Here is a 144,179-nt window from a genome sequence, read left to right as displayed (position 1 = left end):
TACCTTGGATACCTTGGGCAAAACAGAGTTAATTCAAATATGTGGTTTGAAAAATAGATTAGAAATATTCTGTGCTTTTTTGGATTCATTTCTTACTTTGGGAAGAAATAGTCTGGAAAATTTTACATAGTCTTGTCAGCCTAGAGCTCCACTTCCGTGGATGAATTACATAAAACTGTTTACAGATTCCACTTTGTACCCAAGGTCTTAGGGTGGAGGGAACAAAATAAAGCAAACAAACATAAAACAGTGACTTGAATGCAGAACAGAGATTTGCAAGGTCCCCAGGGGTTGGCCTGGAAAGCTCAGGGCTGCTTTGCAGTTAACTCCTCAGCCTTCACCGCTGTGGCCCAGGCTTACCTTAGCAAGCTCCCCTCCCTTGTTTGGAAAGTCTCCCCACTGTCCTCACCTTGTGAAGCAGCAACAGATCACATTTTATTCATAGATATGTATCCCTTCTGGAGAGAAACTGTACACTGGGACTGTCTTTTAACAGCATAACATTCTTAACACCATGCCATGAGGTAATTTTTCCATACCCTTTATCTGAGAGTCTCTTGCTAACCTGGGCAAAGTGGAGGAGGGGTGAAACTGGAGCAAAGAACTAAGAGAAGTGATAGGGGAAGAGTTCCCTAGTTCACTGATTACCATGAATTCTCCCATAGGGGGTCCACATTTAACCTGGCTTGATCTTAACCAAATGTGCCTAGTTGTATTTCCTTGATTGGCTCCTGTGGGGGAATGGGGAGATTTTTCTGTGGGACAGGGAGTCCTTGGGAGGCTTGGGGTCTAGCTTCTTCCTTTTGTATCTCTGCATTTCAGTTTCCCATCTGTAAAACCACAGATCCACATTCATTAGATAAGCTTAAAGGTCTCTTCTATCTCTGACTTTCTATAATTCTGGGTCTCTTCATGAGTATCACGCTGGGAGAAGAGAAATTTATCACTGAACAATACCAGCCCATATGGGTTTGGCAAGACCTTATCTTGCTGGATAGAAATTGTAGATAAAGCATTGCCAACAGCTACATTATGCCAACCAAATGGGAGGCAACATCCCTTTGGAATTCTGACCCAATGCTCGAAACCAGAGCAAAGGAGTTCCTCAGTGTGATGTTCTGCCAAGGGACACACTGGATTTGTGGATAAGGTTTTCTGGTTCTTAGATCTCAGCCATATCCCTAAACAGGGCATGGGCAAGGCAGCTGTGAATTCCATGACAACATGTTGCTGGGCACTGCCAAGGATAATTCTTCGCAGCATGAAAGCTTTGCCTGGTGCTGGTGATAATGTGACTCTCTCTTCCTGAGGTAGGCTGGGCAGGAGAACCAGCCCCATCTGTCTTCTATTTCACCACATTGTGGGAAATGTTATGCAGCCACCCTTTCCCCAGTAACTAATTGAAAAAGGGTGAATTAAAAAGTCACATTCGTGAAATCACTTCCATCATTTCTGCTGACAATTGTTTACATATGAAAGTCTGCGGCACATGAATTGCTCATAGCCTGCTTTCTCTTAGATCAGAGAATGGTTCTCAGGGAGTATTCCCCAGCCAGCAGCATCAGCATCACCTAGAACTTATTAGAAATGCCAGTTCTTGGACTTCTCCCCAGACCTTCTGAATTAGAAACTCCAGAGCAGGGCCCAGGGACCTGTTATTTTAGCAAGCTCTTTGGTGACTCTGGTGCACGCTTAAATTTGGGAACCACTGAGATAGGGACTGTTAGAGACCAAGGGCTGGAGATTAGGATCAGCAGGGCTGGGAAGCCTCCCTTATGCTGGAGAGTAGGGGGCGGGGATGAGGACTTGTTTCCATTTTGTTTTCTATTGACAACACTTCTGTAAACATCAGTAAGCAAAAAAGTCTTGGTAATGATGTAAGCAGAGAAGTGATTAATGCTGGGTGGTAGCATTCTAGAAAATGTAATAGAACTGTTAAGAAAGATATGGGTTTGGGTTTGAGGCCTGCTTCCAACACTTACTAGCCATATTAACTTGGTTACATTACAAAAGTTTGGTTACTTCATCGGTAAAGTTATTGTTCAAAGTACAGGAGAGAAGCCTGAAAATTCTTAGGATACTGCTGTTTACTAAGCATTCAACAAATGGTGGCTGTTATTTACATTAATGACACTAATGTTAATAATAAAGCATGAATTCTATAGAACATCATTACTACTGAAAAGCAATGTGCATCGAGGAAAACACAGTCTTTGGGGACAATAGACAGAGTTCAAACCTCCATCCTGTTATTGACCACCTTGGACAGGCCATCTTATTCCTTTTTATTTGTGAAATGAGAAAGATGATATTTACCTTGCAGGGTTCTTTGGAAACCTAAATGGAGGTAAAGGTAAAGCAGCTTGTTTGGTGTCTGTAATATGATAGGCAATCGGTGATTTTCTTTTTACTTCCTCTTTTTCAGAAGAAAAAATAAGCCCAAATTTGTAAAAGTATGGTCCGTGGGACATGGATTTTTCAGGCAAAACATTCCTATAAGGGTGTTCTATCCAGATGGCTTAGGAAATGCCTGTTCAGTTTTACAGAAAAAGACATACAAATGGCCAACAGGCATACGAAAAACTGCTAATTATCAGCAATCATTAGGAAAATGCAAATCAATACCACAATGAGATATCATCGGACTGTAGTTAAAAATGGCTATTATTAAAAAGACAACAAGTAACAAACACTGGTAAGGATGCTGAAAAAGGGGAATGTTAGTGCACTGCTCGTAGAAATGCAAATTAGTAGAGCCACTCTGGAAAACACTGTGGAAGTTCCTCAAAAAATTTCAAATAAATCTACTATGTGATCCAGAAGAATGAAATCCTGCCATTTGCAGGGATATGGATGGAACTATAGAACATTATATCAAGCAAAACATGCCAGGCACAGAAAGAAAAAGATTGCATGCTCTCACTCATACATAAAAAGTTGATCTCATCGAGGTGGAGAGGGATGATGGCTACCAGAGACTGGGAAGGGGGAAGAGGGATGAAGAAAGGTTAGTTAATGTGTACGAAAATATAGTTGGATAGAAGGAATGGAAGTTCTAGTGTTTGATAGCACAATAAGATGATTGTTAACAATAATTTACTGTGTATTTCAAAACAGCTAGAAAAGAAGATTTGAAATGTTCCCAATAAATAGAAATTAAAATGCCCGAGGTGATGAATATCCCAATTACCCTGATGGAATCATTACACATTATATGAATGTATCAAAATATCAGATATACACCATAAATATGTATAACTATTATGTATCAATAAAAAAAGAAAATACCATTTAAAGGTAAGGGGAAGGACTACAGGAGCTTAAGAAGAAGAAAGTGATCCTTGACAAGTAGAAAGAAAAATAGTTCAGGGAAAATAAGGCTTTTAACAGAATGATACTGAAGAACTATAAACCCAAACGCACTTCTAATTATTTTTTCCTTGTTAATATAAAATAGGCTTTTAAAATATATCCAAAAACCATTAGTATTAGTTTTACTTAGGACATTTCCAAGTCTACAGAACTTTCAGCTTCCTAAATTGCAATCTCATACTAGCCCATCTGTCCTTCCTCCTTTTATTTTTTTACTTTAGGGAAGACAGATCACCAGCCTCAGATATCTTTTTGTGGCCTCTTCTTTTCTCCACTCTGCCTCCCCCAAATGTATATTCACTTTCCTTATCCTGGTGTTGCAGGTACTGAGAGGGGTTGTGTGTTACACAAATGTACATTGGATTGTTTAAATGAACCAAAGTTTACATCTGAGTGTAAGCATAAGATGTATAGGAGGTGTGAGTATGAGGTAGTGAGATTGACTCCTTGCTTTCCAAAGAGGAACTTTTATTTCTATTTGTATATTTATTTACTTACTTACTTACTTACTTGAGGAGATTCAGTGGAGTGGCCGGAATTACAGAATTGGGGTGCCATATTTACATTATAGCTCTCACACTTAGCCGTGCATCCTCTGGTGAGTAACCTAGCCTCTCCGAAACATCAGTTCCCAAACTGTAAAATTAAAACAGTAATGGTACCTGCCTACAGGGTTTTTATGAGATAAATGAAATAGTATATTTAGCAAAATTCCTGGAACATAGTATGTGCCTACTATATGTTAGCTTGTATTATTAGCTTTTATTTTACCAGAAATGTAAAAATTTTTATAAGACAGAAAGTATACATTTCTTTTCTCATTATACTTGACTTTCCAGTTCCCTATGCACCCATTTGCCACCCACCAAGAAATAATCGCTGTTAAAAGTTTGGAATATGTTGTTCAAGACTTCCTCCTTCCACGTAAGTAGGATCCCACTTTCCACATGTATGTATTCTGCCTTCTAGACATATTTAATGCTTATTTCAAAAGCTCACAAAAGAAAGTTGGCAATTTCCTGTGAGAACTGAGCCAGGTTTGAAATGCAGAAGAAAATAGATCTCATAACTTAATTTTTATATTTTATAATTATCCAGTCCAAAATGTCATTTTGTTTTTGTTTTGAGACAGGTTCTCCCTCTGTCACCAGGCTGTAGTGCATTGGCACAATCATGGTTCACTGAAGCCTCTACCTCCCAGACTCAAGCAGTCCTTTCTCCTCAGCCTCCTGAGTAGCTGGGATTACAAGCGTGAGTCACCATGCCTGGCTAAATTAATTATTTTTTTTTTTTTATGTAAAGACAGGATCTCACTATATTTCCTAGGCTGGTCTCAAACTCCTGGGCTCAAGTTATCCTCCTGCATTGGCCCCCGAAAGTGTTGGGATTACAGGCATGAGCCACCACACTCGGCTGACCTCATGACTTTAGGTCTATCTCTAGAGCTCTGTATTCAGAGCTTTCAAGTTACACCCAATTTTTCAAAATAAAAACTACCTTGCTGTACATGGTTATTTATGCCCATGGGTTTGGATAAATTTTATTTTCTCAAAAAATTTACATTCCTCTCAAAGATGCAGATGTTGTTACCATAATAGATATTTAGAAGATTGTGATGCAAGTCCTGAGTGTACCTCCAGGAGGAGTACCGACTATGCTCCCACTGCACCCTTCCAGTTCTGGCCACTCCATCCATCTCCACACTCCCTGCCAGCCCAGGAGTGCACTGTCAAGCCCCAAATCAAAGTGTGACTCTGGGCCTCTCCCTCCAGGGCAGCTAATAAACCCCAGCTTCATGTGCAACAATGTACAGTAGGCACAGATATGGGCAAGGAGGAACTTTGTTCAATATCAGGCATGGCCAGCAACTTCTACGACCAAGAGTTGAGGCTTTGTGACCAAATTCTAGCTTTTCCCTCCTGAATGCTTCTTCTTGTTACATAAAAGTTCATTACAGCATCTGGGTCCTACATATGCTCCATAACCTTACAACATTCCCAGGAGGAGAGGTCCGGGAGTTGGGGTCCATGTGTGTCATTTTTAGACACAACTCTGGCTCCTGGTTGAATATTTGCCTGGGTACAGCTACACTTTGCACGTGCCACCAGTGGTGTAGGGACTTGTCCTTTGTACTTCTCCATGGGTGGGAGAAGGAATAGCCTGGAAGCCTGGCTTCCTGAGGATGGGTCCTTGGTCTCTCAGGAAGTTATTCATCCTTCTTGGCATGTTTGTCTATCCACAGATTGTGGAAATGAGGCTGGGGAAGCAAGGGTTGGAGCTTCTGATCCCTCAAAAGAATGCACAACCGGAGAAAATATTGGCCATGGAGTTCATGGCTGAGGGTTCAATTGCTGGGCCTCCTACATTTTTCACAGGCTGTGCAGCCTTTTGAGGGGTCAGAAGCTCCAACCTTAACTCCCATAAGCCTGCCACAGGCAAGCCTGCCAAGATGGATGAATAACTTCCCCAGAGCACACCCTCAGGAAGCCAGGCTTCCAGGTTGCATTTTTCGATGGGAAGAAAATGTGTGCCTTCTCTCTGCAGTAGAAATATACAAAGGGCGGATCACTTGAGAAGCCCCCAGGAAATTCTCCACTTTCACTCTCAGCTCATCTCTGGGAGAGATGTGGGGCAGGGAGGCCTTTCCAACAGACAAAAAGAAACAAAAAACCCTTTGTTGGAGCGGGCGTGGTGGCTTATGCCAGCACTTTGGGAGGCCGAGGCGGACGGATCACCTGAGGTCAGGAGTTGGAGATCAGCCTGGCCAACATGGTGAAACCCCGTCTCTACCGGACATGGTGGTGCGCACCTGTAATCTCAGCTACTCGGGAGACTGAGACAGGAGAATCACTTGAACCTGGGAGGCGGAGTGTGCAGTGAGCTGAGATCACATTCCAGCCTGGGCAACAGAGCAAGACTCCGTAACAACAACAAAAACAGCAACAACAAAAACCCTTTGTTGAATGTTGGAAACTGGAGGAGGGCAACTGGAGGAGACACAACATGAAGAGAAACAGATATCATTTCTATTCCTGCTGCCACTGTGAGTAGGCTGTAGGGAAGTTACAAAGGTTTTATATCCCTTGTAGGGAAACAAAGTACAGACACTAAGGATTGTCGTCTATAAGACACTGGCACTCATCTTTCCATGAAGGCTTATGAGATCACATAGAAAAAAGAGGTGTGTATTAGGAAGAATCTCTTTAATTTCTTCTATTTGTCAAAAGCAAAGCCTCAAGGTGGAACAGGTGAAAAGCATGAGAGAAAAATGCCATTTTCAGAAAAAAATGGAAATATCACAGTTTACATATAACCATGAATTTCATGGCCAGCGTTTTAGTGGCTGAGCACTGACATTTCTTGGTAGCGTGAAACTAACAGCTTGATAGAAAACATTAACCAAGGTAGAATGTGATCAATACCAGAAGGCACCCATTAGTTCTAGGATAAGAAACAAAACATGATCTTTTTATTTTTATCTTATAAAATTCCACCTCAAGTCCTTATTTTTCTAGTTGGGTATCTCCTCCTTTCAAATATAATCTATTAATCTTGGGACAGATCCATTCTCTGCATTTAGTTGAAACTAAATCAGGGGATTTGACTAGATTTGAAGCCATTTTTCACAACAAGCTCTACCACACATACTCAATTATCAGAGTGCACAGATGAGACAGGCAAAATAAATAATGGATTTGTTTGTAAAGGGCTAAGCACTTTTATGAGCTTTATTAACATTGGTAGTCATGCCTACTTTGGAATGAGTAATCAAATTTCATGCTTCTAGGTGTGGGCAGGAAGCAGACTAGCTTACAAAAAGACATTTACCTTCACACACTTCTGAAGGGGAGAGAGCATTCCTTGAGTTCTTTCACCTTTACTCTAATGGGGAAATGGACTTGTATTTTCAGCAAACACCACTGGAGGCCAACCCATCTAGGAAAACAAACACAGCACTCACTCTCTTGGTCTCTGAAATGGTTCTGCTTCAGTTTGTATAAACCGGGCCTCAAACTCAGTCTCAAAAACAGTATTTCAAGATTCATTCTTGCGTTTCACAAAAATCATTTAAGTGCCTACCAAGGGCCAGGCACCGTTCTAAGCATTGGAGATATTGTGGTGAACAAAATGAACAAGGCCTACCAGGTTCCTGCTTTAGGGAACTGGGTGTCTATCACCCACTATGTATTCTCACGTGGCCGCAAACCCATTACAGGCTTTAAGCTTGTCTGGCCAGTCTCCTAGTTTTCTCCTAATCTCAGCTATCTTGCAAGGTGTTATTTTTTATTGATTTGGGGTACACAGGCTCCAAGAACAAATGAGTTGATACTCATCTGCTTTTTATGTTCTAGTCCCAAAAGGAAAAGTTGTCACTCACCATGTTATTTCACTCACCTAGCAAAACTACCCAGTCTCTCTTTCACCTTTGCAAACGTCACTGCCCTTCCAGTTTCAGATGGCACCCAATATCCTGCATGAAGACAGCCCTGTCTGCTCCTGCCTCCATCAACTCCCCTCTCCTCTGAACTTTGTAGTACTCAGATAGTCATCAAGATGTTACAGAGGGGTGTTTACTGTACACTTTTTGTATCTTTTGCCGTTTTTCACCTCTATTAATCTTGTTTTGCTAGATAGATTACGCACTCCTTGCAACTGAAGACTACTTTATTCTTGATGGTAATTAACTAATTGACATGAGACTCTAATATGAATTGCCTGCATTTGACTTTTTTTTAAGTTCATATTTTATTTTAGGTTCAGGGTTACATGGGGAGGTTTGTTACACAGGTAAACTCATATCATGAGGGTCTGTTGTAAAGATTATTTCATCACCCAGGAATGAAGCCCAGTAACCAATAGTTATCTTTTCAGAAATTTTCTAATTGAAAACTTTCTTTTTTTTTTTTTTTTTTTTTGAGCCTGAGTCTGGCTCTGTCGCCCAGGCTGGAGTGCAGTGGCCGGATCTCAGCTCACTGCAAGCTCCGCCTCCTGGGTTCACGCCATTCTCCTGCCTCAGCCTCCCGAGTAGCTGGGACTACAGGCGCCCGCCACCTCGCCCGGCTAGCTTTTTGTATTTTTAGTAGAGACGGGGTTTCACCGTGTTAGCCAGGATGGTCTCGATCTCCTGACCTCGTGATCCGCCCGTCTCAGCCTCCCAAAGTGCTGGGATTACAGGCTTGAGCCACCGCGCCCGGCTAATTAAAAACTTTCAATCATTGAGTTGTGTTCCGAGTCATTCATATACATAGTCATTTAACATTTTCTGAGCTCCTATGATGTCCAAAATGGTGTGGTGCCATGGGGGATAGAAAGGAAGTTGGAAACACAATATATGCTCCTGAGGGACTCGTGTTTTCCTGAATGAGCTGAGAGAGGCCAAGAAACAATTCAAGAAATTTGAAATAAAAAATAGCTCCGTGTTGTAATTCTTGATTTCCGTTACCAGAAATTGCTTGTGTGTGTATATATATGCATATGTTTGCATTCATGACTGTGTGTGTGATGTGTATTATATTTGTTTGTAAGAGAACAGGTCAACCTTAGCCTATTTTAGAGAACTTTTATATTATGCTAAAATTGTCTACAGGAAAACTAGGTGATTGGATAAAAGCTAAGAGTCAGTTAAGTCATCCAGATGTTCAAAATGTGAAGAAGAACCCACTGGATGATGGACCCGTGTTTTTCTCAGCACTAACCAACTAACCCATGAACTAGACCCAGTGAATAAGTTGTTCACAGATTTTCCCTCTTCATGCAACCTGAAACACAGGAATCACCTTGGTCAAAACAATTTTGCCTTTGATATTATTCATTTTTAAATCTGGTGTAAGAAAAAAGTAGCTCTGGATGTAATAGGGAAAATATAGCCAGAGGGAATGAGGAAAGTAAGGCTCATTCATTTAACATGACTATATCCACCTCAACACACCCTAATTGAGAGCCACTCACATCTCCCTGTTATTTTTTAAGCACATAAACAAGGGCTTTCAGGTAGTTTTTTTTGGTATTTTTTCCACCTCAATCCTCTCCATTGTTTACCAAGCCCTCTGGACAGACCAAAATGAGATGCATTTCCTTTTCGGTGGTTGTTTGGTTTGTGAACATGTGCATGTGTGTGTGTTCTTGTGTGTTCCCTGCCTGGCTTGCAGCCAAGCAGATTTCTCCCACACCCCCAGGTTTTGAATGGAGCAGAAAAGATGGAGCTTATTTTTTAAGTTGGTAATAACAATACTGACTTAAGAAGATATTTAACATTGGGTCAAAAACAGCTGATTTAGATACACGGCATGAGGCTATCATTAGAAATGGAACCAAAGACAATCTTAGGGGTACTAGGACCAACTAATATTGGGGATTGAGGCAGATTCTGTGCATGAGAAGACGGGGGAGTGACATCTTATTTCTCTAGGTAGAATATGGTGATTTTCTTTCTACACTTTTAAAATCTTTGTTCTGAGTTATCACGGTACTTTTCACTTTGTATGCATGTGTGTATACTTGTTATTAAACAATATGAATAACTTTTATTCAATTAGTATAACTTATACTTTTATTCAATTAATCATTTATTTTTATGAAAAATAAACTGGTGATTCATATTTTGCTATTGTTTTCTTTGTTTGTTTTGCTCTACAACAATTGGTAAAATCAGAAATGGTGCCAGGTAGATTACTGTGAAATCATTAAAGTGTCGAAAACTTGGAGTCATTTAGGGCACTTCATTCTGACACCTGGTCTGCCATTTTAATGTCTTGAATAGAAACGTGGTGTGTCTTTTTAGTTTGAGGATTAAAAGGAAAGCAAACAGTCAAATTCCAAAATAAAGAGAAGAAAATAAAGATGATCAGAATGCTGGATCCGTAAGGTAGGAGATGTCTAAGCCTCCATCCTAACACCACATTCTAAGATCTGTCTGTAGGATGGACGGTACAGAACCTATAGAGGAAGGAAGGTGTACTACAAATGCCTCCACCCTCTATGGCTTCAGCTAGGGTGACCTCATTGAATTTCTCAGTTTCCAAATTGGAATATGCTGGACCACTTTGGGTTTCTATGGAGGAAGAGGACACTTTTGTCATATATGGTAGTTTATTCTTTATGTGTTCCTTTCTGTTACCAGGTTCCAAGTCCATTAAGTGGAAGACCCTATGGCTCTACTCATCTGTATAGCCAGCCCCAGTCTTAGCATAAATACTGTAAGATTTGTTCAATAAATGAAGGAATGAAAGAATAAATTTAATAAGCAGAGAAACAGAGAATTCTTGCTGAGAAACTGTCTTGTCTCTACAATTGACTTTCCAAGGAGGACTTTCTAAGGAAGCCTTTGCCGTTCTTTGACTTTAAATGTTTCCAAAGCCTGGCAATATTTAGTGGGACTAAAGGTAATAGGAAGAAAGGAAAAGTCTCTGTTATTCTGTATAAAAAGATACAGAACCTGAATGGGGAGGAGAAAAAAACACACACAGACATTACATGGAGACTAAATGTGGGCAATTGAAAAAATCACTAAAGCAGAAGAATGTAAATATATTATTGGTTATCTTAAAGACAACACACATACGCACACACACACAAAATTCAAATTAAATATACACAAGACTATGCTCTACAAATTTCCCCATGTCATAAGTACATTTCAAAACATAATTTTAATAAGCTGTATGTTATCCCATAATATTATGGTACTATATTTAATTTAACCAATCCCTCATTTGGAGGTGATATAGTGAATAATTAATCTTACCCAAAGAGAGATCTGGTCATTGCCCTTGGCTACTGGGAGATGATTTCTAGACCCTTGAAATGTCCTTCCTGACAAAATTATCTTTGCTTTCCTGGGGTTTTGGGCCATGTTGAACAGCCCAACAATGTGATTTATGGAGGGGGCCGTGGACCATGTGGTATCCATTCTACCCCCACAGGGGCTGGAGACAAAAGTTATCAGTTCAGTCTCTGGAAGGGCTGAAGACTAAAGGTCAGTCTCATAGACATTCAATTATGTCTACATGATCAAAACCAATAAAAAACCCGGACTCCCAAAAATGAAGTAACCTTCTCTGGTTGACAATAATCTGTGCATATTGGCATGCATCATTGCCAGAGGAGTCACATTCCTCACTCTACTGGGTGAGCACCAATGGAAATTCTATGCTGGGACCGTTCTTGTATTCTGCCCTGTGTGCATCTTACCTTAGCTGATTTTATCCTCTATTCTTTCCATTAGTATAACAGCTTTCATTGAGTTCTGTGATTCCTTCCAGAGAATTATTGAAACAGAGAGTGGTCTTGAGAATCCTGCCACCCTGTAATTGTCATCAAAAATGCGGGTGGTTTTGTGGACCACACTTCCTCACTTTGTAGGGGCATTAGTGATATTTCCCTTTATTCTAAGTCATCAATGATTTTTAAGTGAAACATGGTTTTAAAAATAGCATTTTTTAGAATGAAGAAAAAGATTACATTAGGTATACATCACTTGTAATATGCATTAGAAAGATGAGTTAAACTGTGACTCTTAAGATTAAGAAATCAAGACAAATTGCTTTGATTTTGTAATGTAAATCATACAGTAACATATAATATGTGTGTGTGTGTGTGTGTGTGTGTGTGTGTGTGTGTTTTCTTGATCATTTTCTTTCATTAGATTCACAAAAGTGGGATTAATGGGTTAAAAGTCCTGGTCATCAAGCTTGAAGGATGTGAAGCATTCAGATGTGTAGCCTTAGGGGGAGTGAGGAAAGAGCTTTCAGGTGGGCGGACCAGAATAGGCAAATGCACAGAGGTAGGAAAGCACAAGATTCTTTTGGAGGTCAGTGAGAAAATGATCTAGGTTGAATAAAATAAAAGTTTGGGCAACCAATACTCAAGAGGACTAAGAAAGTAAATCCCATTTGACAGTTAAATCATCCAGGATGCTTAGCAGTCTGCAAGACAGGAGGTATTGAGGCTCTCAGGCCTTCTAAGAGGCTTAGTTGGGCCGGGCGCGGTGGCTCAAGCCTGTAATCCCAGCACTTTGGGAGGCCGAGACGGGCGGATCACGAGGTCAGGAGATCGAGACCATCCTGGCTAACACGGTGAAACCCCGTCTCTACTAAAAAATACAAAAAGCTAGCCGGGCGAGGTGGCGGGCGCCTGTAGTCCCAGCTACTCGGGAGGCTGAGACAGGAGAATGTTGTAAACCTGGGAGGCGGAGCTTGCAGTGAGCTGAGATCCCGCCACTGCACTCCAGCCCGGGCGACAGAGCGAGACTCCGTCTCAAAAAAAAAAAAAAAAAAAAAAAAAGAGGCTTAGTTGTCACTGATTCCCATTCCACAAAGGATCTGAGGGAGCTAGAGCTCCTATAAAAGGTTGTTTTTGAAAGTTAATAATGCCAGAGCATCTAGAGGAAATAGATAGCAAACAGATGATGTGTCATATGGACTGAGTCTAGACTCAGAGGTTTCTTTTTTTTTTTTTTTTTTGAGACAATGTTCACTCGTCGTCCAGGCTCTGGAGTGCAGTGGCACGATCTCTGCTACTGCAAGCTCCGCCTCCTGGGTTCACTTCATTCTCCTGCCTCAGCATCCCGAGTAGCTGGGACTACAGGCACCCGCCACCATGCCCGGCTAATTTTTTAGTATTTTTTTTTTTAAGTAGAGACGGGGTTTCACCTTGTTAGCCAGGATGGTCTCCATCTCCTGACCTCGTGATCCACCCGCCTCAGCCTCCCAAAGTGCTGGGATTACAGGCATGAGTCACCGTTCCCGGTCTTAAAGGCTTTTTAATATAAGAATACTTACTATGGCCTCAAATATTTTGAAGTTCTTATGCAAAATTTTTTCTTCTGAAAAATAATGGTAAGAAAACAGTTCTAAAACCTTGTCATGAAAGTATCTTAACACTTTTAGTGGAGACTTCCAGCTAGCTCCCCACCTACAATGCTAAGCTCTTGCACATAGTAGGTACTTGATAAATGTTATGCCAAAGAATAAATGGATGAATGCATAGATGGAAGAAATTACCCAAATTCTAGGCCTACGATTACAGGAACTATACACCTTCTGAAAGTGTAAAGTGTTCAAATATTGTGAGCTTTCCAAGGTTTCTTTTCTAGATAATTTTTGGGAAAATTGATGGAAATTACTGTATTTTGAGAGAAGGTGCTCAGTGCGCCTAGAAAGAGATGAGAAACAGATGTGTGGCTTTCCAGTAGGGCCTTGGTCACTGCCATTGTAGCCCAGGACATAATTCTTTCTGAGTGCCCTTATCAAGGACAGCTTCATGGTTGTGTGACCTGTGAGTCACACAGGCTCTCACATTCAGAATGGCTATGCTTAATGCTCAACTCTCACTGTTCTGAAATTCTTAATAATTTTTTAACAAAGTGCCCACATTTTCATTTTGCATTGTGTCCTATAAATTATGCATCAGGTGCTGCCTCCTACTGAGTGGTGGATCCTCCAGAGGCTCCTGAAAGAGCAACTGACAAGGGCAACTGAGAAGCTCTCAACATTGGTTAAATTGATAAGCATTTCAAAGTTTATGTAGCACTGAAGAATATAATCAATGGGAATAGATAGCATCTTACCAAAACAGTTTTCGTTATGTCCATTAACACTTACTTCAAAATCTACTAAGGACTTTTTTTTAGCCTCTTCTCTCTACTGTCTCTTAATCTGAGTAATTTTCACTCTGTGGTTATCTAGATCTGCCTTCTCTTCCCGTTCATTTTTTTTTTCTCTCTCCCTCTCTGTTGCCCAGGCTGGAGTGCAGTGGTGTGGTCTTGGCTTACTGCAACCTTGACCTCCCTGGGTCCACCTCAGCCCCTCAAGTAGCTGGGACCACAAGTGCATGTCACCACACTCGGCCAATTTTTATATATATTTTTTGTAGAGGTGGGGTTTCACCATGTTGCCTAGGCTGGTCTTAAATTCCTGAACTCAAGAGAACCACCTGCCTTGGCCTCCCAAAGTCCTGGGATTACAGGTGTGAACCACCACACCCAGGCTTGTTTGGGGCCTCTTAGTTCTCCAGTGCCATACTGCAAATGATAGGATTTCACTTAACATAATGTCTGCCAGTACCATACGTGTTGCTGAAAATGATAGGATTTCATTCTTTTTTTTAATGCTCAAATACAAATAGCATTCCATTCTGTATATATACCACATTTTCTTTTTCCATTCATCAATTGATGGGCACTTACGTTGCTTCCGTATGTTGGCCATTGTGAATACTGCTGCAATTAACATGGGGGTGCAGGTATCGCTTTGATATACTGATGGTTGCTTTTGATTATAATTCAAAGGATTAAGAAATGATAGGTATATGAGAGCTGGATGCAGAATAAAATGCATTGTACAAGAAAGCAGCGTAACCTATGGTTCTGAGTCTGCATGAACATGACAGTACCATTCAAATACTAGCTTCATCACTTACTAACTGTGTGGCTTTGGGCAAGTATATAACTTCTCCAAGCCTCAGTTAAAATGTACATATTCACACCCATATTGAAAAATATTTATGAGCATTAAATAAAATAAGGCTGTCTACATGAAATGCGTATCACAGTGTCTGGTACACAATATAGTATAACCATCATAACTGTAATAATTATTGTTAAAAGTATACATGGAGCATGAGTTTTCCACTTATGTCCAAAATTATCCTATTCTAGGCTGCAGGAAACCTAGTATGCTCCACAAAATCTAAATACATCTCTCAGTCTACTAAGAAAGTAAATAATAAATATAATATTAACAATAGTCAAGTTAGGACTGCCCGGGACAATCCTTACGTTTTCGACAGCAGGCAACTAGCTCTAAAGTGAAGATTTAGTTCTCTTTGAGTGTGTACTGCCCATCTTTTCAAACCTTCCTTGGATGAACTCAATTATCGGCAGTGTTTTCTTTCTTGAAGCAATTTTGCTTTTCCCAGGCCTTGAAAATTAGCCCTTGCAGATTCAGTAACCACTGTCTTTCTCTCCATCAGTTTGTTTCCAGGACACTTGCTTGTCACCACACTCAATGCTTCGAGGCATCAAAATAAACCAGTTTTAGCAAAAAGTGGCCCGGCTTTCAGTTGATGCTTTCAGTTCAAGGCATGGGAGCTGTATTGCTGGGCTTAAGGTGGGTGCCAAGGTTTACTTGCACTTTTTATCAAACAGCAGAGATTTCAATCCTTACAGTGGGATTTTAGATGTCAACCTTTTATTGTTTTTCTCCTTTCTTTATAAATAGAATTATTCACCCTATCCTTGAAGTATTCCCCTCTCTGCTCTAATCAATCTATTTAGAATTAGATAAATGAGAGGGTTGATATTGGATGCCTTCCTCATTCTCAAGAGAGTCTGTTGCCATCCCATTGTCTTAGAGCCAGCAGATGAGCAAAATGTCTAAATTATTCCTCATCTTTTATTTTTCTCCCATTTGAAATCATGCCCAAATTATCCCACTTCTGTTTTTTCCCTTTCCACTTCAAAGATGAACACCTTTGCCATAATGCCTGATAATCATTTGGATCAGCATGTAAGTGTAAATAGAGCAAAAATAAAATACAGTTAAGATTACCCTTGGCTAATCCCATAATAATACCTAGATAGCAGTGTACATGCCCCTATTTCCAGGCCAGATTGGAGACTGACATGACACACTGTCACTCAATAAGCCCGTGAGGGCCAGTGTTTTCTCAAGGTTGGAAATGATGGCTGTCCTAGTTGGTATCAGATGAAGTAGCTGACTTGCATTTAAGGCCTATGTGACATGAGTGACGTGTATCTTTTGATCTTAGAAGCACACTCAGTGTGTCAAGTCCCCCTTAGTGCAAGAGGAACATGGGAACTGAACCCATCAGAGGAAATAGCTGAGTCAAGTCTCTCTTCTTCAGAACTTACTCCTAATATTTATGGAAACTGGGACAAGAATACAAATAGGGGTCACATAACACATCTATAAACTATGAAGCTACAAATCAAGTGAACAAACTGTTAAAAAGTATTTAAGAATTCTTTTTTGACTAATAGACTCTTATAATAGCCTGAATGGCCAAATTTAAATGGGAAATTTTCAGATTCCTTGGAGTTCTGTGTCAGAATGTGGCAGTGCAGAGAGGTCACCATCCAACCACACCCTTCCTCCTAGGGCCAATTTCTCACACTCTCTATACCTCACCCCAGCAATCCAGGACCTTGAAACTCCCTGGCAAAGATCCCAATCTAGTTTTTCGGGCCTGTGTAGGCTTTTTTCTGGAATGGACTGTACCGTTGTTGTGTGTACCCTTATCCCTAAGGGATGACCATGGTGTGGTTGTTTCCAGGTGTTTGGGTAGATTTTAGACGTGCTGACCTAGGTGTCCATACCCCTAACACATGAGGCCTCTTATGGTGCAGGAAGGGGCCAGGGGTGGGCAGGCTGCCCTGCTCAGATCCAGAGATGGTCTTGCCCATCTCTGACTTAGTAGGAGGCCTATGTTGATTATATGGGGTGGCAGCAGAATCCCCTGAGCTTTTGAAAATATTTCTTTCTCTTTATTCCTGTGCTGATGGTGTATAATTGAATCAGTTTACCTTTAATATTAAATGTGTTGTGGTTACCCATCTGGCAAGCTGAGAGCACAACAAGTGTGTATACACAAAGTGTGAGGTGCAGGGAGCCTTCCAAAGTCTGATGGGGACAGCTGAGGATCTCTGCTTACCTCCAGGTTCTGTGCTAATGTCTTCTGTTCACACCCTCTGGTGGAAGCCTTGGTTAGTGAGTGCAGGCATCTGTGATTCTCTCCTGGTATTAAACAACAAGCAGGATCTTCCTCTTATTTTCCTTGTTTCAGGAGATGTCTCCATCATTGATCTCCTCAGTCCGTCCAGCCATCCTGGGCATCGTCTTCAATCACTTCCTCTCACCACACTGTCTCTTGACCATCTACTAACACATTCCTTTTACCTCCTAAATATTTCTCACATGGGCCTCCTCCTGTTTATTCTCACTTCAACCACCAGTTCAGAGAAGGACCTTGGAGATGAAAGTAGGAAGTCCAGTACAGTTTAAGCCAAAGGCTCTCAAAGCAAGGTGAAGACTGGAAGTTCCCAAGTTGGTCAAGGACTAAAGAACAGTTCAAGGTCATAACACTCTTTGTTCTATTGCCCTTTACAGGTGTGTTATACTGTTGTTTCTGCAAATATTTTGTATTATGTCAGAACTTTATGTGGTGGAGTCAGGCATAAATCACACAAGATAATAACTGGCTGTAGACATTTAATCTTTTTACTTAGTATTTAAAATTATATACCATGCTCTTTGAAATCTCCGTTCCCTCAAACTGAGAGAAAATAGCTTCCTTTATATAAGAAAATAGCTTTCCATTCCAAATGTTTACCAAGTTCCCAATGTACCTATAAATCTACTCTTTTATAACTTACCTTTCTGAGACTAATACGTAGGCAAAAAATCAATTTTGTGTTGGTCACAGTCATATTTCCTGATGAGCTGGGTAAATATTTGCCTTACTGTTTCAGAGGAATAGTAACAAAGTGTTGAAATACACGTATCATTTGCCTTCAGTAGGAATTGGCCTGGTAAATTTCAAAATGTTTGTTTTCTTGGTGTAGGGACTTCTCAGTTCCCTTATCTGATCCACAACTTATCTGGAGATATCTGTACTTTGGGGTGCCAATAAGAACATTCTAGAAAACATCGACCATGTTAAAATACAAGTGATATTTCTGAAGAGTGAATTAATTATCCTCCATTAACAACATGTCATATTTACAGCTCTGCAAGGAGATTAGCTTTAGGGAAAAAGATTACTTCCACTTTTCCCAGGCTCAAGCTTTGTGATTTTCTTTCTTCTTCTAGAGCACAGAATTTCCCTCAGCATAGAAGCAAGCAGGCTGCATAGCCAAATATTTTAGAATATTCCTTTTTAAACAAACAGGAACAAACGTGCTTAAAGAGAATTTCTCCTGTTTGATGCTGGTGCCAGTTGAGAGTTTTCAAACAGAAGTTTTGAAAACAAATGTATTTCACAACCTCCCACCCCTGCAAAGCAGTAGTCATTCCTCTTCCTACAGGTGTGCTCACTCCCATGAAAATTGACAGGTCTTTCTCTGAATCAGCATTTAAATTGTGACCCCAGTCTGTGTTCTTTAGAAGTCACTTTCTCCCCAAACTGGAGATTCTAATTGTCAATGTCATCAGGCATAACTGTGCATATGAATATGAGCACCATGAAGTAGAAATAGAAGTTCTCTATACATCCAAAGTTTTGGATTCTAGTCCAGTTTCTGTCCTTAGTGAGCGATGTCTCTTAAAATTAGTAATTTCCATTTTCTGGTATGCAGTTTCCTCACTTATAAAACAAGAGACTTGAACTAGATAAAGCCTATACTGCTGTCCCTTCCAATCCCACATCCGTGGCAGACATAGCTAATCCACCGCCACCGATCTCTTTCCCATTTAGGCTTGACTTGGAATTACAAGCCATAATTAAATGCTATAGGCAGCTGCTACCAATTAAGTAGACTTGGTGTGCTTAAGACGTAACCATTTATTACTCCGAGGCTAGATAATATCTAAGGGGACTTTCTAGTCTGGGATCCTATCTTTTGTGATAACAGAGTAAATCTTTGGAAAATTTTGAGTGTTTTGTACAGGTTAATTCAAGGAATAGTACCCAGAGTGCAGGCAATCGAAACATACTAGCTCAATGGGTAGATGAATAGAATTACCATTTTTCTATTTACTAATCTATTTTGCCCCCTGAAAATTAGCTTAATGTCTGACTCAATTAACTCATGGATGCTCTGGGCAGCATAAGCATATGAAAATTCTTTTGGAGTTCTTAAATGAGATGGAATTTAAAAATATTACTGTTATATTGTAAATGCCCCTACATTTGGAGAACTGAGGAGCACTTTCAGGGTGAATTAGTAACATTTTATTTCAGCTTCTTTTCTTTTATTGTAATAAAAAAGTTGAAAGACAACTTAAAGTCATTTTTTTGCTTTCTGATGCTTTGCAACCTGTAGAGTCACCCTAATGCATTAGACAAGAAAGAGTGTGCCCACTGACCTGGAATTCGAATTGTTACTCATACAACATGGAACTCTTAAGATAATGCCTTTAATTCCTCAGGGCAAGTTCTATCAGAGTCATAAATTTTGTGATATTCGAGATGAAATACAAAGTTTAGTGAAAAATTCAGTCTGAATAAACATTAAAATTGATTCATTTAGAAGAGGAGGCTTCCATAAATCACTGTTTACTTAAATCAAGCAAATGTGTAGTGTTACTGTCTCTGAACATAGTATCATGTGAAGGATACAGGAAAGACAAAGAATAGAGAGACCAAGACTTTAACTTCGAGAAGCTCACAGTCTAGTAAAGGAAATAAAAGAAATAATGAGACAACAACAAAGCAAGAACATTTTTCCAGAGAAGAGTGGGAGACTCAAACAGGGAGACATTCTCTGGTTGGGAGGATCAGGTAAAGCTTCACAGAAAAAGGAAACGACTGAGCTTGACTTTGGAGGGTGCATAGGGTATGCAGGATTGAAAATCAGGCTGAGATTTTGGAGAATAAATGTGGTACCAGTGAGTGTTTTGACATGAAAGAAGAGAGAAATCCATTTAATTGAGAAGCCCATTTAAAAGTACAGATGTGAAGTATTGATGGCCCAAACTAGAGACATATTAGAAACTGGAAAATGGAAATCAGATTAGGAGAGACATTGCTGAGGTTAGATTGTCAGGACGTGGTAACTGGCACCCATTATGAGGAAAAAGAGAGGAATGAGTCAAAGACTGCACTGCAGCTCTAGCCCAAGAGACTAGAGGAATGGCTATGCTATTAATGGAAGGGCTGAACAAAGAAGGTGGCTTCATTAACACATTTGGAACAGGCTAAAATTCCAGCATCTTGGGCAAAATATTTTAGAAATAGAACTTTAGTTTTTTGTAAATAAATAGATCCACCACTGCAAAGGCTTACAACTTTTGCCTTCGTCCTTCTTGATAATTCGAATAATACGATAAAATGGCTTTGTCTTCTGAATACATTTATTTACAGATATAAATATCAGACTCGATCCCAAGGCATCTAATTAAAGATGCCCATTAAAACATTTTAATTTGCAGGATCTCTGCATGGAAGTTTCTGGATTTTTTTTTTTTTTTTTTTTTAATTCTTGGAGACTGAGTCTTGCTCTGTCACCCAGGCTGGAGTGTAGTGGCACCATCTTGGCTCACTGCAACCTCTTGCCTCTTGCATTCAAGGGATTCTCCTGCCTCAACCTCCTGAGTAGCTGGGATTACAGGCACTCGCCACCATACCCAGCTAATTTTTGTATTTTTAGTAGAGATGAGAGTTCACCATGTTGGCCAGGCTGGTCTCGAACTCCTGACCTCAAGTGATCCTCTCACCTCAGCCTCCCAAAATGCTGGGATTATAGGTGTGAGCCATCATGCCCAGCCTGGATGTTTTAACAAAGCAAATAAAACTTCAACTAATAAATTGGTTTTTATATTTTAAATCAAAGACAAGATGTTTTGTTACTACTGGTGTATATTTTAAAATCTATTTTCAGGATCGGTGTTGACCAATGAAGATACCTGTGACTGGAAACTCTTGGCTGTCAATAAGAAGAGCAAAATAGATGCATTAAAAAAAAAAAAAAGCAAATAGTGATTTTTATTAGAATTGAAATAAAGCTGAATAAATGAAAAACAGTCAATAGTATTTAAACACTGAAATAGAACATTGGGCATTAGGTGAGATTTTTTCAAAAGAATAATATCATGTGCAGTATGTACCCAAGCATAATGATGTTTTCTGTGGCAATAGCAGAATGATATTTACAATAAACAATGGAAAATTTCTAGGTTAAGTAGAAATGTTTTTGAAATTTGATGTTAAAATGGCCAAACACATAAGAAAGATAAAAAGAAAGTGAAATAAATGATCACTATCTAGAACGAAGAATTTTTAAAGAAATTGTTAATAATGAGTAATAAAATATTTAATACATAGAAATTTTAAAGGTCACCTAGATTATATGAGTGATAAAAGACACATTATACACCAACATTTATCATGCAAAGTACTCAAAACTACTAGATGAAGAAAGGAGGAAGTTAAAAATTCCAAATGTTTCGTTAGTTTTTACATCTGTTGTAAAAAGTAAGAGTTTCGACTCCTATGAAAAGATGAAGAAACAACTTTCAATTTTAGGCATCAATTTGGAAGTTTGTCAACAGTTGTGCTCAGGTGGTTGTGAAGAAAAAACCAATAAGTCAGATTACTCAACATAGTTTGAATTTGTTACCAGGAGACAAACCCTTAACTTCTACATAACTATGGTATTCTGTGGAACACTTCGAAGCTTTATGTATGATATTGTCTTTATCTGCCAAAAGATGAAAAACTAAAGAAACCAATGTCAAATTTGGCCACCCAAACATCCTTTGACACATCATGGCAATGCTGACTGAATGCTGTTGTGGCAATTAGATTTAATTTAGGCAAGATATCAGATATACTGGAGACTGAAGTAAAACAACAGAGGAGCTTCAAATAAACAGGAAATTATAGTTTTCAACAGAAAATCAAATTAATTTTGAACATGAGTGGCTCATGTTATTTTGTTATTTGGAATGCATTGTTTTTTTGACAAAATCTTACAAAAATTAAAATCCAAGTTGTGCCATTTTACTTATAGAAAGGTTACAAATGTTTTTATTTTTTAAAACATTTTTCTAAATCAAAAGAAACTGCATGTGATATGTGCAATGAAATAACATTCCAATAAAATATAAGTTAATTAGAACAAGAAACAAAAATATGTACATGGATTAAAGGAAGATCCATGCACAAATAATCCTGAAAGAAATTTTGGCAAGGATTGTTTTCTGGTCATTGTAGATCAATGTATGCTGCAATATAGTGCTATTTTCAGTTTTCTTTATACTATTCCAGCCTCAAAAAAATCAAAAGACATTTTAAAAATATTACCGTGCATCTAAACTTTGCTTTAAGAGATAGTTAAAATCATGATATGTGAGAACAATTATATGGTAAAATTATAGTATTTTTCATAAGCTAATTTATCCTGTTATTCTATTATAATATTTACACAAGATGTGTAACATTTATGGTTATTTCTGAGTTTAAATATTGTTTTAGAGCATTTACTGATGATTCCATAATTGTCATTATAATTTCTTGTGTCATTTTAATTCTATAATGACACAAGAAAGGCTTTTTAAATTGGCATTCTATCAAAAGAACAAGGTCTTGATTGTAATAGCATCATTAGTAATTCTTTTAAAATTCAAGCAAGAAAAATAAATTTTATGAATCAATGTATACTTTATAAATTATGTCTGTCTTCAGTTTATTAATCGTCCAAACTTCCCTGGTTCATCAAGAGAACAAGCAGAAATGGTCAATTAATAATCACTGTAAGCCATCTATGATATTTTGCCAATTTATAAGTCATTTAGTTAACCACTGCTTAATGCATACTTTTTGATATTGTTGTCATGATGGTATATATGTCAAGGTAGGTAGTTGTAACATATTTTAACAGTTTATTAATACAATGGTCAGTTTTATAAGTGAATTTGGCTTGTCTATAGTGCAGTTTTTCAATCAAAGCCTAATTTAGGGTTTGCTTTGAAAGTATCTTGTAGATGTCATTTACTCTATATTCAGTTGATTAAAGATGATTACCTAGATAATATGACTGGGCCTGATTCTATCAGCTGAAAGTCCTTTAGAGCAGAACTGAGGTTTCCTGAGGAAGAAGAATTTGCCTTGGACTGCAGGGTCAGGTTGTGCCCAGGAATTCAGCCTTCCCTTCCTGACTGCCTGCTATTACATTTTCAACTTGCCTAGGGTCTCAGTTCATTTGCGCTGCTATAGCAGAATACCTGAGACTGGGTGATTTATAAAGAATAGAAATTTATTTCTTGCCATTTCAGAGGCTGAGATGTCTAAGATCAGAGTGCAGGTAGATTCACTGCCTGGTGAGGGCCTCGTCTGATGGTGCCTTACATGCTCTATCTTCAGATGGTGGAAAAGGTGCAAGGAAAAAGGGCCCTGGCTAGTTCCCTGTAGTCATTTTATGAGGCACTAAACCCATCCAAGAGGGCCCTACCTAACTGTCTCCTAAAACCTCCACCTCTTAACACTTTTCTATTTGGGATTTAGTTTCAACATGAATTTTGGAGGTGGTATGAACATTCAAACCATAGCAGCCTAGCCAGCCCCCACAACTACACATGCATGCCAATTCTTTGCAATCTATCTCTTAATGTATTTCTTCTACTGGTTCTGCTTCTCTGGTGGAACCCTGACTGACACAGTTAGCTTAATTTACAATTGTTAGATATTAAGGGTATGTGTCTCTCCATGCGGACTTTCCCAGATGTTTCTGGGGCAGGCCTGGAGCCAAGAAACTTCTCCCCTCAAGATGTCTCCCTTAAATTTGACCTCAAGTATCTTCCTTTTTTCTTTCCTTACCATCTGCTTTAAGTATCTGTTCTTTTTTTTTTTTTTTATTCTCCCACTAGTAGGATATTGACCATTGCATTGAAAAATCAACATACCTTAAGCTCTTTTCTGGCCTCCATATATTGGCTCATAAGCTAATGACTTCTTGTCCATCCACACACTTCTACTTCTTTTATCTTTCTTCCCACGCTTGTAGATTAGGTACTTCTTAGGGACTTCTTTCTCACCCATTCCTCTCTGCATGGTAAGTGCAGGGTGCCCGCTCGTCTCATTGCCTTGCCCAGCTGCTCCCTTAGTTCCTGGGTCTTTGCCAGGCCTTTGACCACTCACCTATCACTGCTCTCCTCAGTCATTCAGTTTTTGAACGCTTGATGGCCTTGGACCTGCTTTCTCATCTCTATGCCCCCGCAATTCCTATTTTTTAAATCAGGTAACGAATCTGCACTTTTTCCCAACCAGTGCTGTGCCTGTGGCTTCTGTGTCTTAGTCCTTCATGGACTCCCTGAGAACAGTAGAGTAAAGGAATTATAGAAACAGTCTAAGTCAGTTAAGAATATTGAGTAACGTTGCTAAATTAATATTTCCTCAAACTCCACATACACCTTAAACATCATTAGTCTACATTCTAATAACTTAAGGAAATTTCTCTTGTGTTTTAATAAAAAAATACACTTTTTCCATACTATGACATAAAGATTTATTATTTTTTGAGTCATGGCAATGACGTTTACTGGCAACAGTAATGTTTACTTTGTATACATTTAAATTGTAAGATCAATGAAGATCAATATTAACCAGTATCTAGGAGCATATCGCTCTCCTTAGTGGGTGTGAAGGACTGGGGAATGGAAGGAGGAGGGCTGGAACTTTTGTTTGTATTAGGATTTGATCCAGAGTCTCTAATGATAAATGAAGGATCATAACATAGAAAATGTGGAGAATGATTGCTCTTGAACCGCTGCCAGCTATTATTAGAGATATTTTATTTTGTTTCATTTTGACAGCCCAAAGGAAACTTGCCATGCGGTGCAAATGAAAGTAGTGAGGAGATACACAAGTATAAGGAAAAGTAAAGCCAAAAGTGTTTGAGTGAAATTAGGGTCAAATTCAAAGTGACTAAAATTGTCTCCCAAAAATGTTAATCTCCTTTATTCACTTAGACTGGTGCCTCTCAAACATCAGAACTCAATGTAAAAATCTTTTTAAATTCAAATTTGTTGATTTTCTGTATAATTTTATGACTAAGATTATATTTTTGTGTGTGTGTTTTTGCACATAGACAATTAAATAGGCTGTATACATTGTTTCAGGAAGTCACTGATTTATATATTTAGTCATTCATTTCTTCATTTATTTACTCAATACTTACTAGGAGAGCCAAAATCACTCTATATATTCTTAAAGCACAGCTAAGTGACCATGAGCGAGTTACATTATCTCTCTGAATTTTAGTTTCATATCAAAGATAGGAAATCCTCAATCCACCTTTCAGAATTGCTATCAGAATTGAGTGAAATAAAATCATTCAACCCAGCATAGTACCTTGTACTGGATATGTACTCAATAAGAACAAGACCTTATTAATAATAATAGCAATTATTATTGTTGCTATTATTTTAGAAATTTTGTTTTTCTTAAAAATGCATTCCCAAATAAATGACTGCATTTTGGATTTGAATTTTCGGTGACTTCTAAAATGCCTTATCCTAATTGCTGCCAGATATGAAAATATGGGGAGGGCGGTTGAGAAAACAACAGGTAGTAATTCTTTCCAAATGACCTTGAAGTTGTATTCAGAATCTCAAAGAGGTCAACACTCTGGAGTTAAAGTGTTTCTAAATTTAGAGAGTTATGAAATTGGGAAATTGTTTGGACCGTGAGCTGCTTGGGTTCAGAATGTGTCTCATTTGCCCCTAGTGCTGGCATAAAACCTGGGACCAAGGATGGAAGAGACTTGTCAAATTCTTGGTGCTGTTGGCAGGTTTTCTGTCTCGGGTGCTGGAAATAATTAGGAACAAGCCATCTTAGATAAAGAGTCCTCGTGATTCTCAGAGAGCAATAAAGGGCGTGTTTTTGTAAATCCCAGTGGATGTGAAGAATTAATAGCTGGGAAAATCACTGTTTCTATGAAAAGAAATGACAGTTTATTGAGGCAGAGAGAGTGGAAGTCATCCCCTGGGAGTGAACTGAAACAGCTTCAGGATCATTTGACAATGATAAGCCAGAGGAAGTGGTTTCCATCCAAGTGCTGCCCACGCCCTGGCATGAGGTTCAGCCCAGAGGGACTGTGAAGGCAGCTTATTCTGTCTGTACTTCGCATTCCAGAAAAGAAGGGTCAGGGGAGAATACCACACATTGTTCCCTAACGTATTCAGTATTTGCAGAATATATTTAGTAATCTAGACCCAAGTAAAGAGACAGTGCATTCTGGAAAAAGTACAGAACTTTAAAGACCTTGTCAAATTTGACTTCTGTGCCCTTTTCTATCTCCCAGGTTTGGATCATCTGCAAAAAGACGCCGTCCAGGATTTTCCAGTCATTGATAGAAATTGGTGTTCCCTTCTCTTTGTCCATCGTAAATGCTCACTGTCTTCATGCCTCCTATCATCCTCTTTCTTATTAATTTATTTACCCAACAAGTATGTGGCACAAAGAAGCATATAAATCTGGTTAAGATGCAGTCAGCATGCTTAAAAAAATGGTTTGAAAGAGAAGATACATAGATGCCAGGAAGATAAGATATACAAAAGCTCGGGAAGAAAAATAAAATGTTGTCATTTAAATGGATAAAAGTATCGTAGCCTTCTAAGGGAATAGCATAAAGACGGATGCTTGTTTTAGAAGATATCCTAATTGGGTCATTTGGAGGTGAAAGCTGAAACCCCCTGGGCGTTTGGACTGGTGGGAGCAAAACAAGAAGAGAGCTGAATTACTCTACATCATGAAGCAAGAGAAATTAACAATTTACATAGCAGTGAAAGTATAGGACCCAGAAGAGAAAGAGAAGGAGCACAGTGCCAGGAGCTTCTGAAAAGGAAGAGGAGCCTACACAATATGATGTAGATGGAGACCGAAGGAGAACATTGGTCAGAAAACTTCCCTGTGAAGTGGTGGGAGAGGGACTTTAGGACACTAATGACCTGGGAACAATGTAAGTGGTTTTTAGCTCTGTGATGTAACTGTCCCTCTCAGATCTTCCATAAAATCTGTTCTACTTAACAACCAGTGTTAACAGGGCTTTGGGGAAATGGAGGGCATGGGGTTCAACTACAGAAACCAAGAGTGATGGCTGGGTTGTGAATCACTCAGGGCCAGTTCCAGTGAGGCCTCCAACAAGAATGGCTCAGAAGAATGCAACTCTCCCCCACACAACCTTCTCTAAGAATCCCATAGGAATGGAGCGTGGGAGGGTTGGGCTTTTGTGGATTTCCCACAATACGTGGAAGGCAGATCCAGCCATTCTTTTTTTCTATATTGAAGGAAAGACTGTAAGCATACATAGGGTTGTTTTCTTGGGAGAGAATTAAATAAGTTAGTCCATGTCAAGGGCTGGGCATATAGTAAGTACTCAATGTGTTTTTGATATTATTATTATTTCTATTATTATTTGAGTAGCCGGATTATCAAGTCATAAATAGATAACATGTAAGACTGAGAAGGGCTACTAAAGTGATATAGACAATATGTGCCCTAGGATATTAATGATGGGAGAGATTACTTCTGGCATCGTTTATGACAGAAGGATTTGTGGAGGAGATGGACTTCATGCTGGGCATGTGGACCTGTTTGAGGCTCTGATGAACAACTCTAGCTTCTTGCAGAAAAGGAAAGGACAAGGCTTTTTGGAGAGACAGAAGGAGACTCATTTGGATCTGCAGCCAAGGCTGAATAGAAGAACAGAGGAAGTTGCATTGGAAACGTAAACTAGGCTTAGACTGGGACAGCTTTGGATGACAATAGGCATTCAATAGGCAGAGTGTGAGTGCAGCACAGGTATCATGGAAGGATTTTCGAGGAGAGAGTATAAAAATAATAACAGTCCTTTAAGGAAATTAACCTAGTAATAAACCAGTAAATTAACCTGGTTATATGACTGGGAGAAGCAAGTTCAGGAGTAGGAAAGATGGAGGATAATTTCTTAGTAGTTTAGGCAAGAAGAGATACATGTAGGCATGGAGTGGTGGTAGTGGATATGAAAATAAAGACATATATGGAAAAGATCTGCCAAAGTGAGGATCAGCAGATCCTGGAGACTAACTTGGGCCTGGGGAAAGGTTGTGGGGCTGGGAAAATAAAGGAGAAAGTAAAGCTAGTTATCACACTTTAGATTTGAATCTGCTAACTATAAGAATGGTGGGTACCAAAAACAGGACAAGAGGTATCATGTACTTTCAGAATTGCTGTCATTTAAAGAGGAATGAAGAAGAATAGCCCAATGAGGAGGGAGAAGACGGGTATAGGGGAGAGACTTTAGGTGGGGCAGATGCAAAGAAAATGAGAGAAGAGTTTCAAGAAAAAATTGACTGACACATAAAAGTTTCAGGATGAGAAAGATGAGAACTTAGAGGAGCTTTGTTTAGCCCAAAGTCATTTAAAGAGAGTGGCTTAGGGAGAGAGAAGTTTAGCAGAGCTTTGAAGAGAAGAGGAAGAGTCTGGGTGATACCAATCAGCTTTGTAAGAAGTTTGGAGGCAAACTGAAAGGGAAAAGTTAGGAAGGTGATCCAAGAGTAGGAAATATTATGTAAGGTTTGTTGGTGAAGGTTTTGGAATCAGAGATATAAACATATTTTCAGGCAAAGGAATTGAGGAATAATGAGGGAGTCAAACCTCAAGAGCTAGGCTACTGAGCCCTGGAAATCTTTGTTAAGCAGCTGTGAGAACCTGGATGTGGCTTGCTCTTCTGGAACATTTTGTGTCTTTCTCCATTGGTCACAGACAGAGCAGGCAGATGGATTGCTAGGTGCCCCAGGACTGACATTCTGGTAGCACAGCAGAATGTCAAGAAAGAAAGATATAATAAAAAGTTGGCAAAGAGTGTATTTAAATAGCTATCCATGGCATCTGGGTTTCGCAGGAAGGTAAGGGTAGCCTGCAGTAGTGGGAAGGCTACAAAGGAGGTATAGAAGAACTGGGGCTTTCAGTAAAGGCAGTGGTTCTGTGGAGGTGAGGAAGGATGGTAACAAAGTATATCTCCTCCCCATCGCCCCCACAAATTCAAACTTCATCATCTATTTTGAAATTATAGCAGTCTGGGACGCAGCCATCAGAATACACGGTCATTTACTAAAGTAGCACAAAAGTCATTGGCATTGGGGAGCTCAAGAAAGTGAGAAACATCTGAAAAGGGAGGATGCAGAAATGACAGACAGCAATTGCAGAGTGAGGAGTGAAAGTGTGAGCCAGGTGCCAGTATTCAGGGAACAGTGGAAGAGCCAGGATGGTGGATAAGAATGAAAGGAATGGAGGGCTGACAAGGAAGGGAAAGAATTCGTGCCTCACAGGGCAGGCACGGTGACCAGAGTGACACCCAAGAAGATGGAAGGGAATCTGAAGATAGAGGCTCCGGGATCTGAAGATAGAGGCTCTGAAAGGGAAGGAAGCCTTGAACTCATTCTGCATTGTGTACGCCGATGGGGCACAGAAATGTCTCAAGAGGAAGCAATTCAGGGTGCAGAGACCCAGGGAGACCTGCATGACCAGGGGCTTTGACTTTGACATTATTACTGTAATGTCTTTTGGGTGGTGAGGTGATTTCCCACAGTCACATCTTTAGAGAGACATGGCCTCTTCTTGTTTGACTTCTCCATCTGAGTCACCGAATGGCAAAGTTTGGTGTGAAGCTGAGACCAGGGTCATCCCTTGCCTAATATGAAAGTCAGAGGTTAGAGAAGTTTAGGACATTTTTCACAAAGCCACAGCGTCCTCCTCTAGCCCTATAACAAAAAGTTTAAAAAAAGGGTTTTGGTGTATTCCCAATCCACGTTGGTTTGTTGCTGAACTCCATGAACCAAACCAACCACCCAAACAAAACAAACAGGGTTTATACTCTGATGCAGAATACCTAAGTTTAGTTGTTAAAGACAAGTCCTCTTTACATCATCTAAATACAATCATATCCAGTTCAAACTTCCAAAGATACACAGATTTTTAATGCAAGTCATCTTTGGGAAATGCTTAGGTGTAGTTATTGAGATTTTGCACATTCTCTCGTGAACATCCCCCCTTTTAAGATGTTTCTCATTTCCTTGAGCTCCCCAATGCCAATGACTTTTGTTCTACTTCAGTAAATCACTGTGTGTTGAATAGTAAAGGGTATATGGAGCAGACAACCCAAGCTGTCAGTAAATGCAGCGACCAGCTTCCCTAACAAGCAGGATGTTTGTCCTTAACTCTAAGGACACAAGGTTTCATTTCACGTGGAAAGAGTGAGTGAATCTGAGATGGAGCCAAGGACAGTACTGCCATTTCATCAAGGCCTGAAGATAATTATGATTGTTCCTAGGCTTCTTTTCCTAGAAATTTGTTCTACCTCAGTTGTAAGTAAAGAGTGAAAAAGAACGTGTCCACTATATGACTCAAAATGAGTCTGTTTTTCAAAATAATACTTTAGTGACTTCTTTTTCTTTCTTCAAAAGACAACCTACAGAGAAAAACAAGCACCTGTATTACACACCATGCAGAATTAAACATTGGTATTTTGACATTTTTGTTTCTTTTTTATTTCAGACATGGAATACAATGAAAAACCTCTTTATTCCCTGCTCAGTCCTATTTCATGCCTTCTTCCTCCTAGACTATATTGTGTAGTTTTTCAATATATAGCATTGTATATGTATTTTTTCTACAATTGACCTTTTTCCTGCTGGCTTTTTAAAAAACTTTTACATATATTTTTCCCCATCCATGTTGATACATACAGACTTATTATTTCTGTAATAATATCAAAAATTTTCTATTAATGTTTCTATGATGCATGTATATATTTTTGTATTATAATTATTTTAAAGAGTGTTGCAGTTGAACACTCTTGTGTTTCTCCTTGTATATATAGGCAAGAATTTTCTAGAATATATGATGTGACTAGAAATTTGAACTATCCTGGACACTGTGAAACTGCTCTCCAAAGTAGTTTACTGAATTATACTCACTAAGCAGTGTGAGTATAATTCTTCCCAAAACACTAAAGCAGGATTTGAGAATCCCTAGTTCCCTGAAACACTTGGTTTAATCTATGTACATATGTATGGCCCCTCTTTCCCTCCCTTCCTCTCTTCCTTCCCTCTCTCCATCCTTCCCTCCTTCCCTTCCTCCTTTCCTCCCTCCTTTCTTCCCTCCCTCCCTCATCTCCGCTTCCTCCTCTCCTCTCCTCCCCTCTCCTTCCCTACTTCCTTCCTTCCTTCTTTCCTTTCTTCCTTCCTTCCTGCTCTCCCTCCCTCCTTCACTTTCTTTTTTCTCCTCTCCTCTTCCTCCCTCCCTCTTTCTTTCCTCCTTTCTTCCCTCCCTCCCCCCCTTGTCTTCTTCCTTCTTTCCTTTCTTCTTTCTTTCTTTCTTTCTTTTTCTTTCTTTCTTTCTTCTCTCTTTCTTTCCCTTCTTTCTCTCTTTTCCTTCCTCCCTTCCTTCCTTCCTTCCTTTCTTCCTTCCTCCCTTCCTTCCTCTCGCCATCCTCTGTCCCTCTCCCTCGCTCTCTCCCTCTCTCTTTCTTCCTTCTCTCTCTCTCTCTCTCTTCCTAACACCTTTATTTTTAAGGGAAACATATGATAGTGGTCAGTTGCCTTTCTTTAGGCCAACATTCCTTTTTCCCCGAGAACAATGCTACTGATGTTTTACATGTATATTCCTTCTTTGACGGGTTTAATATTATAGTGTCCATACTTCCTTTTTATTTTTCAGTGAAACAATGAAAATTATAGAGCTCCTTAATAGTCCCCTCTTAAGAGCTCCATCTTCAATGACAAATGTGATGCTAGTAGTTGGCAGAGAAAAACTGACAATGAAAGGAGAGAGAGCCTCACCCCTAATGTGGGTGAAGACAAAGCTGGTGTGTCAGTCTGTGACAGGGTCTCCCTTCACAAGTCTACTCATGGTTCTTGTAGAAAGAGCCGTGTGTTTGTGGGAAGTGATCTTTAAGCATCTAGTAGATCACATTTGTTCTATTACTTGCCATTGATCATTTATAGTTCTCATGATCACTCCAAAATCAAGAATCACTATTCTCATGAAAATATCCAAACTTCCACACTGAGCTGTTCGATAGGTCATTTCCCCCACTCTAAATTACAAAATTAATGGCAAATTCATTTTGAAAATAAAAATTAAACAAAACAAAACAAAAAGGCCTCATGTTTAGCTGCCGATCTGGCACTAAGAGCTTTAGTGAGTCAAACCAAACTGATTGGCCAGACTGATCCTTAAAGATAAATTATTTTGTATCTTTGATTTTAAAGATATAGATTGTAAGTCATATACACTAAAAATACAACAAATATAAAAATTAAAGAGAACCCAAACCACACAAATATATTTATGTTTTCTGATTTCTTCCTTTCAAAATGTCATTGTCTCCTACGTTGAAGGGTTTGCTATAGCTGATTAATAGTAGGACATTTCTGAATAATTGCCTATATGGCAAGAATTCCTAAAAATACTGTCTTAAAAATACTGAACGCCTGAAATGTATGCCCTTTGCTTATCAAGGTTTTCTTTCCTCCAAGGTACTGGTTTTAGTGAGTCCAAACCTAGGCCACTTTCACCATATTTAGTAAACCCGGATCCAGTTATTGTTTTACATAGTTCTGGTTTGGGCTTTGCCTGTACTCCTGCCCTAACTGAAACTCTGTACCCACCTATTGTTCAGCTGATAAGCTTTGTCATTTACTTTCATAATCAACACACTTAGTTTATTTCCTGTTTTTATTTTACATAAGGAACGTATAAAACTAGGCCAAATATTTAAGAAAACAGTTTTGCCATTGAAAATTCCTGATACAACCTGCTGTAAGCACTATCACCTGCCCTTCTGTTAAAAGATCATTTTCAAAAGATGAAATCCTGATTCAAACAGATATAAAATGAACATGCGAAAGAGATTTTATTTAATTCATTAATTAATGAAGGAGTGATAAAACATTAGAACTTGTTCAAAGGGAAATCCCAAGAGCAGATATATTTATATAGAGACAATAAGGAATGCAGAATTGAATTTGCTAATAACTACAAAAACTGGCTAATATCCTAACATGCACTAAAATTTAATGTTTGAAATAACCATTTCTATAGGGTGGAAGGCAATTATATCTCTACTGGACAAAACTAATGTGCATTTCTATGGTCAAATATCGTTTGTATTACTATTAGTTTCTACATCCTTCAGAATTATTAAACCTCCAGTCAAAGATGATCAAATGTAGAGACCCTATAGATTCAGCTCCCCAGCAGTACGTTGTTTGCTAGAAAACTCTCAACGCTCTATTGACAGGACACCCAAGTCATCTTTTCCTATTTGAAAGCCTTTCACTATTTTCTCTGACACTTCCATTTCTAATGGAAGTAATATTCATTAATTAGAAATCAAATTAAGACTTCATAAAGTTCAAATGATTGGCTTAATAAATATCTTTGCTCTATTCTAGATAGATGCATATATTAAATGACAATTAAATGCACAAAACCAGATATTGAGAATCACCTATGTTTGGATGACCTTTATAGATGCTAGAGTATGGGTCTTGTTACTCTAGCTTGTACTCCAATCATCTAGCCTCACCTGGGACTTCTCACCCATGTGCAGCCCTCATCATCACACAAAGTGACCTCTTGATTCAGAGGAACAGCGAAAAGTAACCAGAATATATGCTTAGAAATTCCAGATGTAATATTGTCATGGAAGTATTCAAAATCATGAAATAAAAAAGTGACTATGTGGTTTAATAATGTTTCAAAGTCCAAGCAAAAAGGAGAAGCTAACTGTTGTGTTTTAAGAGCTGTAGTGGCATGTCCCTAGACCCCCTTTTGCCTTTTGACTTGTTGAAAAACAGGCTTGATTCATCAGGCAGCCTGAGAAAGTGCAGGGGAGTCAGGCAGGGTGCATAGAGCCTGCCCGTGGTGCACTGCTTCCAGAAAAATGCTGACTTCACCGGGGTTGTCCTCCCCTCCCCACCACCTCACTGTTTTCTAAGCTTCGTTCCATTCATGTGATTCTTCCCACCTCTCATGTCTCTATCCCTCCTCCCATATCCCTCCCTCCTCTTTTCCTCTTTCCTTTTCACTGCCCCTTCTTTCTCCCTCCTTCTCCCCTCACCTCCAACAGACTCCCATTTCCTTCACCCTTGCTAGCTTTAGTCCTCTTTCTTGTGAGCATATCTAAGACTTCACTTATGGAATAGAGGTTGTTGCCTACTTATAATAATCTCTGCGAGGCTGCAATACACAGCATATTACAAACTACAGCATTTTAATAATATTCAGCACTAGCTCTGCAATACCACTCATGAAGTTGCTCCACTTTTTAAAACTGTAACAACAGTCTTGTGTTTTCCTCTAAGTCATATATTCTCCTTTCCCTAACATGTAATAACTGTAATTTATTTAATTTTATTTTGTAAAGACAGGGTCTCACGCAGGCTGGTCTCAAACTCCTGGGCTCCAGCAGTCCTCCTGCCTCACCACGCGAGTAGCTGGGACTTGTACAGGTGCGCACCGTCACACCCAACAGCAACTGTAGTTGATGATGCTCCTCCTCCTAATGTTAAACCCACACAAACCAGACACTGCTGGATCCTGAATGCGAGGGATATAACGGTGAAGCAGACACAGTCCTCGACCGCACAGAGGGACAGCCAAGAAGGAGACAGAGAGAAAAGTAGGCAGGCTTCCTTGCTTTAGTGTTACAAGAGAGATAAGCATGGTTTGCTTGGAAGAATGCCAAAGGGGCCCAGAAATTGGAAAATGCATTCTGAAGGATGTGAGATTCAAGGAATTGGGTCGTGGAGGGGAGGACATGCTTCACTGAGTGGAGAGAAGTGGGGAAGGAGGGAATGGGAAAGGGCATGAGGAGAGTGCAGGTGAAAGTGGACTTTGAGGGAAAGTAGGAGAGATTGGCCATTGTGCATTTAAGGGTTTGGCCTATATCCTTAAGCTCCTGAAACATTTTAAGTATGGGAATCCCACCATGAAGATGGCATTTGAAAGACATTGCCCTGGTTGCTGGGAGGAAAATGGATAGGAAGTGAGGGAAAAGATGGGCAAGGAGACCACTGTGTGATTTTAACTCAGTGATATGTTTGTGGTCTTTGTCTGCTCACATCCACAACCCAGCATCCACCCTCCTCCCTGTCTGCCACCTTGCAGCAGCTTCCAAGTGTACTGCTGTTCGAGGACTGACTGTCACCCCACTGAACACAATGCAGGTAGTCCAGGCCTCTCAACAGCTCAGTGTGTGAAAATCCACACAGCCCGAGGTTCCCACCTTCTTTCTACAGCCAGGATTGGGTTGGTGAGTCTGCGACCTGGTACGGTTGCATAGAGTCCTGTGCTCCAGAGAGTCCCCACACTTGCTTTAATGTTCTGTTGTCACCGGGTGTCACATTTTTGTTTTACATGGAACCCCATAAATAATGTAGAGGATCCTACTTCTCGCAATCCATGGATGGTGGCCTCCTGATAATTCTTTAAACTCTAGGGCAAAATGGCCGGAGGACTATGGAGTCAGTCCAAGATTAAGAAACATCAGACTTTCCAAAGACAGAGCTTAGAGGGTCTTTCCTGAGGCTGGGAATGGAGTCTTCCGGGGCCTGTTCTAACCTGCCTCTCTAACCAGCTGCTTTGTAACATGACATCTGGCCTGAGGCCAGAATATGCTTCAGCACAGTGGAAGAGGATGAGGACATCATTGACTTTTGCAGAGTTAAACACTTAGAGGAACTTCAGGAAGAAAGCACTTGGTAAAAGGTAAAGTTGGCTGGCCCATCAGCTCCTTGCCTGGGGTCCTGCTGCTTCTTTTCACAGTTCTCCGTGTTTATTCTCTTCTTTCCAATGGCCAGAAGACAAGTTTCTTGTTTCCTCTAGGGACCCTGGAGAGAGGCATCAGGCACCAAATACAGGAAATCATGTGGAGAGGATCTCTTATTTATTACAGTCCCCATATTACTTCCCTCCCCCAAGCCCCCGCCCCCTACCTCCAGTCACTCAGTGTCTCCCGGCTTCTTCCTGCAGCAGAGAACAGAAGGCAGTTCACCTCTGCTCCCGACAGCCTGGGAACCCGCAAGATTCCCAGCATTTGAAGTCTGGTCTTGTGAAACCCCACCCTCCTCTGGCTGTGTAATTGAATGGGATACCCTCAAGGTTCACCTCACCTGAGAGGTTTTGGGGCAGATCAGCAGTAAGGTATTAAATTTTAGGAGCCTGCAAACCCCAGAAGAGAAAGGTAAGTACCTGCATTGTTTTGATTTGTCATGTTAAATGTGAATCCAGCTGCTCTGGAATAGATGTGCATTTCCACGTGGCTTTTCTAGTAGGCTGCATGCTCTCAACCTGTGTGTCTTGTGGAGATTTACTGATGTACAAGACTGTGAGGACTAAAGAGGGGATATGACATATGGATTTTTCAAATCTGTACAGCTTTGGATAAAGAATGCCAGTCAGTATACAGATCATGGCGGCGATTCTTATTTTCTTTGGAGTGCACATCTCATTAGAAGTAGTTGTTTTTTGGCATCTGCATGGGGTAATTTTTACTAACTGCCTTTTCTTTTTAATAGTATAGACCGCTACCATGATTGTTTTGTTCTTCCTTTCTGAGGTTTTCAGTTAAAGAAATACTAGATTTGACAGAGAATTTGCTAACAGAAATAGGAACAGGTGTTCCTAATTTAGAGTGCCTATGTGCTGTAAGTAAAAAAAAAAAAAAAAAAAATGAGTACTTTGTTCAAGGATCTGGTGGACTTGGTGGACTTCCACATTATTTTCTAGAATTTGTGGTGAAACAGTTGTTATTCCAGAAGTTTCCTGAAATTCAATACAAGCAGTGACAACGAATATCCAGGGATGGCTCAGAGGCTGTGGTGGTGGTTGTCTGTAGGGATGATACTCACTCCTTAGCTGGGTGCTCTTGTTGGTCACTGTTAAGGCTCAAGATGATAGGTCACTGAGACTCAGAGAAGAACCAGGTCTTATTTAAGTACCACTACGTATTTCTCTGGATTTTTTTTTTTTTTGGGCATCTTATGTTTTTATTGTTTCATTTTGTCTTCACAACCAGCCTTTACTCTAACAGAAATAATTTATACAGACTTCATGGAATATCAAACTATTCATACCTATGTATTGAACATTTACTATTCTTTTCTAGTTTATTTAGCTCTAATGCTCATAATTTCTTACCACTTATGTATTTTACATCAATACAGTCTCCCTCCATTCTATCTTCCATACTCTGCTACAGGGTTCTTCGGATTTTGCAGTTCTAATAACGCCACTCTCAGTGATTATATATATATATATATATATATATATATATATATATATAATTTTTTTTTCTGAGACTGTGTCTTGTTCTGTTGCCCAGTCTGGAGTACAGTGGTGCAATCTCGGCTCACTGCAATCTCTGCCTCTCAGGTTCAAGTGATTCTCGTGCCACAGCCTCCCAAGTAGCTGGGACTACAGGCACGCACCCCCACGCCCAGCTAAATGTTGTATTTTTAGTGGAGATGGGGTTTCACCATGTTGCCCAGGCTGGTCTTGAACTCCTGACCTCAGGTATTCTGCCCACTTTGGCCTCCCAAAGTGCTGGGATTACAGGTGGGAGCCATGGTGCCTGACCTCAGTGAAATATTTCTGTTGCACTCTGTTGCTTACAGCCTTGCTACCTAAAGTGTAGTCCAAGGACCAGCTGCATCAGGCATCAGCTGGAAATGATCACTTGGGAACACATTCCTTAGTCCCTCCCCAGACTTCTGAATCTCCATTTTAATCCCTGGGTGATGCATATGCACATTAAAGTTTGAGAAGCATTCACTTAAGGAGGGTAGAAAAATCAAAGTCGGCTCCGTATTTTCCTGCCAGCCTCACCCTCTCAGCATCTGTCTTTGCAACTAAACTAAGTACCTTGCAGTTCCCTAATATGTGAATACTCTAACACCTTCCTATTTCTGTGTGTGCTGTCCTCCCTGCCTGGGATACCCCTAATCATCTTCCCCACTCAATTGCCCATTAAGGCCTCGTTTGTACACCTTCATTCCCCTTCATCCCTCTTCTACTAAGCGATTCTCAGGTCTGTGATTTTTCTGGTACTTGGTGGAATGTTTTGACATATCCCTAAGTACATTAAATGATATTTGCTATATTTATTCTCACTCTTGAGGAGTTATTGGTCTTCTATGCCTAAACCCATAGCACTTGGCACAGTTTTGGGCACATAGCTTCTGCTCAATCAATTTTGTTGAATGAATGAATGAATGAGCAAATGAATGTGTACATTGTCTGAAAAACCCTAATTAATTATGAGATAGAGATCTATAGTTTGAATCTTCCAAACATATTTTTTATCCTTATAGCATTTTCCTATACTCTTCTTTCTGAAATGTTGCTAGACTCATTTACTCACCAAATATTCTGAGTACTTTCCATGTGCCATGCCTTTTAGAATCTATTTCTTTATGTCTTTGTGACAGCCTCTTTCATTAGGCGTTTCCCTATCGGTGCCCCGCATTCTCTGCCACTCTAAGTCAAGGACTCACTGAGTCCCTTTCACAGGGCAAGCAGTGTGCTATGTGCTAGAGATGTAATGGCAAACAATACAGATGTGAGTCCTGCCTCCATGCAGCTCTCATCTGGAGGACTTACTTTTTGTCATCCTCTATGCTACTTCTCTTTTATGGAAGTATTAAGGAAAACTGAAATAAGCCTGATCCCTAACAAATGCTGGCACATCCAAGTAAAGGCCTTGAGAACTTGAAGCTTGAAGTCAGTGTGCTTCAGTAGAAAGAAAGCTGGACTGTGCTTTGGGGCCTCAGATTTAGTCCTGTGCCTGCAACTGTCTTGCCATGTGACCCTTGGGTGGATCCACAACTTTTCTCTGAACCTTGAGTTTTTCAAGTGGTGAACAAGATAGAGAGCTACAGGGGAGAGAATCTCTGATTTCAGAGTGCAAAGAGAAGACCATATCCACAGAGCCTCTGCACTCACATTCTCTCATGCTTCACGGCAGTTTGAAACGCAGTGTTCTGTATTTCTTTGAGTCAAGCCAGCTCGAAGAGATCTTAAGAGAGCCATTTTATTTACTATGCCCATGTGTTCAGCCATTGACATTAACATTGTGCTTTGGTACTTCCCCAAGAGCACAGTTGCCCGTGAGTCCTGGGGAGCAGTGTCCTGCAACTCAGAGGAATCTATGAGGCATTCATCGTTGGGTGTAGAGCTGCTCTGAAGCAGGTTAGATGAGGAGGGAGGAAGGGCCTCCATTAAGCAATCCGTGCTTTAGGAAAGCAGCCAGGAAAAGAGAAGGAAGTAGCTCTACCAAGTGGTGCAGGAAAAATCTAGAAGCAGGTAGACGTATAGGCAGTTCCTGACATCATCTCTCACTGTAGCACAGCTAATGGGATTCCCTTTCTGACTACATGTGGTATTCTCCTTTTTCCACCCAAAGATTTGTGTCTTAGCCATATTTCACCTAGAATCAAATGTTGGAGAAGAGCATAGTATCATTGTCCCCCACGCTTTGCCCTCCCATAGAGCACATGGACACTTGGGAGAAAGCAAACAGACACAACCACCAGGTTTAGGCTAAAGAAAACTGCTGAGGTGCTCCCAAGGGACTGCTGTTTCTCTATTCCAGCCTTCTTCTCTTCCTCCTCCGTTGTCCAGAGCTTCCAAATGACACGCCTCCTGCACCTCTGGAATCCCTTCTTGCTTACTGTTGTTCCTATGCCTTTCTGCCTCCAGGCCCTCTCCATGCCCACCTTGTCTATAGCTGCCTTTCAACAACTGAATGTTTTCTGTTGGTAATTTCTTACCCACTCAAGTTCACTTTAATCTCTGTCAATAAACACACGTTGTAACAACAAAAGGGAAGTTAACCTGCGTGAGAGGTTTCCTGTGGCCTGCCACAGATCTCAGGATGTATTTGAAATCAGCCTGGACTATATCTGGCTCAATATTTCTTTTTTAATGAGAGGCATGTTGTGGGCTAGAAAGAGGCAGACCTAGTTTTTAATCTCCTGTCTTGAACAAGTAATTGTATCTTGCCAGGTCTTTGTTTTGTTTCTGAAAATATGAACCAATACTTAGTGCACAGTTATAAGAAGATTGCATATCTAAAGTGCCAAATAGGTTCCTTTAAAAAACACCAGGTTGGCCCGGGGCAGTGGCTCCTGCCTGTAATCCCAGCACTTTGGGAGGCCGAGGTGGGCAGATCACGAGGTCAAGAGATTGAGACCTTCCTGGCAAACCTAGTGAAACCCTGTCTCTACTAAAAATACAAAAATTAGCTGGGCGTGGTGGCGCTTGCCTGTAGTCCCAGCTACTCAGGAGGCTGAGGCAGGAGAATTGCTTGAACCCGGGAGGCAGAGGTTGCAGTGAGCTGAGATTGTGCCACTGCACTCCAGCCTGGTGACAGAGCAAGACTCTGTCTCAAAACAAAACAAAAAACAAAAAACACCAAGTCTTAAAAGAGGAGGTTGGCCAAGATGGTGAAATGAGAAAACTGTCATTCACGGAATAGTTAAAGGAACATTCAGGGGACAGTTAAAAGTAAGAAGTACATCTTGTAGCACATGAAGGTTGCTTTTAAATACCTAAAGGTTGCTCTGTGTGGGAAAAGGGAAGGTCAACAGAAGATCAATGAGTGGAAATTATAGCGTAACAGATTTCAGCCCAATGTGTGGAAGGATTTACCCACCATCAGAATCATCTAAAAATGAGTGAGCTGCCTTGTGGTGTGGTGAACGCCTTGTCCCGGGCAATGTTCCAGCACCCTGGAAGACGGACTAGTGGCCAGGGTGTTCCCAAAGGGATGCCCACACTGGGTGGAGTCCGGGTGATGACCTCGAAGGTCCCTTCCCGCTCAAAGCTATCAAGAGTCTCGTGATGTCAGTGCAGTGATCCAAGCCACCGAATGAAGGTCTGCGAAAAAAGTCATCAGGCTAGAGTGAGGGTAGCTGACTTTCCATAAGCTAGCCCTAGCTATCTGCTGCAGTAAGTTTAAAATAGGGTCTTAGTAACAATGGAGTAGGCTGGACTTCCAGGAAAGAGCAAAAAAGAAATCAGAACAATGAGGAGGGAAAAGTTCACTGTAAACCACTCTTCTTGGGTTACTCTTTAACTAAATTGTGGGTTACTTCTTGTGCTGCAAACACATTCCTATTTGATGGAAAACTACCGCATTTATGTACGTTTTCAGCTCAAGTAGAGTCAGGCAAATAACAGCAAGGCTCAGAGCTTTGGCTCTGATTTCTCCTCTAGCCAAAACGGAAACACAACTACATGGATATGGGTTCCTAGCCATTCAGAGATCTAATTTTAAAATGTGAAAAAGAAACTGATTCTACCATCTTCTAAATTACAAGGACTATGAATGGAATATTTGACTTTTGGGGAGAGAAGAGAGCTGGCTGGAATTGTCTGCCTGCTGTGAGTCAAGTTCATTGGCCTTCTATCCATCTTTCCTTTTCTGCTACATGAACCACCAGAAGAGCAGTCTCTCTGTGAAGTAAGGACACGGAAACTTTTAGAGAAGTGAGACTTACGCTTAGGTAGGCCCTATACACATCACCAACCACTCCAGGCAGCCCCAGAGCTTTCTGTTAATACTTTATCCTTTGTGGACTCAAAGAACGTGCAGTTCTGGACCCTTGCATGTTTCTGACCATGCTTGGGCAGCATCTCAGCATGACTTTGCTTTCTTCAATCTCACTTTGAGATCCTGGGGGAAAAAAGCAGCAGTGCTTTCAACAGAAACAGTTGTAAGCAAATGCTATATATTTTCAAACCAAAACAAAGCCATGATATATTTTATTCTCAAGGCTTACCTAAATTAGCTTTCTTAAAAACACTAACTTAAAAAAAACTTTTGAAATGTAATCAACTGTGCAGAACAAAATCATAGAAACCCTTGCAGACCAGTGTATTTATTTTTAGATGCACATCAGCCTACCCAGCATAGCAAAGCCACTGTCTAATGTCCAAAGCATGGCCCTGGGAATTTCCTCTAACAAGGCTGTGTTTCCGCCCATTGTTACAGCACAAAGGACAGAAGGAGGCCTGAGTAGAGGCTCATGTTAACCCCGCCTAGAGTAAAATCTGGAGCCTGTCATCACCTCGGTTGGATCAATGTGGTCTTGAGGGCCGGGGTCAAGAGGGAGATTGCCTGCCAACTGTGGACAGATGCAAATGAGTAGTCATCCAAAAATATTCCAGAGACCAGTGACGGCAATTCAAAGTAAAGGGTCAGCTTTCTTTTTGTAGTCAAGGATCTAAATCTCACCCACACTGTGAAATGAATTCTGGTCTAGACCTGAGACAATGATGCCATTTGAGGATCTTGGCTTGAATTGCAATTAAAAAAGGTATTTTAAGCATATTTTAGTTAAAAAAAAAGTCATAAATCTGTGTACACACAGCCCCATTAAACACACACATACACACATATACACACTCATTAGAGCAAGTATCAGATACCTGAATCGCCCAGAACTTTATTATTATTCTAGGCCAGTTTCTGATCCTTCATGTATTCATTGATGAAATGGGCATAACAGATCTCACATCCTATTAGTTTGGGGATAAATAAGGTGTAATATTACAAACAATCTCACCCAAACTAGACTTTTACTTAAGTTTTTGCATCTTGATCCTAACATGTTTTGAGCTTCTTACAAGAAACTTCTGCACAAATATTTACTGTCAAGTCTCCAGGGGTTTTATTTGTTTGTTTTGCTACTACAGGAAAAGAAGACCAGTTTGTTACTTAATTGGCACACTTTGCAAGCAGAGCTTTTCATGCCTTTGTCAAGTTCTTTCTACTCCTAGGGAAGGTCACTGCATTATTACTCAAAGCTGCAATGCTCAGGGCTATGTCTGGGGGTCTCTGGGGAAGATGAAGAGGTGGGTCTCAGGTCTGCACACAGCAGTCCACACCCATCCTGTCTGGTATTGAGTCTGTGATCTGCATTCCACAGCTCCATCACCACCCCTGCCCAATCAAAGGCTCAAGGAGCAAGGGGGACCTGCACGTACAAACACCAGCCTGAGCAGGGACTGGATTGTTGGCCTCTGCTGGCAGGTGGATATCCCGACCCCAAGGTCGGCAGATTCAGGAAAACGTGTTGTAGTTCTTTGGTGAGAATGTGAGAATGTTAGTAAAAATGCCTTTTAGGATTGTTTTGTTTGCAAGTGTTTATTATCAGACACCCCTCAGGGGTTCACAGGGCAGGTTGCGAATGTCCGAAGTGGGGCCTGGGAATTTCCTTCCACAAAGCCTGTGCTTCTTCCTCTCTTTGTTACTCCTCAAAGAACAAGTTGAAGCATTATTAGAGATCCTTACTTAACCCTTTATCCTGCCCACTGCTTCTTCGTTTACATTACAGAAAATTCACGCTGCCAGCCATCTAAGGATCAAAAAGATGTTTGGGTTTTTGTTGTGGTGTGCACCCGCAGATGTGCACGTATGTGTGCATTTGTGTGCATGAGTGTGCATATGTTTGTGTGTTAATGGAGAGGAAATAGGTAAAGCACAAAACGTATTGCATTTTAAGAGGTTTTCATTCAGTGTTATGACATGCACCCATCATTGGTCAGATCAGAGAAAACTTTCTTTATGGTAATATGCATTCCTGCTAAAAATGATGACTCAATTTCAGTTCCCTGTCTCTAGGGAAGGGCCGTCTTAGAATTATAGTTGCTTTTCACCTTTGGAGTCTACCTATTGGCTAAAAGTTGGGGTATAATGAGTTGAAAGATATTTCAACCAACCAAGAATTATTTATTGAATATATTCTATGTGTCTGAACTCTACTAGGTATTAAGAGAAACCAGAGATTCTGCCTGCAGGAAAATTCAAGACCATGTATTTTTTTTTTTTTTTTTTTTGAGATGGAGTTTCACTCTTGTTGCCCAGGCTGGAGTGCAATGGCGTGATTTTGGCTCACTGCAACCTCCGCCTCCCGGGTTAAAGTGATTCTCCTGCCTCAGCCTCCCTAGTAGCTGGGATTACAGGCACCCGCCACCGCACTGGGCTAATTTTGTATTTTTAGTAGAGATGAGGTTTCTCCATGTTGGTCAGGCTGGTCTCGAACTCCTGACCTCAGGTGATCCGCCCACTTCGGCCTCCCAAAGTGCTGGGATTACAAGCATGAGCCACTGCGCCCGGTCAAGAGCACCTATTTATACATATATACAAACACACAAACTCAACGTCTTGCAAGTGAGAGTGCAAAGAAGCCAGACATTTGTATGGTCTAAGGCCAGGAAAGATTAGAAGAGGGACATGGGCCCTCATCCAGCCTGGAACTCTTCAATTATCCCCAGAGACATCTTTATGATGTCTTCATTGTCCTTAAATCTCCAAGCATCAGCGTGGCCAAGTGTGTGCACCATGCACATACACATGTACACACATGCACACACAGCCTGCTCTCAGGAAACAGCTGTGCCTTCTTGGAGGAAATAATGCCATTGGCCTTCTCACCAACAACTCTATGCCAAGATCAGCCTCAATACCCATCTCTTTTGCCCTCTTGTTTTGTCCCAAGGGAAGAGGGACCCTTCCCTGCATCCAGAGCTCAGCTCTCCCACGCTCCTGCCTTCTGTTCCCATAGCCTCACTAGGCTCCCCTCTTATTGGTCCTTTCCTGTTATCATTTAATTATGCTTAGGTCCTTCTCATCTTAAAACAATAGGAGCAGAAGCTCTTCTCACACCGTATTTTTCCTCACCTATGCTTCCATCTTCATTTCCCCTCACCACAAAATTCTTGAAAGGATTATGGCTAGTCATGTCTTCATATCATCACCAACCATTCACATTGTGTTGTGTCTACGCTACCCCAGTGCACCTCAGCAAATGCTTTTGCCAAGATTCTCTATGACCTCTGTATCCTCAAATCCAACTCATTTACTGTCAGCAGGACTTCACACTGCTCTCCACTTCCTCTAGTCTTGTCCCTGCCTTCTAGGACACCAATGCTCCTGGCCTTCCTCCTTCTTCTCTGGCGCAACTTCTCAGTTTTTCTTTTACAGGTTACTTTCCCTCTGCCATTTCCTCAGCTTCCCAGTGGCTGTAACCAGGGCCACCTTTTCTCCATTCATTCTGTCTCCCTGCTGTGGTTCATTCCTCTGCCTGGATTTCTCTTTCCTGCCTTCTCTGTTGATATAGTTTGGCTGTGTCCCCACCCAGATCTCTCCTTGAGGTGCAATAATCCCCACGTGTCAAGGGTGGGGCCAGGTGGAGATAACTGAATTGTGAGGGCGGCTTCCTTCATACTGTTCTCATGGTAGTGAATACATCTCATGAGATCTGATAGTTTAATAAATGGGAGTTCCCCTGCACAAGCTCCCTTTCCTGCCACCATGTAAGAAAGACATGACTTTGCTCCTCCTCACCTTCCACCATGATTGTGAGGCCTCCCCAGCCATGTGGAACTGTGAGTCTATTAAACCTCTTTCCTTTTTAAATTATCCAGTCTCAGATATGTCTTTATTAGCAGCGTGATAACAGACTAACACATCTGTCAAGTAAACTATCCTCCTAAGTCCATTTTAAATGTCACCAAATTACTTCTTTTTTACAGGTCACAGCATCCCTGTGCAGAACTGATCTCCCTGCTAAGTGCTTTGCAGCACTGTCCCAAGCCTGTTTTACAGTGCCTTTCGTGTTTGAAATCTCAGTAATTGTTCACATGCACTTCTTTCCTAGGACATAGGGATGCCATCTTATTCATCTTTTTACTTCTCTCCCCTAGCACAGTACCTGGCACATTCGGCATTTCATGTAGAGTTAGGAATGCAAAAGTGTCACTTAAGTGATTTATCTCTTCTTTAAGTAAAATAACATCTTGTACTTTCAGGATGGATGTGTTCATAAATTTTAATTTTAATATAATTTTTGAAACTTTACTCACATTTGGGCTACTAACAAACTTTTACCTTTTTCTTAAAATCAAAATCACAAGTATTAACACTTCCTATAGGAGTTTTTAATTCCTGTTTAAAAGCAGAAATGAATGACATTTGGACTTCATTCACATTTTATTTAAATCATCACTCGGGGAGAATTTCCAAATGTGTCATGAGTGACACTGCATATTCATGCACCTGAGGTGGAGTTGCCATGGTATAGCATAACTAATATTTTTCAAGATTGTCTCCTCACTGCGGGTGCTGGTGTTGCATAAATTTTCCACAGCTCACCTGCAGAACTTGTCTACTCTTCTTTCAAAGCCATGGAAATTGATTTACTGACCAGTCTGAAGGTGAACAATGGTGGCCACAGAGAATGAGCCTAAGCACCGAGCCAGTACAGATTCCACCCAGCCTCCTGTCTCCCCGAAGTTCATAAGATAGGGATGTATCTTAGGGTACAAGGCCAGAGGTTCACTCAACTCTGGGTGGCAGATGGTATGCTACACCCTCTGTTGGACTGTAAAGAGAAAGTATGTGCTCTGTTCTTTATTTTGAGAGATCTTATCCCTTTAAAAATCTCTATTTTGGGTTTTTGTAATAATAGATGTATAATATATTAGTATAAGAGAACTGTAAATGACATATAAAATATGTTATTTACATGGAGATGCAAAGCACAGTTTGTGCAAGTGTGGTCTAGAGACCAGTACTTGATAAACTGGCTGGATGCTGATCAAAATGCATATCTCTGGGTTCTACCTGAACCTACTAAATTGAAACCTGTCTGTGTAGGAAGATGAGGGTAGGAGCAGGACAGGGAGCAATGCTGCAAAATATGCATTTTTCAACCAGCATCTTAGGACAGGAGTCCCCAGCTTGTGGGCCATGGACCAGTGCTGGTCGATGGCCTATTAGGAACCTGACAACACAGTAGGACGTGAGCCATGGGAGAGCCAGCGTTATTGCCTGAGCTCCACCTCTTTTTGAATCAGTGGTGGCATTCGATTCTTATGGGAACTTGAACCCTATTGTGAACTGTGCATGCGAGGAATCTAGGTTGCATGCTCCTTATGAGAATCTAATGGTTGATGATCTGAACAGTTTTATCCTGAAACCATACCCCCGCTTCTCTCGCTTCTGGTCTTCTAGAAAACTTGTCTTCCATGAAACCAGTTCCTGGTGCCAAAGAGGATGAGATCACTGCCTTAGAAGTACTTCCAAAGTATGATGCACATTTAGTCAGGCATAAAAACAATGTTTAGAAAATATCTACTAGCTTTTTAGAAAAGTGTTTACACTGGTGGCAGGAGGATCCCTCCCTGTATTTCTCTGGGTGGGTTAACGATTTTGCAGTCCAGGCTCATGTTTGCAGGAACATTCTTCCTGCTGAATTGTACCCTTTGTTGGGACTACAGGTTTGAAACAGAATTCTATATCGCTTTGTACCATCCTTCGAACTATCGTATGTTTAACCTTTCATTTGTTTATGCTTCAGCAGCTTATCTTGAAGCATAATATAGTATAGTGACAAGAACTGGGTTTGGGATTCAGAGTCTGCCTCAAATTCTTCAATTTGCCAGACTTTCAATCTATGTAGATTTTAAGCCACGTTTGGCCAGTTGTTTAACCTTTCTGAGCCTCCTTCTCTGAAATGGGAGTAGCTAACTAGTTCATGGAGTGTCGTGAAAACTAAATGACATTGTGCATTTAAAAAGTTTGTTAAAAAACACTCAGCAGAGACCCTGTGATGGAAGTGTTTCTCAATAAGAGATAGCAACTAAAAATAGCAATAGTATCATCATCATTACCAACAACAATAAACTGGCTGTAAGAAAGAAATCATCCACGAGTTTCCCAGCATTAAGATAGTATCCTGCACAAAGTAGGTACCCAGAAACACTTGTCCAGTGAATGAATATCCTATTTGTGAATATGAGTACATGTACTGGGAAAAGGATAGGATTTCAAAAATAAAAATATGTAACCAAACTGCCAACACAACCTGATGGGTGACTGTAGATCGAACCTCAGCTGCTCTTGATAAAACAGCACCTTTCTGCAAAATTCATCCATTTTCTCAGAGATAGTCTGTAAGTTCTCCTTACTTACTTTAGCAGGCAGTTATGCTTGTTTTTTTTTTTTTTTTGTATGTGTAAGTTTCATATTTGATGTAAATTTCTATATTCAGGATTTTTTTCCTCTTTTGACTTGAGACTCACCTTTAGTCAACAATTTCCTGTGACAATTTTCAGGAACATGCAGACTTTATTTATTGTAATGGATTATCCTTCAAAAACAAGATTTATAATTGATGAATTGGTCAGTGCCTATAGCCTGTTTACTGATATGCACTAGTTCCATTTTTAAACCCAATTACTCAAACCACCAAACCAAATGCACACACATGCATGAGTGCATGCATGCACACATGCAGACACACGCACACATCTCTAATGGTTATGCATGTGGGATCTGAGCTGTGGACTTATAAAGTATTATGTCAAAGAAAGAGGAAAAGGAAGAAAGAAATATTAGCAGTCTAGAGATAAGATAACCATATTTAGAGAAAGAAAGGAGACAAAATAGAAATAGAGAGACTATGAATAAAAAGTGTCCTATGTGCAGGCTTCTCATGACAGAAGCATCTTAGGATCTTCTGGTCCATTTTCTTCCTAGCATGGAGGACTTAATACTCAGAAAGCTCTGCTCTAAATACTTAATTTGGAACACTTCATTTAATATGAGAAAATTGCACTGTCTCTGTTTTAAAGATAAGAAAACTGAGGATCAGAGAGATTAAGTAACTTACCCAAATTTCAATAGCTGGAAGTGGTAGAACTAGGACTTCAATCCAACAGCCTGGTGCCATAGCCCATGCTTTTACCCTCTTAAGCAGCTCTAATAGTGTGCCGCCTTAGGGATTCATTCATAACAAACATGGATTAAGCACCTGACTACTCTGTGCCAGATACTGTGCTAAGTGCTAGACATAGAACAGTAGGTAAATGAGGTCCTACCCTGGGGTGGTGTGCGAGGTGGTAGTATCACAGGACAGTGGAGGAGCCCATAAATAGAGCATTGTAATGCAGTTCAGTAGGTGCTTTGACAGGGGAGGAGGTGATGGGAGGTGTACACACAACTAGAGGAAGTCAAAGGGAGGCTTCTTGCAGGAAATGACCTTGACCTGGGCCGTGAAGGACTGTGAGAGTTGGCAGATTAGAGAACACAGAGCATTCAGGGTGCTAAGGAGGTTCAGAAAGGTCAAGTAAGACGAGAAAAAAGGAGTAATTAGCTTGACTGTGGTCATTTCACAATGTATACGTATAGCAAAAAAGCATGTAGTGCACCATAAATATACTTTTTATTTGTCAATTTTACCTCGATAAAACTGAAGAAAAAAAAGGAAGGAGTAGGAAGAGGTGAAGCTGGCTCTTAGGCAGAAGCCCTGGCAATGAAGCATCTTGGCTGGAGATAATGACGTGTGGGGAGAGAAGAGATGGCCCACAGATGAACCTAGCAGCCCATCTATCTGCCAGTGTTTCTCTAAATGTATGCGGAGGTTCTGATACAGCTGACACAGGCCTGGGAACCAGACATCAATAGTTTCTCAAAGTGAGAACCACAATGGTAAAAAATAAATAAAATAAAAATAACCATGCTCTATCTCAGTGGTTATTAAACATTTGTGCACATCAGAATCACCTGGACAGCTTGATAGCTTGTTAAAACACTGGTTACTGGGCCTCACTTCCAGAGTATTAGATTCTGGAAGTTTGGGGTGGGCTCTAGAATTTGCCTGCCTGCGTTTCTTTTTTCTTTTCTTTTCTTTTCTTTCTTTGTTTCTTTCTTTCTCTCCCCTCCTTTCTCTCCCCCGCTTTCTCTCCCCTCCTTTCTCTCCCCCCCCGCCCCACAACTTTCTCTCCTTCTTTCTTTCTTTCTCTCTTTCTTTCCTTCTTTCCTTCGAGACAAGGTCTCTCTCTGTCACCCAGGTGGGAGTACAGTGTCACAATCATAGCTCACTGAAGCCCCAGATTCTTGGGCTCAAGTGATCCTCCCACCTCAGCCCCACAAGGAGCTAGGATTACAGGCGCTTGCCAGCATGCCTGGCTTTTTATTATTTGTAGAGACAGGGTCTTGCTATGTTGCCTAGGCTGGTCTGAAACTCCTGGCTTCAAGGGCTCCTCACACCTCCACCTTCCAAAGTGCTAGGATTAGAGATGTGAGTCACTGAGCAGGCCTAGAATTTGCATTTCCATCAAGTTCCCAGAATGTTTGGGGCCCACATTTTTGAACCACTGCTCTGTCTACTGAGCAGACTCTGAGTGTGAAGCCAAGAACTTAGCCAAAGCTATTTGAGTGATTCTTAGGTTGCACTAAAATTTGAAAATTATTGGGAGGAAGAATTACTAAATCTCTTATCTTCTTTGTTGTAAGTGCTCCTTTAACTTTTAATTATTTCTGTAGTTTACGAAAATCCAACCCAAATATTCCTGATATTTTGGTTCATTTTGGTCTGTAAGGGGTCAAAATATAAGGACGTGTAGGGTTCTTTGGAATTTCAAAAATCAGCCCTCTGAAATTTCTCTTTGCAAAGCAGGAAGTCACTTGCTGCTGAGAGCAAACACTTGAGTCAATCATTTGCCTCATTAGAGGGCTTCAGAGCTGTGGCTTCTGAGCACATTTCTCTACATTTTAGAATGGTGTGAATCTGAGTCTTTACAGAATAGGTTATACAGGTGGAAATATGAGATCTGTGTCTCTAAGTGTGGCCAACTGGCTGAGGCTGAAATATATCCTAATGTCTTTATTTCCTCCATTGTAGATAAGGCAGGAGGCGGCTGGAAAATCAAAAATTCCCTTGAACGAAGGAGAATTGGAAGGACGGATAGGGAAGAAGAGGTCCTATGTGCTTATTTTCCCCTTTGCTTACCTAAATCCAACAAACAGCAACTATCTTCTCTAATGTCATGGTCACAAACTAAATTTCTCAAAACAAATATTTAGAAAAAAAAGATTGATGTGGAAAATATAATAGCAAGTGGCTGAATTAATCTTTAACATGAGTGAAGAATCAAGAGTTGCACCTCTTCACCCCAGGTCACACCAAAATCCGTGCACACTCAGTCCCAAAGTAAGTCCTGCAGAACCTCACATATGGGAAAAGTAAAAGTCAACCATTAGTATGGTTGGTTTAGCATCTAAGAAAAACCATATTTTTCAATCCGTGTTTGGTTTCAGATACAGAACTACAAATACCAACTCTATGTATTGAAAAAAAAATCCACATAAAACTGGGTCCTTGAAATTCAAACTCCTGTTATTCAAGAGACAACTGTAATTTAAAATCATAAGAAATAAGTTCTCGTGAGCATTTTATAATCATTCTAGTAGTCTAAACTCCTCCATCTATAGTACTAAAATGTAAATGCCATTGAGAGCATCTGGAAGTAGCTGGAAATCTTCATTCATCGAAAGTGGGTTCAATTCCATTGACAATCTCTATTACATACAGAAAAAATGGGCTAAATATATGTTTGACGATTTTTCAGCACTACACAAGTTTTCACCTTTAGTATGTCAGTAAAATTAATTAGTTGAAGCTTCCCATTCCATGTCCTCACAAACAAAATTCAACCTTTAATGAAAGTCACTTTTGGATTTTGAAACAATGAGTTCAAAGGGAAGTTACTAAAAATAGTTGAAATTAACATTGATTGTAAAGGAAATAAACAGAAAATTACTTTTATTGGACCCAAGAGACAATACTTTTTTTTTTTTTTTTTTTTTTGAGATGGAGTCTCCCTCTGTCACCCAGGCTGGAGTGCAATGGCGTGATCTCGGCTCCCTGCAACCTCTGCCTCCCAGGTTCAAGCAATTCTCCTGCCTCAGCCTCCTGAGTAGCTGAGACTACAGTCGCCTGCCACCACACCCGGCTAATTTTTTGTACTTTTGGTAGAGATGGGGTTTCACCGTGTTAGCAAGCATGGTCTCGATCTCCTGACCTCGTGATCCGCCCGCCTCAGTCTCCCAAAGTGCTGGGATTACAGGTGTGAGGCACCACACCTGGCCAAGACAATACATTTTAATTAATTTACTCTTTCTCTTCATTTGTTTAATTTTCACACAGGGATTTTAGTTGAAGTCACATATACTAATTTGTTTACATGCTTATTTACTGTGTGTCTTCACAAGTCTCTACACTCTTCTCAAACCAGTGCCCTCCTGTTTCCCGTGTCCCTCCACACCTTGAGCCCACCTTAAGCTTCAACCCTGCCTGCCCCCAATCAAGATACCCTGAAACTGGCCACTCAGCGAATCATGTTAAAGCAAGATTCCTGCCCCACAGGTAGAAGAGAACCACTAGTTAAAGAAGCAAGCAATGAGTCCCCGGGACTTTTGCTTTTATATAATCAGAAAAGGCTGGGCATGGTGGCTCATGCCTGTAATCCCAGCAATTTGGGAGGCTGAGGCTGAGGGGATCACGAGGTCAAGAGATTGAGGCCATCCTGGCTAACATGGTGAAACCCCATCTCTACTAAAGATACAAAAATTAGCTGAGTGTGATGGCACGCACCTGTAATTCCAGCTATTTGGGAGGCTGAGGCAGGAGAATCGCTTTAACCTGGGAGGCAGACGTTGCAGTGAGCTGAGATTGCGCCACTGAACTCCAGCCTGGTGACAGAGTGAGACTTCATTAAAAAAAAAAAAAAAAAAAAGACAAGTAGAAAGAATGAAAAATAAGGCTAGTTTTGGGGAGAGGCTTTGTGAAGGACTCTGTGGTAGAACATGTGTGGTCATCTCCAGATTTGTGGTTTTCAAAATTTGGTTTGCACAAGAGTTACCTGGAGAGTTTGTTAATGATGAAGATCTTAGGGCTGTACCTTGAGACTCTAGGTGGGGGAACTCACAGGAGGAACCCAGAAGTCCTGGTCAGGGGACACCCAAAGGGTTATTAAGCACTCTACCCATGTGGATCACTGCAACCTAGTGCAGTGATCATTAAGGTGCTGATCTCCACCCACCAAGATGCTCCTTCATCTAGTGGGATAAGGGGGTGGACTCCAAGATTTTATCACTGGCTCAGAAGACCACTCACTTCCAGTGGCCTCACCTACCAGAATCTGTTGCCTTTTTCACAGCAGCCCCAAAGCTTCTCATTCTCAATGACTTCCAAGATGATTGACAGAGCCAAAAAATACAGAAATAGACAAGTGCTATTTGTCAGTCAACGGTGTTTATCAAGGGTTAGAAGAGTTTAGAAGGAAGACACCACAGTCAGCTCTGATTTGCTGCTTATGAGATGCTAGATGGTAGTGTCTGAGGCCAGCAGAAAGGAAGGGGAAGGGAGGATACTGCTGTAGAAGGCGCCCGGAATGTTATTTTTCTAGCAAAGACTTTTCAGAATGAACACTGGAATTCGTTCTGCAGGCTTTCCAGAATTAAAGAATGTACATTTTCCCCAAACACTAAAATTAAACTATAAATCATGTTTATTCACAAGTTACATGTAATTGGAAACATTTCTGGTATTGATAACTCTGAATCAGTAGTCCCCAACCCCCAACTTATTAGCAGTCTTGCTTTCTGTGGTTTCAGTCACCCATGGCCAACTGGGGTCTGTAAATATTAAATGGAAAATTCCAGAAAAAAACAATTTATAAGTTTTAAATTACATGCCATTCTGAATAGCATGATGAAATCTCATGCTGTTCATTCTGCCTTACCTGGAACGTGAATCATCACTTTGTCCAGCATATTTCTGTCCATTAGTCACTTAGTAGCTTTCTCAGTTATGAAATCTACTGTCAGGGTATGTATTGCAGCACCTATGTTCAAGTGACTTTTATCTGACTTAACAATTGCCCCAAAGCGCAAGATTAGTGATGCTGGCATATTATATAACTGCTCTATTTTATTGTTAGTTATTGTTGTTAATCTCTTAACTGTGCCTAATTTATAAATTAAACTTTATCATAGGTATGTATGCATATAAAAAAACATGGCATATATGGGGTTTAGTACTATCAATGATTTCAGGCATCCGCTGTGGGCCTTGGAATGTATCCCCCTCGGATAATGGGGGACCACTGTGTTGCCTTGCAACTAGAATGGTGGCGAATGGTTGGGAGGACTGAGGTACACATTTTAAGGAAAGAGCCACAATTGACCTGAACTGCTCTGCTTACTAAGATAAGAAAATAAAAGATTTAGTAGAAAACCCAATGGCATGAAATCTGAGAGAGTGAGGGGTTGGGAAAACATGAGGTAAGCATCATAAGGGCAATTTCAGTGACATGGGAGAAAGATGGGCTTGATGCCACCCCATCAACACACACACACACACACAGAGTCCTTATTTCCTGTACCTTGCTTCATGTTCTTCATAGCATTTTTGCTCATCAGACATATAACTCACTTGTTTATTGTCTATATTTCTGTTATCAGTCAAGGTCCTGGCAGAAAAGAAGTGACATTTTCAAAGGGTAACAGAAGAGGTAAGAGCAGTTAAGTCAACATAGAACTGGCAGCATCGAGCAGCCATGGGTTGCATCTCATTAAGCAAAAAGGGTCAAGAAGGGTGGGGAGGTAAGGGAGGTGTCAGAGGAACCTGCCAAGATCTGTGACTGTGGGAGAGGGGAATTCCCCAGGATCTGTGGCTAGAGGGGAGGAACACAACCACTGCCAAAACTGCTGCCTGCCAGGAGTTGGGGGGAGAAAATGCCAGGTTCTCCTGTGCTTCCATACTACAACGTCCCGCTGGGATCTCCCACTCTCCCTACCTTCCATCACCCTCCCAGAAGACAAGGCACAGCAGAGTGCTGGGTTAGCCTCTTGGGGCACAGAGAAGGGTGAAGATGGACCTGGAGGGTACACAGAGGCTAGCCAGCACCTCCCCCAACTAGAGTGCAGACTCCTAGGGGACAGTTGTTTTCATTACTTCTTATCACCAGGGCCTAGAACAGTGTCTGGCATGTAGATTTTCAATAAATGTTTGATGATGGAATGAAGGTGTGCATGATTTGGAAAAAGAGAGATGTCGAAAGATTAAAGCAGTTTCCTAGCATGTGTGATATAAACCCACCTACTGCCACTAATATAGCAGACAGTTAGATTTACCCTTTCTCATAATGCTTTCACATGAAGGGATATTTTGAGGAAGTCAGGTATGGCAGGCAGATCTGGAAGAAAAGATAGAGAAGATACAGCAAGGACCTCAGCACCATATGAACAACAGCAAAACCACAAAGTCTGAAGGTTAATGCTTTAGAATCTACAGGTGATAGAGGCATGGGAGTATTCAAGCCCCAGCCAGCACCCATCCCAGGGAGGAAGACCTTAGGCATGGTGCAGCTCTGGGTTCCATCCTGACCAACTCAACCCCTCTGAGACTGATTTTCCTCATCTGTAAAATGGGGATGAGGACAGAATGCGGTGTTGTGAAGACTGAGCAGGCTCCGACACACTGTACTTAGGGTGGCGTAAACAGTAGGAGCCATAAGGATTGTTTCCTGTGCAAGGCAAGTTCTCCAATTTTGAGATAGGTGTGGAAACTGCTGCAGTTGCTCTGCTTTCTCGGCTGGAGCCATTCATTCTGCATTCCTGATTAGGGAGAGGGTCAGGCGGTAATAGGACACCTCGTTCCGGACAGCTTTACCCAGTCCCCCTACATGGCTTCCTGCTTCCTTCCTTCAGGGTCAAGTGGAGTCAAAGCTTGTTTTCCTTCTCACTCCAGGTCAGTACCACACAACACACTTGTTTTTTTCAGGTGGCCCTGGGGGCTTGGAACCGCACTGACAGACATCCGTGCAGCCCTTCCTTCCTCTGGGTCAGGGAGATGTTTCCAGATGGAGTTGAATTCAGGAGCAGGTGAGGGACTTGGGGAAAAGGAGAAAGGCAAGATTAGCTTCCTCTGGAGAAGCTGGGAAATGCCTTAGTGAATCGGATTCACATAGCCTTACTTTAATATGAGCTCTCTCTCCACTTTTATTTGGTAGTGGCAAATTCTTCCTCTACCCTCTTTGGGTCTGTACCCCTAAAAGTACTGCTCTCAGATAAAATAAATTAGGCTAATGAAGAGAGAATGAGGCACCTCTGAATGAAGGTCTCCTGTGCTTGCATGAAGAGCTCACAAGAGACACTCTGGAATCCGTGACACCAGGGTGAAGTGGTGGGGGGTTTCCCTCAAGTGCAGGCAATAAGGTGGTGCATTGTCTGTAGAGAATTTGAAATTAACAATAAAACTGACTAAAGCATTTTTTTTTTTATTTTTTTATTTTTTTATTTTTTTATTTTTTTTTATTTTTTTATTATTTTTTTTTATTATACTTTAAGTTCTAGGGTACATGTGCATGACGTTTATATCATGTATAACTCCCCAATGCAATCCCTCCCTCCTCCCCCCTCCCCATGATAGGCCCCAGTGTGTGATGTTCCCCTTCCCGAGTCCAAGTGATCTCATTGTTCAGTTCCCACCTATGAGTGAGAACATGCGGTGTTTGGTTTTCTCTTCTTGTGATAGTTTGCTAAAGCATTTTTAAGGATTATTGGTCGGGCTCAGTGGCTCACGCCTGTAATCTCAGCACTTTGGGAGGTCGAGGTGGGCGGATCACGAGGTCAAGAGATCAAACCATCCTGGCTAACACAGTGAAACCCTGTCTCTACTAAAGATACAAAAAATTAGCCGGGCATTGTGGCACGTGCCCATAGTCTCAGCTACTCAGGAGGTTGAAGTGGAATAATCGCTTGAACCTGGGAGGCAGAGGTTGCAGTGAGCCAAGATCACACTACTGCACTCCAGCCTGGGCAACACAGCAAGACCCCGTCTCAAAAAAAAAAAGAACTATCACCATATCATGGTGATCCCAAACAATGTCAGCGATGAAGTATTTTTCCTAAAAAATCTATTGAAGGTCTAAGTTCTTAACAATTGCTACCATTACCGGTGAGTTTCAGTAATATAAGCTGCTAATTAATGTACTTTTATTACTTACCTTTTAATAAATAGTGTTCTACAGAGAAGGTAATTCAGAAAACTCTCATTTATATAGCAGCTCATGACACAGAGGAACTCAGCTACACATGTTTGTTCCAAGAGTAAGTTTCTAAGGGTTTGGGACTGTTTGAGTTTGCCTGAAGTCTCTCCAGCCTCTGCAGAATAACACATCCCTGCATTTGAACAGTAGATTCAAAACACGCAATGTTAGCATGGTGGTTGTAAAGAAACTGAACATGTGTAGCTTTAATTCTGTCATTCTACGGGACCTTACAGAGTTTTTATTTTTGTTTAAAGTTTAAAACAGTGCAGAGTGCAATCTTCAAGGCATACTATTATTATTTGGCATGTACGAATTTTAGTTCACACTTAACATTTCACTGAATTTTAGTAGTAGCATAAAGTAGAATGTTTCCTTTTTTAGTCAATTGCTTTAAATCGAAAGAATTAGTCAAGCAAATAAGGCTTGTTGCTGAAAATAATGTCCTCATATAAAGGAAGGGAAAGTTAATAAAAGATCTTGTCCAAGTGTCAACTCTGCTAGTTATCTCCATGGTCCAGAATTATGTGTGCTGGCTGCTCTCTAATTTTATGTACAGAAGTGTGAGTGTGTGTGTGGCATAGGAGTGTGCATGCATGTGTGTGTGTGTGTGTTTTTGAGAGACAGAGAGACATTAGTGGATTCAGGTGACTCAGGGGCAAGAGGTCACTCATAAGATTGCCCATATTTAGTGAGAGCCCAGAAGGTTCAAATGAAGAGTCCCAGACAGAGATGTGCCGTAAAGGGTTCACATATTGCTGGGTAAAACACAAAGTCTAGATCTTAATGGCTTTCAACAAAATTGAAAAGCGAACAATTTGAGGAATTCCGGAAGAAACTAAAAATAGATGTGGTTTTCCCTCCCTTAATATTCCAGGTCAGACGAGGCAAAACTAAGGGCTCTGGGTCTGGAATAATTGTGTAATTGTTGATATGTAGCTATGTTTTGTGTACTGTGCTTCAGATCCAAAAATAGTTTAGTGGTCCTGAGAGGCAGACTCTGATAAATAGAAGGTGATGTAGTTATGAAAGGTCTTGAACTTGGAAACGTGGACCCCCTCATTGTGCTGAGATAGGCCATGGGAGCTGTGGAGGGCTGAGTAATTTCCATGAGGCCCGATGACAATCTGTACAATGCTAGACCATTTTGAATTGCAGTAGCAGCCACTGTGAACACCTTTATCTTCAATCTCTTACCCTTTAAATTCCTAAAATAGAAAGCTCAGGCTAGAAAGCAGCGCAACTCACCTTCAGTAGTAGCAACCTGATCACCAGGCCAACTAGGTCGGTCCATCTCTCTGGGTTTGCCATTGTGGTGTGAGACGGAACAGACCAGTGAATAAAGAGGGTACCAAAGTAATGGCATATCCATGACTTGGACCTGGGGAGACAGAGAATTCAGTGGATTTAGGGGCAAACAACTTGAAGTGAATAGCTAGTGCTTTTCTCCAGTATTAAAACAAGCAAGTTGTTTTGAACAGGAGTTACTTTACTGAGCTATATGTGTACCATCTGGAAATTATTTATCCTTGTATTTTCTTTAAAAATGATTCACTACAGGTCACATAAAAGTGGTGCTCTTAGATACCAAGACCTTGCTAACTATCAAGTTAATATTTAGTTCCCCTAAGCTCACTCACAAGCTCTGTGGTTTTGCAGCATTCCACGTCTCTACGTTTTTAAGAGGCACATTCTTCCTTCTCCCTAAGGAGTTGAACTTCAGAAAGTTTGATTAATTTTCATATATGCTTTGTTTTCCATTCCCATCACTGCTGCCTCCAACTTTGTGCTTCTCCTCAATGATCTTATTTTTGGCCCCTTCTTGGCGATGCATTTCAGAACCATTGTTTTTCATAGACACTGGCGCCGCCCAGTCTTTTTTTCAGATTTCTTTCTCAAGCAAACGTTGTCATTGTGCATGACATATTATGTATTCTTGAAAGGGCGTTTGAAAAAGAATACATCATCCCTCAGAGGAATTGCGAAGTCTTAGTATAGGGATGCGATTATTAACCATCAAACAGGAGCCCAGGAGCAGTGACTCTGTGGGGAGGTGGGATGCATGCTTGAGGGTGGTGATTTTCACCACATGGATGACTCATCTCTGGTTGACCAGAAGGTGATACTGACCTAGCGATGTCGCCCTTCTATTGTAGGTGTTATAATTATTGAGCATCTATTATGTACTGGGAATTTCTAGCTCTTCCTCAGAAATTATTTTCACTATGGCCAAGATTGTGACATGGGGGAATCCTGTACCCCTGTTAACAAACAAGGGGCTGCGGGGGCATTAATGTGCACAGAAAACCCTTGTGTGGATATAGTAGCAACCACAACCACGCTGTGACTTTGCTTTGGGGTATACTGGATTCACCTAACAGTATATATCCTACCAGGTGAAAAGAGATAAGAAGTAAAACAAAATCTGTCCTTGATTTACTTACTTATTTTAAAAGCACTGATTGAACACCTACTATGTTCCTTTTAGCAGTTACCTAGCATTTTAGTTTGTTTTTTCTTTTATAACCTCACCTCCACATTAGTCACTTCTAACTAATAATTTTTAAAACTCATGGTCAAAAAATGATTTTTAAATGATCAATTCTTGAGTGTTCAGTTTGATCTTTCTTAAATAGGTTCATGTACGTACTGCACATGAACAAAATTCAGAGGGATCCAGAAACTTGCATGGTAAAAAATATGCCTACTAAATCACATTGTTTTAACTGTATTTCAATATAATTGTTTTCATTTGTTATCTTATATATTCTGTTTTGTGCATTTACAAACATTATTCTGAGAAGGCTTGCACAGCCTTCACCAAATGGACAAAGAAGTTCATGGCAAAAAAAAAAAATTTTGATTCTGTGTTAGTCTTTTTTTTTTTTTTTTTTTGAGGCGGAGTCTTACTTTGTCACCCAGGCTGGAGTGCAATGGCACGATCTCGACTCACTGCAACTTCTGCCTCCCCGGTTCAAGCGATTCTCCTGCCTCAGCCTCCCGAGTAGCTGGGATTACAGGCGTTAGTCATTCTTTTAGTGAGAGTCAGTGAGATACAGACCCTCCCAGTCTTCATGTGACTAAAAATGTTTTTTATTTTGCCTTCAATCATGAAGGTTCTTTCAAGTGTGACACCCTGGAAGAAAGCACAGGCGAAAGAGGACAGTGGGCCCCTGGGCCAAGTCTTAGGCACACCTACTTAAGGAGACCGAGAGGAGGGACTGCCAGGGCAGGAGGAGAGTGAGTGTCACAGAAGACACAGAATATGTCTTGTGGTTTATAAGAAGGTAGAAGTGGCCAACTATGTCAAATGGTGCTACCAAGTTAAGGGAGGTGAGAACAGCTAATGAACCGTTGGTTATAGCAACCAGGAGACTGGGGGAGCTCCCTGAGAGCAGCTGTGATGCAGAAGTAGGGAGGGGAGATTGATTTGACTGATTTTGAGGCTGGAGAGAGAGGTTAAAGAGGTGGAGATGAAATCTAGGTATTTGGCTCTTTAGTTAAGAGCTGTGAAGGGGAACAGAAAAATGTTGCAGTAAATGAGGGGGAAGAGAAAGACATAATGTCAGAGAGATACCCTATGTCTGTGTGCTGATGATGCTGAGGAAGTAAGAGGGGACAGCACCAAGAGCCCAGTGGAAGAAGGGGCAAGCCTTATCATCCTCTCAAACTAGAAAGAAGGCCAGAATGGGTAGGGCAGGTGCAAGAAGATTGAAAGTTTTTATGTAAAAAGATGAATGTTTATTATTTTTTTTAAAACAGTGTTTCCCTCTGTTGCCCATGCTGGGGTGCAGTGGTGTGATCATGACTCACTGCAGCCTTGACTTCCCAGGCTTAAGTGATCCTCCCACCTCAGCCTCCCTGGTAGGTGGGACTACAGGTGTGCACCACTATGTCCGGCTAATTTTTGTATTGTTTTGTAGAGATGGGGTCACACCGTGTTGCCCAGGCTGGTTTCAAACTCCTGGGCTCAAGGGATCCGCCTGCCTCAGCCTCCAAACTGCTGGGATTACAGGCGAGAGATGCCACACACAGCCAAATGTTTCATTTAGTTGACTGTTTTTACAATGAAATGTGAGGCAAGGGTACTGCTAAGACTGAGGAGAGAAGAGAAAGTGTGAAATGGCCCTTTCAAGGAGTGAGAAAACTAACATAAATAATAGGATTGCCAGGTTATGTGGCCATAACAGTTCCACTGATAATGGGCAGAATGATTTTTACATGCAAGCTGCATGCCAGCCTATAAATAACTGCTGTCTGAAATACCATCCCCACACCATTTCCCACTTCTTTCTACACTCATTATCCTCCTGTTATCTCTACTGCCGTTCATGTTAAATCTTTAACTGCTGGTTTAAATTAATTCACACTAATATGGAACTCACTGGAAATGGAAATGAACAATATCTCAACATTCCAAAGATATTTGAGTCAGAGTAGGGGCAGTTTCTTCACTTAAAGTAATTTGTCTCTAAAAGTGTAATTTTAAGGAATGAGGTGCAGATAAACAGGTTTTTCTGTTGCTTTCCAAATCCTGCTACAGAAGTGACAATTTATGCTTCTGATGTCACCTGGCATCTTATTTTTCATACTATGGTGCCATTCGCTACACTTTCAGTTAAAAGCTGTATTCTAATATGTTAAAGAGAACTACTTAACATTCTTCCATGAAAGAATATAGGCCCTGGAGGCTGGGTGCGGTGGCTCACGCCTGTGATCTCGGCACTTGGGAGGCCGAGGTGGGTGGATCACCTGAGGTCAGGAGTTCGAGACCAACCTGGTCAACATAGTGAAACCCCATCTCTACTAAAAAAAAAACTAGCTGGGCGAGGTGGCGGGCGCCTGTAGTCCCAGCTACTCAGAAGGCTGAGGCAGGAGAATGGCGTAAACCCGGGAGGCAGAGCTTGCAGTGAGCTGAGATCCGGTCACTGCACTCCACCCTGGGCGACAGAGCGAGATTCCGTCTCAAAAAAAACAAAAAAACAAAAATTAGCTGGGTATGGTGGTGAGTGCCTGTAATTCTAGCTACTCCACAGGCTGAGACAGGAGAATCGCTTGAACCCAGGAAGCGGAGGTTGCACAGACCCAAGATGGTGCTACTGCAGTCTAGCCTAGGCCACAAGAGTGAAACCCCATCTCAAAATAAATAAATAAATAAATAAATAAATAAATAAATAAAATAATAATAATGATAATAAAAAAACAATAAGAAGAATATAGGCCCTGAAAACATTGAGCTAATTTGTTTAGAGTGTCATTTCTTGCTCTAAGTCATGAGCCAAACATCTCAAGGAAAAGACTACAAGTTTAACCCAAGTTTAATATTGCCTCTTTCTCTGCTCAGAAATCACTGCTTCATCTTAGATATTAGGTATATGGATAACTACCGAACCTGTACCTGTGAAATTGTCCCAATTTAGAGGTAAGAGAAAGGGATATCTTAATAGTCCTCCTTGGGAAGAAACTGTCTTTAGAAAAATACTGTGATAAACACCTAGAAAGCAATTGAGACTCAGACCTCTAAGACAGTGGAGGTCTCATGCATAAAGTGAGGGGTGGAATATGTTTGTTACCCCCATAGATAGAGGAGCCAACGGGAGAAGAGTGGAGATTACAGGGAAGAAGGGAAGAGAGGTCAGCGAGATGGTGGGTAGCTGGCACTAGAGAAGGTGGGAGTCTGTGGAACGCTCAGCAAAGAGGTGGTCAAAATATCCTAATAGAATCATAACATCCACCCTTCCAATCACAACTTGGTTATTTTTCTGGTTGTAAATATGACTTTAGTCACTCCTTTCCTCCCAAACTTTAGGTTCACGTTTACTGGGTGTGTGGTGAAATTCAAAAAAGGGCTGTTTTTCTTTTGTACCAATCTAGAGCCACACAGACACAACATACTAGGAATCTGGCAGTTCTATGGGTTGACCGGGCCAGGAGAATATAAAAATCCTTAGGAATTGGCCGGGCGCGGTGGCTCAAGCCTGTAATCCCAGAACTTTGGGAGGCCGAGACGGGCGGATCACGAGGTCAGGAGATCGAGACCATCCTGGCTAACACAGTGAAACCCCGTCTCTACTAAAAATACAAAAACTAGCCGGGCGAGGTGGCGGGCGCCTGTAGTCCCAGCTACTCGGGAGGCTGAGGCAGGAGAATGGCGTAAACCCGGGAGGCGGAGCTTGCAGTGAGCTGAGATCCGGCCACTGCACTCCAGTCCGGGCGACAGAGCGAGACTCCGCTTCAAAAAAAAAAAAAAAAAAAAATCCTTAGGAATTCCCAGGTACCCTGAGGTGGGCTCTGAACTTCCACAAGCTGGGGTAAAGCAATTTTATCTAGAATTCTGATAGACCAGGATTCACAGCAGGCATTTGGTTTATGCTTCGTTCTGAAACCCCCATCTGACTTGGGTCAGTTCTTCCATCCCCTCAAATGTTCCTGTGGTTGTCACCCCACTTTTCAGTATCTCCCTGGGTAAAATTAGGTAAAAATCAAATTGAAGCATTTTAGCCAGAGCATAGACTACACTTCTGTCTCAGGAGGGCAATACAGCTATTTGGCATGATGTGAGCCTAATTCTGGCCTAGGGAGGTACAACGAGAACCTTCTGCAGTAAAGCTTGCTTGTTGACTTGTTGATGACAAAGCTTTGTCTATGGGTGTTGTCTGAGAAGGAGGTTTCAGGTCTTTATCACCTGTTATGATGTTGTTCTGAGTACTCTGTGAAAGCTGGGACCTAGGTGAGTGGATGGGACTTGGGGGTTGTGGATGGAAAAGAGACTGCTTAACCGTTGCTGGTCTACTTCTGTGATAATGATGTTAACAAGGAAATTCTGTTGCTGGCTTGCATCAGATGTGTTATTTGTGTTAACTACATAAAGAGGGGATAAATGCTGACAGATTTTTTATTGTTCTCGTCAGTACAGAGGTGTAACAGGACTTTACCTCCATGTGTCCTTATTCTACTTAGAACCACTATTTCTTCTACCAGAAAATTGGGGATGGGAATGCATGTGTTGGTGGGAGCTGGGGGTCACCAGAGCATAAGGTAACAGCATGGGATGCAGAGACAGAAGATCTAAATTCTAAGTCTGTCTCTGACACTAATGCTGCTTGTGACCTTGGTTAAGCCTTTCAACTTTAATACTAGATATTTGGAACAAATGATCACCAGCTGCACCCCCCACCCACCCTTTGCTCTAACATTATTTGATTCTGATTTTCTCCTGGTGTGGATGACCCTTAGTACATATTTGTCTAGTGGTTTTGGCATTGTGACATTCACTAATTGCCTTGATAAATTCTGAGGAAATTATCTCTACGATCAGAGGTAAAAATGAGGGAAACTTTTTTGGGAGTCAAAGGAAAAGCTGAAGCACTGAAAATAGCATAGAATGATGGAATTTGGATGGGAGATGGTGTTGTAAGGACAGGGCTTTGCAGTCCCAAGCTAGGATTCTGCCTGATGTTTGCAGATCAACCTCGCTGTTACTGCAATATACAGTACCCACCAGTGCAGAGCGCCTGCACCCAGGATGCACGGTAAAGAAGCAGAGGTTAAAACAGGAGTGACTGCCCAGCGTACATGGACAAAATGACATGTGTACATTGAGAGGAAAAGTGTAGCTTCCTTCTAAATAGATTCCCTCCTAGGCCAAGACAAGAAAGAATGCCATGTCCTCAAATACCTGCTCTTTTCCATGGGACTGGGTTGGAGGGGACTGAGGGAGGAAGAGTCAATGACAAGTCGATGACTGAAATTCTGTGCATCACAGCTGAGGCATGTGGTTGACATATGTCACGCCATGGGGATCAGAAATGACTTCCTGCTACGTAGACAGCATGTCATCTCTAAGAATTGAAAGTGGAATATGAAGGCTGTGGATGGCTCACAGGCCATTGGTGGTCAGCACTCACCAAGAATAGATCAATAAGGGTCAAGAGAGAAGTGTGGATGACACCTCAATGAACCATACCTCAAATCCTCACTGTCCCCCCTCACCAGAGGTGCTGTCTCTCCCTCTTCCAGGAGATGGCAGAGGGGGTAGTGCTAGGAATAGAGTCCAGAAAAGGGTCCCACTTGGAGGGTGACTTGGATTTCTGGCAGAAGCTGGGGCCATCACTGGAGTCATAAGAAGTGCTGGAAGGGAGCTGTCAACTGTGTCCAGCTGGCTCAAAAGATGGAAACTTTGCAATCTTCCATAGCAAAACAACATCAATATCTGAGAGACACATATACAAAGAAGGCGTAATAACACTGTCTATTGGTGGAAAGGGTGCAGTAGCAGTAAGTGCAAATAAAATCTGAGTGGCTGCAGCTAAGCACAAATATGACCAATTCCATTAGTGGAGGCTCTGCCAAAATATACACACCCGAGATAAGAATAAGACCATTTGTATACTATGAAACTGCCCAGTTATTTGCCAGTTCCTTCCTTGCATAAGGACAGGTCAGTGCCAAAGGAGAACTTTCTTGGCCTCAATGTAGAAATACCAAAAGAGAGCTGACCTTGGGTCAAAAGGGTTACCAACATCTGGTTATGGATTAAAAAATAAGAGAAAATTTATAAAAGCAGGGCTTACCCTGCCAAGATGTGGAGTTAGGAGAATTTCGCAAGTTGAACTAATATATACTTTAGCTATGCTGGCCAGGGCTGTGGCATTAATAACTTCACTTGTGCATTGCACTTTCAAATACTCCCCTGCAATGAATGAGTTAAGCAGGCAATAGAGTTTTGCTCTTGTCGCCCAGGCTGGAGTGCAATGGCGCAATCTTGGCTCACTGCAACCTCTGCCTCTCAGATTCAAGCGATTCTTCTGCCTCAGCCACCTGAGTAGCTGGGATTACAGGCACCGACAAACACTCCCTGCTAATTTTTGTATTTTTTAGTAGAGATAGGGTTTCACCATGTTGGCCAGGCTGGTTTCGAACTCGTGACCTCAAGTGATCCACCTGCCTCAGCCTCCCAAAGTGCTGGGATTACAGGCATGAGCCACTGCACTCAACTTGGGAGCTTACCTTCTAGTGCAGGGATGCAAGGTGGATACATCCAGCAAAATTTAAAAGTGTAATATAGTGTATCAGAGATGATATGGAAAACTAAAGCAAGTTGGGGGGATGTGGAGGGATGAAATGTAAGACATGGCTATCAATGAAGGCCTCACTAAGACAGCAATATTGGGGCAAAAGTGAGAATGAGGTGATGGAGTGAGTCTTGAGGAAATCTGTACAAAGAGCATCCCTGGAAGGCAGAGAGAACAGCAAGTATGAAGACCCTGAAATGCAAGACTGCCAGGTCTGCAAGAAGGCCAGTGTGCCTGCAACAGCATGAACAATGGGGACAGAAGGTGGTGCAGATCATGTAGGTCTCACTGGCTGTTGAAAGGACTTGTGCTCTGACTGCAGGAGATGAGTTGAGCACAGGTGGACTTTATATAACTTGTATTTTATAAAGACCATTCTAGCTGCAGTTTTCAAAACAGACTATAAAGGGCAAGAGGAGATGCACAGAGATAGGGAAGACACTGGTAATTATCCAGTCAAGAGACAGTGATGGCTTGGTTGAGAATGACAGCAGCAGAAGGGGTAAGAAGTGCCAGATTATGCATATATTTTGAAAATAGAGCTAACAAGATTTGATGGCAAATTAAATGTAAAGTGTGCAAGGGAGGACTCAAAGATGACTCTCAGGGTTTTGATCTGGGTAAATGGAAGGATGGAGATGCCCTTTGCTAATATGGGAGAGACTGGTGGTATAGCTAGTTTGGGAGGGATGATTGGGAGTTTAGTTTGGGACATGTTCTGTTGGAGGGCCTACTGAACAACTGAATGGAGATATCAAGTAGGCAGTTGATTACATGAGTCAGGAATTCAGGTGAGAGGTCTGTGATAGAGATAGACATTTGGAAGTCATCAGCAAAAAGATTTAAGCCAAAACTAGTAGAGATCACCTGGGAAATAAGTGTCAACAGAGAAGGGTTTCAAAGACTGAGCTATGAGACACTCTTATGTTAAGAGGAGGGACCAGGAATGGAAAATGAAATGGAGAGTTTAATTTCACTGGCTTTTATTGATAACCCACTATATACCAGCACTATAATAGGAGCTGGGCATAACATAAATGAGACCAGTGTCTGCCTTCAAGGTGCTCCATTCAAACAAATGGATTTTGTTTGAATGCAGTGTGGTAACTTCAAAAAGACATGCATCTGGCAGTGTGGGATCAGGGAAAAGAAATATTTGGCTCAGACTGGGAGAAATAGGAGAGTCCTTGGAAGAAATAACACTTGGAACTTAAAAGGAGACTAAATGTTACCTGTGTGAAGAAAGGAGAAGGGCAGAGTGAAAGAAGGGCAGAAGTGAAACAGCTGGGAACATGCTGGAAAATACGTATTTATTTGGTGCTGAAATTTCTTCATGAGAAAGTAGGAGCTTTGTCTCTAATGAGACTGTACCTTACAGTCATGAGAGATATTTCATATTAAGAAACATAGATAACCTGACTGGTGAATTATTCTGACTACATTTGCAGTTTGGTTGAAGAAGTTTGGGTTCAGCCACCAACACCAACGTTTTAGAATTCGGGAAAACGGCCTCTGTGACAATCAATTCCAGCCGTAGCTACGACAGGGCAGGGTCTCTCCATCCACAGTTCATACTGGGTTGCTGCTGAGGCCATATGGTGGTTCCATTTTTTATTTGCTTTTGTTTTCATTGTAACGTGTGCGCAGCGAGCACACAGTGTTCCTAACAACAAGCAGGGAACTGTGGGCGAGAAGAATTGCTCCTCAGAGAAGGAAAGGGACAGCCACTTTGACAACGCCCATTCCATATTAGAGAGCCTGCTGCACCCAACAACCAAAACACAAGCAGGAAAACAGGCAGCATTTGCCCAGGAACTGTGTCTCTCAGGAGGCTGTTTCTTAAGTCAGGGTGTATCCAATCCAAGCTATAGACTACAGTTGAGAATCAGTATCTAGAAGTGGAATAATAACATTTTGAAGTTCATCCTCTTCTTGCCCAAATACTCTGGTCTCAAGCCTAAGTCCCGCTGGTGGTTGCTGACTTGCCCTAGTCTGATAGCATGACAAGAAGGGAAGACAGCTGGAGGGGAGAGAGGATGAACTTCGAGGCACTGGAGCCCAGGGCTCCAGAGAACAATGAACAGTTACTAAACTCTTCCTCTTCAGTTTCAGCAGAGTCTGTAAACTCAGTACTATTATCATCCCACTTTCACACATAATAAAACTGAATCTCGGGGCCAGGAGCAGTGGCTCATGCCTGTAATCCCAGCACTTTGGGAGGCTGAGTCAGGGGATTACCTGAGGTCAGAAGTTTGAGACCAGCCTGGCCAACATGGAGAGACCCCGTCTCTATTAAAAAAAAAAATACAGAAATTAGCCAGATGTGCTGGTAGGCACCTATAGTCCCAGCTACTTGGAAGCCTGGGGCAAGAGAATCGCTTGAACCCGGGAGGAAGAGGTTGCAGCGAGCCAAGATCGCGCCACTGGACTCTAGCCTGGGTGACAGAGCGAGACTCCATCTAAAAACAAAACAACATTGAATCTCAATAGGGTCAAGTAATGTGTAAGAATCGCTTGAACCCAGGAGGAAGAGGTTGCAGTGTGCCAAGATCACACCACTGGACTCTAGCCTGGGCAACAGAGTGAGACTCTGTCTAAAAACAAAACAATATTGAATCTCAATAGGGACAAGTAATGTGTACGTGGCCACATAAAATTGGTGGGACTAAAGCGTCAATTCCTACAGTCTGACTCCAGAGTCCTTTCTTTGACACTATGAGGAATTCTCTGAAGTTACTCTTGGGACTACCTGCATTCGACTCACCTGAAGCATTTATTTCCAATGCCGATTCCAGGCCATTCATCAAATTTTCTGTGGGCAGAGCTCCAGAGTAGAGAGTCAAACAGCATTCTCCATCTGTGTTCTGACCTTGGGAAGGTTTCTCCTTGGGCCTCAGTTTCCTCTCTTGTAAAATGAGGATCAGTGGGGTCACTTCCAGTTCAAAAATGAGCTGACTATATCATCTTTAAACCCAACAACCTGAATGCAGCCTGCCAACCAGGCCTTTACCATATATCTCATTATCTTTAAATATCCGTGTTACTGAGTGGTATTTTAAGTACCGCTAAATTTATAGTTTGATACACAAATACTCACGGAGTTTCCCTGGAAACCTAGGAGAACTGGACATCCCTCCAATGTGGCATTTTTGAGGTACAGCCCTCCCATGGGGGAGGACTAAACAACTTCTTTAGATCTCTTCTCTTCTGCGGATTCTTTTATTCTCTGCTTTCTTGGCACTGCTAAAGACAAAGAATTCATCGCTTATCTTAATTTTCCTTCCACTCTGAAATTACAATCTAATTTAGTGGTCATCTTTTAAGTTGAAACCAGGCAACTTGTACCTCTCATTAGCTCTAACCTATGTTTGGTTTGCTCTGGTTTTGCTTTTCTGATTTTTTTCTTTGGAGAAAGGAAAGTGAGAACTAGGGGCATTGACTAAACAAGTCTGTCCACTTGGTGGAGAGGTTTCCAGATAAGAAGGTTCTGAAGGACTTCCCATGGGCGTGAGGGAAATTGCACACGCCATCCGGGGAAGAGGGCCAGGAAATCACTTTTTGTTTTTAAAACAGCAGCGCGGCTCTCAGGGATGACTCTGTGAGGCTGGGAGGATCATAGCTGGGGGAGGCCTCAGTGAGGCTGAGCGTGAGAGCGGAGCTGCCAGTCCTGCCTGAAAACACGAAATGAGTCTTGCTTGGTTCTCCCTTCACTGGGCGTGAGGCCCCCTGCCCAGGAGGCCGCAGGACAAATGGCCCCATAGTGGAAACTGGGAAGCTTTTAGGCATCTGATCAGAGCAGGAGCCAGCCGGGGACCGCAGTGCTGGACAGGTAACAGACATTTCTCCTACTACAGTCTGTCGCTCTGTCTCCCTTTGTAGCAAGAGATCAGGGGCTCCTAAATCACTTCTCTTAAGACATCTTCCACTTACGATCCTCTTTGCCTGCTTTTCTTTTGCGTAGCTGTGATATGTATGTTGGGAAGGTAAAGTACGTCCAGTCAAGACTGTTGTGCACACTGTTGGTCCAGTTAATGAGACTATGTTAAAGGAGATGGAGTATCGAGCAACTAACTAGCTGGGATCCTTTAGGATTTTCTTTATAACAGACCTTTTTTTTTTTTTTTCCCAAACAAGTTCTCTCATCCTTAAGCCAGAAAATACTATAAAAACCAATGCATTCATGAGCTACTGAGCTGCTGCTCTTTCCAAGAGCATTTCAGGGCCAGGCGGCCATTGCTGTGGTCGGGTTGAAGAAGGAAGAGGCTGCATCCCAGTTGCAGGAGGAGCCCTGGGTATTCGCTCAGCTCCAGGAGAGTCGATCCAAAGGGCAAGGGATGACCTTAGAAATGTAAAATGTAGGCTGCAGCCTCCCACCCAGGACTGAGGGGGAAGGAGTCTGTAGTCAGCGTTAGGAAGGAGGTCAGTAAAAGTACGGGGGCTTCAGGGCCAGGCCGACTCGTTTTGAAAGGAGCAACTCTATCATGTGCAGTTTGCTTAAACCATGTTTTCTCATACTTCAGAAAGCCAAGCCACACCACTTCACTATAGCAGTTTTTCTTTCATAAAGGGCTAATGTAATTGGTTTTTCAATGAAGGTTATTTTTGAATTACACAAATAATACTTGACTATATTCTTATCGTAAAAGAATAACTCTAAATAGGTTTTATTTTTATTTTTATTTCTTTGAGATGGAGTCTCGCTCTGTCACCCAGGTTGGAGTGCAGTGGCACGATCTTGGTTCATTACTATTTCTGCCTCCTGGGTTCAAGTGATCATCCTGCCTCAGCCTCCTGAGTAACTGGGATTACAGGCACCTGCCACCACACCCCGCTAATTTTTGTATTTTTAGTAGAGATGAGGTTTCACCATGTTAGCCAGGTTGGTCTCGAACTCCTGACCTCAGATTATTCACCCGCCTCGGCCTCCCGAAATGCTGGAATTACAGGCGTGAGCCACTGCAACGGGTCTTCTCTTAACAGTTTTCAATTGCACCCCCAATATACAATCTTTTCCCCTCCCCAAAGATTACTCTATCAATTGTTTTCTGTGTTACCAGTTAAGGGCTTTATTTTCTGTTCTTCTGAGCTCTTAGGACAAGCTGGGGCACAGGAGTACAGTAAATTCTCATTGTCAAGTTCATGTGATGATCCTAAATTCCTTCCTCTCAGTGAAAGGATAAAATGATGCATGGGAAACATGAATAGCGCTTTTAACTCTTAGAAAAGTCTAAAAGAGTTTTACTCATGTTTACCATTACTATTTTGTGTTGGTTTTGGCTTTGATAATTAATAATGTTAATAATAACCTCCTAAGGATTAAATTCTAGATTTACCAGTTACTGGTTTGGGGTTTTCCCTTGAAGGCCACCAGAGGTTTCTTATTCTAGAAATGAAAGGGGAGAAAATAAAATAACAGGAAATTAACTAGATAGATAATAGCTAATGGCCCAGAGAAGGTAAAGATAGGAGAGACTGCCCTTTTATTCAGTGGATAATAAATACATTTAACAGATGGGTTCATTTTCCATCTCTTTTAGTCTTCTGTAAAAAGGTGGCCTTCCCCTCCGCACCAACAATGTTAAGAGACAGGAAATAAGGAAAACATCACTGTGAACAAGTTGACACAGCTTATGGAGAGAGTCTTTGGGAAAAAGGTATAAATAAACCATGTCAAATCCAAGAATAATTACTAACACTTTCAGTAGCTATTTCATATTTTCTTGTTCTTCACAGGATTTCTCTACCCCAAACTATAGGGCCATTAGGCCTTGATGATTTTGGACGTTCTGTAAAATTTGCCTGCCTTTGTCCCTTCTCCAGATCTCTGGCTACTCTGATGAATCATTTCTTCCTAGTGCACAGTGTTAGCCACATGAGAGACCTCCACTGAGGTCCTGTAGACTAACACTGCCTCACTCACTGAGTGTGGGTTTATTGACTGTGATATAGTAACCTCACTTACTGTGCTATGGGGTACTTGGGGGCATTTTGGAGCAGTTAAAAAATATCCCATGGGGTCCCACCTCCTCAGGTTAATGAGGCTAATCTGTCTCCTCCTAAATATTATGCATTCGATCTCTTGTATTTATATGCAACTTTTTAGCTATCAAAAGACTTTTATGCCTCTTCTTTCTCCATGTCACAGGTAAAGCAGGCAACTTATTCTCATCTAATGGAATACAAAAACAAGAGGTTCAGAGGTTAATTTATTTTCCTCACATGGCACAATGAATTTTTTTGGAGGACTGAGATGAGAAGAAACTCAGATTGCTGTCTTTGCAGTCCCATTGTTTTTGTCAGTACTATGAGGATAAAAGTCAAGTGGAATAGAGAATTAACGTGATTGACTGGATTCTGTCAGCTTTGTAGCCACATGGTAGATGTTTTGCTGGGAATCTAAAGTTAGACTAAACTATTGCCTTGTCCAGATATTAGCAGGTTCTGTCACCTGCTGTCCATCAGTGTCACCCTAGGAACTTAACAAAAAGAAAACAATGTCAAGACACTTTGCCAGAGAAACTGAATCAGAATCTCCGAGGATGGGGCCAGGGCATGGTTAGATTTTTTGTTTGTTTGTTGTTTTTAATCTCCAAAGTGATTCTATAAGGCAGCTGGGGTTGAGATTCACTGAGTCTTGGCTGTGTGAGATACAGTGGCTAAACTGAGAAGCAGAAGCAACGGCTGTTTATGAAGCCAAGAAATTAGGGCCAAAAGTGTCAGCAGTAGTGCAGATCATTAGAATTCTGGCTGCTGCTGTTTTTTGGAGGAGCAGACACATCTGCACGTCAGAATGAAGAGATTTCCGACACCTCCAACAATGGCACTGACTTTCCAGTTTTAATTGGAACATCCCTGCTGACTTCACTGTAGATACGTAGGCTCCCTGAGACTTGCAGATTTTACAAAGGCAGATTAAATGTTCTAGATAAACAGGATGTGCTTTTCTAATGCCAGATGACTATCGGATCATACTTTTTGTTCAAGGTCATTTTGCCATGTTGTATCCCAATCCCAAGAGAAAGGGGGAAAAAAGAAATACTAATTATCCTTTGCATGGGCTGCCACTTTCTGGGTTGCACTAAATATGAATAGACAATAAGTCACAGCTGTTTTTTAATTATAACATGTTCCCCTACAGCCTTTTCCCCACTGACATTTCTTGATACAGTTCAAGTTAGTATCTCTCTTCAGTGCAATGTTTGTCTCCTTGATAGAGAGGGCTACAGAGCCTGTTCAGTATTTATGTCAGTTTCCCCAGGACCTATGAGTTTCTGCACAGAGTAGGTGCTCTAATAAGGATGGTTGAGTTAAATATACATATTAGCTATGGGCACACCATGATTCACAAGTTACTTATCAGCTCAACACTTCAGATCACATGGTGTGACTCTGGTCATGATGGTTAAAATAATTGGAATCTTCCCTATTTCCTAAAAGATAATCGCCAATGTGAAATCTTTAAAATTACAGCCTAGTAGAATCACCTACTCTGGAGTGACTTGCTAAGTGCTGTGGAATTGCAAAGGCAGAGAACCTTTCTTCTTAATCAACTTAGACTCCTAGTGGAAAGCAGGTTACAGGCATTGAGAATTTTAATAACAAACACTTTTTTTGACTGATTTTTTTTAATTGTTATACTTTAAGTTCTGGGGTACATGTGCATGTGCAGATTTGTTACATAGCCATACATGTGCCATGTTGATTTGCTGCGCCCATCAATTCGTCATTTACATTAGGTATTTCTAAGAAAAAACCAAACACTGCATGTTCTCACTCATAAGTGGGAGTTGAACAATGAGAACACATGGACACGGGGTGGGGAGCATCACACACATGGGCCTGTGTGTGAGGGTTAGTGGAGGGATAGCATTAGGAGAAATAACAAACAATATTTATCGAGTACTTGCTACGTGCCAGGCACCTTACTCAGTGTTTTATAAAGATGATTGTTAACCCATTTAGTTGTTCCAATAATCCTATGCCTCAGATAAAATCATACTCCCCATTTTACAGATAGGGGAATCCAGAAAAGTTAATTACCTGAGACAAAAAGCCAGCAAATAGAGGCATGTTAGGATTCTATCTCAGGCAGTCTGACTTCAGAGTCCATATGCCTAATTGCTGTGCTAGGCATGAAAAACACACAGTGCTGAAAAGTCATCCACATGGCAGGACCAGATGAGTAGCTGAGGAGAGAAATGCAGTGCATGCAGTGGAAAGATATATCTCTGGGGAAGACAAGATAAGAGACAATATGCCATGAAGATCGGAGTTCAGGCTTTGGAGACAAACTTGGCCAGTTGCCAAGTGTGTTTATTTAGCCAAAGCTCAAAGTTTGTTTAGCAACGGCTCAGTTTCTTCATCTGTAAAATGAAGATGATGATACTTCTCAAAACACAGGATTATAAGGACTAAATGAGTCTAGTGCATGTGTAGTGCTTAACCTAATGCTTGCCATATGGCAAGTGTCTGGCACACAGCAAGTGCTTGATAAATGATAGCAATTGTTGTTACCGAATGAATAAGCAAGACCTGAAATGATGAGTAAAGCTTAGAAAGGAGAAACAGAGCATTTCAGCTGCCAAGAATAGTGTGAGAAGAAGCTTCAAGGTAGCAATGCATTCCACCAGTATTTTCTGTTAATATTTATGACGAAAGAAGATACAATAAAAGCTGGGAGTGGGTCAGTTTGTTCTATACCCAAGTGTTATGGGAGAAAAATTGATAGAGCTCATTTTACATTGGGTCATGGTGATCATGCTTGCCTGGTGAATTAGCTTAAATATTCTCTGGGCATCTGCAACATTTAAAGTATTTAAATATGACACACAGCCACAATTTAGGAAGAATAGTGTTCTGGGCAAATAAATTCCCTGCTGTTGTGTTGGATTATTGATCAGGGAAGAAAGGAGGGAGGGGCCCATTCAGGAGATTATTGCAACCATCTAGAGGTAAGATGATAATGTCCGAACCAATGTGGTGGCCCAATGTCCAAACCAGTGTGGTGAGATGACAATATCCAAACCGATGAGGGGCTCTGAGCACATCAGCAGCAGGTAACATGACTTAGTGCCTGGTCGAATTGCTGCTTCTACTTCCGTACCGCTTCTTTTGTCCAAGGATACCTGTGAGGCTGTGAGCCTAGGAAACTGGAGAATGAAGCCAAGAGTTGGCAAATCTGGGAAGGGATGACTTAGGAGAGAGCAGTGGGAGAGGAGACAAATTCAGTTTTCGATGATCTGAATTTACACTCAAGTGGAAATAGTATAGTTGAAAAGGCTTGCCTAATATCTAGCAAAGAGGGGAAATAGGAATGCAGAGGAAAGAGATATCTTTGGGGACAAGAAAAGAAGCAATATGCCATAAAGGTCAGAGACTGGAAATACAGTTCTGGGAGTTCTCACGTAAACTGATAATTAAAACTATGGAAGTGAATGAGCTCACTATGAGAAGGTGTCAAGAGAGAAGAGCTGTAGTCCCAGGAGAGGTATCTGGCAGGGCGCACAGTGAGGCAGCTGCAGGATGATGAGGATGGGAGCATAGGAGGAGAAAAGGCATAAGCTCGGGAGCCTTGAGAACCCGAGGGAAAGGGAAAGGTAGCCCTGCAGAGGAGGAGGCCATGCACAAATGGAGCAGGTACCCACCGCAGGCCAGGGAGAGTGAGGACTGGGGCAAATGTTATGGGTTTGCCTCTACAGAATACTTTTCATAATGAGGTGAGGACTAAAGTCAAACTGTCCAGAGTAAGGAAATCTTGAACTAGCAAGGACTTCTCAGGGTACTGTATTTCTTGGGGTTGAGGGTGGGGGGATAAAGTAATACTTGTTGTTTTTTTTTTTTCTTTCTAAGTAGTACACACATTATATGGTCAAAATCTAACAAAATCCCTAGAGAAGGAAATGAAGATTTAGAAGAGAAGTAACAGGCTAAGGACAGCAAAGCCATTTCTCAGAGAGATGGAATGGATGGGGGCCATAAAGGGAGGAAGTGCAGAAGCCTAAGGTGGCCCTGGCAGTTACTGTAATGTTGGAATATTTTAAGTCACATTGCGAATAACTGCTTCCTCCAGCCCCTGCATTGCCTCCCCACCTCTGCCTTAGCCATCCACTCCCTTTCCTGGGATCCTCCACAGACTTCCCTATGATCCAGCAATGACACTGCTAAGGTCTGGCCCAGCAGGAGACCCCCAGGCCCTGCTCCTGCACAGTGGACAGAGATTGTTCTGATTGGTCCATTATTGTTATTATTATTAAAATAGTCAAGTATTATTTTGGATCTTACCTGATACATGGTAGAACCACAGAACTGTGAGACTTGAGAACAACCTAATGTAAAATGAGCTTTGCCAATTTTTCTCCCATAATATTTGAATATACAACAAACTGGGCTGGGTGCAGTGGTTCACGCCTGTAACCCCAGCATTTTGGGAGGCCAAGGCGGGTGTATCACTTGAGGTCAGGAGTTCGAGACCAGCCTGGCCAATATGGTGAAACCCCATCTCTACTAAAAATACAAAAATCAGCCGGGCATGGTGGCATGTACCTGTAGTCCCAGCTACTTGGGAGGCTGAGGCAGGAGAATCGCTTGAAACCCGGAGGCAGAGGTTGCAGTGAGCCAAGATCATGCCATTGCACTCCAGCCTGGGTGTCGCAGTGAGATTCCGTCTCAAAAAAAAAAAAGCAACAACAAAACTGACTCATTCCACAGGGCTTCCCTCTGTCTGCAATTGGAATGCACCCCTGGCATTGTTTTGCCAGGGCTCAGGGAAACCCCTCCACATGGTGAATTAATGCAAGACAGACTAGATAAGAGCAGTTAGGAACTCAATGTTTTCATACAGATGGCAATCTTTTGCTTAAAGACTAAGACCCACAGTGACTTAACAACAAGAAAAGACAGATAAAAGGTTATCAACGCCGCCCACATGTGCAGTGTGTTTTGGAAAACTTGATCCCATTGTGTACAAACAAATGTTCCCCTGTAATCTGATAGTACTGAACTGCCGTGACACAATGCTGCTGCAGGGCCTGATTTCAAGGCAATGGAAAATTAAATAGAAAAAAAAAATACCTTCAAGGCAGTTCTTTAATTGGTATTGTGTCCCATGTTTGTGTTAAATAAATATTTAGCTTATATTTTTGTTTGTGCAAGAGATGAATCATCTAATCAAATAAGGTCAGCAAAGATAAGTCTTACCACCTCTACAACTGAAAATACAGATTTATGAAGGCAGGCTCTTAAAGTTACACTTAAGGGTTTTTAATCTGTACTTTTACAGTTCAGGGAGTAGGTTACTGATGACATTCTATCCTTATTGCAACTCTGTATCTCATGGAGATGAGCAGACTAATAATCACAATAAAATTTGCAATGATAGTCCTCCTGAAAGTTGGCATTGCCATCTATCATCCACCATTAAGAGTAACTCTGTTCTTTAGTAGTAGAATGCTTATATGTGCTCATCTCCTTTCAGGTTCATTTAGTCTCTATTTTGATAAGTGTATGTTTGCAAAAGGGTGGCCTGAGCATAGTCTGTATCCCAGAACACAAGGTTTGGGGGACATTAGGGTATATGCCCTTGGCTTTTTTCAAAGGTTACAATGGTGTGTCTAGTTAGCCAGCTACAGGCCAAGGTTTAGTAAGAGGCATGATTTCCCTTGATATTGTACTAATACACTTAGTTCCTTTCTTAAAGAGAAAGCTATGTGTATAACATCACCTACTGTGTAGATGTGAAAGCTAAGCAGCTTACATGTGGGAAGAACCTTCACCCTCTACTTCAGTTTACAAACAGATTTCGTGGGTGTCATGTACTCACCAACTCTTCCCAATACAATTTCCACCCAACCATCCCAATGGGATTTCCTTTGCTAAGAGCATACCATGTCTCCAAATCCAATGAGCAATATCAGTCTCCTCCTTAATGGACTTCTTGGCACCACTGGACATAGTTGACCACCCCCTTCTTCTTCCTTCTTCTTCTTCTTCTTTTTTTTTTTGAGATGGAGTTTCACTTTTGTTGCCCAGGATAGAGGGCAATGGAGTGATCTCGGTTCACTTCAATCTCCGCCTCCTGGGTTCAAGCAATTCTCTTGCCTCAGCCTCCTGAGTAGCTGAGATTACAGGTGTCTACCACCATGCCCGGCTGATTTTTGTATTTTTAGTAGAGACGGGGTTTCACCATGTTAGGCAAGGCTGGTCTCATACTCCAGACGTCTGGTGATCCACCCCTCTTGGCCTTCCAAAGTGCTGGGATTATAGATGTGAGACACCGTTCCTGGCCCCCTTCTTCTTAAAACTTGACTTTCCCTGGTTTCCTTGATTCCACTAGCCTTGTTTCTCTCCTGTTCCTGCCTCTCTGGTTTCATTCCTGTCTCTGGTGGTTAGCAACTATGTAGAGCTGGTGATGGGAGCACTAAGAAGAATTTACTGAGACAGTTGTAGGTAAAGAAAGGCAGATTTATTAGAAAAAGTATGAAAATATGTTGCAAGGATGCCATCGACAGGCCAGCAAAAAGAAGCTGACTATAACGACACACAGTCTTGCTAAGGATTTTACAGAATGTTGCTTCTATTGTGTGCTGAACAGGGCTTTGTGTAGTACTGATAATGCCAAGGTTGCAGTGAGCTAACTTGCGTTTTTTTTAATCAGCCAAGGGTCTGGTCATAAGTTGGGCACAGGAAGATTGTGAGTTATTTGTACAGGAAAGCTATGTGTTCATGGACCATGAAGAAGGGCAGACTTATAGCTTATCTGCTTTTGATTTTTGCTGTCCCCTGGTCCTGCCAGCCTGATTCTTTTTCCCTAATTAGGACTTCCCAATTTCCAATCATCTCGGCTTTATCATCTTTCTTAACTGGATCTTTGATTGTTAGAATTCTGTGGGACTTGTTCCTATGCCTACTTATCTACTCTTTATTGCCTCCCTAACCAATCTTACCTAATCCTATTGTTGCAATGACAAGTCCTCCCCACCCTGGCCTCTGCTCACCTCACCAGCTCTGCCTTGTACCCTTCACCTGCTCTCTTTTCATGTTCCAGCCACTCTGGACTGCTTGCAGCTCCTCAGATGCGTCATGCTCTTTCTTTACCTCAGGGCCTTTTCACATGATCTTTTTTTTCCACCTAGAACCATCTTCTTCCCCTTCTTCCAAAGTGCCCTGTTGTTTTTAGCTAACTCCAACTTATGCTTTAGGTTTCAGCTCAATTAAATACTTCCCCTGGAATATCTTCCACAAATCCCGAAGACTAGGTCATGTCCTTCTAGTATAGCCTTTTGTAAACAGTTCAGCGCAATGGTTAAAGGGATGGGCTCTCGAGTTAGACTTTCTAGGTTCAAATCCTGGCTCTGTCACTTACTAGCTGTGTGATCTCAGGCAAGTTATTTAACCACTCAGTGGCTCAGTTAATTTTATATCATACTAGGTCTGTACCCTTTAATTGGATATCATACTGGAACCACCCCATTAGGATCGTAAAGATTAAGTGATTTAATATTGTCAATGCTGGGTTTAGTGCCTGACACATAGTAAGTCCTCAACAAATATTAATATTATGATTATTCTTCTCGGTAGCACTTTCACATAGTTAAACAATGAATTGAATAATTCATTCTTTAATAATGTTAATCTACTCCATTAGACTTTAAGCTTCATGGAGACAGGGACCATTGTCTTATTTACTGCTACTTCCCCTTCACTCAGTAGAACTCTTAACATATAACAGGACTTATTAAATCTTTTTCCAGTAAAGGAATACACAAATGAATAGATAAGGGAATAAATAGATTTACTTTGTGCAATAGTCATGACAATACATATAATACAAGCAGGAAGGCTAAGGGCCTAGACTAAGTGTGTGTAGGTGTTCAGGGGAAATAGAGACTATTTAGAACTGGATAGATCAGGAAACCTTCATCTGCGAGGGAGCCCTACTGCCTGGGCATTGAAGGATGGGTAGAATCTGAATATGCAATGATTGTGTGGGTTAAGGGACAGGAAAAGATGGAGTTTAATAAACCAAATAAATGACAGGGTTATTTTGGTTTTGCGAAACACAGAAAAATTGTTTGGCAGTAATTACTCCTGTCCACCCTCAAAATTAATTCTCAAAGATTGACTTGGCATTTTTACTTCTGCATGAGCACTGGAAAATCTCTTGCACTATTTTAACTTATGAAAAAGCAACTGACTTTGGTAGTGAAAATATTATAGATGCTTATTACATATGCTCACTCTTATAAATAAACTCCAGGTTGTAGAGAGCCTTGAGGATCAGTGAAAGTGATTTCCTTTATTCTGAAAGCAGGGAAAAATTGAACAGGGAATGTTGTGAGAAGAGTGCTTTAGGAAAATCCATCTTGCATCTCTGTAGAGAGGGAGCAGAGAAGTAAAGAAAGGAAGCCATTACCATGGTGTACATGAGGGGCAGAGAAGGCCTAGACTGTGTAGTAAGGCAGAGGTGGGGGAATAAATGCAAGATAGTTATGATTATTCTCAGAAGTTAACCTGAGTGAGCCTGCAATGAGTTGAAATAACTGAAGAATTTTAGACTCTTAGAATAGTAACAGGACTTTAAGAGACCAACTCCTGCATCCGAATTTTGAAATTATTGAGTGCAGTCAAATCCCTGGATTTACTGATAAGAAAACAGGCTCAGAGAGATAAAGTGACTTGCCTCCCATCACACAGCTAATTAGTGGCAAAATGAGGCTAGAAGTTTGTTTCCAGTTGCCTAGTCAGGTGGCCATAAAGTTTTCCATTTTTGTTTGTTTGTTTGTTTGGTTGGTTGGTTGTTTGACTTCCCATCAAGAAGATCTCTTAGCTCAAATGACACCTTGTTCTCAGGAGAATAGACTGCTGTGTTTATAATTTTGCCACTACTGTGTATCAGCTTTGTGGCCTCAGTGAATTAGTCTTCCTTCTAAGCTTCTATTTCCATATCTGAAAAGTAGGAGTAATTTAGTAGTATCAGAGGCTCCTTGAGAGGTTAGAGGGCATAACCCTTGCAGAGAACTCAGCAGCAGGCCTAGAACATAGTGAGCACCCACTAAGACAGGACTCCTATAGTCATTGTCACCAGCAATTATTACCCACCAATTATGATTAATAACCACCAGCAATTATTACCCACAATCCTATCATATATGGTTGCTCCAACTGTCGGAGGATGTCATTAGCGAAAATTTTGAGAATCACTGGTAGATCTCTTGGAGTTCTGACTGACTCAGCTCCTAGCCACCTCTTAGCTCTGAGACACCCAACTCTTTCTAGGCCTAGTTTTCTGATCTCAGGGCTGGTGAAGGATTTCTAAGAGAAGAGCTGATCTTAAGCACTGATTGTTTCTTTATTCTTTCTTTCTTTCTTTTTTTTTTTTGAGAGATAGGGTCTTACTCTGTTAGAGGTTGGACTAGAATGATGAAATCATAGCTCACTGCAGCCTTGAACTCCGGGGCTCATGGACTCAAGCCATCTCCCCACCTCAGCCCCCTGCGTAGCTAGGACTATGGGTGCGTGCCACTGCCCCTGGCTAATTACAAAAAAAAAACTTTTTTTTTTTTTTTTTTTGATACAATACAGAGTCTCACTTTGTTGCTCAGGCTGGTCTTGAACTCCTGGCTTCAAATGATCCTTTCTCCTTGCCCTCTGAAAATGCTGGGATTGCAGGCATATGTTACCACATCCAGCCAGCACTGGTTGTTTCTAAGAGTTGTAAGAACAGGCCAGTTCCACAGTGAAGATTCCTGGTGCATAATCACTTTGCAAGAGAACGCCATTAATGGTGGCTTCAGGGAACCCAGACCATTCATCCTCCAGATGCAGGGTTGCTGAGAATCTTGATGACTTATTCCTGGCATATGATGTCAGGCTGTGCTTTATTTCCCTCTCCCTGTCTTCTAACTTCACAGAGAGGAAAATAGAGTCAGAGGAGAACAGGAAGTTGCTCAGAGCCACAAGGCTAATACTGAGGGCTAGGTCATATTTCCCAGCTTTGGTGAGTTTTAGTAGAGAGTGTCCTGGATTTTAATGTAAAAAGAGAAGGAGATTGGGAATGACATCTGATAATGTTCTTTCTCTCTCTGCCTCTGTTTCTGTCTTTGTCTCTCAGCCTTTGTTTGCCCTTTACTCCAGGAATTTTAGAAGAAATATGAACTTTTAGGGAATTTAGGATTAAAGGGGCCCTACTGAAGACAAATTGCCTTGAATGTGGGACATTGCTCCATGTTTTTAACTGGATGAATGTAGACTTTTCCCTCCATTGACCAAGTTAAACAGTTTTTGCTTGCTTCCTCACAGGTACGGACACCTGTGAGCTGGAAGGTTTATACGATTAATGATGCAGATTGAAGAAAAGTTTGTCTTTAGGTCTCTACCCAAGTGTGACAGCAACCCTGAAAGCTGAAGTGAATTTCAGCTCGTATCACTGTTCCCATTGGTCAGGTCCATGCCTATACTGGTTGTCAAATATGTGGACTATTTCCTTTCTTTCAAAGTGGTGGCTTTCTCCTTTCTGTTGAGTGAAGAATCCCTGACATTTGCTGTGTAACTGATGACTGTGTATCATCTTCTGCATCCAGAGAACACCCGCCTCTCCCTGGTGGGGTCCTTCCTACATCTCCATTTCTTTTGGCTTGCGATCTTGTTGTCAACAAATGAGTCAACATAGATAAGAATGTTACTTTATCAAAAATTATCTCAGCAGAGGCAGGGAGTGGGGGAAGATGGGGACAGTATTGTTCAATGGCCTATACAAATGGGCCAGACATGACTATTTGGGAACATTGTAATTCTTGATAACTCTGACCAAAAAAAGGATGCACTGCCAATATTGGGAAATCATAGAAAGATATGGAGCCAGCCCTAGTCCTTCTAGTATGTGAGTTCTTCCTTGGTTATCAGATTTGAAGGGAGGCTCATTAACTATTCAGTTACTAAGTCTCATCTCCTTAATTAACTGCCTCAGTAGGGAACCAACAGAGGTTGGGGCCTGAAAAGACTACTTTGCCTCCAAAATAAATACCTGACTCATTCTATATTAGCCTGTACAATACCCACAAGGGCACACTGTCTTTCAAAAACTAAGATAAAACTTCCAATAGAAAATTAAGCAGGACATTGTTATGATTTCCCCACAGCAGATGCTTCTGGTGTTAAACAGCTACTATAACCTAAATTGCAAAGCATTTCCCTCAAACCATTGAGTTGCAGAATTTGAAAAATGTGTTTGATTGCCAAATTTGCAAATTGGATCAGTTTCCCAGTTTTCCCCTGAGGAAGAGGAAAAGGTGGCAGTTGTCAGCTGGCGATTGAAATACAATTTTCCCTGGCGTGTAAATCTTGCCTATTATCAGTGTGTTATCCTGGCCATTGCTTCCCTGGCGCTCCCTGCAACACTCCAGCCAAAAGCCTGCCCTTCTGGATGGTTGCATTCTGGATTCTATTGACAATCAGAGTAATAATTATTGCAGCCTGCATTTCTGGAGTTCTTCGTGCCCTTTAATCTCATTTGAGTCTCAGAAAACTCTGTGAGAGAATTAGGAGAGGTACAATTATCCCCATTTTACAGATGGGAAAACTTGGACTCAGAGACGACAAATTACTTACAAAGGACATAGTTAGTTTCTAGTAATCCTGGATCCTAACTCATATCTTGTGTCTCTTAGTCTAGCATTCTTTTCACAGCAACACATGGGCATAGAAAAGCCATAAGGAGAGGAGTGTGCACAAAGTAGATTGTCTTGGTCTCCAGACCTTCTAGGGTGGAGATTATTCCATGTGACACCCTGCTTTTTAAATGCAAAAATGATTCCTCTCATCACCAAAAAGCTATTTTCATCATCAGCATTATAAAGGGAATTTTTAAAAATCAATACATAAGGCCAGGCATGATGACTTACATCTGTAATCCTGGCATTTTGGGAGGCTGAGGCAGGGGGATTGCTTGAGGCCAGGAATTCAAGACCAGCCTGGGCAACAGAGTGAAACCCTGTCTCAAAATATAAAAAATAAATAAATAAATAAGATGGGATATATAATGATACTAATATTCTATATTATGCACTATAATATGAAATAATACTATAAGATACAACTTATATTTTTATAACCAAGTCCAGCAGTTCTCATACTAATGGGTCATAGTCCATTAATATGGGTCATGATGTCCATTAAATGGGTTACTACCAGAATTAAATTAAAAATGGGGTAAGATACTCTACGATAGAATTGAAAATACTGAAGTATATTGCATGTAGCAAAACTGAGTAGTGTTCTCTGAGTCTTTTTGTTCATAAATTATGTGTAAGTATTTCTTACTTAGACATCTGCTGCCTTTGTCCTATTTACAGGCACCACTCTCAGCCTCTCAAGCCCCATTCCCCTACTGTGACCATTTCTTCACCCGAAGGTCTGGGCAGAGAATGCTAAGTTGATTCCTTCATGCTTCTTCTTCCTTTTCTGTCTCTATTGAAAAGGTTCTTGTGTAGGATGACCTTCAAGACAGGGCTTGCGAGTTCTTTTCTTGTTTAAGAAATAAATTGCTGTATTTAAAATACGGCATAAAATACAGAAATAAACCATCATATTTCCATTTCAGGCCAACCAACTCAAACTTTAAGACATGAAATCACCAAAGAGGACCACTTTGTGCCTCATGTTTATTGTGATTTATTCTTCCAAAGCTACACTGAACTGGAATTTAGAGTCTACTATTCATCCTTTGGTGAGTATATGCATATGTGCTGTAATTTTTCTTGTCACATTTTTATGATTTCCTGACTGACAATAGTTCCTACAAAAAGTTTAGGGAAAAAAACTTCCTCCCATAATTGCCACATAAGAAAAAATGTTGCAAATGAGGAGAAGGGGTGAATATAAACCTAGGGTAAATATAAGGAGAAGGGGTGAATATAAACTGTAGGTCAGTGTATTTGCTGGGCTACCACTTGCTATATTCTGAAATAAGTGGTGTTGTCAAGAGAACATCAATGTAGCTTCAAGAGAGACCTCCCAGGGTTCCTTCCTTCTCTAAATTGCAACCACTAGGCCTAAGGCTTCCACTATGTTAAACTGACAGCAATAACAACAAAGCAGATTTGGAGGATTGAGCAGAATGTATGTTCTTAAAGGATTTGTTTTAACTGGGACATCAGGCTAGAACACATTCCAAAAGACATTACTCTGTGTGTGTGTGATGATCACAGACTGATATAGCTGAAGGGACCATAGACATCATATAAGACTTTTGCTGACAAATTATTCAGGTGGTTTTGTCTTTGGAAAGTCAAGGAGAGTTTAACTTAAGTAAAGGGAGGGATAAGTACCCCCTTATTCTTTATGGTAATTTTCAGGTTATTCCTTACTTAGGCTTCTCCCTGCACCGGAAACAGGGCATGTTACTGGTTGGGAATCTTTGGAGACTGATGTAATTCTCTCTGTCTCAATTTCTTCATCTGTACAACGATACTAATAGTAGTACTGATTTCCTTTTATTCTTATGAAAATTAAATTAGTTCATATCTCTAAGATGCCCTAGAACAGTGTCTGGCACATAAGAAATGTTATGTAACTGTTTGCTGTTATTGTTTCTCTTATTGTAGTAGTATTTTCCACTTTTTTGTTTTACATATTTCAGTTCTTTTTTTTTTGTCAGTCACTGTTGTTAGACATTCACTGGTACATTTTTAGCATTATAAAATGTCCCTCTTTGTCCTGCTTTGTATGTTTTAATTTAATTATTTGTCTGCTATTCCAATTGTCATGTCTGCTTTTGTTTGTGTGTTTGCCTGATTTTTGTCCTTTTTTTTAAAGTCTTTATATACCACTTTGTTTTATGATTCTCTTGTAAACATGTGTTTGATTTTTTTTTTCTTTTAAACCAAACTTGACCAAGTAAATTTGTATAATTTGTTCCCATTTGATATCATTTTCAAAATGCTTGATCTTACCTTCAGGATTTTGTTTCAAGACTTCATGTACTTTCCTCCTCTTTCTATTTTTGGTTCTTTCATTTTCTGACCTAGGTTATCTTTGTCTTTTCTTTATTTCTCTCATGACTTGGGGGATATATATGGTGTGTCTCCTGTTCCAAACCCCAGTGTGCAGGGTATAACCTGTACACTCATACACAATAGCCTGCCCATTTAAATAGAGGAGGGAAACATTTAAGCTTCTTGTGAATTCACATAGTCAGTGCAGAGCTCTGGCTATCCAAGGCAGGGGGGGTAAAAGCCAGGGCCTGAGGCGATCTCAGCAATGGTGTTAGCTTTGCCTCTGTTCTAGCATTTCTTAGTATTTCTGGCTGCAGCAGTGCCTTCTCTCTATGCCACATCTGCCCTCCTAGTGATGGCCTGGCAAAGCCCCTTCATCTGCCTGGTGGCGAAGGCTGGTCAGGGGATAAGTTGACCTAGGGCTCTTGGTGGAATGTGAACTCCATCTCCTTGGAAGCTCCTACCACTCACCTCAAAGGACCCCACTTTTCCTTGGTAGATCTACCCTTCAAGTTATAATGTCTTCATGCAACCCAAAGGCTGAGGACTTCCATTGGAAAAGTGCACTTGAGCCTGCCTGATCAGTTTATACTGCCCTAAGCTGCCACCCAGTTCCCATGACTGACCTTCTACCATCTTAAATGTCACATGTATGCAACATCTGGTGAAGGACTTGGTTTTTGGAATTGTGGTAATTATGCCTAACATAAAATTTAACATCTTGAAACCATTTTTAGTCATACAGTTCAGTAGTATTAAGTGTATTCACATTATTGTACAACTAATTTTCATAATTTTTTCATTTTGCAAAACTCAAACTCTATACCCACTTGACAATAACTCCTCATTTCCTTCTCTACTGACAGCTGCTGGTTACTACTATTCTAATTTCTGTCTATTAATTTGGTGATTCTAGATACCTCATGTAGGTAGAATCATATAGTATTTGTCTTTTTGCGAGTGGCTTACTTCACTTAGCATATTGTCCTCATGGTTTATCTATGTTGTAGCCTGTGTTAGCACTTCCCCCCTTTTTAAGGCTTTAATGTCCTATTGTACATATATACTATATTTTGTATGTCCATTTATCCATCCATGGACATGAGTTGCTTCCACCTCTTGGCTATTGTGAATAATGTTCCTACGAACATGAATATACACACGTGGGGTGAAGGGCTTTTAAAGGGTGATGATATAGCCCAGTGCTTCTCAAGCTTTCACGTGAACACGGATCTGCCCAGAGACCTTCTTCAAATGCAGATTTTAGCTCAGGATGCCTGGGTGGGGCCCAGGATGTTGGCTTTCAGACGTGCTGCCCTGGATCCTGCTCCAGTGACCATCTTAGAGTTACAGGCTGTACATGCTCGACTTTGATGTCACGTCTGAATGGAAGCCCAGCTCTGACTCTCATTAGCTTTGGAAACTTTGTCAACTTTCTTCGTTTCCCTGAGTCTGTTTCCTCTACATGAGAATAAATCATAAATCATATCTCCTTCATCTGTTTGTTGTGAGGCTTCAATGTTCTACATGCAACCCACAGCACGGTGACTAGCACAGAGCCCAAGTGCCTATGCATTTGTAGTTATTTTTAATATTCTAGTATTAGGTTGGTGCAAAAGTCATTGCAGCTTTTGCGATTACTTTTGATACAAATAAACCCCTCTGAATATGCTTATGTGAGCAGACTTTGCTAGAGGATTCTTGCTCAGACAGTTTTCAAACACAGAAGCAAAGATGTTAAATTGGAGGTTTCAGGTCAAGAGAAAGAGGCATGTGTGGCAGGGCTTGGGTGAGTAGGCGTAAGATTTGGGAAAGCAGGAGGCTTTGTTTACCTCCTCGTTTGCCATCCTGTTCCCTGGGAATTTTCTTCTTCATGAATAAAAGGCCACCTCTCATTCCTGACTGACTACCCACCCCCACTCCAGGCCACCCTGCCCCCACTACAGTTATTTGTGAAGTCATCAGGTCCGACAGGTGGGGCACTTCCTGGAATTGGTGACCTTGTCTTTTCCGGCTGAAGCTTGGCCTTCAGGAAATTCTCTCTGGACAGCGCTGTCCACTGTGGCTCAGACAGTCCCTTGGGGACCTCTACACAGATAGAGCTGGCAGAGGGAGGTCCAACTGGAAGATCTGTTTTCTTGTCTGAAGTAAATACACTGCCTAGCACTCGGAGCCCTGGCAAGCCTATGCTCCCTTGTGAGTTCTACTCAGCACCCAAAGTGTAAGAGGAAAGGCAAGTGCTGGAGTCCCACAGTTCCCCAAACTAGGATGACATGAGGACTCAGGACGGTAAGGCTGGTCCACAACGAGCCCCAGGCCAGCAGAATACATGGCACACGCCACTACCAGAGACTGCACTGAGCACCTGATGTGCCTCAGCACTTACTATTTTTCATAATGTAAGAAACAGAGGATTCGAGGGAGTGAATGACATCGCCTAAAATTCTGAAACTGTGGGATTCACTTCTTGGTGCGACCATTTGCTCTATTCACATCCAGATCCCGTGACTTGGCAGCCAGATCTTTGTACCTCTTTGAATCTGGGGATGGTCAAGGGCATTTACCATCTCCACCCCACCTCCTGAGAGGCTTCATTGCCATCAGTGTGCTTTTTCCTCCATTATTTCCAATGATTGCAGGGCTTAAAATAGGAAGTAGGTTGCTCTCACTGGACAACAAAGAGGCTGCAGGTGACAGAGCTGTGGAAGCAGCACTTGCAAAGATGTGCCCTGAAAGTTCCAGATAATCACCATAAAGATTCAGAAAATCTTCAGAAAATAGTGTTTCTAAAAGATTGCCTCATGTCAGTGGATGTGCTGGTTGAAAAGGCAGTTTTCTGCACCTCATCCCCGACGTACTGAATCACATTGGGGGCAGGGGAGACCAGTGATCCTGATTCTCACAAAGAGTTGAAATATGCTACATTAGATCATTGAAATATACCTTGATTTTAACATGTAACTGACAAGACAAAGAGACAAGACCCCAATGCTTTAGTCCTACTGAAAAGCAGAGAGAATGAAAACTCAACCTGGGAGAACTGTCCAAAGGTGACCACTGGTGATCAAGTTCTCCTGTACTGTATGGGTCCCCTAACTGCTGCCTTGAAGTGCGGACAGAGAAAGCTCCCAGTGGCCACTCCCTCCTCCCCACCAGACCCCAGAGAAGATGGAGGCTGGAAAGCATGAAGAACCTTCCTTTTGCCTGGGCAGAAAGCCAAAGCATTCTCCAGGGGAAGCTGGGCCAGAACCAGTCCTATACATTGACTTTGCACCTTCCATTCCTGCATATTCAATTACATCTAAAATAACTGCACTGCAAATAAAGCAGCAACTGGGCTTTTGAAATTCCAGTCATCATCCATCATTCCTCTATTTATTTCTTCAAGAATATTTATGAACCATCAAGTACACAGGATAGTACTTGATACTTGTTTCACGACTTCATGTACTTTCTTCCTCTTTCCATTTTTGGTTCTTTCATTGTTTCATTTCCTACTGACTTTAATACGTTCTTCAACCAGTACCTCCTAAGGGCATCAGTGAGGGGAACAGGTAAACCTCACATGGAGTGGTAAATTGCTGACATCTGATCTTTTCCTAAAAATGTAACTTAGTAAGAGGAGGGAGACCAGCCAAGGGAACGGTTCACTGGAAAGGAGGAGGGAATAGGAAGAGGTTATACAGACAGAGAGAGAAACGGCTCTGGGTGAAGAGAGACCAACTCCCTGAGACAAAGGCAGTTTCCCAGGTCTCTGCTGATAAGATGATATAGTGCCTGTGTGGGCAAGTGCAGACTCTGGAGCCAGCTGGGTTTGAATCCTGCTCTGCCATTAAAGTCTGTGTGATCCTAGGCAGGTTACTGGACCTCTCTGTGCCTGTGCTTTCTTATTAGTGAAATGCGGATAATAACAGCATCTACCCTTGTCCTGGCACAGGGTGTTAAATACATCTTAGGAAGTATTATGTTTGTCATTGTGATGACGTGAGATAACTAGAAAACAGTGGTAGACAACCCCGATGGCAGAATGCGCTCTGCCCCAGGTGGCGGTCATGGATGCGTGCAGGTCAGGGTAAAGCACAGATCTCTGTGGGCAGGGTTATCTGGGAGGCTTCAGAGAGGTGGAGCTTTTCTATTGAGTGTGAAGGGAGTTTGGGGTGGAAAACATATCACAGGAAAACCTGTAGGCAGGCAGGGACCAGCTAGGAAATCCATGTCGGGTCAAGGTACAGGGTAGGCTCTGTTACCAGCTGTGGAGCTGGTGGAGAGCCCATGAGTGAAACTGATCAATGCCTATTCTTTAACAAAAAAAGCTACACAATGAAGGAGATGAACTTCACAGAAACGCACCAGGTGGCAGGTGGCAGTTGCAGCATGATGCCCCCAGAACATCTTGGTGCCCCCTCCCTGAATAGCATTTACCATGTAACCAAAACTACTTTCAGTGCCTTACACGTACTATCATTTGATCCTCGCAACAGCATTCTGAGATAAGCTATATTCATCCCCATTCTATAGGTAAGGACTGAGGCACAGAAAGGTTAAATGATTTGCCCAAGGTCATACATCCATTTAATGATGGAGCTAGGATTTGAACTCAATGTCTTCTGAGTCCTTACTTTTAATCACCACACAGTATAATAATAGCTAAAATGTATTAAGAACTTACTACATGCCATACTGTAGTTTGCTTAGTTTTCATAACAATTCTATGAAGTTGATACTGTTATTATTCCCGTTGTACAGGAAAAAAAAACCCTAAAGCTCAGCAAGGATAAGTAACTTCCCCAAGGTCACAAAGCCACAAAGTGAGTGGCACAGTTTTGTACCCAGGCAGTCTGACTCTAGAGCAGGCTCTCTTAGTTCCTACTACAGCAACCAGCAATAGAACCATCCAGGAGAAAAAGGATCAGACTCAGGAAAAATAATTTCTAAGCATGCACAGTGGTTAAAGAGCCCTAATACAGCAGGAAGATTGGGGTTGGGGCAGGCTGAATGTTGAGAAGGAGGTCGTGAGACTTGTCTTGAAGGTCGCTGGGATGACTCAGTTCAAGTCAGGCAGAGAGTACAAGTTTAGAACATGATAATAATTTATATTTCTTGACAGGATTCAAACTGCAGGAACTCTGAGAAAGTCAGATATGGTGACTTCTTCTGTTCCTGATCTAGAGACTGGTCAAAAAAAGTGAATTCCTAGGTCACACTACAGTAACAACTCCACTTCATTTTCCAAACCATTTCATTGCTGTGTGCCCAGCATCCACGGGACACACGGTGCTAACCCAAAGTCCACAGCCTTAAGCTCAGCTCCAACATTTAGGGGTATCTAAGCGGGGAGCCACAGTGAAAAGACTTCTCTAACCTTAATTGACAACTTTCTCAAATGTTCTTTTCAGAGTCTTCATGAATATGAACCAGCTGGTGAAGAGGCACTGAGGCAAAAACGAGCCGGTATGTAAACTCTTGCTTGGCAATCTCTTTTGTAAGTCTACTCAAATGATATGTGTTGCAACTTTTTAAAACATTGTAGTCCACATAATTCAGTCTCCAATCACATCAGGGTCATATAGTGCAGTGTGATTTCCAAAAGTAATTACTAGGAAACTCCATTCTCTACCAAATGACGGTAACTGGATCATAACAACACATAAGAACCTGCCTTCCCTCCCCAATGCCATCACTACTCCTCACATTCCTAGGATTTTTCTGTGACTCTCTCGTCAGCTGCCCTCCCACACCACCAAATGGCCTACTTCTCTGCCCACCATCCAGAAACCTTTCTTTTTGCCTTAAAAAAAAAAAAAAAGAAAAACATCTTTCACTCTGGACTTTATCTTGTGAAGCAATCTAACCACGAGGCTCAAGTCCTCCTCTTGTGTTTCTCACTCCAATTTTCCCACTCACCTCTCAACCAGTGGTCTGAAAAATACAAGACTCAGCCCTTTGGAGAGTTAGGGGTGGGTGAAGAGTTGCACATTCTGACACACCGACCCTCAAATCCCATCCTGAGTGGACCCTGCGCAGGTATCAGGGCAGGGCCACAGGCTGGGTGTTCCCAGGACCTGGTGCTCCCACTGCCAGCATAGCAGCCCTTCAAAAGCACAAATTGGATCTCGTCATTTCCCTCCATAGAACTCTTCATGGGCTCCCTTGGCCTTGGAACTAAAAGCCAATCCTCTGCTCGTGACTCACCAGGCCTTCCGTGCCTTTCCCACCTGACCTCCTTCTGTTCCCTTTCACGTCATCAACGCCCTGCCCGTCATCCCCCTTTGTTTATCTGGGAGACTCCCACTGAAGTCTCAAGTCGTATGAACTCCTGCCCTGCTAGGCCTTCCATCCACTTCCCAGAGCATCAGGGACTGCTTTTCCTGCGTTCCCGTTCCCCTTGATACATTTCCATTCACAACATTTGTCCCAAAGCACTGTAATTATTTTACCTCCTGTTTGCCACCCCCAGTAGAGGAGAGCTCTCATGAGTTCTCCTCATCTCTGTAGCTGGCGTCAGGCCCCATTTCTTTCTCAACCAGTGAGCGAACAGATGAAGCACTTGCACGTTCACATTACAGCGCCTTTCTGAATTCCTGTCAGGAAAGGTCTGCTGGCTGAGTGGCTGTACCAAATATCTAGAAGGAAAAATTTTTCACCCTATCACATTATGATGGAATCATTTTTTCAGGCATGTGCGACTTGATCTAATGAGTCTAAAAGAGACAGTAGGCTGTCAAAGAGGGCAGGCTTACCCTAAGGTCAGAGTGGTGGCATCTGTTCGAGCCTTTCACGGTGCAGTGGCCAGACTCAACTGTTGTCCAGCGCTTGAAATGAGAATTTGACCACATTTTATTAAGCTCTTAAAATGCTGATTGGAAGATCATACCACTGTTGGTTTTCCCTCTCTCCTTTTCTCTTCCCTTTCTTTTCTTTTCTGTTTCAACCTTCGTTTTCTTAGCCCTGTGGGATCCCATGCTCCCTTTCTCCCTCCTTCCCCGAAGTTGGCCTATAGCACAGTCTGTACGTTCTATGCTCTAAAACAGGTATCATTACCTCTACCCCATCCCAACAACCCTTTAAACTTTTCTGCACCCTATGACGGGAGCAGAGCCAGAGATGTGCTCATCTGGTGTTTTGAAAGACTTTGGCTTTTTAAATTCAAACGATTAATTAGTGAGTTCCAGCTCCAGGCTTCTGTCAAGTTCTTGTAGGGCTCAGGCTGCTGGCTTCCTCAGGAGCAGTGGGTGATTACAGCTGTAAAAGGAATGTCTTCCTGCACTTCTGAGCCAGGCTGTTTATGACCCGTGGTGACAGTTTGAGGGAGTAGCCCTTGGGGAGGAAACCATTTCTATATCTAAGGATTTGACATGCCAAAATTTTTGCAGGTGTGCTTTCATTAAAAACAACCATAACAATGTTAAATCACCATGAAAAGATGTTTTCCATTTATTATACATGGTCCTCTGTGTTCTTGGGACCCTAGAGTCATTTGGGAAGTGTTAATGAATCAACCTATCATCTGCAGAAGATGGATTGATCTTGGTACTTTTACAAAATTGCTGAAGTAAGAAATGGCCATAGAAAAACCTAGGCACTAGACCCCAGATATCCAGAATGTAAGTTGCAATTAAGAATATGACTCGGCATGGTGGCTCACGCCTGTAATCCCAGCACTTTGGGAGGCCGAGGTGGGCAGATCACGAGGTCAGGAGTTTGAGACCAGTCTGACCAACATGGTGAAAACCTGTCTCTACTAAAACTACAAAAATTAGCTGGGCATGGTGGTGGGCACCTGTAGTCCCAGCTACTTAGGAGGCTGAGGCAGGAGAATCGCTGAAACCCAGAAGGTGGAGCTTGTAGGGAGCTGAGATAGCACCACTGCCCTCTAGCCTGGGTGACACAGCAAGACTCCATCTCAAAAAATAAATAAATAAATAAGAAAAAAGAACACAACTCTCTGGAAAATAATGATGAAAGGAAGCAACAGAAAATGTTACCTTCAGCAGGATGCCACATGGAGGTGTCTGTGTTCTGCTTGGTGGGTGTGTTAGTTAAGTGAGGTGTTAGAACTGGGCTCGGATTTTCAGAGTGCTATTCCCTTTCACACACACATACCTCTCCCTTTCTGAAGCCTGGTTGCCAGAAGGAGACAAAGGTTCTAAGAGAAAGACAATTAGGTCAGGAATTTTCTTTTTTGAGTCACTGGGCAAAATCTTTAGCATCTGGAATAGAATCATCTTTAAAGATAGGATCAATACTTACATTTATTCTCAGCACATCATGAATTTCTACCCAAGTGACTGGTCAGTTACATAACCTAACTGGCCCCTTGAATTTATATGTGTGTGTCTGGGTGTGTATATATATATATACATGCAAATGTGTGTATATGTGTATGTGTGTGTGTGTGTGTGTGTGTGTGTATATACTGTTGTCCTTCCCTTGGTATCCATAGGGATTCGTTCCAGGAACCCCTCAGATACCAAAATGTGTATATACTGAAGTCCCTGATATTAAATTGTATAAATTTGCACATCACCTATGTACATCCTTGCATATATTTTAAATTATCTCTAGATTATTTATAATACCTAGTACAATGTAAATGCTATATAAATAATTGTTGTACTGTACTTTTTAAGTCATAGAGACAAGAAAGAAAGGCTGTACATGTTCAGTATAGACACAATTTTTAAAAAATATTTTCCATCTGAGATTGGTTGAATCCATGGATGCAGAACCCACAGATACAGAGGGCTGACTGTATTATAGTACATATATATATGTATTACATTTGTATGTATCACATAGGTATGTCACATTTACACACACACACATATATCTCAGAGTTAGTACCTTATAGGGTTGTTAGGAAGATTAAATAATGTTATGTTAATATTACTTTTAAAATGTTAATTGAATTATCTGGTGTTTATTTTTTCTTTTAATAGTTTTTTAAAGAAATTTAAAACAGAGAAAATTGATTTATTTATAAAATAGTGTTGCATTTGAAAGGGCCTGATCTACCTCCAGTCCAGAGATGGTATGCTGTACCACTTGAAGGCAGGGGCACAGAGGCTGTGATACAGGAGTTAGCATTTTAGGAAAACTCTTTCAAAATTCTCTCAGGAAAAAGAAGCCTGCATGAAACCTAGAGGTGAGAAAAAGCATGGATCTGCCTATTAGGGCAATGAGTGGCTGTAAGGGAGCAGAGAGAAATAAGAATGGGAGAAAGATCCCGAGTCATGTCACAATTCCATCAGGAAGTGGATTCTGGATCAGCTGAGTGGCTGGCACAGAGAGGTGACTGATTAATGCACTTAAATGAAAAGTATCCTGATGGTTATGGCTAAATAAATGACACAAAGAAATTAGTGCCTGGGAGACCGGCCAGGAGGCTCGGCAGTCTAGACATGCCACCCTGCCATGGAGTAAGATAGGAAAGAAGCAGAGGAAATGTTCGCCAAAGACATTTTGAAAACCACAGCAAAAGGTCTTGGACAGATGTGACTTGGGGATGAAGGACAGCAATAATCCCTGTGACTCTGTACAAACCTGGGAGATGGTGCTTTGGGGAGGTCACAGGTAGAGACCAGAGTTGGAAGGAAAAGCTTGTTCTGGAGGTTTGCAGATAAGCTCCAAATTTAGTCTTACGGGTACTCTTCATGGGGGAATGAAAGTGGATGTTACTTATTCGTTGGAAGTAACACAAATATCGACTGGCCAAGTTCTCCATTCCAGGTTTCTGACAGTAATTGTCTTGGAGCCTGGTGCTGAAGAGCCCCAATTGATTATTCTTTGGCTTTAAAGGAATAACCAATGAGAGGCAAAACAGCAAGAGAGGGAGATTCAGGATGTCCAAGCCCTGCCCTGGATGCGTTCACATTTTCACATCTATTTAGTCAGAGTAAGGTTCCTCCCAGACTGGGTCTCTGGCTGCTAGGGCGGAAATCCTGCCCTTTCTGCGGGCCTAGCAACCTGGGTATGCTGGCCCTTTTAGATCTGGGTTCGGGAAATGCCGGATACTCCCCAGATTGAGGAACAGACTTTTGGGTTGTCATAGTTGTAGGCTTTCTGGTGATGACATGTGGCCCTGAGTGCTCTGAGCCGCAGTGGTGGTGGTAGAGTGAGATAAAAGACCTGGTGCTCTCTGGCTGGTGTGTGGGGTTGGTTTTAAGCTTGACATTTAATATTGGGAGTGTTTTGCTTTTTTAAATTTTTTCTGGTTAATGTTTTTCTTTTTTGTTTGTTTGTTTAACTATCCCAAAGGTGAAGCCTGATAGGAATAATGTTAGCATTTCTTTTTTTTTTTTTTTTTTTGAGATGGAGTCTCAGTCTGTTGCCCAGGCTGGAGTGTAGTGGTATGATCTCAGCTCACTGCAACCTCCGCCTCCCAGGTTCAAGCGACTCTCCTGCCTCAGCCTCCCAGGTAGCTGGGACTACAGGCACCCGCCACCCTGCCCAGCTAATTTTTCATATTTTTAGTAGCAACAGGGTTTCACTGTGTTAGCCAGGATGGTCTTGATCTCCTGACCTCGTGATCTACCCAGCTTGGCCTCCCAAAGTGCTGGGATTCCAGGCATGAGCCACCACGCCACGCCCTTAATGTTAGCATGTCTTGACCTATCAGCACACATCTGTGTAGAATATAATCATTATATTTATGATAATCAGAATTACTATTTTACTGGCAACTATATGCCAGACACTGTTAGGGGTTTTCATGTACAATTCCAGCTCTTTAACAATCATCCTGCAGAGAAAATACTAGCCTTCATTTACAGATAAGCAAAGTGTGGCTCACAGAGTTCAATGACCCGCCCAGGTCAGAAGGCATTCCACCCCAATTCTCTCTGGCTCCAAAGTCCATGCTCATAGCTATGAGTTATAGTTTTCAACCTGTGTTCCTGGTTGGCTCATGAAATCCCATTTCATGGTTCTTGGAGCAGCTTTATAGAGTAAGGAAGACTGGTATATCTGCCTTCATCTTACTAGGTAAGAAGATAGGGCTAACTTTGATGATCTGGGTATGTGGCTAGCTAGTGGAATGAATTCTCTTCCCTAGACTTCACAGTCTGGTGTTTGATGACACAGTGCTGCCCACTTTCTCCTCCATCTACACCTGCCAGGTAGCCCATAGCCTTGGGTTCTGATGATTTTCTTCTTTGTAAACAACTCTTTCTGAAACCTGAAGAGAGAATAAGATCCCTTCACCACATCTGCAGAGCAATCACACAGTAACATACAGACAATGCTGCCAAATTGCCATCTTCTAGAATATGTCAAGAAACAAGCAAAATAGTGGGTATCTTTTGATATTTACTTACTAAGACCAACAGGGAGAAATAAGAGAGCCAAACCATCAATGGTAAAATTGTATTGGTCCCTTTAGTCAAGAGGAAGCCACACCAACCAATCTCTTTTCTCCTGGGTGAAGTTAGCAGGCAAGAGGTTAATTTATGCATCTACTTAAGCGCTGACTCTGATAAACCATGGTTCCCATTAGTGTTTCCAGGCAAAAGTAGAATTGTTTGCTTAAACAGCTGTGATTAAGACTCAAATATCTTGGTTGCAGTTTGTGGCCAACTTTCCAGAAATGTCCCTGTAAGATAAGTGCTGTGTGGCTGGCAGTGATTTATGGGAAAGGAGAGGGGAAATCCTGGTTGTCTTGTGCCTCCTGGGCCTGCTGATAGGCCTCTGTCTGTGACACTGATGACACCTGGAATTGGCTACCTTCCACACAAGGCATCAGCGAGCCAGAAAAATCCAGACAAACAATGCCAGGGGCAAAGAACACACATTAAACTCCCAGGAGTCAGACATCCTGAGGAGCAGAGGAGGACAGGAGTACATCCAAAACACACACACAGAAGTTGAGGAACTGTCCTCATTCCTCCTGGTCCCTGGTAGTCTGGGGAAGGACAAGGAATGTCACTTCCCAGGCTCTGAAGTCCTCAGCTTGAGCGGGACAGGTGGGTTTGGCATTTCTAACCCTAAGCTCTGGGCCTTCTGAGGGAGTGAGGCGAGTGAGCCTCTGACCCCACCGCTATGTGGGTCATGCTGATCCCTGAGCATCTAAGCTGCTCCTTAGGTGCTCATCCTGTTGCCCCAGGGCATTACAGGGGAAGAAAGCTCACCCGCAGCCTCTATGTTCTGTTTGCCTATAGGAGCATGATACTGTTCTAGGCTTCAGATGAGAAGAAATGACCCAATTTCAAGTGCGTACTGGGGGATTGAGGGCATCTTCTTGCTATTCCTCAACGAAGCCAAGAGGGTTGCTATCTAGGGCTTTCACACCTGTTTACTCTTCCTAGAGTGACATTTTCCAGATAGCTTCCTGGTTCGCCCCTTACTTCATTTGAGTCTCTGCTCAAAGTTTACTGCTTGAGAGAGGTCTTTTGTAACCATTCTACCAAAAAAATAAAAATAAAAAATAAAATAAAAAAATAAAAACAAACAAAAAACCATCCCTGTTGTCCCAGTCACTCTGTTTCCTTGCCTTCCTTTATTAAATTAAAATGTAAACTTATCTTTTGCCTCCAGTATAAGGATGAAAGATCCTCAAAGACAGGGCTTTGCTCCTTTTATTCACCCTGTGTCTCCAGCTCCTAGTGCGGTGCCTAGAAAACAGGCATTCAATACATAGTAAAATTACAGGTAAATCATTAAATCAAGGAACAAACAAATGAGCGGAGCAAGGCTTAATATCAAAATACATGAGTATCAATGACAATGGGTCACAATGCATTTTTCCTGAATGTGAACTTTTTTTTTTTTTTTCTGAGACTGAGTCTAGCTCTGTCTCTCAGGCTGGGGTGCAGTGGCACGATCTCGGCACACTGCAACCTCCACCTCCTGGGTTCATGTGATTCTCTTGCCTCAGCCTCCCAAGTAGCTGGGATTACAGGTGCCTGCCACCACACCCAGCTAATTTTCTGTATTTTTAGTAGAGACAGGGTTTCACTGTGTTGGCCAGGCAGGTCTCCAACTCCTGACTTTATGATCCATCTACCTCGGCCTCCCAAAGTGCTGGAATTACAAGCGTGAGCCACCATGCCTGGCCCTGAATGTGAATTTTTAAGACATTTATTATGTTGAATATAATTAAACAATGGTTTACATAATTCTTTGATTCGTTATTAATCATTTTGCCTTTGAACTTGATTTCTATTTTAGAATTTACTTCAGGAATTGTACATCAAGCTCTAAAGACATATTTAACAATAATAACTCGTATTTTTAATAGTACTTTAAAGTTTACAAAGTGGTCCCATTTGGCAATGATAGATTGGATAAAGAAAATGTGGCACATATACACCATGGAATACTATGCAGTCATAAAAAAGGATGAGTTCATGTACTTTGCAGGGATGTGGATGAAGCTGGAAACCATCATTCTCAGCAAACTAACACAGAAACAGAAAACCAAACACCACATGTTCTCACTCATAAGTGGGAGTAGAACAATGAGAACACATGGACACAGGGAGGGGAACATCACCCACTGGGGCCTGTCGGGGTGTGGGGGCTAGGGGAGGGTTAGCATTAGGAGAAATACCTAATGTAGATGACAGGCTGATGGGTGCAGCAAACCACCATGGCACGTGTATACCTATGTAACAAACCTGCATGTTCTGCACATGTAGCCCAGAACTTAAATTATTATTTTTTTTAAAGTGGTCTCATTCATTATCTTCTTCTATCTGAGGTGTGGCAGGGTATGATGAAAAGAAAATGGTCTTTGGAGTCAGAAAAATGTTTCCAATCCCAGCACTGACACTTACTGTCAATGTGGCTTCAACATTTGGAAACTTAGTTTTGCCATCTGCAAAATGGATGTATGCATACTGTCCTCATGGCCCTAGAACCTAATAGATGATGAATAAATGCAACTGCTGCTGCTGCTGTTATTGTTACTTTCACTATCATCACTGATTTATCCAGTATTATTGAAGAGAGGGAATGAGCAAGTATCTGTTCCCTTGAGGCAAGAGAGGGAAAATATGTGTGAACAAATATGTCTGGAGACCACCTGAGTGTTTGCCTCCACAGGCGCAGCAGCAGGAGGTGTCTGAAAACAAAAAGCAAAGCCAAACACAAGTTTAGGTGCTGATACTGGCTCTCCAAGATTCCCTTCTGGGTTTCTTCATTTGGATTGGAACACTAGATCTCAAACCTACTTGATCATCAAAATCACCAGTAGAAATTGAAAAAAAAAAAAATACAGCAATACAGGCTTCTGGGCCTAACCCATATATATTTTACTTTGGTTCACATGGGCTGAGCCTCCAAAATCTCTCTCTCTCTCTCTCTCTGTGTGTGTATGTGTGTGTGTGCGTGTGTGTGTGTGTATTCCCTAGGTGTGTATAATCTTCAGTTAAGTTTGGGGATCACTGGAGTAGATGATTTCCAAGAGTAAGCCAACAGCCTGCGAAATTACAATGGTGCTTTTGAGCCTGTTTCGAATGAGTATTTTCCAGGAGAAGGCATTTCCCTCTCTATTAGAGGTTCCCCATCCATACCGGTTTCTAGAGAGGTGACACTCAGGCTGAGGGTGATTCTGAAATTCTTTTTCGAAGCTGTTGGAGAACATAAAAGGTAAAGGAAAGAGGCCCTTAGAGGCTGGGTGCTCACATTAACAACTGCAGGAATGCTATAGACTGAAACTTGCTAAGGTCACAAGAGCCTTTCCTATTAGTTCTTCATGCTTTGGCTTGGCTCCTTGTAAAATCTGAACAGAACTGCCTTGGTTTCAATGGGGAGTGATGATGTCCATGAATCACCGTGTGCTTTCTGTGCACACACTTGTTCTTCAGTTGTGACTGAAAAGAGCACAGGGAGTAGGCTCAGGGCCAGACATGACCCTCAGGCAGGCATTGATATTTTGCGAGATCAGATCATGGGATGCGACAAAGCCAGCAATGAAGTGGATATGATATGAATTTGTTACTGACCTCACCCATCCAAAAGGCAGCTACCATCCAGGAAATCCTGTTTTTATTTATGGGAGAAGAGTAGACTGGCATGGCAAAGAGGATCTTGGAGGTAGTGAACCCTCTGGAGGATATAAACATTGCTGCATTACTTTTCAGGAAAAAGAATGTACACTAAGGCAGAACTTGTAAATATTATGCAGCCTTTCTCCTCGTAATATTCCCAGTGGACAGCATAGTGTGTCCATAGTTAGAATTACATAAAATAAGATTAACCATTCTTCCAGGAAGCTTGTTTTCATCACAGAACCATTTGAGAATCAAAAGTCAATAGGAAATTTTAGGCAATGCCATACTATCATGGCAGGCTGAGTTTCTGCATTCTTATAAAAGTCACTTTATTGTATTTGTTAAGTACATTTTTATAAATAAGAAATATACCTTAATATCCATTCTTAATTTTAGGAAAATCTGCACAGACCTTTTTTATAGGCTCAGTTAACTGCAGAAGCTGAATGATGCCAGGATGAAATTATTCTCGATAAGGTTGATGGGTAAAACCAAAGACCTAAGACAAACAGTTTACCAAGCTCAGTGAACAAATGTTACAGCTTTCTGAAATAAACATTCAACAATTAGAGTTTCCAGCATAAACTAACTCTACTTTAGTATTTCATACCAAGAGTCCTTGGAATATTTAGATTTTACAATATTTTTTTTTTTAGGGAAAATTTTTTTTTAAAAGGGAACATTTTTTGCCCTTTTAACATAGAATTTTAACTTTATGGTATAATAAACTTCATCTTCTCAGATACAAGGTAAATTTTAAAGTAATGATTTTATAAATATTCACTAATTTTTTCCTTATTTGACTGACAAGATAAAATATTTTCAATGTCTGGGCACAGCGGCTCATGACTGTAATCTCAGCACTTTGGGAGGCCGAGGCAGGCAGATAGCTTGAGCCTAGGAGTTCAAAACAAGCCTGGGCAACATGGTGAAACCCCATCTGTACAAAAAGTACAGAAATTAGCTGGGCATGATGGTATGAGCTTGTGGTCCCAGCTACTCGGGAGGCTGAAGCCAGAGGATCACTTGGGCCCAGGAAGTGGAGGTCACAGTGAGCCAAGATCATGCCACTACACTCCAGCCTAGGTGACAGAGAGAGACCCTGTCCCCCAAAAAAGAAAAATATTCTCAATTTATCTGTGTAAAACGTTCTTATTCCTTGAGGGTTCTTTATTAAGTATTAACTGTGCCCATGGCTTCAGTTATATATTCTAGCCAAGATTAGGCTAAAGATTTTGTCAGTGACAGAGAGGTGAATTTGTGACTTGACTCAGAGAGTTTCAGGTTTAACAAGAATTGATTGGTCACATATTTATAATAGGGTAAGCTCTTTGCCAGATGGAGTAAGTAAGGCTAAGAGAAGTGAAAGAAACATGAAAGAAACAGTTCCTGCTCTTGGGAAGCTTAAAATTAGTGGCCCAGACACAATGTGTTATAGAAAACTGTGAAAGAACAATTCCCAGAGTGTGTGTGTGTGTGTGTATAGTCTATATATATAGTCTCTCTCTATATATAGTAGTCAATATAGACTACTATAGTCAAGGTGGATCTGTTCCTCAACACACACCTACATCAGGCAGGCTAGACTTTATCTATCTATCTATCTATAGTCTCCATGTAAACATAGCGTAGACTATATAGTCTATAAACACAGATTAGACTATATATAGCATCCTATACTATACTATATAGTATAGGACTATATACAGACTATACTATATAGACTATATATACTATATAGACTACTATATACATAGAGTACCATATATAGACTATATACAAACTACTCTATATAGATTATATACAGAGAGTATATAGTCTCTATATATAGACTACTATATATAGTCTCTATATATAGACTACTATATATAGTCGTCTATATATAATTCTATATAGACTGTATATACTATATATGTACTCTATATATATATATATATATATACCCCACATACACAAACTCACATATACATATATATTAGCCTGCCTGGTGTAGCTGTGTGTTGGGGAACAGATCTATCTTGAATACCAGCCAGTTAACCACCTGGAGACAATTTGGAAAAACAATGAAGAGTTGAAAATCTATTTTATTTTACTTTCCAATTTGCCAAACTTTTGTTGAGCACCTATCATATTCTGAACACTGGAAATTCAGAGGAAGAGCAAAGAATATATGCTCTTTCCATAGGCTAAGGGCAAAGGGAATTAACTGGGTGACTTTTCCCGGATGTCTTCAAGCCATGCATGGTTCAGCCTTTAGAGTATGCATCTATTGACTGATGCATACTGCAGATGAAACAGTGACTCACTCCTTTGCTGACTGTGACGTATTTTGCCCGAATGGTTTCCAGACCCTCCCTGCTATCTCTCTGCTTCCACTCTTGCCTCATTACAGTCCATACTTCACACAGCAGTGCTTGGCCTTGGACACCAAGGTGGTGAGTAGATAAACTCTTCTTTTTCTCTGAAAAGTTTCACTAGAAATTCCCAAGGGTTGATAGACCAACCATTCACATGTACCTGTCATTACCTTTAACTGCTGAAAAATCCATCATGATCTTGCTCCATCTCCCATGGTAAGTTTCTCAGCCTTCATGTGCTTTCATTGCAGTTGCCACGAAAAGTCCTGCAGCTGAAGAATATACCGTTAATATTGAGATCAGTTTTGAAAATGCATCCTTCCTGGATCCTATCAAAGCCTACTTGAACAGCCTCAGTTTTCCAATTCATGGGAATAACACTGACCAAATTTTGAGCATAAATGTGACAACAGGTGAGTAAGAGACCCATTGCTTCAGAATAAATGACTGGATGTCTTGAGAAAGACTGTCTGAGCTCCTATCAGAGCAATCTTTTACTTAGTAGACAAGTGAAATGACTCACCGAGACTGATGTGTGATTCTATGACTTCATAGCCTTCCTGAGTGAAGCCTTTATCAGTAAACTCTGCAGCCAGAGGTTTCTTATTTTAGATGGTGACCAGAGGTTTGCTTGGTGGTTTGTATGATGCTTGTCATAAAGTGGTCCCAAGATATGGCCAGGTCCTTCATGGTAAACTACTGGGTCCTCTTCCCTTGGGCAGATAAACTACTGGATCCTCTTCCCTGTGTCCTCTTCCCTTGTTATATCAATGAACATAGAAAGAACTGGTTCAAGATATTAGTAAGTACCAGATACCCTTCTCTTTGGCACTATAGGTCAGGTAATAGGAATGAGGTACATGCCTGCATCAGAAGCAAGGCATTAAGTAGAACCTTTCAGGCCATAGATTGGACTTTCTGGTTGCAAACCCTTTTCCAATGTCATGCTAGCTTCTCTATGTCTCCAGAGACCATCACCCAAGAACTGATATACAGTAGAAGTTGTGAGATAAGGCTCCCAGTTATCTGATAAAAGGGAATTGCTTTTTAAACTGAAAAGCACTAATAGATGTTGGGTTTTATTATTCTAAAATGAGAGCAAGAAAAAAATTCTGGTTTTTGAAATTCTTTTTGAATTCTCATATTTCAAATAGTCCATCCCAATGTCGGTACATGCATTTTAATTTTTGATTCTTAATATATGCTACTCGAAGTCATAGCTCCCTTACCACCCCTTTTGGATGCCATTTCCCACTGATTCGTACCATTAGTACTAATTTCCTTGAGTTAGTGATTTTCCAGTTGGATGCCAATGTGCATTATAAGTCCTTCAGGAGCAGCGAGCTTCTGCTGTGTTTCCCACTCTTTATCCATAGAACATCTCACCAAACTAGGGTACTTTGGAAAATACACAGGAAACACCCTTCTATGTTCCCACCCAGCACAGATCTTTTGCCTTTAGAATAAATTATTGCATAGACTTTAGTCAATTTTGCTTCCCAAATTTTTTAACAGAAACCTTTTGGTGTCTTTGTAGGTGCTAGTAAATGAATCCAGTAAACAAAACTGACCAAGTATCAAAAATAGTTTTTTGTTGAACAACTAATGATTATAGACACTTGAGCTTTAGATGTGAGTTTACCTTCCATACACTCAATGTAAACATACTAACAAACTCTCTCTTAGTTTTTCTACTAGAGATGGGATGACTTCAAGAGGCTTCACCATCTTAAAAACTTGGGTTAACAAGCTTCTCAATTAAATGCAATTGACCTTGGAAAGTTTAATTTATCCTTCCAGAAAGACTGGTCTTTCACACATAGAGGGGGTGAATCTTTTCTGATAGTGAACTATGAAACAGGTTTGACAGAAGTGAATATTTCAATGTGGCAGAGAAAGCCTGAGGCTCACAGACCTCAGGACCAGCAGGGAACAGCTAAGAGGAGTTGGCCTAAAAGAGGAAGTGAATGGGATGGGTGACCCTCAAAAACTGAGTCTATCTTCTCATTAGAGAACTAAACTTTTTTTTCCATTACCATAAAAACCCAAAGGACAAAAGGACAAAAAGAAAAAAGTGTCCTTTTACATCACTCTTGTGGAGAAAAACAAGAGGCCTTGTCTTGGTGGAAGCTCCAGTGAGGAAGAAAAGCATTCTCAAATTTCTGTGAGAGCCTCTGGCCTGGGGCTGGTTCATCTCTGGGCTTATGTACCACATAAAAAGAAGGGTCAACCTTGGCATGGCAATGAGTAACTTTCATGGCTTTAGTGCATCTTCATCTCGCAGAGTGAGCAAAAAGGACCAATGCTTCCTTTCTATGTTAAATGCAGCACGATGTATGTTCTATGTTAAATGCAGCAGGGCGGGCAATAAAGGTTAGGCCTACTGACCATGGCACTAATGACTAAGCATCCAAACTTTCACCATCTTCCTTTTTCCATCCTTCCCTCACCTCATTTTTCCAACAGTCTGCCTTATGATCCCTTTTTAGTAATGGCAAATAAAACTGAGGATATTTAAAACTGGACAATGTGCATAAAGCACCAAACAATACCTGGGATATGGCAGGTGGTCTGGAGATGGTAACTTTTTCCATTCTTTTTTTTTTTTTTTTTGTATTTGTATTTTATGTGGGACTCAAAAGTTCTTCAACCACTCCTCCAATAATGCTCCCTCACAAAACAAAAGACAACAACAAAATTGCTTCAGCACTGGAATTTCATGTCAGTAAGAGAGAGATTTCAACAGTGGGATCCTACTGGCTATCCTCAAATTACCTCTAGTGGGCACTCAGCTTCTTTGTTAGCAACTCCAGTTTCTTCTGTTCCTAATTCTCCTGCCTCACTGCCACCCACTGCTGGGATACAGGCTGCATCAGCATCCAAGGAATTAACTAGAACATGTTGTCCCTCCTATTTCCAAAACAACTATTTGATAACTTCCTTTTGGGTAGTCACTCTGTGGGACTTTTCCTGGGCACCCATCTGCAGAACAAACAGCTCTCAAAGATGTGACTTTGGTCGAGCTTTGGAAACTGATTCAAAGCACTCTGATTTCAGAACATTTCTTACTGTCTCCCATGAGAGCAGTGTTCATGTGGGCTGTTCACACCTGACTTGATATGTAAAAGGCACAGATTTACTTGCACTCTGTATTTATTATCTATTGATGCATAACAAAGTCTAAAACCTAGCATCGTAAAAGAACAAACATTTATTATCTGAGAGTTTTTTAAATCATTGTATTTATATTTGTTAAGAATTAAGATGTAGAAGGTGGAAGTATTGACAAGTATTGGTACTAACAGTAATATAAAAATAAACTTCCATACAGGTATAAACTTATTTGCTCTATAAACTATATCTACAATAGTCTACAAATAGAGGTATGTACTAACATACATCCTGCTGCATTTAACATAGAAAGGAAGCATTGGTCCTTTTTGCTCACTCTGCGAGATGAAAATGCACTAAAGCCATGAAAGTCACTCACTGCCACACCAAGGTTGACCCTTCTTTTTATGTGGTACATAGGCCCAGAGATGAACCAGCCCCAGGCCAGAGGCTCTCACTGAAATTTGAGAATGCTTATTCTTCCTCACTGGAGCTTCCATCAAGACAAGGCCTCTTGTTCTTCTCCACGAGAGTGATGTAAAAGGACACTTCTTCCTTTTTGTCTTTGTGTCCTAAGTAGGGTTTTTATGGTAATGGAAAAAAAAAAAAGTTTAGTTCTTTTACTAGAAGATAGACCCAGTTTCTGAGAGTCAGAAATCTTAGAGCAGTTTAGCTGGGTGGTTCTAGATCAAGGTCTCTCATAAGGTGTAAGTAATCTATCAGCTAGTGCTGCCATCATATGAAAGTTTAACTGGCATATGAGAAAAAAAATTCTTTTCTTTCCTTTCCTTTTCTTTTCTTTTCTCTTCTTTTCTTTTTGAGACAGGGTCTCACTTTGTTGCCCAGGCTGGAGTGCAGTGGTTGCAATCTCAGCTCACTGCAACCTCTTCCTCCCAGGCTCAAGCAATCCTCCCACCTCAGCCTCCCGAGTACCTGGGACACACTACCATGTCCAGCTAATGTTTTTGTATTTTTTGTAGGATAGGGTTTTGCTATGTTGCCCGGGCTGGTCTCAAACTCCTGGGCTCAAGTGATCCACCCGCCTTGGCCTCTCAAGTGCTGGGATTATAGGAGTGAGCCACTGTACCTGGCCTGGAAAATTTATTTCTAAGCTCACTCATGTGGTTGTTGGCAGGCTCCAGTTCCTCACTAGCTATTGGCTGTAGACCTCAGTTCTTTGCCATGTGGACCTCTCCATGATGTGTCTTCATGCCATGGCAGTCAACTACCCCCAGAGTGAGAGGAGAGAGAGAAAGAGAGAGAGCAACCAAGAGGAAAGCTATAGTGTTTTTAATAACCTAATCTCAGAAGTGCCATACTATCACTTCTGCCATACTCTATTGATTACATAGACCAATCCTAGTACAACATAAGAAGGTACTACAAAAGGGTTTGAATACCTAGTGGTAGGGGTGGGCAAAGGCCATCTTGGAGGCTGGCTACCTTATACTTATCATCATAGACATCTGGTGGCTATTAGCTATTAGGCATGAGTATCTAAAAGATGACTTAGCCATTCATCACTCAACCGTCACAGCAGTCATCTTTCAGATGGTCATGGCTAATAGCATGGTGATGCATACATGCAAACATCAATTTTATGCTATTGAAGTTCTTGGAAAGGTAATATAAAGTCAGATTAGGATTTTCTTCAAGAATGAATACCTGCAGGCTATAAGTACAAATATGGTGACCACCATCTCCACCTTGTCTCTCCTTGCTGTTCTGGTTAATGATAGTCTGCAGACCCACTGGAAATGAAATTTGGTGCTCCTGCGAGACAGGCTATGGGTGGCCTCGGGAAAGGTGTCTTCACAATCTCACTTGTCAAGAGCATGACATCTTCCTCCCAGGGCACCATTGCAGTTGCCTTAAAGAACTGCCTACTAAGGGACCTTTTTGCCTGCTTCAGGAAGGTAAGTAACTGCTCATTAAATGCACATTGAGTGGCTATTCAACATCAGTTTACAGCTGCGTGCAGTGGCTCATGCCTGTAATCCCAGCACTTTGAGAGTCTGATGTGGGTGGATCACCTGAGGTCAGGAGTTCGAGAGCAGCCTGGCCAACACAGTGAAACCCTGCCTCTACTAAAAATGCAAAAATTAGCTGGGTGTGGTGGTGCACACCTGTAGTCTCAGCTACTCGGGAGGTTGAGGCAGGAGGATCACTTGAACCTGGGAGGCGGAGGTTGCAGTGAGCTGAGATCGCACCATTGCACACCAGCCTGGGATACAGAGGGAGACTCTATCTCAAACGAACACACAGAAACAACTTACAAATGTTTCTGGTTTGTATATACTCAGACACTAACATGATATTTTTAAATATTGCCCTGTGTTTTTCAACAGATGTTACCCTGAACATGAGAGTCAGACTAAATGTAGGCTTTCAAGAAGACCTCATGAACACTTCCTCTGCCCTCTATAGGTCCTACAAGACCGACTTGGAAACAGCGGTAGGTTTTGGCCCCAAGAGCCTCTTAACCAACAAACTGTTTGGATTGAACTGAGTCTATTGCATTCACAGTGAACAGTGGCTTGGATCTATCAGAACTTACGGATGTGAATTTATTATTCTTTTACATCTGAGATGGTGAATTAATATGTCCTCAAATCAAATCATGTTTAGGGGACAGTGTGGCATCACCTTGACCTATAAGTATAAATTTTTCTCAGGGTGGAACTGTTTCAGATAAGATTTGGTGGCATCAATTCAGTAAAACTTATTCAAAGCCCCAAGAATCTATAGCCTACAAGCACCAGTTGGTGCATTTCTATTCTTCACATACCACATGAATGAAACTCCTAACTTTTGGGCAGACAAACCCATGGCTGAACACAGAGGGTTTCAAACCACTCTACACCAGAGGTTGCTAGGCATTCATACCTAAGACAGATATGAATTTATTCACATAAAAATAGAGACTATTCCACCAGTGTTAACTGTTTGCCAGTCACTGTCTTAAGTGCTTCACATTGAATTGATTCATCTAAACCTAAACACTTTGCTGGAGTTAACATATTTGGAACAGAGCTTCCCAATGGATGTGTCACAGATTATTACAGGTGGGCTGAGGTAATGACTTCCTTTCTCCTGGCAGCTGAGCCCTGCCTTAGGCTGTTAGCAGCCTCCTGCTCATCCCAGCATGTCACCCAAATATTGTCATCTCCCATGAGTGCCTTGATGAAGTGCCGCTTCAGAAGAGCTCTTGGATATTTGATTTACATTTCTGGCATTTAATATGTCTGTACAGCAGGAGAACCCTCCTCACACACACACTACACTAAATTATATGCTTTGTAAGAGAGAGTTACATAGCAACCACCTAGGTATCTGGCACACCAACCAATCCTGCAGTATGGCAGCCATGAGGATGCCCCTCCCAGACCTCCAACTACAGGTCATGTAGTGGAGAAAGGGTTGCAGCTGCTGCTTCTGAAATCCATGACCATCACTGCTGCTCCCTACCAATGAAGAGGCACAGCACATCTGTGTCTGGCAGACACTGGGACTCCTTGGAAGGCTTTATTGAAACTTTCCAGGTTCAGGCTAGGATGCTTTTATCCAACCTTCCTTCCCTGTCTTTCATTTGGGGGTCTGATGGCTCTCTCTGTCTTCCCTGCTCCCTCCATGTTTTCTTTCCTAAGCATTTCCCTGAGTAAATTTTTTACACATTTCATCTAGTGTCTACTTCTTGGAGAACCCAGACTGACATAGATAGGAATTATTTCTTCAGAAATCTAATGCCTACAGTTAACAATTTGGAAGATAATTTTACCTAGTGTGATTAGGAATATGCGGTTTTTACTCTGCTTCAGATCTTTTGATACACCTATTTCTAGACTTTGCTATATGACACTCATCTTGCTTTATTTTTCAGTTCCGGAAGGGTTACGGAATTTTACCAGGCTTCAAGGGCGTGACTGTGACAGGGTTCAAGTAAGAATATTTTAATTTGGTCATTTCTACTTTATGGCTGGGATCCATAAGGTAGTGAAGGAGGTAAACCCCCTAGAGAGGCATTGTTCATGTGGAATTCTCAGCAGGAGCAGTTTGGTAGAGGAGAAAAAAGTATCTCACCCCTTACAGATGCACCTTTCTTTTTGTTTAAACGAAAAAGAGAAAAAGACTTGTGTTCATTCTATACATGTGCAAAAATTTTGCAAGCAAAGATAAGGGATAAGTTTGTAGTCCAAATAGTTCAGAAATATAGAAATGAAATAATGCCATGCAATGATGTCTTTCTACTGGAAGATCCTGCTGGCCAATCAGAACCATAGATTTTTGTGCTGCAACAGGCAGTTCGTGCTATTTTGTTTCCTAAGCAAATAAGCCATAAATATCTAGACTCTTCCAGGTCAGTTATTGTTTTACTGAACTGAGTGGTCTCTGTCCAGGTCTGGAAGTGTGGTTGTGACATATGAAGTCAAGACTACAGCAACATCACTTGAGTTAATACATAAAGCCAATGAACAAGTTGTACAGAGCCTCAATCAGACCTACAAAATGGACTACAACTCCTTTCAAGCACTTACTAGCAGTAAGTGAAATTGTTTAGATATGGTCATGTTATTTACGGTTATGCATAAACCTAGGAAATTAGCTTATGTTACAATGTCCTCTGGGAAGCTAGACACTCCAGTTCCTGGCATAGGGGGTTCTGTACCACCTCCTCCTCTTATGCCAGTGCCTCCCAATCTGACTAATGCCACTGTACCTGGGGTGTGTGGAAGAGGGGCACAAGGGGGTCACAGAGCCATCTGGGTTTGTGTGTTTTCTAAATTAACAGATCCAAAACTAAGTTAAAAAAGTAAAACTAATATTGTAGTGGAGGTTTAAATATTCATAAAATGCACCAATAAGAAATAGAGGGCCATCATTTTAGAGCAGTAGGCCTCAGAGTGTAGCCCTCTGTTATCCAGGCTGGAGTGCAGTAGTATAATCATGGCTCTCTGCAGCCTCTACTTTCCTTGCTCAAGTGATCCTCCTGCTTCAGCCTCTGGGGTAGCTGGAGCCGCAGGTGCACACCTCCATACTTGGCTAACACTTTTTACTTTTTATTTATTTATTTTTTTTAGAGATGGGATCTCACTACATTGCCAAGGCTAGTCTCATACTCCTGGCCCCAAGCAATCCTCCCACCTTAGCCTTCCAAAGTGTTGGGATTACAGGCATGAGTCACCATGCCTGGCTGTGTTTTTATTTTTATTTGTGAAATGATAAGGCAGTGATCCCATGGATTTTTACTGCCAAAACAATAATAGCTACAGTTTCTCCAAGTTACCTCCCAAATGTAACTGTCACTGCTCCTGTTTTCCAGACAGGGGAACTAAGGCTCAGCCAGTCTAAGCAAATTCCTCAGGGCCACAGAGTTATAGTTGGGACAGAACCAGGACTCAAATCCAAACTTACTATCTATGAAGCTCCCACTCCTACAGAGGTCCATGAGTATTAGGAAATTCTTATTTCTCAAGCAGACTTTATTATAATTAATTGATTTGTTTTTACATTTCTAAATCATCCAAGACTTAGGTCAGAGCTTTCAATAAGCATGAGATATCAGTTATTGATAAGAAGCAGTTGATATGATTCCAGTCTGTAGCACAGAAACTTGATATTTAAGTTAGTTTGCGTTTTTTTTCCATAAGTAAATGTGCAATTTTCTACCACACTTTTTGAAATATTGAAAACAGCTTTAAAATTTCCATTACTGACATTAAGGAGCCACAGGGCAAAGACTTCAATTGGGAAACCCTGTCCCTGGTATGTGGCAGGACACACTTCCTCAAGGCTCAGACACCAGCTGCATGGGGATGGAGTGAGGAGACACATTGCCTCAGCCAGTTCAGCACCACAGATGCTGTCAAGACCTCTGAGAACTTTGTGGTGGTTGTATCTGGTGAGTAGCATCAATGAAATTTGTTTGCTTTGGGATCTTATTACCTTTTCTTTGGGTTTCCAGATGAAACTAAGTTCTCTGTCACACCAGAAATCATCTTTGAAGGGGACACAGTCAGTCTGGTGTGTGAAAATGAACTTTTGTCCTCCAATGTGTCTTGGCGCTATGAAGAACAGCAGTTGGAAATCCAGAACAGCAGTAGATTCTCGATTTACACTGCCGTGTTCAACAACATGACTTCGGTGTCCAAGCTCACCATCCGCAACATCACTCCGGGTGATGCAGGTAGGTCTCCATTCAATAACTTGTGTGAGGAATGGAATGAAGAGCTTGTAAAGAAGCAAATATGTAATAGTGTTTTATGTAGATGTGTAGACAGTGTTTTTCTCTTCCCAAAGAAGTCTCCTGGTTCAACCTTTCAAAACTGAAAATTAATCCCACATGTATTAGTCCATTTTTATACTGCTATAAAGAACTACCTGAGATTGAGTAATTTATGAAGAAAAAAGGTTTAATTGACTCACAGTTCTGCATGGTTGGGGAGGCCTTAGGAAACTTACAATCATGGCAGAAGGCAAAGGGGAAGCAAGGCACATCTTACATGGCAGCAGGAGAGGGAGAGAGGGTCTAGGGAATTGTCAAACATCTGATTTTAAACCATCAGATCTCATGAGAACTCACTCCCTATCATGAGAACAGCATGGGGGAACTGCCCCCATGAGAGAATCACCTACCACCAGGGCCCTCCCTGAACGCGTGGGGATTACAATTCGACATGAGATTTGGGAGGGGACACAGAGCCAAACCATATCACCATGGTATTAATTGTTAATTAATTTTAAAGTTAATTATTTTCATTATTTGTTTTATTATAGTATATAATTATTTTCATTAATTTGTTTTAGTATATAATATTACTTTATTATTATTTAACTTTCAATTGATTTTTTTAAAAAATTAAAATAGCTTTGTTGAGGAAGGAATTGATAAATAATAAACTGTACATATTTAAAAAGTCTTGACCCATGTACAGCTGTGAAATCATTACTACAGTCAGGAGAGTGAACATATCCATCATTCTCCCTGCCCTCACCAAATTTTCTGATTCTCCACTATTATCCCTCCTTTCAGCTTTCTCCTGTCCTCTTGCTCACCCCAAGCAACTACAGAATTAATAAGGCTTAATTCTTCCCTAAGACTAGTGGTGAACCTGACATATTCTGGAATGTAATAACTGCATTGTAACTCAGATGCCAATGGGGCCATCTCCTTTTCTCTACATGATGAGGTGGGCTATAGACATATGGCTCCTATCACATAGTTGTTGATTTTGATTTACCACATGGTTAAATACTATGGCAATATTATCTATCTTCTTCTAATTCTCCAAGGCTTTTCAATTTTTCTTTCCTACTTCTATTGTTATACTTTTTTCCTTATTAGCAAAGTCCCTAAGATTTCTACTATTTCCTCAGAACATCTCTGTACTCCACTTTGTGGCATCAGAAATATCTGCACTTCCTAAATTCCTGAATGGTTTTTTAGGCATTTTTAGACTAAGTCTCAGATGCTTTTGAAAATGATGCTTCATCAAGGACTGTCATTACTGTCATGATCCATGAGATTAGGGTACCATTCCTCTAAGAAAATATGCATATGTTGTAATAATGCATGATTTAATGTATTTTATGCAGGTGAATATGTTTGCAAACTGATACTAGACATTTTTGAATATGAGGGCAAGAAGAAAATAGATGTTATGCCCATCCAAATTTTGGCAAATGAAGAAATGAAGGTGATGTGTGACAACAATCCTGTATCTTTGAACTGCTGCAGTCAGAGTAATGTTAATTGGAGCAAAGTAGAATGGAAGCAGGAAGGAAAAATAAGTATTCCAGGTGAGAATGTTAGATAAGCCCTTTTGTAAATAGGTTTTTGCCTCTTGGCCAAGTAGAAATGGGAGATGTGGTATGTGGAAGGGGAAATGTCAGATGGCTGCTATTTTCTGGATTTCAGACTGTGAAAAGGCATTAGGTTTGATGCCAGCTCCAGCTTAGCCACTCTAGAGCAAGACTCCAAAAACACATGCACACAAGTGTCATGCTTTGGTTGTAGATGAGATCCCAGCAGCAGAAGGCCCAAGAGAGAAGGATCCTGGCATTTTGGATCTAAAAAAAAAAAGACAAGAAAAGCTTGTGCTCACCTTCCTTTCATCTTCAGCAAAGAGCTAAGGATGAGTCACTTGTCATTGAGGTCTGACTTGGAGCTTCTCCTTTCTGTGTGTCTTCTCCTGGTGACTGGTCCTTCTCACTTCTCTGCCTTTGTATCTATGCATGCCTCAATATTTTCTATCTCTGTGCCTCCAGCTTTATCCCTTTCTCTCTGCAGATCTGTTTGTCTCTCAGTCATTTCATATGATTTCTGATCCTATTAGCTTTTGTTTTCAATCTGAAATCTTACCTAAAGTTCCCTACCCTCCAGTTTATATTGATGAATAATAATAATAGTAATAAATTAAAACAACAATACTCACTCTGTTTTGTAAAACAGTTTATGATTAACCCTTTAAAAAATATGTTACTGCTTTTTAAATGCTTGACCACAAATTTGAAGCATTTTACTTCCAATTTTCAAATAAGGAAATTGAGGTTCAGATTATATGACTTATCCAAGGTTGTCAAAATATGAAAAAAAAAAAAAAAAAGAAGAAGAAGAAGAAGAAAGAAAGAATTAGGACTCACCAAAGGTCTTGTTTCACAAAACCAGTGTCATCTTGGCCAAACTATATTATGCATGCGTGGTGGGCCAGCACTGGAATGAGCTAGTCAGGCAGAGTTTGCACAGTGTTCTACCTAGAAACTGCATAGAGCAAGATCCAACTCTTCTCTTAAGAAGCAACAGTATAATGTGCTTATCTGTAAAGAAAGTCTTTAAAGTAAAATGTAGCTTTACCCATGAAATACATTAGTGTGGGGAACTTTCACTTTACAAAGCCTTAGCTATTTAAATAGATTAAATTATTTTTTTAAAATTATCAGAACAGGGGTGGTGGCTCATGCCTATAATCCCAGCACTTTCAGAGGCCAAAGCAGATGGATCATCTGAGGTTGAGCATTCGAGACTAGCCTGGCTAACACGGTGAAACCCCATTTGTACTAAAAATACAAAAAATTAGCTAGGTGTGGTGGTGGGCACCTGTAGTCCCAGCTACTCGGGAGGCTGAGGCAGGAGAATCACTTGAACCCAAGAAGCCGAGGTTGCAGTGAGTGGAGATCATGCCACTGCATTACAGCCTGGGTGACAGAGTGAGACTGTCTCAAACAACAACAGCAACAACAACAACAACAAAACTATCAATTTACAGGCAAATTTTTCTAAGCACATGTAATTTGCAAAGGAGTTTCACCTGCAAGCATTTATAATTAGACTTTAAAGTACTCAGAAGAAAGGCACGTGGTAACTGTTGAAAATATTAATGCATGATACGTGGAGTCACTTCCCTGATTTCTAAGGAAGAGGAGGTGTAGGTATCCTGAAGGAACTGCCAGATGGAAGAAAGACCTTGCACAATTCCTGTGGTACTGGCTCAGAAGCTTTCAACCCCGAAAGGTGAAAAACCTGGCCTTCTGGCAAAGGAACCAGGAAGTCTGTGGCGCAGATGCTTAGAGCGGGATGAATGACTCCAGAACAATGGATTTCCTGCCTCAGGGCTGGCCGCCTGGGGACCTGGCTTCTCTGATGAATTTAGCCTCTGCCCTGGCACCCTGCCCTTCTTTCTCCTGCCCTTGCTGCTTCCTCTCTGCAACTATCTTCTCCAAATTCCACAAGTTCTACTAACAACCATTTTTCCAGGTCTGTAGAACACAATCAAGCAAAAGAATTTACCCAAAGCATTTGGAACTGAATGAATGACCTACTCTCAGAAATCGTTGCATATTCAAAGCACTCTGGAAAAGGATGAGACAGAAAGGAAATAATCAACAATGGCAGAATTTCTAACTTTAAGAGACTAAAATTCAGTGAAGATTTCCTCCCACATGGGAAAAAAGTGAAGGAGTATTCTTTAAGGGTATCACCATGATCACAAAATAGTTATTGTGGCAGATTCAATGTATTAAACTATTTTTTGTTTTGTTTTGTTTTGTTTTTTGTTTGTTTTTTGAGACAGAGTCTTGCTTTTGTCACCCAGGCTGGAGTGCAGTAGCATGATCTCGACTCACTGCAACCTCCACTCCCGGCGTTCAGGAGATTCTCCCGCCTCAGCCTCCCGAGTAGCTGGGATTATAGGTGCCTGTCACCACACCTGGCTAATTTTTGTATTTTTAGTAGAGATGGGGTTTCACCATGTTGGCCCAGCTGGTCTCGAACCCCTGACCTCTGCCCATCTTGGCCTCCCAAAGTGCTGGGATTACAGGTGTGAGCCACCACACCTGGCCTCAACTCTGTTTTCAATGTTTACATTTATCATCTTGGTTTTTCTCCACTCCCCACCCAAAGTCTTGCAAAGTAGGTACCATCACCACGATGTTATAGAGGAAGGTCTGGGATGTCATCTAACTTTGAACAACAAAATTGTAATTGCATACCTTCTCTTCTCCAGAAAGCGAAGTGCCAACTTATTAGCTATATTCAGTACCTCCCATGCAGGGCCCCTGGTTGCAGAGCCCCAGGGTGTTGTAGGAAACGTGATGTGTATGATGCCAATTTGGAAGTCCTGCTTGTGTTTTCTGAGTTTACCATCTCTTTGGAGCCTTTCTCCACTCTTTCTCTGAATCGCAGCCTAACAGAAGTAGTTACTGTTCTCTGAACAAGACCTGCATGCTGCTGCTTCTGTGTTTTTGCTTATAGCAGTGGTTTTCTGAGTTACCAATAGAATCCATTTTTCAAGCAGAATCTTGCATAGCTGTCTAATGCAAGTCTTCTCAACTCAGCACTATTGACATTTTGGGTCAGATAATTCTTTGCTGGTGGAACTGTTCTGTGCATTGTAGGATATTTAGCACCATCCCCAGCCTATACCTACAAGATGCCAGTAACATCTTCAGTTACAACAACCAAAAATGTCTCCAAACCTTGCCGAATGTCCTCCAGGGAGGCAAAATTGCCCGTCGTTGACAGCACATCTAATGTGTAAAGCAGACCGAAGTGGAGCTGTTCTGGTTAGAAGAAGTGTGAAGGGATTGGAGCCTACACGGTTTATTATCCTTCCACCCCTCAACACAGCCCCAGCCCCTGAAGCAGATTGATGGAATGCCAAGTTTTCCAAGGAGAACGGATTTACTCACAGGCAACCCACATACAACCACATACCAGAACTACAGCCCCCATTTCTATCTATTAAAATCCTAAATGTCTATTAAGGCCTAGAGCAAATCTTCCTCTTCTCTGAAATCTTCCCTAATCTCTCAACTAAAACATCCCTCCTTTAATCCACATATGTTGACTTCTCTCTCATGGAACCTACCCACTGCACACTATCATTATTTCTGTACATCTCTTTGTACACTCCTTCTTGCATAGACCATTGCCCTGTACATTAGTTTGGTGAGATAGATGGGTCTTTAAGGATCGGTAAGAGTCAGCAGGAGGAAGAGGGAAGGAGAATATTTCAGGTGTGAACACAGGCATAGAGGCGCAAAGCTACAGGGCGTGTTCAAGGCCCAGGAGATGATCTAATTTTTCAGAGAGAGCTATAGAAGAAGACAAAGAGAAGAGAAGCAGATTGGAATCACAGTGTGAATAATTGAATATACCAGGCGAAGAGGGATTTTACTGTATTCTGTAGGCAATGGTAAGGTTTCAAAAGTAGAGGACATCAGATGGTGAGAGCTGAACTTAGGAAAAATAAGTTTTAAGGTCTTATAGCCAATAGATTGCAGGGGCAAATAACTGAAAATAGAGACCCAGCTACAATCATGTGCAATGGGCAGCCAACAGATAATGGGGCCTGAGCAAGTTACTGTGGGTAGGAGTGGGTAAGACAATAGTGAGATATTTCAGAAGAGTAATCTAAAAGTTTCTTACAATTGAGTAGGGGTAAAAGGCGAATGCATGCAAGTAATTTAAGATTTTTATTTGGGGAAATGTCAAGAGCAAAGAAAGGACACGTTGGAAGATGTACAGGTTTTATCTGGGGAGAAAAAAGATGAGTTCTTAAATGGACCAATCGAGTTGAAGGTACCTAAGATGTCAGAGCAACACTTGGGAATTTGCTTCTAAAGTTTCCAACAGGAGTGCTGCTCTTAGAAATAGAGTGGGAGTCATCCAAATCTGGGCTATTCTAGAAGCAATAGGTATAGATCAGATTGCCTGGAGAGACAGTAGAGAAAAAGATGAGGAAAGAGGCAACCTTAAGAAGGGGATGAAGGAAAAGAGCCTGAGAGGGAGACCCAGAAGGAGGGATGAGGAGAAAAGAGGGACAGGAGACATCTAGGACTCAAGCACGCCAAATCAGAGAGAAGGGGTCAGCAGAATGGGATGCTGCAGTCAAAGTAGCATGAGGGGAGGCCACTGTTGGCCTTAAAGGAACATTTTTGGCAGAGGAGAGGGTGAAGAAGGCCAATTGCAAAGACTTGATGAGAAATGGGAGTGAAAAATTGGAGGTGGAAAATGCAGAAGCATTATGGTATGAAGACAGAAAGAAATGCAGTGGTGGCTAGGGAGCATTCAGACTGGGGAAAGAACATTTCAGGAAGGGAGACTGGAGTTTATCTGGGGGTTGAAGTGGAGGAAATCTGGAAGGAAAGATTAAAGACACAGGGTGAGGAAGGGCAAAGGATGAAGGGATGTCCTGGAAGAATTGGAAGAAGCAGATTTTGAAAAGATAAGTGGAGGGGTGAGCCTTAGAGATGGGCACAGACACTCGTGTTTGTGAGCTAGGAGGTACTTTAGTCAAGATAGATGAAAAGGGAAATCAGTTTGGTGTTTCAAACAACCTTTCTGGGGTCTAGGGAGAAAAGTTAGTTACATGTTGATCAAAATATGTCAGATATCGTTGATCAGCCAGGGCTGAAAAAGACACATTTATGTTGGAACTAATGAAAAGACTCATTGTTTTTCCTTCATTTTCAGAAGATTGATAGTGTTTGAAGATTGCCTTAGGAGTGCATGGCAGCAGGCAAGGTGGGAGGAGGGAGAGTAAAGGGACTAGAGTAGGAAAAATCAGCCACAGGGCGTGTAGAACCCGAGGCAAGAGGAAAGATGGCGTGGAGGGCATGATATTTCTGGGAAGGGAAAGGAAGGTATGGAAAGCGAGCTATTTTGAAGGGAAAACTGCTGGTAACTGAGAATGCATGAAGTTGAAGTTGAAGATTTCACTAAAACAGAGATTTAAACAGGGAACATGCTGTGAAAAAAGCTCAAATGAGATGAATATCAGGTGCCCCAGCATTGCTTCTTCCTCTTTTTAATAATCATAGTACTCTAAATAATCTGACATGTGTTCTTCCAGTTAAACCATACCCAAACAGCTTGCTTCTCTTTTTTATTGTTCACATTCTAAACACCATCGCTCATGGTCTTTGTTAGAGCAGGACTTAGTCAAGTCAGGTACTTTTCTAAGAGTTTATGTATATTATCTCATTTAACCTTACGGTGGTCCTGGGAAGTAACTGCTATTATTAATCCTCATTTTGTATCTGGAGAACTGAAGCACAAGGTGGTTAAGTGACTGTCTCAGCAATATCTTGCTAGTAAGTGATGGAGTTTGGGATCTGAAGCCAGGCAACCTGGATACAGAGTCTGCAGACCTAATCACCATAAACCCCTCCTCTCCGTTCAGAGAAGAAATCTATTTAAATAGTAACTCCTTTTTGTGAAAAAAAATGATTTGACCTCTTTGCTACTAAATAAAGGAGTTAGCCAGCTGGGATGGCAACAATTTGCTTCCCATTACAGGAACCCCTGAGACAGACATAGATTCTAGCTGCAGCAGATACACCCTCAAGGCTGATGGAGCCCAATGCCCAAGCGGATCTTCTGGAACAACAGTCGTCTACACTTGCGAGTTCATCAGTGCCTACGGAGCCAGAGGCAGTGCAAACATAAAAGTGACATTCATCTCTGTGGGTAAGGACTCTCCCTAGAATTTTTAGCCACGAATAAGTCCCACCTTAAATAAGTACTGCCAATGAATTATGAGCTATGGAAATATCTATGAGTAGAATAATGAACAGAGAGGGAGTGTGGTTAGGGCAAATCACACAATGGGAGATAGAAAAGGATTTCCCTCTCTGCCATTTAAATTCAGAGGGAGTGTTTTAACAACTGGGGATGGTTGTGGTAGGACACAGTGGTTCCCAGGAAGGAACCCCGGGGCATTCTCTGAGTAAGGCAGGAGGTGGAGTGGGAAGTAGGGTTTCCCACTCAGGTTATCCCTATTATCATTGAATGTGTAATGAGGATAATGTCTCTAATTTTCCCCTTTTCCCTCATTACCTGGTTCTCCCATTCTTGAATTCCAACATCCTGGCTCACTCCCCCGCTACCCCTCAACACCCTCCCTCATTACTCCTCTCCCATTTCACCTGTTCCAGAGACAATGCTGCAGAAAGCTTTAGTAATCTGATTCTTTCTGGTTATTTTGCGGTTGGAATGAGTGATTTGTTAGTCTCTCAATTAATTGTTTAGGTAGGCTTCTTAAAATTGTCATTTCTCCTTATATCATAAAGCATTATGATTTCACCCCACGTGTAAAAAGAGGACATTCAAACTTGTTTTTCCACCTGTCTTACAAAAATCAACAATTTAGATTAATCATTAGGCCCTTTTTGAACAAGTTTAGAGAAAGGACTGATATAAGCAATACTTGTTAACTGTTTTCTGCTATTGTGACTTAGCATTTTTACAAAGATCAAGATTATGTTTATGTGGGCATAATCTATCTATCTATCTAATATATATCTATAATATATAATATATAGCTATATAATAATCATATATCTACAGGTAGAACAGTTTTGCATTCCTAGTTTTAACACAAAGAGTTGTGTTATGTTCAAATAATCAAAACTGTTCTCATTATAGAAAACTGCAGATTGCTCAAAATACTCATGAGCTCTTCTAGGGAAATAATGCTTTCAGATAAAACTAATTTTTCTCCAAATTATTTAACATAACTTTACCTCTGTCCGTAAAACGGGGGCCTGTCTTAGGGACATGTTAAGCCTTTGCTGAAAATCACTGGTCTGGTAGTTTGGAATCTCATCAGAGAGTCAAGAGGACCAAATTCATGGTTCCATGAGCCTTCTTCTTTTTACTCGCAGAAATAGCTAAGCCTTAGAGAGCCATCTCAAGATGCCTATGGCTGGGAAGGGCAATGCAGGGACACATTACACCTTCTTTGAGTGGCTTTGGGCAGTGTCTGAACATTTGAATCCCAGCTTCTAATGGTAACTGTGAAAAGCCCTGATGTCATTGGATTATGATTAAGAATATGATTTTTAGGCCAGTCATGGTGGCTCATGCCTGTAATCCCAGCACTTTGGGAGGCCAAGGTGAGCAGATGGCTTAAGCCTAGGAGTTTGAGATTAGCCTAGCAACATGGCAAAGCCCTGTCTCTACCAATAAAAAATAAAAATAAAATTAGCCAGGCATGGTGGTGTGTGCCTGTAGTCTCAGCTTCTTGGAAGGCTGAAGCGGGAGGATCAATTAAGCCCAGAAAGTTGAGGCTGCAGTGAGCCATGATTATGCCAACCTGGGTGACAGAATGAGACCCTGTCTCAAAAAAGAAAATAATAATAATATTATTAATAATAAGATTTGACACTGACTGGGAAAGTAGGCCAGCATCATTGTGCTCACAAAATGAAGCTGTTCACTTATAGAAGACTGAAGTGAATGGTGTTTTGAAATATCAACCATGTAAAGATATACTCAAAGAAAAGTGGACAGTTAGACTAAAATAGTGGGAGGCTCATATAAGGTTTTATGTTTGTAATAGTCTTATTAATATTTTTGATTAGTAATTTTCCATGAGCCTGTGAGAAGCTTCTTAGAGGACTATATATATAGTGAAATTAATTACATATAAATACTTATATTACTGTAGTTATAGTTATAATTAAGGTACCCATACATCCCAGTTTACCTGAGACAGTGCAGGTGTAATTATTAGGTTAGTGCAAAAGTAATTGTGTTCTTAGCCATTACTTTTCAACCAACTTATATTGGGCAATATGCTCTATGATTCTTGTACTTAAAATGTAGTTCCAGAATTCACTCTTTCACTTATTTTTTTTTTTTTTTTTTTTTGAGACGGAGTCTCGCTTTGTCACCCAGGCTGGAGTGCAGTGGCGCGATCTCCATTCACTGCAAGCTCCGCCTCCCGGGTTAAGGTCATTCTCCTGCCTCAGCCTCCCAAGTAGCTGGGACTACAGGCATCTGCCACATGCCCAGCTAATTTTTTGTATTTTTAGTAGAGACGGGGTTCACAGTGTTAGCCAGGATGGTCTCCATCTCCTGACCTCGTGATCTGCCTGCCTCAGCCTCTCAAAGTGGTGGGATTATAGGCGTGAGCCACTGCACCCGGCCCACTCTTTCACTTATTAAGCACTGACTGTGTACTAGGCCCAGTGCTGAGTACCAGGGATGCAAAGACACAGAGCCCTTGAGGGCTCACATTTTTGTGGAGGAGAGATATTAAAAGAGAGAAAATAATACACAATGTGATATTATTAAAAAGTATTTTTAAAAAGTAGAGATTGGGATTGTTAGAGGAACCCGGCCATTTGTTCTCCCTTGAGGTGTTACAGAGGAGGTTGGAGGGAAGCTTGGGATAAGGCGACACTCCTAAGTTTGCAACCTTTTACCCTGCTAATCATCAGGAGATAATTCCAGCCACAAAAGTGAAGTGCACGAGGTCCTAAGGCATGTGATGGAAATGAGTACAGTGCAGAGCACCACCAGGAACAGCCTAGAAACAAGTAAAGCCCGGGAGCAGCAAGGTACCAATCCTACCTTGACATGAGTAGAGTCAGGATGGTTCATTTTTTTTTTTTTCTGTCCCTCTCTGAAGTTTCACTCATATGTTAATGTCCCCAGAGATACTGCACATTGAACTTGTTGTCAGTGTTCTTTTGTCTGTATTGTTTGCCTTTTTTCAGCCAATCTAACAATGACCCCGGACACAATTTCTGTTTCTGAGGGACAAAACTTTTCTATAAAATGCATCAGTGATGTGAGTAACTATGATGAGGTTTATTGGAATACTTCTGCTGGAATTAAAATATACCAAAGATTTTATACCACGAGGAGGTATCCTGATGGAGCAGAATCAGTACTGACAGTCAAGACCTCGACCAGGGAGTGGAATGGTGAGTGGAAGGCCAGACACTGTATTGTGCTGCCTGGGCTCTTAGAAACATGCAATAGTAGTTACCATCTGTGTAGGGTCTGCTCTGAGACATGCCTATGCCAGTCATTTTAAATTCAGTATGCTTCACACTTAATGCAACAGTCCTTTGAGGGAAGATGCCATTATTTCCATATTTACAGATGAAGTAAATATGCTCAAACAACTTAAGTTGTAGAGCCAGGAATGGAACTAGTGTCTCTAATTCCAGACCCTGTGCTCTTGCCATGAAGTTATGAGGATTGTTTTTAAAAGTACTTTCACTAGACACTTGTGAGTGTTTGACCCAACTGTGCTTTAGGATGGCTAGGTAAAGATTTTATAAGTCTGGTTCCCAAAAAAGGAACACATTTTAATTTCCTGTTTACCTCTATCCATTGTTTGTTTTGTGAGGAAATGCAAATCTTTAAAAGCAAAGAGAAATTGGTAGACAGAACTGCTACAATAACAGCTCATATTTATTGAGCCCTTAACTATGTGATAGGCACTATGCAAAGTATTTAAATGTATTAATTCATGTGGAACAATAAACCTAGAGGATACTGTTATTATTAACCCCATTTTACAGATGAGGAAACTGAGATTCAGTAAAGTTAAGTAAATTACCCAAGGTTATACATCTGGCAAGGGGCAGAGCCAGGATGCAAACTCAGATTGACTGGCTCCAGCGGCCAACTCTTAGCCACTCCACTCTGAAGCCTTTCATTAACTATGAGATTAATCAGTCTAGATTCAGTGAGTCCCATGTCTTCTTTATATTTTCATATAAGGCCGAGGCAACATTGTAGAAATAACTAGTTATTGTTTGGGCTGGACTTGGTAGTATACAGTCAGGAAATGGAAGTACTTTTCTTCCAGACTGACCTCAATCCTGCTCTGTCCAATTACTCTTTCCTACTAAAAGCTAATAACCCAGGAAGAATTTTAGTTTTTCCAGTCATGTTAACCTATTAAACAATCCCATAATCAGTTACTGAAAAGTCATATTCTCTTCTAAATCTACTATACTGTCATTTTATATTCAATTTAAATTCCCTCTTCCCCCTAGCAGAAATTAAAAGGAGTTTCCTTTCTTTCCTCATTTGCCCTCTGATTAGCTGCTGCTTCTGACTTTTCCAGAGCTGGGGCAATGGGAAGCAATGTAAAGAAAACTGAAGGGTCTTACTTAACTGTAGGTGCCCTGTAATCTTGCTGTATGTCTCCATGGCAGCTACCCAAATGATGACTTGTCCTCTGGGGCCGTGAATGAGCAGGGGCCTGCTCACTTAGAGATGGGAGACAGGGGCATCATAATAGCACAGTGTTCCATCAGGTTAACAATTATTTTCAAAAAACTACCCACCCCTGCACACACCCAAACTCCCATTTATTCCTTCGGTTGGTAGAAAAGCCTTAGAGTAGTAATTGAAAAACTGGTTTGAAATCCAATTTTGCCGCTAACTGGCTCTTTGGCCTTGAATAAGCCACTTAATTTTATTTGAAAGTAAGTGCATATTTATATGGTCATTGGTTAGTCCTTCAAATGCATGGAGAACCCAGGAGAAGAGTCAATCAAGCATTTTTTCCTCCAGTGTCCAGGAAGGTATGGCATTCCTTTACTAAAGCTTGAGAGGGAAAATTAAGGCTCTTCTTAACCTTCCCAGCAAATGCCTTTGAAGGGCGATTATTTCATTCCATCTCATTTTTGCTGTCTTCTACTCAGGAACCTATCACTGCATATTTAGATATAAGAATTCATACAGTATAGCAACCAAAGACGTCGTTGTTCACCCGCTGCCTCTAGAGCTGAACATCATGGTTGATCCTTTGGAAGCTACAGTTTCATGCAGTGGTTCCCATTACATCAAGTGCTGCATAGAGGAGGATGGAGACTACAAAGTTACTTTCCATATGGGTTCCTTGTCCCTTCCTGCTGGTAAGATATTGATTGCTGAATTGTTAGAGTATATTATTTCACATATGTGGAGTCTAAAAATTTACTCTTAAAATAGGGATAAAGAGACATAGGACTGTATCAGAGATAGAATTAACAGAGTAGAATCCCGTGAGTCTTTGTTGTCTTCTATTTTGCTATGTGGCTAGTGGTTCATTGGTTTGTAGTACAATCTTGGGAGTTTGCAATGGTGGAGCCCCCCCTCCCTTTTTTTGAACTGGGAGAAGTTGAAGAAAGTATTGAGATCGCTTCTAAGGAATATGGCAGACTAGATATTCTGACAGTCTTTTCCTCCATGCTATAAAGTTGCATGCCACAAAACTGCCATGAAAATCCTTTTAAAGGCATACTTGAGCATGTAAGAAAGTATGAGAAATAACCAAGTGCCAAAAAAGTAAAGGAAAATAAAATAGAAATGATGCTTTAATGCTGGAGCTTCCCTGTGAACATTTGCCAATGTCAGAACCTTGGGACTGTGCTCCCTAAACAGCACCTGGGCACTCCTACCCCATTGACACAATGTCAAGACCTTCAAAAATGACATGTTCAGTAAAAGACTAAGCTAGGAAAACAAAATTCATCTGCTAGATTTGAGACCTTGGCCTCATCTCTGGGTGGACAAAAGGTTTCCCCCCCAAGAAATATAGTTGTCCTGCCATCACCTGGGTTTGGGCTTTGAATTTATATTTCCTATGTGGTTCATGAGTGCCAACCTAAGTTTAAAGTTGTCCATTGGTAGCACCCTATGCCAACTAGCTAAAGAAGAAAAAATAAATCAAAGTCTTTCTGGTAGTTGGAGACCTTAATCCAGATCCCCAGGGATTCCCAGAGATTAAGGTCAACCAGTATGAGCTCACAACCCAAAATCTCAAAACACAGACAACTTCATGAGGGATTTACAAGCTCATTCATTCTTTCAATAACTATTCTGGAGGACTTACTCAACACAAGACACCATAGTAGGCAATGAAAGGGAGAAAAAAGAAGCGGGGCACATATTTTAATATCTAGAAGGGCCCATGGCATAAAAGGCAATGCATATAATATAAAATATCCAAACAGAATAATACAGACTGAAAAAACAATGGAAGTTCAGAAAAGTGGGGACTCAATAAACATTGTAGTCTTTAAAGAAGGCTGCATGGTAGAAGGATATAATCAATCTGGATTTTGACATATGCAACATTTCAACATTCTGTGTTTAATATGCATACATTCAGTGCTTTCTATGTGTCAGATACTGAGCTGAGCACCATGAGATGGAAAGATAAATAAGACAAGGTACTTTCTCTCCAGCAGCTTGTGGTCTAGTAGAGAAGACACTCACGAATAGGTGACTATGTACCAATACAGTAAAGGCAGAATAGGATAAATGCTCAGAGCATGATGAAATTTAGATAGGAAGAAGGATTTGTGGGATGCTGAAAGGGCATTCTGAATGTCAAAAATGTGTGACTTGGAGTCATGAATGGTAGAGGAGAAGTTTTGGCTAGCACACATGCAAAGGTGGGCTTACATGCTTCTGAGAGTCAGAGGTAAAACCTGTTAAAAATGAATGTGGCACATTCCTAGGGAAAGCTTGGACAGGTTTATTCATATTAGGTTATCTTAACACAATTTGTGCATTAGAGACTCATGTTGTGACTTAATTCTTTCAATAATTCTGTCTTTAGAAAAAGAAGTTAACGAAAAACAAGTGTGCTACAAACACAATTTCAACGCAAACTCAGTTTCCTGGTGTTCAAAAACTGTTGATGTGTATTGTCACTTTACCAATGCTGCTAATAATTCAGTCTGGAGCCCATCTATGAAGCTGAATCTGGTTCCTGGTAAGAACGTTTTAAATTACTTTAAGATGTTATAGTCAGGGCAGGGATTTATTCATTTATTCACTCCCTCATTCATCCCCATTCAATAAACATGTTAAATACCCTCACTGTGGTAGGCCCTGGGCTCACTATGGGGGTATTTAAAAGAAAAGAAATAAGCCATGTCCCCTGACCTCAAGCCTGGGGGAGAAATCTATGTGATAAAAAATGTTATTGACTGGGTGCGGTGGCTCACGCCTGTAATCCCAGCACTTTGGGAGGCCGAGGTGGGCAGATCACAAGGTCAGGAGATCAAGACCATCCTGGCTCGCATGGTGAAACCTTGTCTCTACTAAAACTACAAAAAATCAGCCAGGCATGGTAGCATGCATCTGTGGTCCCAGCTGCTTGGGAGGCTGAGGCAGGAGAATCGCTTGAACCCAAGAGTTGGAGGTTGCAGTGAGCCAAGATCGTGCCACTGCATGATCTTGGGCGACAGAGAGATTTCCTCTCTCTCTCTATATATATATATATTCTTACATGTAATATGGTAAAAGCTAAATAGAAATGTTGTGGGTGGCTTAACTCTGCTGAAGGCAGGTGGGGAAGAAGTGATCAGGAAAGGCTTGCAGGTGAAATGAGACTTTAGCTGAGTCGGGGGCTAAGGAGTTCACCAGGCAGACAGCAGTGGACAGTATCTGGACGTGGTTGAGATCCTCTGAAGTTTCAGTAAAGGAAAGGTGTACACACTGCACTGTTTTTCTGAGACAGGGACACGTGAAAACAATTGATCTCAAGAATAGCCAACTGCCTTTCCCATCCTTTGCCACCACTGTGTCAACTTGCCATCACGTAGTATCTTTGAGGTGAAAGGTCATGATTTACGGAGTCATTGCTATGCTAGCCCATGCTGGGGAAATCCCCTCAGCAGCAGAGAGGGATAGATCATCCTAATACAAGGTCATCTTAAGGGAGGATCTTATGTTAAGGCAAGGGATAAATGATGTTCCTGGGCTTCTACCATAAGCAACTCCTCATGCTCCTAAATCTTCCCAGTAACAGGACTTGTAATAGACAAAGGATCATTATCACCGAGCTTGTTTGAGTTTACTGAATGGTTTGTAGTCATTCTCATATGTTGGCAACTATCCCCTGGACACCAAAACAGGAAACCATTTAGAGTCACTATCCCCTGACCTTGCCTCGCACAAGTACAGCCCCTCCAGGGTGCAACAAAGGTCACCTCTTCTTTTCCCCCTCATTCATCTTAGCCAACACATTTTATTCACTTATCTTTGTTCTTCTCCTCTTTCTATATACCAAATATGGTTTTGCTTCTTTTTCCTAGTACAACATTACTTATTTAAGATTTGTATAGAGTGGTTAAGATCTTAATTAATGTTAAAAAAAAAGTTGGTGAGGGAGGGGTCTCATCAGTGTCAGGGTCCACTGGACATGAGAGATTCCACATTGGGTCCACTGGACATGAGAGATTCCACATGGGGTCCACTGGACATGAGAGATTCCACAGCAAGTGTCATTTCCCCATCCTTGCCTGGTCATGAGAAGAGATGAAATAGAATCACCTTTCAGGGAAACCAGAAGGAACAAATGCTTAAACATATAGATTAGAATATTCAGGTTATGGGTACCTGGAGTTCCTACTACCAATTATGTCTTTGGATTATGGCAGTGATTCTCAACCTTGACAGCACACTGGAATCACCAGGGAGGCTTAAACACCTGCTGATGCCTAAATCCCAGCCCTGACGATTCTGATTTACTTAGCCCGGACACTGGTGTTTTCAAAAGTTCCCCAGCTGAGTCTAATATGACACAGTTGAGAATCTCCAGATTAAGGTATAAAATTCTGTTAGGAAAAGCAAATTCAGATTAAAGAAGTCAGGTTCACGTGGAAAGCAGAGAGGGGCTTTGGAAAATCAGGGGCAAAATTAAGAAATTGGGTGGCTCTGAAAAGATGACTGAAAGTAGAGAGAAATATGAATTCAAACATCAAAATTCTACCTTGGCCTGATCGTATTTCTACTATCTTGTCTCTTCCTTGCAATTATCCCTTTTATTTCAATGTTTCCAACACAGGGGAAAATATCACATGCCAAGATCCCGTAATAGGTGTCGGAGAGCCCGGGAAAGTCATCCAGAAGCTATGCCGGTTCTTGAACGTTCCCAACAGTCCTGACAGTCCTGTTGGTGGGATCATCACTTACAAATGTGTAGGCTCCCAGTGGAAGGAGAAGAGAAATGACTGCATCTCTGCCCCAGTAAACAGTCTGCTCCAGATGGCTAAGGTGATCCTTAAAGCTTCCACTCTGAGCTCTTGGTGGGGCAATCTGTCTGGCTGATCATATTTCTCAGCACTTAGGAAAATGGGTTTGGTGTTGCTTTGTGTTGCTCCAAAACTACATTTATTTGTGTATTTCCAAAGGAGATGCAACCCTAGAAATGCACACACACGCACACACAAAATGCCTCGATTCAAATACTAAGACAACTAAGTATGTGTTCTGCTCTCAGACCTGCTAGATACCTTGACTTCTCAGTACCATGTGTTCCATACCTCCAGGGGGCAGTGGTATTATCCTCTCTCTTATTGCTCTCCTTTGGGTAATGTTGGTGTCAAGAAAATTGCTATAATCCTTTCAGAAAAAGGAGCAATTTTTAAAAAACTTCATCAATTTCTTAAAAATAAAAAAATAGCTGGACTTAATGCTCTTAGAGGTATGAGATTTTCTCACTACTTGGAAGTAACTTGTACTTTTGAAGAAGCAACTACCCTGCCTCTCTTACCTACTATAGAGGTTACCGCTATGTAACAGGGGAGAAGTTCCTTTCCTTCTGTCAACGTAAATAAATGGTACCTCCACACTTGATTTGTTGTTAGACTCCTAAAATTCCATGAATTACATTTAAAAAATTCTGGTGATGCACTGGTGACATTATAGCCAACGATGACATCTTCAGACAACCAATTCCAAATCCTCTCACCACTAGGAAAATAATTGAAAAAAAAAGGGTAATACTTATTTGTGTTTTGTCTAATTAACTTCTATCTCTCCTCTTATCTCACACCAAATTTATTAAAATATCTACTATGTGCAAAGCATGATTATAGGTGCTGTCAAGGTAAATGGGCCAAATCAGATCTTGGTCTCTGATTTGATAAAGAATATAATCGAATTGGGTAGTTACATACACATTAATTTGGCTAAGATACATTAAGAAGATCTGCTTGAAAAGAAAAAAAGGCATCTGAGCTGGACCTTGATGGATGAGGCATGAGGGCTATGAATTATTCCAATGAAGAAAGATAGAAATTGTAATCTGAACTCGATGTCGGCCCAAGTCCCAATTCTAGATACCTACATACATTGTCAATGGAAAAGGATCATGCTGCTCTATCATGCTTCTTTTGATTTATCCATTCAGCATATACTTACTGGGTACTTACTGTGTGCTGAGATATATGACTTGTACTATGTTAGGAATTATGGGAATGAGAAGAATGCAAAGAAATGTAGCACATGGTTCATGTTGTTAAGGAGCTTATAATTTAATTGGAGCAATATTGAAATTAGAACACAAGATGACACTACTAGAGATGCCACAAATGAAAGTATGTTATATAAAACCAATACTTATGCATTCAGAGGAAGGAACTTTCCTGGGTTGGAACTTTCAGCAAATGTTTTTCATAAAAGACAGAATTTGAGCTATTCTATGCGTATAAGGAAGAGAGAGTTAGAAAGCAGAAGTGTAATCATTATAGGTAGGGTGACCATATAATCTATCATCCAAGTCGGGACACATTTTAAGAATATAAGAGGGCACTCTTAATAATTACACTAGCAGAAAATGTATAAACCAGACCAGTCCCTGGAAAATTGGAAGGGTCAGTCACTTTAATGGCCGGCAGGGTAACCGATATGAGGAAAACCAAAGAGTGGCAACTGTGCTTCCATGCCGACTATCCAAGCGACCGTTGCACTCAACTTTAACCTACTTCTCTAGCAATCACATCTAGCTTCCCTTTTGTGTTCCAGCTAGCTATCAGGTTGACATATGTTTGTGCCCCTTCTGTGTGTGGCCTTATGTCATATTCTGTTCTGAAGAGCATGCATGGGGTGCTTAAGAGATAAGCACATCATCTTACGGGACATATTTATGGAAATGGAGCAAAAAGGAAACTACAGATGTGAAAGATTTTGCCAGGGATGGATCAGCGGGATTCAATAGCTGAATTGACTGGTAAATTTTTTCGTGTTGGCTTTTGTTTTACTAGGCTTTGATCAAGAGCCCCTCTCAGGATGAGAAGCTCCCTACATACCTGAAGGATCTTTCTATTAGCATAGACAAAGCGGAACATGAAATCAGCTCTTCTCCTGGGAGTCTGGGAGCCATTATTAACATCCTTGATCTGCTCTCAACAGTTCCAACCAAAGTAAATTCAGAAACGATGATGGTGAGTTTGCCTAACCTTTGCAGGAGTTTTGGGTCTTACCTTTTCACCCCTCAGAATTTGTGTTCAAGAAACATAATTCCTCCTCATTGCAGCTTCTCTGTCTTTTCCAGAGCAATGCTCAGGATAGTTCTGCCAGCTACAGCTTTTAGGATATTAAGAAATGTTTCCAGTATTCATTTTGCAACCTTAGGAATATTTCTTAGTGAATCTCTGCTTTATTTTCTTCATTAACAGGGAATAAATTTGTACTTGCTTTCCAGAAAAACTAGGAATTAAAGGTTTTCAGAATATACAAGATGAGATTCTCGAAGGTCTAGCACTAAACGTGAACTTTAAAGCAATCGTGGGAGGATAGGTTCTGGAAGCGTAACAGTTCTTAACAGTTCTGGGAGGACAGAGAATTCACCTGCAAGAGTTCAAATGTAGAGACTTTAATGAAGGGATACCTACAGAGGTAAAGACAGGGTTAACAAACAAACAAATAAACAAGGGGCGGTGAAACACACAGAGACTAGCAACATTTAGAAGCCATTATCACCCCTTAGGTAAAAGAGGAAATAGTGCAAACAGAGCCCAGTGAGAGCTGAAGCCTTAGAGGTGGGACCAGTCAGAAGGAGCTACAGTCTTGGAAGGCCAGAGCTATAATCAGACATGTGCTGAGGAGAAAGGGGACTGGAGTGGGGAAAGCAGTGAGCACCAGGAAAAATGTATCTCTGCCTCCCAGGTTCAAGTGATTCTCCTGCTTCAGCCTCCCAAGTAGTTGGGATTACAGGCACTTTGGGAGGTCGAAGCTGATGGATCACCTGAGGTCAGGAGTTCAAGACCAGCCTGGCCAACATGATGAAACCCCATCTCTACTAAAAATACAAACTTAAGATTTAAAATAAAATACAATAGTAAATATCCCTGCCAGCCTGCTGAATTGATTTTACAGGGTAGGGTGTGTAGTGGGTGTGACTCTCACTGTCACCACTGCTAAATGTTTACTGACATCTTTCAGTCTTGAGGACCCATCCTCTGCTAAAGTCTGTCATAAGAAGGTCATAAATCCCCACCACCTGTGATGTCTCATTTTTGTCTTCTCTTTTCCTCTTACCTTTATATAGTCAGTTTCTAGGAAGGTGTTGTTTTTTTCTTTTTTATGATTGAAAGAATTTGGTTAGTTTGACCCCATACCATTTCACTTTTAGCACGTGCTCTCTACGGTTAATGTCATCCTTGGCAAGCCTGTCTTGAACACCTGGAAGGTTTTACAACAGCGATGGACCAATCAGAGTTCACAGCTACTACATTCAGTGGAAAGATTTTCCCAAGCATTACAGTCAGGAGATAGCCCTCCTTTGTCCTTCTCCCGAACTAATGTGCAGATGAGCAGCATGGTGATCAAGTCCAGCCACCCAAAAACCTATCAACAGAGGTTTGTTTTCCCACACTTTGACCTCTGGGGCAATGTGGTCATTGACAAGAGCTATCTAGAAAACTTGCAGTCAGATTCATCTATTGTCACCATGGCTTTCCCAACTCTCCAAGCCATCCTTGCTCAGGATATCCAGGAAAATAACTTCGCAGATAGCTTAGTGATGACGACCACTGTCAGCCACAATATGACTATGCCATTCAGGATTTCAATGACGTTTAAGAACAACAGCCCTTCAGGTGGCGAAACAAAGTGTGTCTTCTGGAACTTCCGGCATGCCAACAATACAGGAGGGTGGGACAGCAATGGGTGCTATGTGGAAGAAGGTGATGGGGACAATGTCACCTGTATCTGTGACCATCTAACGTCATTCTCCATCCTCATGTCCCCTGACTCCCCAGACCCTAGTTCTCTCCTGGGAATACTACTGGATATTATTTCTTATGTCGGGGTGGGCTTTTCCATCTTGAGCTTGGCGGCCTGTCTAGTTGTGGAAGCTGTGGTGTGGAAGTCAGTGACCAAGAACCGGACTTCCTATATGCGCCACACCTGCATAGTGAATATTGCTGCCTCCCTTCTGATTGCCAACACCTGGTTCATTGTGGTCGCTGCCATCCAGGACAATCACTACATACTCTGCAAGACAGCCTGTGTGGCTGCCACCTTCTTCATCCACTTCTTCTACCTCAGCGTCTTCTTCTGGATGCTGACACTGGGCCTCATGCTGTTCTATCGCCTGGTTTTCATTCTGCATGAAACAAGCAGGTCCACTCAGAAAGCCATTGCCTTCTGTCTTGGCTATGGTTGCCCACTTGCCATCTCAGTCATCACGCTGGGAGCCACCCAGCCCCGAGAAGTCTATACAAGGAAGAATGTCTGTTGGCTCAACTGGGAGGACACCAAGGCCCTGCTGGCTTTTGCCATCCCAGCACTAATCATTGTGGTGGTGAACATAACCATCACTATTGTGGTCATCACCAAGATCCTGAGGCCTTCCATTGGAGACAAGCCATGCAAGCAGGAGAAGAGCAGCCTGTTTCAGATCAGCAAGAGCATTGGGGTCCTCACGCCACTCTTGGGCCTTACTTGGGGTTTTGGTCTCACTACTGTGTTCCCAGGGACCAACCTTGTGTTCCATATCATATTTGCCATCCTCAATGTCTTCCAGGTGAGTTTTACAGTGCAGGGCTTTCAGGAAGATTTTATTCCTGTAGGACAAATTAATGATAGAAACACAAACAAGAGTAGGAATGGGGAAGGATTTCAGTCCAGAGGAAGCCTCAGCCCTAAAGAGCAGTAATAATGAGAACTCCATGAGATGGAAAGGACACATTCTTCTGATCCTATGGAACCTCATGCTTTTTATCTCCTACATTATAACCTAGTGTCATTTGCCAGTCTCTGCTAGATACCCTGATTACGCTAGTAAAAGGAAAATCCCCATTTGTCTAAGATTATCTTGATGCAGTCTATTATCTCCTAGATGAAAATCCTGTCTTTGTGAGGACAGGGATTGCCCCTTTCTTATTCATCACTATACCCCTATGCCTGATAGAGACCTTGGTACAGAGTAGGTTCTCAATAATCATTTGAATGAAATAAATCCTATGTATCACATAGCAGCTTCTCTGGAAACATCAAAAATCAAAGAATGAAAGTCCTGTGAATGCCAGACAATCTGTTTTATTATACTATAATGAAAAAACATCTTCTTTGCTCTCATGCAGCACATAACTAATTATAATACAGGCCAGTTTGATGGAAGAACTATAACAGAGGTAGAGTTAGCAAGCCTTTAAAGGACAAGAAAAGAAATGATTAATTCTGTTTCACCCATTGGAGAGGTGGTAAGGATAGGAAAATCCTGCCCAAGGATTGAGGCCACTGTGAGCTTGTGAAGAGGCAGAGGCTGGAGGTGCATTTGAGATACTGCTTTCAGGACGCTTGTGCCAAGAACATATGAACCTTGATTTCTGCTACTGGGCCTGTGTTTCCAAGCTATAAAGTTCGTATGTAATGACCTTCATGATATGCCTCATTTGGAAGGAACTAGTTGTCCCACCCCACAGCCCAGATTCTTATCATAACTATGTGAGGAATATTGTAGACACAAGAGGTGTACTAATAGCATAACCAACAGGACCTCCAGTTCTCAACTAAAGGAAAATGGGAAAATAGAAAATATCCTAACATCATAACACTTAGAGTCCTTTGGTGTGAACCAACTGCCTCTTTGAACAGCATCATATACTGGACTCATTCCATGAACTCAGATGGAAAAAGAAGTAGTACAAATTTAGTACTAGGTTAACAGTACTTTCTCTTTTGCTGGACAATAGACTATAATTAAAATGTACTTCTTTTTAATATTTTTTTCTCAGGGATTATTCATTTTACTCTTTGGATGCCTCTGGGATCTGAAGGTAAGAGCAATGACAGTTTCTTGTTTCTAGAAAAGCCTGAAGTGCTTGTGGCATGTTGAAGTTACGATAGCTTCTTTTAAACATCGCAGGTACAGGAAGCTTTGCTGAATAAGTTTTCATTGTCAAGATGGTCTTCACAGCACTCAAAGGTATACCTTTTCTCTGCAGAGACTTTTCATTTTGTAACCTCATGTATTCCACTAGCATTATGAAGTATAGAGTACTAAATTATTTCTTTGGGATTTCGATCAATTAGGCTAAATATATTGCATCCTCAAACCTGTCTCTCTCAGCAGCTATGTTTGGCATAGATCATTCCATTATTTTTGCTTCTCAGGTCATTCTGCCTGTTAAACAGAGTCATAGAGCTGTCGTTGAGATGCTACTCCACATATTTAAATAACGTTTAAAATAATATATGATATAAACTTAAGGTTGAAATCAAATGTTCAATGAGAAGCAATCTTCTGGGGGAATTCAAGGTATTAGAGAAAACAAGTTGAAGAATAATAATGGATAGAATTTTCTATAGTTCATTTTGGAACACAACTATTGCCTTTGGATATATTTGACTGTCTTTCACATGTCAGAAAATACTAGAAGCCTAACAAACAATAAAACTTGTATTTGACAGTTATTTTTCTAATACGGATGAGAAGATTCCAGTATTTTAATGTGACCTCTGGGAGTGGGACTAGAGATGCCGGCCATGACCATAGAGGGTGGAAAATCAATCCTCCTAGAGATGGAAACAACTTTGGTCCCACAAATTTGCCTTGTGATTGTCCCTCTTTTTTTCTCTTCTAGTCAACATCCTTGGGTTCATCCACACCTGTGTTTTCTATGAGTTCTCCAATATCAAGGAGATTTAACAATTTGTTTGGTAAAACAGGTGAGTAGTGGGCTCTAGGTTCTCTCTGCTCACCCAGAACACATTTGCTCAAATGGGGAGCCTCAACACCCCTATTCTTTCACCCCACTCATGGCATTTACCTGAAATGTCCTCTTTTGGGGTAGAAGTTAAATAGAGGAACTTACCTTTTCACAAATCACCAAAAAGTGGGTGTAGAGGGCAGCTGCCTTTGTTGGGCAACTTTTAATAACTCATAAAGAATAAGATTTGGAGAATGTAGACAATGATTTGGAGAGCTGTCTGTCAAAATTTCATCCATCAAAATGAGAACTGAAAATTGCTGGCCTTGTCAAACACAGAGTTCTTCTCAAATTATGTTAAATAAGAGTAGATAGGTCATGTTTCAGGGTTATGGGGCAGCAAATGATACGTTTAGAAAATCTTAGTACAGGATCTCACTATGTAGGTTTGTTTTCCTTTTTTGTTCTTTTTATAAAGTGGGCTTGTGTTAAACATTGAAGCATAGAACTGTGCATGTGTTATGTAAGGGATCACCCAAGTTAGCTATTCTATTAGAAATATTCATGGTTAAATTTCTACCTTGGAGACATGAAATGAAAGAATTAATAACTTTGGGCAACAGATCTCAGCTATTCTAGCAAATTGAAACCCCTGTCCCAGGCCACCATCCCTCCCCCACAGGAAAATAAGCCCCAGGATTTCTTCCAGCTTTTTGAAACTGAACAGGTTTCACAAATGCAGAGTTGAGAAATGTGTCAATATTCCAGATGAAGGCTTTTCATATACAAGCAAATTTTGTGAATGCCTATAACTGTTAAAACTCCAGAGAACTTGGGTTTTTTTCTGCTTCAATTTGATGAATTACTCATGAAACCAGTGGACCTTCACTTCTGATTATGATAAGTCCCAATGGGGCCTGTTTGGGGGCTCCATAAGCACTGTCACTTTGGTTTATGTTGCCAGCAGCCTCTAAGATCCCCCCAGGCCATGATGGAAACCTTGTTAGCAGTGGCAGTTCAGCAATCTGATGGTAGGATGGGCACTTCAACCCTTCTCTCGCCCGACACCCACTCTCCACCCACTCCCTGTGCACAGTCCCCACCTCCCAGCAGACACAAGCCTGTGCACTTGCTCTGGGGCTGCCTTCCTTGCTGCGCTGACTCTCAGCAGTTCTGTTGACATTCCTGACTCCTGCTTCTTTTCTGGTGCTGCCTTTTCTCCCCCTATAATTTTCTCTTTTCTTTCCCTTTACTCTCTATACAAACCTCCACCTTTGGTAGAGCGTCCAGGTCCCTCCCAAGAGCTTCCCCAAGTCACCACAACCCAAGTGGACCAGGGAGATTCCATCATGCAGATGTTCCCAGACCATGCATGTGATGGCATGTGGAGGGCTTCCTACCTTGAGATCTTCCTGTTCTCTGTAGAAACCTGGCTGCTGGTGTGATGTGAAGTAGTGGCTGCTTGTTGGCTGCCACGCATGCATGAGAACGACAGCTCTGTTAGTTCTCTGGCATTTCCAGGTCTTGAGGAGGGCAGGTATGGGTTGGTTTCCAGGCATGGCCCAGCTTACCTGGTGCCTGGAGCACTGCTCCCCTGGGTCCCTTAGAAGATGTTCACACCCCAAAGTTCATGACGGCTTATCTTCAAGGCTGAGTTGCTGCTCTGTTTTTCAGGAACGTATAATGTTTCCACCCCAGAAGCAACCAGCTCATCCCTGGAAAACTCATCCAGTGCTTATTCGTTGCTCAACTAAGAACAGGATAATCCAACCTACGTGACCTCCTGGGGACAGTGGATGTGCTTTTAAAAAGAGATCCTTGCAAAGCAATGGGGAACATGTTCTCGGGGCAGGTTTCCGGGAGCAGATGCCAAAAAGACTTTTTCATAGAGAAGAGGCTTTCTTTTGTAAGGACAGACTAAAAGTAATTGTTATGTTTATGTTTGTTCCCTCCCCCTCCCCCTTGTGTGATACCACATGTGTATAGTATTTAAATGAAACTCAAGCCCCCCAAGGCCCAACTGCTCTGTCTATATTGTAATATAGAATTTCAAAGAGACATTTTCACTTTTTACACATTGGGCATAAAGATAAGCTTTGATTAACGTAGTAAGTAAAAGGCTACCTAGGAAATACTTCAGTGAATTCTAAGAAGGAAGGCAGAAGAAAGGAAGGAAGGAAGGGAGGGAAAGAGGGAGAAAGGGAAAAAGAAGAAAAAGAGAAAGATGAACATAGGAACAAATAAAGACAATATTAAGGGCCACGTTTTAAGATTTCCGTGTTAATGATCTAATATAATCACTCAGATAGTGCACCACTGAGAATTTTTTTAATGGCCCAAAAATGGAAAGTGAAAGTCAGCCACAGGGAATGAATGCTTTGGGCAGTGTCTGCCTGATGTCTTCTTAGCTAAGAGGAGGGAAACAAGGCTGAAAAAACAGGGAGGAAATTCCTTCATCAGAACCACTTCAAGTGGATAATAATATTTATAAGAAATGAATGGAAGGAAATATGATTCTCCTGAGGCTAAACACATGCATATATACTTTGTATGTTAAGGTCTGAACTAAGTGAATGTATCTGCAGAGGAAGTATTATAAAGATACGTCATTAGATCCAAGTGCAGATTAAATTTTTATAGTTTATCAGAAAAGCCTTATATATTTGTTCTACATTTTGAAAGCAAAAAATATATTTTTTATATACCCTTCAATTGCCAAATTTGATATATTGCACTGAAGACAGACCCTGTCATATATTTAATGGCTTTAAGCAGGTACTTCTCTGTGCAGTATAGATTTTAATAATCTTATAGCATTGTACATTATTATTGCTGTTGTCACTGTTATTGTTACTGTGGATAATGGCCCTTGGTGTGTTGTATAGCTCCCTATGTATTCTCTGTTTCCATCTTTAAGTTCCCAGACCAATATACATTAAGAGCTTTGCATGGTCTAAGTTGTGTTTATTCCAACCACTTAGAAAGCTCTTGGAAAGAAATTTTACATTCAGCTGTTCTGTGCTCCTAATGACACTTGACCTTGTTGAACAAATGGCAGAACCTTTCCCAAGGATATGATTGTGAATTATCTGCATGTGTGCTTTTTTTTTTTTTTTTTTTGGTGTGTGTGTATTTCATTAAAAATATAAATATTTATGAAAATAGCATCCATATTAGACTTAACCATGTGCTATTGATACAGCAACCCTACATTGCAAATAGAAGTCCTATCCCAAAAGGAAAATGAGACAAAAATAGAGATGTGGGGCTACTCAGGATATGTGGACTGTGTGGCAACATAAATTGGCACAGCCATTAGGAAGATGGGGCAAAAGAGGCTGAGATTCAACAGCCATTTCTTTACTGAGGTTCAAAGGAGTTTTCTTTTAATATTTTAACCCTTTAACATATCTTCTTTTTCTTTTTAATTTTGAATTCTACTTAAATTTTGCTTCTGCCTGTCTTTTCTTCATGGAGAAGGAGAGGTATGGGGCAGAGGTGGGACAGTTAACATAAATGAACTCTTTATTTCTACATATTCACAAATGACATAGACATCTACTCCCACATTTGCCTGAGAATTGTCACATCCCTGTCCCAAATGAATGGTGCATTACCGAAAGTCCCTAAAGGAAATCATTGTTATGCTGTAAGTGCATGCCACATTCTTCAGGAATGATCAACTTTGGGCAGAGCTTGGTACTAAGAAGATGGAGACAGAGGTTGGGTTAGGGGAAATCCCTTGAATTAGAATTAGAATTAGAGAAAGAAGGCCTTTGACTGATTTGGTTCCTGGAGTTATATCAAGAAGAATCGAGCCAGGCTTGGAGCACAATGTTAGCAGGGCTATCGTGACATGATCAATCAAGGAAAGCACACAGTATCGGGAGCAGGATGTGGTTGTCATGCTCAAAAATTCAGTGGGACAAGAAACGCTGAACTTCCGCCCACTTCAGCCAGGATCCCTCGGGGAATCACTGTGTTCAATCCTCTGAAGGGAACTTTCATTATAGCAGGAGCTTGCGGGAGTTACACAGGATGTGAATCTGGCCCACTGCTCCACTCATTAACTGAGGAATGTTCCCTTATCCTCAGCACACACAAATACACACATGTGTACATGTGCACATGCATGCATGCATGTGCCTTCACCCTTTCAAGCCACAGCACTGAGTCCAAATTCCAGAAAAGCTATGAAAGCAAATAATTGGAGAAACACTTGTTGGTTTTCTGCCTACTGTAATACGCATTAGCCCAGCCACTACCCTTTCCCAAGAACACCCTAAAATGAACAGTAGAATTCAAAATTGTAGAAAAGCAGCTATGAAGCTGAGAATTTTATGAATGCAGGAACCTTGCTCAGCCCTGAGGTTGCCATCTCTCAATCAGCAATGATTACAAGGCTATTAGTAGCAGATTTCTGAGAATGAAGGCACATTGAGTTGAGCGACCTACTGTTTGTAAGGTGCACAGTGCTTCCCTGTGTTTCTGACATCTCTCAGTGTATAAAGTCCATTCCCTGGGCCTAAACTTCCTTGCATTAGGAGCTTTCCATTAAGTCAGTTTCTTGCAAAGGGCTTTGTCCTAATGCATCAGAGTCTGTGAGGTTAGAACATTCACAAATGAGCAGTTTATACAGATTACAGGAATATTCTCTGGGAATATTCTAAGTCCAAACTAACACATCATCTCTTGAGTAAGCCAGATGTCTGCCATCCTCCTCCCCCATTTCTTATTGTTTGCATGGGGAAACAGTTAAATGTCCATGGGGTTTTCAGGATGTAGGTTGCTAAGGTCAGAAATTAAGAAAGACTATGGGAAGTCACAGCCTTTTGTGGTTTGTATAGAGAATTTCAAAAAGATCCATGTTGGAATGCTTCAGAAAAAAAAAGTTACATGGAGATGAGAAAGATTACAGCAATTAGTAAATATAGAAAGGAGGTGTGGGCGAGTTATTGAGGTGAATGGAGCAGGAAATCACAATCATTTGAAGACAAAAAGAAATAGGTGTTCCTAGAAATGCCAGGTAGGTGGAATGCATTTATTTTGTGTCATGTGATGGTGAAGTCAAATAAGGCCTCCTCATCTCAAAGAGGAAACCCAGTGACCCAGGCCAGTAAAAGTCTGATTCTTCAAGTGTCCAAAATGAAGGTGGAACTTACCGGGAACATACCTTCTGATTGTGTTTTTAAACGGGCAATCGGAATAGTGTTTCATCATTTCAAGAGCCCGGTAGTTTAGCTTTAATACTAGGTTCTATTGGTTTCCAAAATTATGACTTGGGATTTAAAATTGCATCATGTATGCCAGCACACAGCTATGCTTCCTTTCCATACTATAACAATGAAATATCTAATGAGATCTCGTGAGCTATCTTTGTAGTAATTGTGTGCCTTCTTGCAATGTGATGCTGCCCTGCTCAGTCTTCTGCATGTCACCCAGAATGCAGCTCCATTCTCCAAACAGCAAACGATCCTTTCCATCTTCCAGGCATGGAGGAGGCTAGCAGCTCGCCGCTGAACTCAACTGGCTGGCAGGGCTGATGGCTTTCCTCACACCATCCGCACTTCCAAGCCGTGTGCAAAGATCAAGCACGTTATAGAAGGTTTAAACAAGGGTCCTTGAAGTAAAGTTTTCAGAAACAAATTGTCTGGTAAACAAACAGATGCCTGTTCCAACATTTGTGTGTGGATGGCTTGGAATTTTCATTGACAGCTGAAAATAGAGCCCTCATTTCCTATAGATGAATATACAGGATGTGAGGGCTCTATTTATCCTCTAGCACATTCTAGACGGAAACCAAGTTTCCCACTCTCAGTGAATATGGAGTGGACAGAAGAAGAAAAGAAGGGAGGTGGGACAACTCCCGAAGCCCGCTCTGTGCCAGACACCAGTTCTTATCTCCAAATACCATCTGTATGTGTTAGGGGTGGGCGTGGGGGCCTCGGTCGTGGTGTCCTACGATTCAGACACAGCCGTCCTGTCTATTCTTAAATGATTTTATACACACTTATCCTTCTCCTTTTACCTGTAAACTTTGAGATGACGTTGAAAAGCTACCAGTGTCCACGACAGGTCCCTCCGCACACATCGGGCATGGTTAGGAGATACATGAGCCTGTTCCCACCCCAGGGTTTTTATACTCTCATGCAGAGCCAAGTGAAGGATGTCAGTGACTACTGAAGCCTAAACAGAACAAACTCAGGATCCTGGGCGGAGGGGGGAGGAATAGCTTTATTCTCAGCATGAAAGGCAAGAGGACCTGATTGGGCAAGTGGTGGGCAGATTGCTGTCACGGCCCACTTCTGATGACATTAAACAACAAAACCCAGGAATGACTTTGGGCCCTGCGTTTTTCGGATTTTGATGGGTGCCATCCTGGGTCTTCCAGACTGCCAGCCAGCCGGCACCGCAGCAGTTGTGGGAAGAGGAACTTGACTTTGATTAACCAAGAAAAACTGTGCACGCGTTTTCTGTGTTTTTTTTTTTTTTTTCCTGGAACTGTGAGAGTTTTCCCATGCCCCAGGGGCTCCCTCACAGCTGTCCTATCCCAAGCATTCCCGACAGGAATCTCCAGCTGGGCTGGAGTGACAGCTGGCCTCCAGCACCGCAGCTCCGCAACCACCGCCTGCGTCTCCTGAGGCTCGCGCGCCCCCTGGTGGGCTTGAAAGGAGGTGTCCCCGCTGCGGTCCGGCCTCAGGAAGCGCGTGGGCGGTCGAATCAGTCCCGCGGATGATGCGCCCAATGGGCTACGTTCAGGAAGTAGTGTGATCATATGGACAGAGCGAAGGTCAAGGCATAGTGGATAACAGGAACCAGGAATGAAAAAAATCTCTTTCACTCCCGCCTCCTAATACTTTTATATTATGATCCTTGCAGGGGAAAGGGTAGTCAGAAAGCCAGGTAGGAATGTAGAGGGAGTTTCATACACGTAGTTTCAGTGTGTGAAAGGCGAAGGAAATTTCGGGCCCCCAATTCACTATGCAAAAAGGAAAAAAATTAAGATGGAAGCTGAGTCAAGCAAGAAACAGCTTTTTGCTTCTGTTGCTAAGCAAATAGCTACCAGATGAAAGGCCAGATATCTCCACAGATGGCTACACTAGGTTCACCTTTTATGTAAAGTGCCAATTTACTGAGATGAATAGATCACTGGCTGTTCCTCTAGCTGCTCCTTTTCTCCTACAGTACATGGATTCAGCGATGTGACCATACCCTCCCTCTTTCGCCTCCACTTTTCCCCTTTAAATACTGAATCCCTCAAAATATCTTTGCAGACAGACAAAGACCACAGACTGTCTGTGAGTCTGTGTTCCTTTCTTCCAGGCTTGTTCTTACCTTTGGCAAAATAAACTTCTAAGTTGATTGAGACCTGTCTCAGAGACTGATTTACAAGTGTGCCTAGCACATCCACAGGCAGGCATACATTTCTGAGGCATACTCACTGGGATAGCTCCTTCCTTTCTCTGTTCCCCCTCACTG

General features: G+C 41.4%; 1 protein-coding gene across 7 annotated transcripts; it reads left to right on the top strand.

Annotated features, from left to right (window-relative positions):
- Nucleotides 1-36,036: 36,036 nt before the first annotated feature.
- On the top strand, nt 36,037-139,867 carry ADGRF5 (adhesion G protein-coupled receptor F5). Of its 7 annotated transcripts, none has more exons than XM_033217387.1 (23): nt 69,584-69,900; nt 84,667-84,792; nt 91,456-91,510; nt 103,658-103,819; nt 108,257-108,433; nt 108,866-108,972; nt 110,398-110,456; nt 110,915-111,057; nt 112,480-112,701; nt 114,111-114,314; nt 120,313-120,483; nt 123,240-123,359; nt 123,519-123,728; nt 125,469-125,681; nt 127,373-127,528; nt 129,608-129,816; nt 131,808-131,987; nt 133,178-134,572; nt 135,786-135,827; nt 135,917-135,976; nt 136,635-136,719; nt 137,665-137,731; nt 138,375-139,867. In XM_033217387.1, exons 2-22 carry the CDS (start codon nt 84,691-84,693, stop codon nt 137,727-137,729), a joined length of 4,137 nt encoding a protein of 1,378 aa, XP_033073278.1. In that variant the 5' UTR covers nt 69,584-69,900; nt 84,667-84,690; the 3' UTR covers nt 137,730-137,731; nt 138,375-139,867. The 7 variants fall into 7 exon arrangements, with proteins under 7 accessions (XP_033073276.1, XP_033073280.1, XP_033073278.1 ...); XM_033217386.1 differs by lacking the exon at nt 137,665-137,731 and adding an exon at nt 71,609-71,725 and having other exon boundaries at nt 69,585-69,900; XM_033217385.1 differs by lacking the exons at nt 69,584-69,900; nt 137,665-137,731 and adding an exon at nt 36,037-36,277.
- Nucleotides 139,868-144,179: the final 4,312 nt, after the last annotated feature.

Source organism: Trachypithecus francoisi, unplaced genomic scaffold (genome assembly GCF_009764315.1).
Source record: "Trachypithecus francoisi isolate TF-2019V2 unplaced genomic scaffold, Tfra_2.0 Lachesis_group10, whole genome shotgun sequence".
Lineage (NCBI taxonomy): Eukaryota > Metazoa > Chordata > Mammalia > Primates > Cercopithecidae > Trachypithecus > Trachypithecus francoisi.
This window is presented reverse-complemented; position numbering and strand designations above follow the sequence as displayed.

Coding starts and splice junctions, on each gene's coding strand:
- ADGRF5 (XM_033217385.1), top strand. CDS start 84,691: ATGAAATCACCAAAGAGGACCACTTTGTGCCTCATGTTTATTGTGATT. Junction 129,817..131,807: donor GTCTGCTCCAGATGGCTAAG/GTGATCCTTAAA, acceptor TTGTTTTACTAG/GCTTTGATCAAGAGCCCCTC. Junction 134,573..135,785: donor CCATCCTCAATGTCTTCCAG/GTGAGTTTTACA, acceptor TTTTTTTCTCAG/GGATTATTCATTTTACTCTT.